The sequence below is a fragment of the Nomascus leucogenys genome, chromosome 7b, assembly GCF_006542625.1.
Source record: "Nomascus leucogenys isolate Asia chromosome 7b, Asia_NLE_v1, whole genome shotgun sequence".
NCBI classification, from domain to species: domain Eukaryota; kingdom Metazoa; phylum Chordata; class Mammalia; order Primates; family Hylobatidae; genus Nomascus; species Nomascus leucogenys.
This window is the reverse complement of record NC_044387.1, coordinates 76311845-76439528: the sequence shown is the minus strand read 5'-3', so window position 1 is coordinate 76439528 and position 127684 is coordinate 76311845. Positions and strand designations below refer to the sequence as shown.

Below are 127684 nucleotides of genomic sequence, written 5' to 3'. Positions count from 1 at the left end.
CTGTCCCTTTCTCTCTATTTCTGTTCTTCTACCCTCACTTTCCCTTTTGTCCAGTAACTTTTTGCACTTATTGTTGTTTTTGTCCAACACATTTTTGCATTTGTAAATGTTTATAGTGTTTTATTTTCCAGTTGTCTTATATTCATTCTGAATCTAAAAGAAGTTCTAGACACTAAACATTTACTGACTTTTGTTTGGCCCACAAGATATTACACAGGCTGTGATGTTCAGGGACAGAAGGATTCCTGCCAGCTATAGAGGATCTCAAAAGAGGGGTCACCATGCTTCTATAAAAGCTCCCTACCTATTGTCACCACTGCTGGCCAAGTAGCATAAGAATCATATCAGGAAGTAGTTTATGCTATATTCTCTGAACAATGCATTGTATTCTTGTATGTATGCCCCGAACTGAGGAGAATCAGTTAAAGATGAAAAGGAAGAGCTTAGGGAATGGCTTAGCCAGCCCTAAAAACAACATGAAGGTCAGTCTAATGAATTAACAATAAGTAAAAAGGCAATATGTGGCTTTCAGAAATGTCAGCTGAAATGACTCACATTTTCAGCTAATAAAAATAAATTACTTTGGTAAGTTAAGTGTTAAAAGTATTGTAATCGGCCGGGCATGGTGACTCATGCCTGTAATCCCAGCACTTTGGGAGGCCGAGGCGGGCAGATCACAAGGTCAGGAGATCGAGACCATCCTGGCTAACACGGTGAAACCCTGTCTCTACTAAAAATACAAAAAATTAGCCGGGTGTGGTGGCGGTCTCCTGTAGTCCCAGCTACTGGGGAGGTTGAGGCAGGAGAATGGCGTGAACCTGGGAGGCAGAGCTTGCAGTGAGCCAAGATAGTGCCACTGCACTCCAGCCTGGATGACAGAGCGAGACTCCGTCTCAAAAAAAAAAAAAAAAAAGAAGTGTTGTAATCATTGTTTTCAAGGCTTTGCTAGTTAATGTGAAAATTAGAAACCTTTGATTAAGGATAAAGGAAGATACATATACATTTGGGGGTGTTCCCGGGTCTGTGCATGTGTTTCTCAAAGCTTTGGTGTTTTGCTGGTTTTTTCTATCATGGAACCATGGCTTCCATTTTTGGATCATTTTATGGGGCAGCATGTCATTTAATTTCAACTATTTCTTATACAATGATTTGCTTTATATTCATGTGCCTCTTTAAGCTCTGTGGCTAAGAGCCGGATATTGATTCTTTGTGAAGCTTCTGCTGCTGGTCTTGGTTAGTCACACAATAATCACATCTGTTGTCAGGATTTTTGCTAATATAGTCACTCAATACTTCAAGCAAGGAATTCAGAATACTTACAAGCAAAGAGAAAAGCAAATTCTAAATGACACATTCTGTGATGTGATTCTAGATCAATAGAACAAAGAGAGATCTAAGAATTCAGATTCCTAAAGAAGTGACATTCAGATTTATTGTTAACTTGCCAATGAACTGTAAGTTTTGTCATATGAAAAAGGTAGTATTGAATATTAAAAGAAGCACTTTTTAGATTACTTTTTTCTACATCAAATTCTTTTAATATTTACCTTGCCATCAGAACTTATAAACAAAAAACATTAGTCATGCATACATATATATATATCCATTTATTTATAAGGTTTAAACAATTATGTATGAAAATTAAAAGAAATTAAAAGAGAATTAAAGATGATGCTTAGTATCAATGTTATAATAATTGAAAGCATTAAGTTAACTAAACACATCACTATAGCATACTGGGAGTATATGAAATTAAATAAAAATATGTTTTATTTTCAAGAAAAGCTTATGAATACCGGATTGAGCTATGAAGTTATGCTTCTGAAGTCAAATTGCTTAAAATAAAAACTAACTTGTTCTCATCTTCTTTACAGCCTAAGCTTGTACATGGCTGGGAGAGATTATCTTAGTCATTTTTTTTTTTAGCTTGGTAAGGATAGATCTGCCATGATTACGTCAAAGACTGATTGACTTTGAGCACTGAAAGGCACTATTCACAATAGCAAAGAGTTGGAACCAACCCAAATGTCCAACAACGATAGACTGGATTAAGAAAATGTGGCACATATACACCATGGAATACTATGCAGCCATAAAAATGATGAGTTCATGTCCTTTGTAGGGACATGGATGAAACTGGAAAACATCATTCTTAGTAAACTATCGCAAGGACAAAAAACCAAACACCGCATGTTCTCACTCATAGGTGGGAATTGAACAATGAGAACTCATGGACACAGGAAGGGGAGCATCACACTCCAGGGACTGTTGTGGGGTTGGGGGAGGGGGGAGGGACAGCATTAGGAGATATACCTAATGCTAAATGACGAGTTAATGGGTGCAGGAAATCAACATGGCACATGGATACATATGTAACAAACCTGCACATTGTGCACATGTACCCTAAAACCTAAAGTATAATAATAAAAAAAAAAAACTATGGAAAAAAAAAGAAAGGTATTTTAGAGGTCATTTAGTCAATAATATTTTCCTATATCTGGAAATCTCTTTATGAACTTGTTGGGGAACAGTGAAAACTTAAAATCTTAGCCAAGAAGTATAATTAGTAAAGTTATGAATTGTTGTCCTCAGAAAGTATGGAGGATATTAAGATTCCCATCAAACTAGAGCTAAATATACTTTCTTTCCCATAGTCTCACCCAGTGGAAGTTGGAATCTAGATTTCAAAAGCTGTCCACAACTCTCAAAAGCCTCTAGATACTATATTAAAATATTGTTCTTCTCTAGTCTATGTTGAAACTGCTTATTATTATAGATATAAATAGAAAATAGCAGGGAATAAGAGCCACTAATTCAAGTATTTGGTTGCGTCTTTTTGTAACTTTATTTGATTTAAAAAACAAAAATTACATATGGGGACAGTTTAGTGTAGGAGTTAATTATACAGATTCTTTAGTCAGACTGCCTGTTTTTCACCATTGGACAAATTACTGAATGTATTTGAACTACGGTTTCCTCACTTGTAAAATAGGAAAAATAACAGGTCAATATACTCCAGTGCTGAGAAGGTTAAAAATATTACCTACCCCACAGGTTTGCAAGTGTGATGCTTAAAGCAATGATTGGAAAATGTTAAGTCCTCACAAATTGTTAGTTAATATTGGTTTTGAGGTGGTGGTTGTTATTGCTGTGTTCGAAGTCAATGATTAATGAAACTAAACCCCTTTTGTCCACCTTATATAAATGTAATATGTCCACTGACAGTGAATGCATAGTGAAAAGAGCTGAACCATGTCAAACTAAAAGATCTAGATCACCCTTGTCAGTTACTTGCTTGGCAATTCAACCTGTCTGAGCCTGGAACTTCCCATTTTATAATGGTGATAGCATTGCCTGGCCCACCTTGCTCAACTAAGATACTAAGAGGATCAAATGAGACATCTTTGAAAGCTTCTTATAAAATTTAAAGGACTACATAACTCTGTTACTGATCGTTTGGAGTTAGTAACAATAAGCCAAAGACTCACGTATGAAACATTGAGGGAGAACTGACAATCTGCAAGAAGATCTCTTGCCTACATCTACAATCTGAACTTTTCATGTTCAGATTACTGGTTTTGTTGTTGTTGTTGAAAATAAAATCCAAATCTAACTAGATTCATAACATACAACTATATTATCAGTTTTCTAACAAATATAGCATGAATAAAAATAATGAAAAGGAGGTAAATTGTCCATTAATATGTTTACATAAAGAATGAGCTTTTTTTTCCTGAATGGGTGCTTCATTAGCAACATAAAAAGTTAAAATTAGCTTGTGCTAATGTATTAAAATCTTACTAAGTTTTATTGACATTTGAAGCAAAAGAATTGCATTGAGTGTATTTACTGGTATGCTTATAAAACACACATCTGTAATAAAATGCCATTTAGAATATATTTTGAAGGATCTTTAACTAGGACTTACAGTGTCTCCGCACAATAGTTCCCCCATGTGACAAAGAACATTAAGATATCAACCTGAAATACGGAAACAAAAATGCTTAAACTGGTTTGGCCACATTTAAGGAACCATTAATGATGCTTCACTTGAGAAGCATCAATACCCTATTGAAAAAATTGGAAAGTAATGCAATATTTGTTCCAGTGGAATGATTCTAATGCTTTGTAGTTAAAACAACAACAAAAAACAGGAGACCTTACCTCTAAATAACCTTTGCAGTTTACAAAGTACTTTCACAGGAGTTATCCCTTATGGTTTTCTATCACGTAGACAGTGTTTTGCTGTTTTTGCACATGAGGACCTGCAGCCCAGAGCAGTGAGGGGCTCACACGTTAATCAGGGTCTTCACTTGCCTCATTGACCCATTGCAGATCACCTAACCCAAACCCACACCTCTTTCCTGAAGATATCATTTTTTTTTCCTTTACGTGTCACGAGAATCAACAGTTGGTGTTTTTTGTTATAACACCTAGTAGAGTGGAAAGAAATTAGAAGATAAATATCTGCAACATTATAGATATGTAAATTGGGAGAATTCACATCATTTCCCTAAACTTTACTTTTCTTGTCTGTGAAAATGAGGTAATACAAATAGCAACTTATATAGTTTTGTAGGGTTTTTGGTAAGGATCAAAAGAGTTAACACATATGAAAGCATTTTATATATAGTAATATGTAATGTACATTTAATTTTCTGTCTTTATTATAAGGTTCTCTATTTGAATTATGTGAATTTTAAACATTCTTAAAATGAGAAAATACCACAAAGGAGATAAGAGCATGAGTGGTATTCATAATGGCATTCTAGCCTTGGGCCCTGCTGTGGACAAATTGCTGAACCTCTCTAAACCTTAGTTTTCTCTCCTGAAAATAAAGCAATTACAGAGACTAAAAGTGATGATATCTATAAAGGACATATTACAGTGATTGATACATGGCGATATGGTTTGGCTGTGTCTCCACACAAATCTCATCTTGAATTGTAGCTCCCATAATTCCCACGTGTTGTGGGAGGGACACTGTGAGAGATAATTGAATCACGGGGGCAGTTTCCCCCATACTGTTCTCATGGTAGTGAGTAAGTCTCACCAGATCTGATGGTTTTATAAGGGGAAACCCCTTTGACTTGGTTCTCGTTCTTTCTTCTGTCTGCTGCCACATCAGATGTGCCTTTTGCCTTTTGCCATGATTATGAGGCCTCCCCAGCCATGTGGCACTGTGAATCCATTAAGCCTTCTTTCTCTTTATAAATTACCCAGTCTTGAGTATGTCTTTATCAGCAGTGTAAAAACGGACGAATATACACCGTAAATGTGACTTTTATCATTCATTTAAACATCCTGTTTATAAAAATGTAAATAATCCATTTTCACATATGCTGTGTTTTTGATAAAATAACTTGCTTAAATCCCATCCTGGCATGATAGAGAATTTAAGCCACGGTTTTCTGATCCTGTCCTCTTCTATGACTCCAGTCCCACAGACAGGAACCAAAGCCAGCAGAACAAAGCAGCCCCCGATGTGTTCTACTCTATTATCTGAAGTAAATGAAAATCAACCCGAGGTATGTTTTTATATTCTGTCTACCAAAATAATGTGCATTCTGTTTATTGAACTGCTTTTATTTCTTCTTTGCAATCTGTTACTTTCATTTTAATTCCTGCCAAGAGACAAATAAAAAAGTTGCTCATAATTTCTAAGGCGATTTAGACCTACTTTTTTGGCCTGTAATGGAAATTTGTGGTTTCTTTAGTCTGATCCTAGGTAAAGCTGATTTTAGTGAAGCCAGGAGTTTTTACACATTAAAAAGAAAAAAATAGAATGGTGGAATAAACTCAGTTCGGGAGTCCTGAGGTTTATGTGGATTCTCTTACCTATGTAACCACTAGGCATGCCATGGTAGATAGAATAATTCCCACCCCCACACCCCTTCCCTGACAAGATGTCCATATCCTAATCCTCAGAGCCTGTGACTACCTCACCTTACAAAGCAAAAGGTACTTTGCATATGTGATTAAGTCAAGGACATTGCTATGCAAAGATTATCCTGAATTCTGAGTGGGCCCAATTTAATCACAACAGTTCTTATAAGGGAGAGTCAGGAGTGACAAAGTAAGAGAAGCAGGTGTGATGATGGAAGCCGAGGTCACAATGATGCCAGGAAGAGGCCATGAGCCAAGGAAGGCAGAGGGCCTCTGGATGCTGCAAAAGGAAAGGAAATAGATTACCTCTTGGAACCTTTAGAAGGAAAGCAGCCCTGCTGACACTTTGATATTTGGACTTCTGATCTCTAGACCTATAAGCTAAAAAAATTCTGTTTTTTTTTTAAGTCATTAAGATTATAACAATTTGTCACAGCAGCAGTAGGATGCTAATTCAGTATGTCAAGTAGATTTCCTAACCCAAATTCTGAGACATCTCAGGGACCTGGGTACGGACTGAATGTTTGTGTCTTTCTAAAATTCATATGTTGAAGCTCTAACCTCCACTGTGATGGTTTTTAGGGCCTTTGGGAGGTAATTCTATTTAGATGAAGACATTGATATGGGCCCTCCAAGGTGGGATTAGTATCCTTATAAGAGAAAGAGACCAGAGCTTCCTCTCTACCATGTGAGGATACGTCAAAAAGATAACCATCTGTAAGTCAGGAAGTGGGACTTTACCAAGAACTGAATCTGCCTGTATCTTGATCTTGGACTTCTCAGTTTCCAGAACTATAAGAAATTGATTTGTGTTGTTTAAGCCACCCAGTCTATGGTATTTTGTTATAGCAGTCTGAGCTGACAAAGCAGACCTAGAAGTTACATTTCTATGTTAATCTTTCAGAAATATCAATAATAGTAGAAAGTCTCCCACTCTACTTCTATATACATCCTAGTACTGTGTGTGTCAATCTTATATTCTACTGTTGGCCATGCTGTGTTTCACTGAGAAAATGGCAATACCAGTGCTGCTTATATATAAGGTGGGATTCTCCTCTCACAGATAGCCACAGCTTTCTTTGAAAGAAGGTACATTTCCCGAGGATTAATTGTTAGGGAAATTATTGGTTTCTCCACTAGCCAGAGTTGTGCATCGCCAGCAGCAGAAACCAGCTATAGCTGACTTAAAGGGAAAAGAAACATAAATATTTGGTAGCTCACAATATCATAAGGAAGACTGAAAAGATGGTGAGGGAAACATAAACTATGTGTAAATTCTACTCATTTCCTCCACAAAAGGGAATGCAAAACATCATTGATTTGGGTTAGTTGTACTTCATATATTACATAAGCATAAAGATTTGGGGTGACTTTTTACAAGGAGATAGCATTATTTAATCATTTTTGATTTGGGGAGTTAAAAAAGTATCTTTGCTTTTTGTGCTGGTAGGTGCATTATAGGGTCTAAAGTTTTTTTCCTACCTTCCTTCTCACAGCTAGAGAACCTCCTTCTACTACCATCCAAGTCCTTGATCTGTTTCCCAACATGAATTAACCTTTCCATGTTTTCATTACATTTGAACATCAGGAATGTGTAGATGGAAGCAGTTCATCCTGGGAGGTGAGAATGAGCATTGAAAGAGCCATCAGTGAAGCTGTAAGGCTGGGAAAGAGAAGTGAAGAGGCACATGGAAGTGTTCATCTCTGGGGCAGGGAAAAACAATCCGGAGAAGATGAGTCATACCTCATTTATAACCCGTGAATGAAAATCAATACTGTTACTTATCGTAAATTACACTGAACATAGTGCTTACACTTGAGTATCAATGCAGTAAAACCACTATGAGCCAATTGATTGACTTTTCTAGATCCCAATTCTATCATTCATCTTCTGGTATTCACCCTCTGGCTTAGCTACTATTTCCTGGCACAGATTTTTAATAAAGATCCTTTCTCCTTGGTCCCAGATGTAACCTTATGGTGTATGGTCTGGCATTTTAGGGGCTATCTCTTCCGTTCTTACCTCAGTGTCCTGAACCATGCATATCGTCGCTGTAACCTATTGAGCCTAGGGGAGACAGGAACAAACAAAATAGAAGGGGTTCTAGGAAGCTTGGTGTTTCTCTGCCTCCCTAAATATGTCCATGGTCCAGGAAGTAGGGAAATTATGAACTGACATGCTTATCTAACAATCCACAAAGTTATGGAAATGTTAGCTGTTAGTAGAGCTTGCCATCCTGTGGGCAAATACTAATAGAGTTACCCCAACCCTTAGGGAAGGACTGCAATAGGCTCCTGGGATTGAAAATGCTGATAAATATCTCTTGGGGCATTTCTTTAAAATACAGATCTCTGGAACCCAACCCTGCTGTTTTAATTGATAAATAAGTTGTTTCCGCGAGTCTGCACTTTTACAAGCACTCCCTCCCTCCAATGACTCTCAAGCAGGTGGGCCACATTTAGAGGTCCACTGTCTGGTTTCCAGGTGAAGTCTAATTCATAGTACTCTGATTTTCTCTTACCTGATCTCAAAGTTGAAAAGTAAATGGCACCCAATGTGCAGGGAACTCCCTGAGATTCCTAAGCAGGTTGCATCAAGTATAAGGAAATTACATACAGAGTATTTCCAGCTGTAACAGTAATGAACTTCTTTTAGCAACTGCATGGCCAAACTCCTGCTCTTAGTGCAAAACTCCTCCTCGGAAGAAGCTACCCTTGGTATGGAATTGGCGGGGTGGGAGGCAACCAGACTGCAAGAAGTGATAGTGCAGAACTCGGTTTATTCTCCCTTTAACTAAAGATGGGAGACAGGAGGGAACTCTGAAGTCTCTTCTCATCTCACACTGCAGCCAAAGAGAAGTGGCACCCTCTATCCACATTTTTTTTTTTTTTTACCTGTCAGTAAGAGATAGTTCCCTGCCTCTGCCAGGTGATAAAAGTCCTCTTTATTTTGGTATGTCCTTCCGGGGAGGCCGGGGCCGGGGCGGGGGGGCGGGTGCCCTACCTCTCCCACCTGGAACCACTCAGGTTTATAATAGGTAGGGCATGCATTGCTCTCAACTCAGGTGTATTTCATCTTTATCTGTAGCTAAAGGATTCTGGCTCTGATTCACCAGGCTCAGTAATTGATGGACACAATCCATGGAGCACTATGAGGGTTTTCTTGATTTGGGAGCACGAAGAGGGGACTTCAGACTCTCCCCATGTAGGCTCAGATGGCTTGTCACATTGATTCTTCCTTTATTGTCACTTAAACTCAGGATTACATTGCTCCCAGGCTTCAAGATGGGCCTGGTCTAGACAAAAACTTTCAGTCTCATGATTATGTGAAACTCTCAAATAATGTGTACCATGAAGTGTAGAACATTGCCTGACACTGAGATAGCCCTCAGTAAATTACTTGTAGCAGGAATTGTACTCATAATGCAAATCATTCCAATCTTCTTTTAGCCTTTCTTGCAGTGAGGTTGGCTGTGTCACTTGTTCAAGGAAACAGAATGTGAACAGAAGGAATATGTGTGTCCTCCAGGACTGAACTTAAAAATTTGACACACATACTCCCCAAGATTCCTTCTCCAACTGCCCAGTAGATATCTATACTCAAGGTGACATTGAAGATGAGAGTGATCCGTTGGTCCAGGTCGTGAGTGGCTGGTGGAGCTTCAGCCCTCATCAGCCTCATCCTTAGACAATATGTGAGAAAGGAACTGCTCCTGTGAGTCACTCAAATTTTGAGTTTGTTTATTGAAAGATTAGGCTACTTTCAAAGACACAGTACCAGCTCAGGACCTTGCAGCCTGAAGATTGCTTACTGTGATAACTCTGCTTCCATGAACATCCTTCTTAGGGCAAGAAGCTGAGTAAATTGTTTATCCCACACTCTATCCATCCAAACAGGTAAGGGGCTGTGCCTTGCCCTTGTGTGAAGAAACCAGGTTCTATTCAAAAGTGTTACTCTTTCTGTGAACAGGAGGCAAAGGTATGAGCTGAGACTCTACCTGCTCTCAAAATCATCAGAAAGAGGGCTCAGAAGGAGTCACAATTACGGAACTGTTGACTGAAAGACTCTCTGGGGACTCAACCCATGGCTATTAATGTCAGTGTCACTGGGCCACCTCAGATGCAAACCCACCACTGCTGTGTCTTCCACAAAATACATACAGCTATCTCATATCAGCATTGTGGGAGAACCGTATTAAAGTGAACCTCACTTTATAGAAACTGTATTCCTGACAGCCACATACAGTTCTTATGACCATGAATCAAATTGCATTTATATGAACCAAGGCAAGTAATTTAATAGAACCCTATTACAGAATATAGGATTCTCTACAGGACAGACTTTACACAGTGAACATTCACACTTAGTTTTATCATTAATTTTCATAGGGCAGGTTTGCTGTACTAGCTAGACATGCAAAGACTATGGGGCTCAGCAGGTAATATAAAGTGATGAGGCAGGTTGGGTGGGTTTGAGGTAAAAGTGAGTGTTGGGGAATGCAGTAAATCATGAATATTTACCCCACCCAAATAAGGCAGCTCCCACTCAGGGACAACGGTTCATTGTAGAGACATTGTGGGCCAACTGATGCTACATACAATGAGTGATCTCGATTTCTTTGTGAAATCATATGATTTAAAAATGTTAGCATGATAACCTGATCCTACTTGGAAGTTAGTAAGTTAGCCTGCTGCATTCTGTAATGCTGGCAAAAACCATCAGATTTCTGGGTCAGTGAGTAAAGAATGTATTACTCACAGCAATAGCAATAGCCAGAGTGGCCAGTTTCTTGAGTCCCAAGTCCACAGGGTGACGAAAAGAGGTCCAGGTAACACCTGTCCATGCAGTAGGTTACATTACAAGAGAGGAACCCTGAACTTAGGGAACATGAATCTTTTATACTGAACAGTAAGCATGCCGGCCCCTTGTTCCAGAAAGAAATACTGTCTCTGTCTTCCAAGACGATTTGCTGTACAAACACCCCAGGAAAGCTAGTGCAGAACAAAGACACTCAGAACCTCTTCTCATAAGACATGCATAAATATGAGAGACCACCTCCCAACAATATTCTCCCCTAGTTTCTACACCATCTTGTCTTCTGGAGAATTTTCCCATGGATACATCACTCCATCAGCACTCTGATTAATCTGATCAAGAGAGCTGGGCCTAAGTCTGTTCAATTTGGGTTATATAGCATTTAACTGCAGTTACTATCAACAGGACTCCAAGCAGTAGAATGAGGCCAACATGCAAAATTGACCTGTCATGCCCTGCCTCACCACCTTATCCAGTCCTGGACTCAACCAGCTGAACTAATCCCCAAACCACCAAGTCTACCTTAGAAAAACAGGTATGTTTTTCCTCAAGTTTCTCTAGTGATCTTTCCACTTAGCCAAAGGCATTATTGCAGATACAGCAGGGTGTATTTGCAATTACACAGACTCCACCTTGGCCTGCAAGGGGAAAGTCTAGGGTGATTTTATTACCATTCATAAGGACCCTGGCCAGCAAGTTGTGCATTAGCTGAATGCCTTTGGCAGAAAAGGTGGTATATTTAATCCCTTCAGCTAAAAGGGAAAATTTTTAACTGTGTGATTCCCATCACAGGGATAACTGCTTGCATTGTGTGCATAAATGATTAATTAGTTATTCCTCAAGGAAGCTTCTCTAGAAATCAAGGATGGCTTCCCTTTGGAAACATCTCATAGTCTCATGCAGGTATCATGATCTACTCCTGGGATTTCCTTGAAGACACTTGAAGATCTCTTATCCTTCCTATGATGGTTATTTTTATGTGTCAACTTGACTTGGCATCGGGGTGCCCAGATTAAACATTATTTCTGGGTGTGTTTGTGAGGGTGTTTCTGAATGAGATTAGCATCAAATTGATGGACTAAGTGGAGTGATTGCCCTTCCCCGTGTTGGTAGGCATCACCTGATCCATTTGAAAGCCTGAATAGAACAAAAGGCAGAGGAAAGAAGAATTCAGTCTTTTTTTCTCCCTCGTTGCCTGAGCTAGACCATCTGTATTAGTCCATTCTCATGTTGCTATGAAGAAATAACTGAGACTGGGTAATTTATAAAGAAAAGAGGTTTAATTGACTCACAGTTCCACAGGACCAGGGAGGCCTTGGGAAACTTACAGTTGTGGCAGAAGGCAGCTCTTCACAGGGCAGCAGCAGAGAGAATGAGTGCTCAGCAAAGGGGGAAGAGTCCCATATAAAACCCTTAGGTCTCATGAGAACTCGCTCACTATCACGAGAACAGTGTGAGGTAATCAGCCCCCATGATTTAATTATCTTCACCTGATCCTACTCTTGACATGCGGGGATTATTACAATTCAAGGTGAGATTTTGGTAGTGACACAGAGCCAAACTATATCACTGTCTCATCTCATTGTTTCCTGCCCTTGGACTGGGATTTAGATAAACTCCCCTCAGTCTCAGTTCTTCAGATTTGGATTGAATTATACCACCAGCTTTCTTGGGACTCTGGCTTGCCGGCAGACAGCAGATTGTGGGACTTTTCAGCTTCCATAATTACCTGAGCCAGTTTCTCAAAATAATATGTATTTTTGGAAAACTCTAATGTAGATTTTGGTACTGAGACTGACTCTAAAGGAATGTATTAAGGATGAGTTTTCTGAATTCATTCCAAGGTTTATGGAATTGGCTGTCTTATCTGATTAGATTTAAAGATACCAGACTCTATTTCCTGCAGTAAAGAGTGCAGGGATAGTCAGTGGCATGATCTGGCAATAGAGATATGCAAAATATCTGCACTATATGCTTCCAGTGAGCCACTAATAAGAAGTAAGGAGGTGGGAGACTTTCTATACGATATTTTTGAACGTTTCTGGAAAACTAACGCATATAACAACATAGACTAGTTTGTCCTAATGTCATTGGAAAAGTTGCACAAAAAAAGAATGAGCTCAGGGATTCAAATTCCCAGCCATATAAATAATCAAAGAGCTTCTATGTGTACCCTGAAAAAGACCCTTATCTCCTGTAGCCACAGGACTGAAACTGCTAAAAATTAAACACAAAACCTCATTCTGCAACTGGCTAAATTACAATGAAGTTGACTTTCCAGCTTTGCAGGATTTCTACACTAAAGTGAGGGCATCAATTTGAAAGAATGGGATTCTGTAAATTAAAGATAAAGACATGAGCAAAGATCCTGAAGAAGCTGGAGACACTGGGTCCCTAAATTCCGATGAGTCTTCTTTGCCAGTGGAAGAAGTCTTCTGATCCCCACTGAAAGTGGCCTCCCCAGCCCCAGTGGAACTAATTCCCTAACCCCTGGCAAAGTGGCCTCCCAGCCCTCCATGACAGTGGCATCCTCACCCCCAGTTGTATTGGGCTTTCCATCCTCATCTGAGGGGTTAACTTTGCATTACCTGACAAAATGGTAATAGTCTCTCTGAGGCATTGCTATGCAAGACAATGCTGTTTCTTCTCAGGGCCCATCCGAACCATCCCTCTTTCCTTTTAGACCTATAACTAGACTCTAGTTTTAGCAGGCCCCTGAACGTGAGGTACAATATATGACCCATGAGGAGGTGCATCACACTCCAAAAGAACCACTTTTGCTTTCTAATTTATGCAGACAAAAATCCAGAGAATATGGTGAGAATGGATACAAAGCATGTGGGATGATGGTAGAAGCAGTATACAGTTGGATCAGGCTGAATTTATTGACATGGGCTCGCTATGCAGAGATTCTGCATTTAGTGCCGCAGCTTAGGGAGTTAGAAAGGGCTCTAAAAGTTTCTTTGGTTGGTTGACTGAATCATGGACCACAAGATGGCCCACAGAGAGTGAACTGGAAATGTCAGACATTCCTTGGTTTAATGTAGAAGAAGGGATTCGAAGGCTTAGGGAGGTTGAAATGTTAGAATGGATTTGTCATGTAAGACCTACTCACTCACACTGGCAGTGTCCAGAAGACATACCTTTTGCCAATACTGTGAGAAATAAATTTGTGAGAGGAGCACTGGCATCCTTGAAGGGCTCCGTAATTTCTCTTTTCTGTAGGCCAGGCCTTATTTTGGGATCTGCAGTCACTGAATTAAGAAATCTACAGACAATGAGGGTAATAAAATCTGGAGTGGCAGGGGCCAAGTGGCAGTACTCAACCACCAAGAGCAAAGTAGACATGGTAACCTTAATAGAGAGCAGAGTCAAAGCATCCATCAGAATAGTGTGACTCATGTAGATATATATATAACATTGGCTACTTAATCATGATGTTCTTATAAATGAAATAGATAGAAAGCCTACTAAATTCTTACCTGACATATGTAAGCAAAAATTTTCACGTTAAGCAAACAAAAGTTTAACTTAAATCTTAAAAGCAGAGAATCATGGCCCTCAATCAATTCCCGGATTTGAGCCAGTTTACAAAGCCAGAGCCCCTTGATTGAAGGGAATGCTTGGCCCGCTTGAGGACGCAGTCAATATACCACCAAAAACATATACTGGTAATGTTTCCCTCATTCTTCCCCAAAGGAATCTCCAGCCTTTTACCAGTGTAGTTGTGCAATGGGGAAAAGGAAATCATCAGACCTTCTGGGGAAGGAGATACTGATATTGATTTGAGAGCCTTGAAAGGTCTCTGTGGTCCTTTAGTTAGAGTATGTCCTAATGGAGGTCAGGTGTTCAATGGAGTTTTAGCTCAGGTTTAAATCACAATGGGTCCATTTCATCACTGAACCCATCCCGTGGTTATTTCCCCAGTTCCAGAATGCGTAACTGGCATATACATAATTAACAGCTGGAGGAAGCTCCACATTTGTTCCCTGACCTATGGAATGAGGACCTGGTAAGAAAGGCCTTTGGAACTTCCTCTACCTAGAACAATACTAAGCCAAATGTAATACCACATACCTGGAGGGATGAGAAAAATTAGTGCCAATATAAAGAAAAAAGATACAGTGGATGGCAATTCTCACCATATACCTGTTCAACTCTCCTATTTGGCCTGTGCAGAAGACAGATGGCTCTTGGAGAATGACAGTTGATTATCTGAAGCTTAATTAGGTGGTTACTTCAATTCCACTGCTGTACCAGATGTGGTTTGATTGCTTGAGCAAACTAACACATTTCCTGGTAACTGGTATACATACAGCTATTAATCTGACAAATGCCTTTTTCTCCATACCTGCCTATAAGGCCCACCAGAAGCAGTTTGTTTTCAGCTGGCAAGGACAGCAATACACCTTCACTGTCCTACTTCAGGGGTATATCAACTCTCCAGCTGTGTGTCATAATTTAGTTTCCAGAAATCTTGATCACCTTTCCCTTCCACAAAATGTTACACTGGTCCATTACGTTAATGACATTATATTGATTGAACATAATGAGCCAAAAGTAGCAACTACTCTCTACTTATTGGTAAGACATTTGTGTATCAGTGGGTGGGAAATAAATTGGACTAAAATTCAGAGGCCTTCTATCTCAGTAAGCTTTCTAGGGGTCCAGTGGAGTGCAGCATGTCAAGATATTCCTTCCAAGGTGAAGGATAAATTATCGCATTTGGCCCCTTCTACAACCAAGAAAGAGGCACAAGGCCTAGTGGGTCTATTTGGATTCTGCAGACAACATATTGGGATATGTTGCTCTAGCCCATTCATCCAGCAACCCAAAAAGCTTCTAGTTTTGAGTGGGGCCTAGAACAAGAAAAGACACTGAAACAGGTCCAGGCTGCTATTCAAGCTGTACTACCACTTGGGCAACATGATCCAGCCAGTGTCCTTACAGAACAGGTCCTTGCCATTGTAATTTACATGAATAATACAGACATAATCAATTACAACTTGTTTCCAGAGTTCATGATCCCCAAAATGGGTGCCTTCAATCTTCCAATATGTAGTATTCCAAATAGCAGACCAAACAGCTAGGACATTAGCAGCAACCTAAGAATAAGTAAAAATAGGACACAATTGGGTTTCAGGTTAGCTGAACTATCGGGGAAACAGGCATGGACACACAGGAAAAATCTGTGACTTGAAGTTTCCATTGAGCCAGCACCTTTGCTGTAAATGGCAAAGTGACGAATAAAGGTTTCCCCAGAGTGACAGCAGCTACTTTTTATTTAAAGACAAGGTGCTGCTAGCAGTGGGATAGCTGCATTCTTGAATATACTATTTCCACTTACCAAGTAGGGATTGTCAGGCCCTCTCCATCTTATTAATCATTGAGTCTGAGTCAACCCACCCAAAATGAAATTATCAGGCTGGAGAGTCACAAGACTTTTATGGGTCAGGTATTTGGTTTTGAAGGAGCATAGTAGCAAGCCAAAAATGCTTTAAATCAAAGTGATTTAACAGCTGTGTCAAGGAGGTGATGAGTCCAGACTTCAACAAAGACTTCTGGGTGAAAGCTGACCCCCTTTATCAGAGGCTCCTATCACCAAGACTATCAGACATGGAGACTTGTATCTCAGAGAGGTCATGAGGGTTGTGGGGCTCCTTTGTTGCTTGCACTTATCTACTTACTGCTGTTACTGATCAGGAGAATTTTCCACCACTTCCTGGATAAGGCGTATGAGCACATCAATTTCTAATGTATATTCAGACATGGATATGACAAAAAATAATACACTGTATTGGCCAAAAAGACCACAAGCACAAGGTCACCCTTGCCTCCTTTCCCAACTCTAATTCCTGACAAAACTCTGTTAATGGAAGGTTTGCGTGTCCCATTCTGACAAGGGCCCTGAGTGTCAGTATACGACAGAGGCATAAAATTATGATTCCCTCTCCTCCCCAAAGTCTCTGCCCCCGGCTGTACTTGGGCAGTTGCTTGTGGCCTTTGATTCCACTTGGAGGCAAGGAGAGCTTGACCTCACCTCTAATAATTTATCTCCTTAAAGTAGCTGAGATCAGAGTATAGAGAGAGGGATGGGTTAGGTGTAAGATGTAGAGAGTAGCTTTCCACCAATAAGGGAGGAGCACTTACTTTTAGTTATGAGCACACACAGGCAGCTCAATCAAATGAACTTGCAGTGTATTTGACCTGCCCAACACTCTAATAGGTGACAGAGTCCTCATAACTGACACCATCTGTTTCAGCTTTGGGGGTCCCTTGACCAAGCAGCCATAGCAGCATTGTATTCCAACTGTGGGTATGGATTTGTACCCATCACCTGACATGGGATTGACTGGCACAGAGACAACTTTTTTAAAAGGGATGCACCTTAATCTGAGACATTTGGTGCCCCGTTATCAAGCAAATACACTTAAGTTCTTGTCCAATTTAAATGCAAGTGCTATAGGAGTTTTCCAAGGCTACAGGTCTGACCTTAGCAATTTATCTATAATGTCAGTCTCTCATTCTCCAGTGAGTCACTTTCATCAGCATTGCAAACCCAATTCAGGGGCATTAAAAGCCCAAAGCTTAGTCAATGCCTGTATTCATTTGTTAGGGTTTCCTTGATAAAGAACCATAATGCCTGGGTGACTTAAATAACATAAATTTATTGTTTCTTAGTTCTGGAGGCTGCAAGTCCAAGATCAAGGTGTCACCATCATTGGTTGCTTCTGGGGGCTGTTGAGAAAGAACGAGTTCCATGCCTCCCACTTAGCATCTAAAGGTTTGCTGAACATCTTTGGTGTTTCTGAGTATATCCAAGTAACACTGACTCTCTGCCTTCATCTTCACGTGATGTTCTTCCTGTGTGTCTCTACGTTCAAATTTCTCCTTTGTATAAGGACACCAGGTATATTGCATTAGTGGCCCACCCTGCTCTAGTATGACCTCATCTTAACTTACCTCATTATATTTGCCATGACCCTATTCCACATAAAGACACACTCTAAGGTACTTGAGGCTATGACTTCTGTGGGGACACAGTTTAACACATAACAATGCCTTATGTATGCTTTCCTGTGGAAGTTCGTCAGCTCCAGAGAAATCTCTCCAAAAGGGACAAAGCTCCCATGGGAGCCAGGACCTACTGAAAAACACTCTGAGATCTTTGACTGTCATCTCTGAAAGAATCCAAGGTTGGCAGGAAAGACTGCAAGAAGGGCTCAGCCTTAAGACTTCCCAGCTGTTGCCATTCTTCCTCAACAAGCGTTATGCATCTACTGCCCTCATCTCTCAAATGAACTAGCCAAGTTCTAATAACTTACTCAGTTTCTGCTCACAGGGGCCATATATTTTCTTCTTTGTGGTCAGTGTAAGTGCACACTGTGTTGGTCAAAGGATACAAAATTTCACTTAGGAGAAATAAATTTAGGAGATCTATTGTGCAATGTGGTGACTATAGTTAATAACAATGTACTGCATATTGGAAAATTGCTACAAGAGCAGATTTTAAATGTTCCCTCCAAAAAAAAGTGTGTGAGGTAATGGATATGTCAATTAGATTGACTTAGCCTTTCCACATATATCAACAGATCATGTTGTGTATCAAAAATACGTACAATTTTTATTTGTCCATTTAAAATAATTACTTGACTAATTTTTGTTTTTAAAATGGATATATCTGTAACTCTTGTCTGAAGAAGGTCAGAACCTTCCTCTAACCCAGGATGGTTATATGTTATGACCTGTAAGAATTTTCCAGGGCTACAGGTCTAACCTCAATCATTTATCTCGTTGACTTGAGGCTTGAGGAGTAGACTTGAGGCTGACATCCAGTGGAGGGAGAATCTGCTCACTCAGTGAGAGTTAACAACAACCAAGCCACTGTTTAGGCCGCTGCTTTTGAACCTACTTTCTGATGCTTGAGATGCAATGTTTTCTTAATTCATCCTCAATAGCAGGTGATAAAATTGGGGACCATTTCTCACTCTGCTCATTTATAATTTGGTTACCACATTTGCCATCGATTCCCATGAACTTTTTCCTCCAATCTCATTAATCAGCTCACAATACCCTTGCTCTTTCTCTTACAGGAAGCCAAGTTTCTGTCAGCATCCCAACCTCATTTCCAACCTGTCAATAATTGTGAAGGATCTGAGATTTTACTCTACCTGCAAGTTAAACAGCTAGACTGCCACAATTTCGTGGATGCTGGCAGAAGACGTGCGACTCCTGGGTCAGAGAAAGAGAACTTCACGGACTCACACAACTGTATCACCTGACCAAGGGCATCAGCATTATCTTGCACTGGTTCACTGGGTCACACACAGCAATGTGAAAATAAATAAACTACACCTGCGCACGGTGAGTTGCATGGCAGAAGATAAATCCTGAGTTTAGGAACACAAATCTTTTATAATGGGCAGTAAGCCTGCCGGCTCCTTGTTCTTGGGAGAGACATTATCTCTGTCTTTTAAGGCTGCTTGCTATACAAACATCTTTGAAAAGATAATATAAAACAAAGGCAGTAGGTATCCCTGCCCTCTATAACATTCAAGCGACTGATAGAAAACTGTCTCCCAACAGAGTGCAATGGAGACACATTTATCCCCCAGTTTCTGCTACAAACCACTACACTTGGATAAGCCAAGCACAGTTTTATTTCTAAAGTTGGTGTTTTTAAAAAAAGTTTTGACTTTATATATGATTTGAAAAACCGAGATTTTTTTAATTTTGTTTTTTATAAATAGAAATTAAAATGTTATTTTTAAATTTAGGTTTTAAAACAATTGTGATTTTATGTATAATATGAGTTTTGTTGGAAATAGGAGCTTTAGAAATAAATGTATTTTGATTATGTTAGTACACTATTTAACAATAACTTTTTGAAAAGGGATTTGAATACATTGACCTGTACAGAGCAAATGCCTGACATAATAGTTGTTAATCCTGGTTTTCCATATTGTTACGTTGGAAGTTTTCTCTCTCTTTAGTAGCAAGACCTACATCAAAGCAAATATATTTGTATAATTTAGGACAATGGTGTTTTTCCTTGATATAAAGTTCATTTTTCTTTTTAAACATAACTCATTTTAAATTTTAAGAAGATTTTTATTTAAACACTTTTATTACAATATTTAGGTGGCAGCAATATCTAACAAGCTTCTGAGACAGGAGGTAACATTCTCATAGACTTTGCAACTCAGCTAGAAGTAAAACTCGAAATAAATATGTCATTTAAAGCAACTATGAAGGTAATAATAAAAGGAGTGTTGTTAGTACTAAGAAGGTTTTCAATGCAGGGTCCAATAGCTATATTTATATATACAGAAAAAATGAAATTAGTTACTAAACATAACAAAAAAACTTAGTATACCTATAGCAATGCATATTTACCAAAAACTGGTGAAAAATATATTGAGAGATATGTGAAATATTTGCTGAAAAGAAGATTACTTGTCTGTATGTGAAACCCCATGAATCATTTCACACATCAGGACCAAAAAACTAACTCCTTTTATTCCTCAAAAATCAAAAGTGGTCTCATCTAAACCAAAAGTCACAGACTTGTCAGTTATTTATTGTCTTCTCATTTTGAACATTATCTACTATTTTTTCTCTCTACACAGTAAGTTCTTCATCAAAATTTATTATTTTGTCCCATCTAGACAATATGGTCTATGGTACTTCACTAGGGTGGTCTAAGAGTAGATTCTAGGGACTTCCCCAAGCTCTGGCAGTGCATGTGTCTTGTACGGGGCCATATGCACATTTTTGGAGGGGTGATAGTCTATGTCTTTTATCCAGTTCTCAAAGCGATAAAAGTGAAGACCCACTAGCCAACTGTAGCAGTTTCCCAAGTAAAATATAAAGATGATTCACTGGGGTAGGTGAAGAAAATACTAGAATTTCTATTTATATTCATGCTCATTTAGAAAAGAAAAGCTGCCCTAATATGTAGTATATGGATTGAGAGCAGCATGTATCAGTCTATAGAGTTGTTGTGCTACAATATTAACAGATTGCAGGAATCTAAAAGGTTGGAGAATAGTGCTCTAGGGCAGTGAACATCAAGTTCTCGTATTTTCCAAAACATCTTTAATTTACATGTGCAAGGAGGTGAAGGAATAGTAAATTCTCAAATACTAATACATTTTCATTCACTTCAATGTTATAAGATACAATTTATTCATGGAAGATGGCAGCTCATTGTGTTTAAGCAGTGTCCGGATGCTGCACATCGCTGTATCACTGAGAGTCATTATTTCTAAAGGCCCAGAATTCCCAGACCACTGTTGCCATAACTTTCCAAAGAGCTTCAGTTTTGCTGCTCTTGTTCCAGGTGTATAATACTTAACACATTGGGCTGTCCAACTTCTGTAGTAGCATTTTTGTTTTGCTTTGTTTTGTTTTCACTTTCTCTGAAACTACCTCATAGCTCTTTCCTCAATACAGATGGATTTGGCAGCATTTCAGATGGAACAAACATCTGAGCAGATACTTTAAGATTTGGGCATTATGCAAAGTCATTTTTGGCCAAGTAATTTTCCTCATAATCTGGAAGGCTCATTTGTGATTTAATTTTCTGACATAATATAATTTAAAAAATTAAAAAAACTTGACAGGCAGCCACAACCTTATCTAAATATCTTCTACCAGAATATCTGAGATTAAGTCCTGGATATGCCATTTAAATTTTGTCCTGATTTCTACCCCAATGTTTAAATCCAAGATATTAACATTTTCATAAAACTAAGTTTATGATGATGGAAAAAAACTGCACTGGTGATAAAAGAAGTGTGGCTTTTAGAATATCATATTTTTTTTCCTTTTGCTTAGGTTTTTCTGATTGAAATCTACACATTGATAAAACTTTTGCTACTATTTTGGCAGATACTATATATGAAAATAAATGGACATAAATAAGGTAATGGGATAGTTTTGGATGAAAAATGTGTGGGTTATGTGGGCTAGTCAAAACAGATGCAGGTGTGGCTGTAATAAGCAAAACTGCTTCGAGGGAAATACAGATGGCAATCAAATGTACAGTGATTACTGCAGCTTAAAATAAGAATACTGAATGAGAGCACATCATCAATATAATAAAAGAAACATTTAAAGAGGAGCAACAGTTCATCAAAGATCTACTAGCTGATGTGCAAACAGCAGAAGAAAACTAAACTCAACAAAGATGACAAAGGATTAATTGCCTCCGTTACTGTAAGCTTACGGCTTTCAGTAATTGATTCTTTCCATTTTCACTAAAGGATACAAATATTTCCCAGGTCTTGAAAAGTATCATAACAAAGACCATAAACTCTAACAGTCAATTTTTTGTTGAAAATGACATTCTGGTTTTCTCTGCTTAATAAGTTAAGCAGTCCCTGCTTTTAGCCTGTGTTTTAACAAGAAAACTGCACTTTGCTACCATCTCTGCAGCACTGAATTTCTGTTTTGGAGGAGATGGTTAAGTCCCTCCTCACAGGAATTGCAAGGCGTCTCTGCCCTCCCGCCTCTCACATATGCTGTGTTCTCCATCCCTGCACCCTTAAAGACAGTCTTCATTTAACTGTCAAAATACAACCATCTAAAGAGTGAAATTGCATCCAAGTGCAAAATGAGGTGAAATAAATGATCCATGTTTTACTGTTCGGTGAAAGGTAGTGATCTAACAAGCTCCTCAACAAATATGTATCAAAGATTCAATTTTACTTATTAAAATGATTTATGTGGGTCAAACCCATGCACCTAAAACCACTGCAGTAATTCATTAACCCATTCTGCTTTGGGCTTCTAACATTTGCATCAACAAGGGCTTGACGGTGGATTTAAAGCATTTTACAGCACTAGACTTCATTGGAGCTTTGCATGTAAAGCTCCATCTGGGCAGTTTTCCAGCTGGATAATCTCACAGGACTGATGTCTATTCCTCAGGCACTACTTAGACTAGACATTCTTGTTTATTCATCTCTTTCATTTCCTAGGCCTATCACCGACCACCCTCTTCCATCCTATGCCTTCTTTTAACCTAACCTGGGACGGAGCTGGGAAGTCTTTGCCTTGGTGTGGCTGGAAATATCAGGGAGAAGAAATTTGGAAGAAAGGTTAGTAAAAATGCTGAAGCAACTCTTCTTTCCTCCCTACCAAATGATCTGAAAGACTAATAGCCTTGAGAGTGATATAAAATTCTAATGCCCGACATCCCAGCTTTATGCTCATACTTATGGTAAAATATCCAGGATATAAGATGAATCATTTTCCCTTGAGGTATAAACAGATGTTCATTCAGTCACCTGTGCAAGTAAATATCCACCCTATCCTTATCCATGCTGTTTCTAATAGTCTTTGGAAAACACACATCTGATTATACCATTCTCTTGCTTTAAGACTTGAGAGAGGGAGTCAGTAGCCAATGGATCTAATTTTACTCATGTTGCTGCTGCTTTTTTTCTTTTCTTTTGTAAGATCTATTTTGAACAAGTGCCTCAAGTGAATAATAATAGCTCTTATTGTAGTTATTAATATTACTATTATGGTAATGTTGATAACTATTTAAGGTCATGTAAAGCTGTGTCATGTGTAGTTAATTACTATATATTAATATTACAATAGCAATATTAATAACTATCATGGCACACCTTTACATGACACACATACCCCTTCGTGATTTTTGCCCAGATGGTCTTTTGTCCTTATTCTCCTCCCTCCCAATTCATCCCAGGTAACTGGCTGTCCAGAATGCACTATGCACCCCCAAGACCCCAACTTTTTGTGTGCTAATTTATTTTCCTGGACCATGTCCTTCCCCTTCTCTGCTTGATGAACTCTAAGACCAAAAGACTTCTCTCTAAGAACTGAGTCCCCTACTTTGTGCTCCCACAGAATGTTGCAATTATGTCTTACATTTGTCTTTCACTTTCCTTTCTTGATAGATTGGGCCATACTTTATCCTTAAATTTCAAAAATATAGCAATATTCCTGGCACACAGTAGGCATTCAATAAATTCTTCATGAATGAATAAATGAAAATGAGTAAATGAATCTATTCTTATTTGGGTTTTCTTAAATATATGCTTTGCATTTTCCTACAAAGTCTAGATAGATATAGAAAGACAAAGCAAAATGGAAAGAAATATTTTAATTCTGTATTTCCCTTTGCTTCTTGATGCAAAGCATCTTTAGAAAACTTCAGTATAACTCTGTGCTTGCCTGAGAAATATGTATAAGAAGCTAATTTATATAGTGTACCCAACACAAAAAAAACAACACGACAAGAAGCCATGAATGGAAACTATATAACCAGAACAGAAGGAACAGCCTCTGCATTTTCAGGAGAAACAGTCTGTTAGGGAAGCAGTCTTGAGACCCAGTCTTATTTTTTAGAATAGTTAAATGGCAACATAATTCATTACCTGTAGTCCCCAACCTGATTACAGGCTGTTTGTCCACTATTTTTCCATCTTCAATACCTCAAAGCTCTGACTTGGGCCCCTTATTTATTTTAAGAATCTATGCTCCAGGGTCTCTACTCGGCTACCATCAGTGGTCTGGATCTGAAAAGTTTCTCCCTAATCTCTATGCTTCAAAGCAGGTTAGAGAAAAAAAGAAATTCCTTAAATTTTTTAGCATCTAAATTGTGAATTTTCTATGGACTCTGTCATGGAAATGTATGTTCATCCTCTTTAAGATCCACAAATTATTCTGTATTTAATGGGCCTTTGTAGGCTGGTCTGGGGAACCTATCACGGATGATTTAACTTCTCTGTGAAAATATATTTTTTGGTAATTTTTTATTTAGATATAATGCCAAATTTATAGAAAAGTTGCAGGAATCATACAAAAAACTCCCATACAACTTTTCACCAAGATTATATACATTCCCCTCATTTGTTTTGTGTATATGCTAATACACCACAAACACACAAAATACTTTTTGAATTCTGATTGAATTTTAAACTTTTTGAGTACAGATGGCAAGCAAATTGAGGTCTACTGAAATGTTTGATCAAGACTACATTCCATTTCATGCTTTTACATTTTCTTTATTTCTATTATTTCCCCATAATAAGAGTTCAGTTCCAGAAAGAAAAATGTATTTACATTTTTATTTTCCTTGTAAGTAGTGACTTAACTTCATATATTTGTGAGGATGTAACTATACTTTCTCAAGGCCTATGGCACTTTCCAATAATAGGGTGAGTGTTTATTGAGTCAAAGTCAGTCCTGTAAGATACTGGGTTATCACTTAGTAAACAGCATCATTGTAATATCTATAGTAGTACCCTTGGAATACTAGAGGCCAATCAGTAATGAATATTCCTGATGTCACCATGGGCTAACCTGGGCACTAATAGAGGGAGTTAAAGAACTTTTAAACTCCGTTATTTCTCAGAACCCCAAATAAGAGTTCAGCCTATCTATGGCTCTGCTAATATTGATTTTAAAACTATAACATTCATCTTTTTCTTGCTTTAAATTCGAGCTGTTTTTAAAATCAAATCGTTATCCCCAACCAAAATGTAGATTTTTTAGTTCACCAGAGAACTTCAACTGACCTAATTAAAAATAAAAGTTCCTAGCTGCTTAAAGGTTTATGTAAAACAAAAAGAAAAAAGTTGAAGCTCCAGAAAAAATACTTAGACATTTCCATAATGTGGTCACTGCCTCATTTGCTTCATCAATACTAACAGTTTTTTTATCAAGATATTTCAAGTAGAATAAAAACACTTCATATATGTACATTTAATGAGACAAAAAACTTGATTCTTAGTTCATAGACATACACCAAAATGTTCAGCACAAATACTCAAGAAAAATGAGATATCCACCAAAAGAACAAGTCTTATTTTCTACTTCCGTACTTAGATTTTCTTCTTAAAACTTTAAATGGCTCAGCATGGCAACAGAAGATGTCTGCTGAAGTAGGTCTATATTGTTCCAAGTGTGCCTGCACGTGTGTGTACGTGTGTAAATGTTTTACCAATGTCCTTTATGGTGGGTCCCCTGGATGATTACTTTACTCCCATGTTGCTTCCAGCTAAATTAGATTTGAATAGTATTACTGCATTTTAACAGAAGATATAAACCTCTTTTATTCTGAATACTTTGCTATTATGATAGTAAAATGAATTAATAGGAATTAAAGTGCTAATATGGATTAAAATAGCTTTTACCATTGTAGAATTAAAAAAAAAGTCAAACAAAAGAAATATGTATTATTAAAACACACATTACTATGAGGAGTATTTTTAACTTCCAGAACTAAAAATAATATTTGAAATTTACAGAACTATTTTATATTCATATTGCATCTAACCCCTAACTGCTTATTTTCTAAGAAGAAAAAAAGAAGAAAGTGCAATAGAGAAAAAAAGTCAGCCTATATTCAAACATATACCAACAGTTCAATGAGAAAATGCAATAAAATGCAGAATTGAAAGTTTGAAAGAACTGAGGGTGACAAAGAATGTAATTTCTATTCAAAAACTTTTTTTTAGACAACACTATCACAAACACACTTTAATAACCATGGCATTCCACCAGGATATGAGATTGCAGGTGACTCCATCAGTTTGTACAATTGACTACAATTATCTGATACATGTACAAGGTGCTGAATTTTGAGTACAGGTAGTAAGTGCTGGTTATATAATAGAAATACTCCCCCAAAAGTAGTTTTTTAAGGTGTTTTTTTTTTTTTTTTCCAGAAAAGCTGAAGTACTGAAGTGAGTACATTTTGTCATGTTAAACAGGAGAAAGAGTAGATTGTGACTTGGCTCCTGAAATTTTAATACTGCTCGTTAGCCATCTACAATCCCTAAAGTGCTTTCAGAGGCTCTACACATCTTCAATGAGTCAAACCCCAAAGACTTATAAATAGGTATATAGGTTGCTAATCTATTCCCGATGCTTTGCCTAAAAAATTGGCGTTGCCATCTTCCACATCTTTCTTTTGGAAGCATGGTTTTGAGTTTGTTCCTTGTTGGTAAGCATCCAGAAAATGGCAGATTCCGGGGATTTCACTGGGGAAGTTTGGGGGAAGTTCCTCCCTTGATCGAGGGGTAAACACAAAACCAGGACAGTCTTTGAGTAATCTGAAAATATTAAAAAAAAATATTAAAATATAATACTGGCATAAATGTCCACTCAAAAAAAGAAGACAACATAATTAACTGAATGTTACTGAGAACATTAATAAATCAGTGATTTTAGGTGTGACAGAAAAAGTCTAATGAGGTTAACAGACATCTTCACAGAAGTACAATGAAGAATCAATTCACAGTAAGAAAAATTGTGTCAATTAATGTATTTCACTTTACATTATAAAATATTTTTGCAAAAATAATATCCACACAACAGTGCAATTTGCAGTAGTGAAAAAATAATCCAAAGATTTAATAGTAGCAAAGTATTCACACATAACCATAACAGTATTAAGATTTCCTGAGTTGAAAGAGGTAAGATGTCCATTTATCAATTCATTAATTTTGTAAATATTACTGTAATCATAGGCAAAAAAAGTAATCATGGGCAAGAAATTGTGAACCAAAATTACAATGACAAAAATGATGTGAGAACAACTTTTGAATCTTTCAATAAAATTTTTATGAATTCTAGATTAGTAGGACTCAAATGAGATTTAATTGTACATATCACACCACTCTACTTACTAATTGTTATTAGCAATATTTTTTCTCTTGAAATTCATCAGTTTACCAAATTATATTGTTTGCTATTTTACGACTTGTTCATTATGCTAAACCCATTTTAAATTCTAATCTTACTGATTAAGCTATTGGCGTCTCTTTCCCTTTGCTTCCCTAGCTTTCCGTCAAATGAGAACTTAATAAGCCTTCTCTCTAACCTAATATTCAGGCCATAGATGAAAAATGTTGTATAGTTGTGGGCTCTCAACCAACTTCTACAGAAAAGCATTTGTTATATTTACCCAAACAGACCATGGTCTTCTATCACTAGTCTCTAATGTCACGTCTACATTAAATAGAATGATGATGTTGAAATAGATTTTGGTACTGTGACAATGTCTATGTACTGAAGACACCAACTGAATAGAAATCTGTCTCAAGAATGACAGTTTAATTTTCATCAGTACATCAATAAATATGTAATCTGCTAAACAATAAAACTAATGAAAATGATGCCTTAGTCATGAATTTATAAATATTTTTGAGTGACTATTATTTGAGAATATATAATGAAAGGTATAGAATTAGACAGTATTAAAAGTATAAACTTCAAAGTCTGATAGCTCTAGCAGCAAAGATGTCCATTATCCAGACTTTCAAATGGGGATAATAATAGTACATATTCCTTAGGACAGTTGTGAAAATTAAATACATCAATTTTTAAAAACTGACTAGGCATCAGTTAGAAATCACAACACACCTATCATATTGGTAACAGCAAGTCTGACAATGTCAGGCCTTGGGGAATAGCACCCTTCATACACTGTTGGTGGAGCGTAGATTGGTAAAATCATTTTGAACAGCTAATTAATGCTTGGTAAAGTTGAAACTGGGTATAGCCTATGGTCTGGGAATACCATTTTTAGTTATATTATCTAAAGACATATGTATAAAGATATCTATTGAATCACTTTTTGTAATAATGAAAAATTGGATACACTCTAATTAACCACGGGTAGAAGATAGAGTCTGGCTCATTCATACTCTAGAATACATCTTATATCACATGCAAATATAGTAACATGCTATATCTGGTTCATACGGGCTTGTGAGAGCCAATTGTTAAACATTCAGGAACTTTGTAAGACAGTTAAGCCATCCATAGCCTGAAACCTGCCAGAGTGGACATAGTAACACCACAGAAATTGGCAAATGCTAGAATCATGGATTCTCTACCTCATCCTCTAAAGCTGATTTAACAGCAAACCACTCCATTAGCAATAGATAAAATGAATAACTAGATTTATGACTAGATTTACATTTTATTAAGGAAACTATCACAGAAACATAATACTGAGTGGATTCAAGGCAAGTCTTAAAAGGATACGGACATGTTGATTGGGAAACTATTTTCCTCTGGCTGTATTTTTCTATCTGGCAGGACCTAAATGAAAGTGATATTCCTGCCTCTCTCTACCCATTTTCCTTCCTGGAAAGCAGAAGTGACATCTTACTGATGAGTTGTGGAGAAGCTGCTGAACATGCATCTGTATTTGGGAGACTGTCTGCAGAGAATACATATTCTCAGCTCCTACAAGCTATACAGCACATAGGATCCATTGTGTCAGAGCATGTGACAGGGACCATGTAATAGTTTATATTTATATTTTATTATATTAATGGCTATTTACTTCACATTTTATTTTATTGTTTTTATAAAACAGAAACCTGAAAGAAATGTGGCAAAATGTTGATACTTAAATATTAGTATTGGCTACATGAGTATCATCTTGTTTGCTTTGTTTTTTAAATATATTTAAAAATTAAATATAAAAATGTATACAACTATAAGAGTCTAATAAATAAAAACGTATAAAACCATAGGTGATTGAAAAAATTTATCTATTATTTTTTCTATCTATAGCAACCCAACATTTCCTACTAAATATGATAATGACAATTATAATCTCTTATTTAAAGGTATTATATAAAAAGATTCAGCCCTTAGAAGTGGCTTTAAAGTGCATCATTTGAATTTATTAAGGGCCTTGCTCTGGATCGCACGTCTGGTAAGTGCTGTGTGTGGGAATCTAAGGCATGTCTTCTGAATGCAACTCCTATGCTTTTTAAAGAAACTTAACAGACAAACATAATTAGAATGCTATGGAGTTAGAAATGTTCATTATATTGTCTTTCTTAAAAATCAGAATATATAAGAAAAACCATTCAGAAAAACAAACCATTTAGATGAAAGCTTGATGATAGCAACACCCAAAAAAGGCAGCAACAGCCCAGATGTCCTCACAGGTGGACATTTTTCTCTACACCTTCTTCACCAGACACCATTTTCCCCAAATTACTGCATCAATGCTCCAATTCTCTGTTATCTTTCCTATATTCCTTTATTCACTTTGTTCTTTCTTTTTACAGAAGTCAACTCTTGCTTCTCTAGCACAATATGCTCAGACTTGTCCTAAAAATAAGAGATTCTAGGCCTGTTTACCCCACACACTGGACAGCATCCATGCATCCTCCCCACTTGCCATTTTTGTTTCTAATGATCCCTGGATCACCACATAAACCTCTAACATTGACCCACTGACCTGGAACTAATGTAGTAGACCTGGATCCACTGACCCACTGATCTAATGTAGTCTCTATTATTCTCTATTAGTTTTCCTTACTTCAAAAAAGCAAACAAAATGCAGAATATTATCCCCTAAAATTAAAGTAAAACTCCTGACAATGTTTAAAAGACAGGAATGTATAATTGTCATTACACTGCTACATTCTGAATCACTGATTAGAATTTGGAAGTGGAAATTTGAAGATACAGGTTTTTGTTTGGTATAGATATGTATTCTGTGTCCTAAATTTACCTGTATTTCAGAAATATATCATGGAAGCTACATTCAATATTACACAGATTATTTTATTATTAAAGAAATATCATTCCAGAATTTAATGTATTGTCAATAAAGCTCTCCAAAGAAAACTGAGTTTTGTATCTGTACACCTTCTTTAGCATCCGCTTCTTGTACTGTACTTTGAGTAAAACTAAAATTATGCCCCTACTGTTGACTAAATTTCCCAAAGCATTGGATGTTTAATTGAAATTTAAATTATTTTTATTATTTTAAGTTTTCCCAGCATATGGAAAAGTGAAGTATCTCTCAAAGAAAGGAATTTAAAATGCTGTTAAAAGCATTTCATTTTAAGTATTTATATTTTGCCTAAATAAGCCAGTATTAACTATTGCTTTCCCTTAGGCAAGACATAAATATCTCATATATGAGAATAAAAGGAAAGTAAATTATGATTGAAATCAATACGAAAGGAAAAAGGCTATATCATATTTGTCTATAAAAAGTAGAAATGACTTCAGCAAATGAGCTGAAGTTCAATATAAATTAAATTAAAATTTCAATGTCATTCATGTATGTGCATACAAACGTAACTGAAACAAAGAAAGGCAGAAATGTTAATAGTTACTATCTCTGGGTAGTGAGATTATGACTTATTCCTATTCTTTATAATTTACTAATTTTGTAAATTTTCTGAAATGGGCATGTGTTACTACGGTAATAAAAAATTTATTTAAAAGATAACACCATCTATGCTATAAAAACCTATATGTGCATTTCTAGTAACATTGCCAACATAGTGAATCTAAGATTTAAGTCATGAGCATTGTCCTGTTGCCAGAAATATATGTCAACATTTTGTGGTCCTCTGCTGAAATACATGAGATCCTGAATTATATTTTGAAGAAAAATGAGTAGTTAATATCAGTGCCTCCTAACATGACTCAAGACCACCAGACTTGGAGATACAAAATGCAAGATTTTTAAAGAGTTCAGTTTTATACTGTTAAAAACAATCAATATAGAAGAAAAAGGAAAATATGGTTTTTATATGTAGAAGTTTTGTTTTAAGGTAGGATTCCTCAGTATGCACATATACACATAACACATCACTTAACATTGAAAGAGAAACACAGGTATCAGTGAAAGGATGGGCAACTGACTCCTACTTAATAGGATGATTCCTCTTAATGCCTACAGAGAGAGTAGAATCATATTATCCCAGGGCATGGATTCTTATCCCTACCTATTATACCCGGTAGGACCATAGGCCAATTACCATTACAATGAACCCCAGGGATTTTTCCAATTCTTAGGTTATACCGAGTTGTTTTCATATCCAGGAGTCAACGGTCAACCGGTAAATACTTCTTGCTTTCCTTCTGTGTTCCACGTGCTGATCTAGGAGCTGGGGATATAGAATGTGTACTACAGGAAGCTAACATTCTGCAAAGGGAGGCAGGCAATCAACCCATAAATAAATACTGCATAAGACAATTTCAGATACAGGTGTGAACTGAGAAGATGAAATAGGATAATGAGAGGGTATGTGAGGAGAAGGTTGTTGCTATAGTTATGATAGTTAAGGAGTGTCTCTTTAAAGAGAGGAGAAGAAATGATCACTGTTAAGGTCGATGGTCTGAGTAACTAGGTGGATGGTGATATCATTTTAAGGTGATTGGTAAGCTTGCCCGGGTGGGAAGTGGATTTCATCAGTCTGTGTGGGAAATCACTCATCCTAATTCGGTCCAGTTCATTTTAATATGTGAATTAGTCATCCAAATGGAAATATGGAATAGGATATATGAGTTTGTAGCTCCGCAGAGAATCATAGGATGGGCTAAAGACTTTTTAAAAAAAACAGTTAGAGTCATAAAAGTTCAGACACAGAAGAGAACAGGAACAGAGGCTCTGGGCACTGCAACAAAAGGTTTGGTAGGGAAGGAGTCCCAAGAGAAGACACTGAGAAGGTATAGACATGGGGTAGTGAGAAAACTAGGTGAGTGTGGTGCCAAAAATTTAAAGAAGAAAATATTTAAATGAGGGAGTTCTCAGCCTGTTCAAATGCTTCTGAGATGATAAGGAGAGAAAACTGACAGTGATTTTAGCAGGGCACAATGATGACCTTGAGAAGAACGGTTTGAGTGGAGTAAACACTGACTGGAGTGAGTTGAAGAGAAAATAAGAGGTGGAAAAATACAGAGAGTGAGTATAGACAACTTCTTTCAGTTTTGCTATAAAACAGAGCAGAAATTTAAAATTGTAGCAGAAGCCAGACTTGGAAACAAGGAAGTTTTTATTTTTCAATTCAGAGCTTTAATAGATATGGTGGTATTCTGTTGGGAATAATCATTTCATCAAAGAGAAATTGATCATAGAGAGAAAGAGTTAATTTCCACAGAAAAGTTATTGAGAAGGTGAGAGGAAATAGCACTCAGAGTAAAACTGTATCAGCCAGGGGCAGGAGGGGAGCTGGCCCAATGTAACGGGAACAAAGAAGGAGGAGATGGGTACTGGGGCAGCTCTGCTGAGAGAACCTACAGCACAAAGATGGCAAAGCTCCTATCTGACTTCTATGCTGGTGGTGAAATATGAGGCGAGATTATCAACTGAGAGTCTGGGCTAGAAAGGAAAGGATGCTGGTACTTTAAGAAGGGAGAAGGCCAGGTGCAGTGGCTCACGCCTGTAATCCTGCAATTTGGGAGGCCAAGGTGGGCAGATCACTTGAGGTCAGGAGTTCGAGACCAGCCTGGCCAACATGGCAAAACCTAGCATCTACTAAAAATACAAAAATTAGCCAGACGTGGAGGTAGGCGCCTGTAATCCCAGCTACTTGGGAGGCTGAGGCAGGAGAAACACTTGAAACCGGGAGGCAGAGCTTGCAGTGAGGCAAGACTGAGCCGCTGTACTCCCACCTGGGCCATAGAGTAAGGCTCAGTCTCAAAAAATATAAACAAATAAATAAGTGCAGAAGAAGAAGGGAGAAGATGCTATTAAAGAGTTATCTCTGAGAATAGGAAAGCTAACTTGCTTGGTGTAATTTAGCTACTGTATAAATCTGAAAAACTTTTTTGTTACTTAAGAGTTTCCAACATAATTAGACAAAATGTACATGATAGATATATTTCTACTTACCACAGATTGGTTTATTTTCTGGTTAAAGGTGGATAAGTGATACCAAAATGGTAGATTTTATTGACTCAGGCTGTACACTAAATGTTGTCAAGGTGACAGTGAAAATAGAGGTTCTTCTGATGCTAGATGACACATGGCTCCTCTGACCGTGTTAACACTTGCTGCCAGTCCATAAAACTGCAATCTTTGAAAAATGCTTGATGACCAGCTAGTTTTCCTCTGGTAAATTCTTCCCTGTATGATAGGGAATTTGACTGGCTGTTGTCCTTGATTGCAGGGAGGGAGCTTCTAAAATTCTTGGATTTTTTGAGTTATAGGAGTATCTGTTTTCCATGAGGCCCTTGGATCACTTTTGAGTTTATATTAAAGAGATGACTCAGAATGGGGGCAGGGCTCCAGAAAAATCAGTCTTGTGGATAGAAGGTGGGGGTTTTGTGCTAGCCTAACCTCTGGGGAGGAGAGTGGGGGTGGTGACTGAGTTCAATCACATGGCCAATGACTCAACCAATCATGCCCACATAATGAAAACAATAAGACTCCATAAACCAAACTCAAAGCTCAATGAGGTGGAGCTTCCTGGTTTGTGAACCCACTGATGTGGTTGGAGGGAGATAAGTTCTGATTCTATGGAAGCTCTGCATTTGGGACCCTCCGAAACCTTACCCAATCTGTTTCCTCATTTGGTTGGTTTTGATTTGTATCCTTCAAAATAAAACTTTGGTAGTAAGTACAGCAATTCCCTAAGTATTGTGAGTCATTTTAGCTAATTGTCTAACTTGAGAGGCTCATGGGAACCCCCGAAATTGTAGCTCAGTCAGTCTAAATGCACCCTTAGGTCCTGAAGGGTGGCTGGCATCTGAATTAAGGGCAGGCTTGTTGGGTTCTGTGCCCTGTAACTTGTGGTTATGAGTGTACTCAGTCTGGGTGGTTACTGCCAGAATTGCACTGCAGTGTATTAGTTGATGTCAGAACACCTATCTACAAACTGAGAGTATTAATATGTGCTTCTAAATGAAGAATGATGGAAGAATATGTAATATCTGTCATGGATTTATGGCTGGGCCACAAACACCTCAGGCGAGTCATTCTTAGGAGGCTAATAAGCAGTGTAAAAAAGTTAAAGTGAGGATGATAAAAGTTATCACGTTTCTTTTTTCCTTATGACTAAGGAAGAAAAAAGTTATGAAGAATGAATCAAATCAGTGGGGCAAAAGGCAATTGAATATAAACAAAACCAAGAGATTTTAGGTGTTTAACATAATTACTACCTGTAAGTTGTTGGGCTGACGTTGATTTTTCGTGGTACACTGCAGGACTCAAATTTGTTAGCCAGAGTGACATTGTTTCCAAAAAGACAGTAACGGGGCATTTTAACTCCAACAACGCCAGCAAAAACTGATCCAGAATGCAGTCCAATTCGCATCTGAAAGCAAAAAATAACATGATGTTCCCAGTCACTAGTAAAACACTTCCTACTTGTCAGTGTCGTTTGAATACCGTCTAAATTATTTTACCATTCACCCCCAGGACACTACCCCTTTCCTCAAAACCTTCAGCCAACTTCCCTCTACTCCTCACATGCAATTAAAAATTACTAGCGCAGAATCAATAGTCACACTTCTTAACTCTTTTCCATTTAGGTTTATTACACAAACCATCTTAATTGTGTCTGTCTTCAACATCTGAAACAAGTTTTCATGCACAGGGATCATAGTTACCACAGCAACATAGCAAGGGGGATATGAGCTGTTTATGTGAACCTGCCACCTCTCATTCAAGTGAGATAGACATAATTTCTGGACTCCTGGAATCGTTTTCCCAAACACTGACAAAGAAGGGCAAATGAAGCTAGCTCTAAGGATATTAAATATGGTTTTTAGGCATTTTACCTCAAAATAGCTTTATACCAAACACTATCCCACTGTTCTAATGACTTACAACTGAGGAAATGAAATTGTAATATTTAAGTAGAAAATGAGAGAGGAAGCAGAAAGTGGAAGTTACTTGAGTCCGATGACAACGTCTGTATACATGAAACTAAAAATCTAGACTGATGAAAGATCAGATTTGTGCCACGCCTAGATATAAGGGGTAGTCTGGGATGTGTTGTGGCAAAATTTTAGGAATTCTGGAAGTCTCCAGTGATTTGGAAAGCCACTGAGACAGAATGTTTTATTTTATTTATTTTTTAGAGAGAAAGTCTTGCTCTGTCACTCAGGCTGTAGTGCAGCAGCACCATCATAGTTCACTGTAACCTCAAACCCCTGGGCCCAAATGATCCTCCCATCTCAGCCTCCTGAGTAGCTGGAACTACAGGCATGCACCACCACACCTGGTTAAGTTTTAAATTTTTTGTAGAGACAGGGCCTTGCTATGTTGCCCAGTTGATTCTCAAACTCTTGGGCTCAAGTGATCCTCCTGCCTCAACCTCCCAAAGTGCTAGGATTACAAATATAAGTCACCTTGCCTAGCCAAAGCAGGATATTTAACAATGGAATCTTCAAAGGTCTGATTACTTGATGATCTTAAAGGATTCACAAATACTTAAATTACTGCTACTACAAAACAAGCTAAAGTGGGGATATTTTAAATGACAATGATGATACCATGTTCATTATTTCCAAACTCTATGTTTACTCAACCATTTTAAAAAGTTGTATTAGATGTATGCCTTTTGAATGAAGACCAAGAACTCAGTAACTTAGATATAATTTAGAAATAAGAAGAATTCAGTTATGTCTAGTTTTTAATAACTAATTTCAGATATCTGCTAGAAACTTTCCAGACTCATTTACTTTTAAGATGTCATATGAATTCTACAAAATTTTCAAACAAAAGCACTAGATTGTGAATCAGGAACTTTGTATTCTAACAAACTCTACTAGTAGCTAGTAGTCTGGCTTCCTTAAGTCTCTTTACTTCCCTCTGATCATGTTTTCACCAATAAAATGCAGGGGTTTGATTATTTTTAAAGAACTTTCTTCATCAAAGTTTTACTTCAACAAGCAAAACTTAAATGTCTGTTATATATCTGACTTTGTCTCTTTTAGGAGAATATTAATTTACACTATAACAAGTGATAGATAGAGAGAGAGCTAGATAGAATAAGGCTCTTCTGCCCATAAATACCAACTATGACTTTAGCATATTTAGACTGAGGAACTTTTGCTTTCTGTGAGCACTCTTCTGGTTAAACCAGTTTTTCTTCCTATACTTAGTTACTCCAGCTTATTATATGTTAAATTTACCATAGCATTTTTATCTTATTTCATGATTAAAATGTAAATATATTCTGCTCGTAAAAACCGAAGCCATGCAGACAAGGCAAGTGTCCCTCCTAGTCCTTCCACGCTGTGCTGCCTTCTTCCCCTTCTCCAGTAACGAAAATCTCAACCCTAACATTTTCTTACAGAGCTTTTCAAATTCATCAGCAAGATTTAAAACACAACGTGTTTAAGACACACATCGTGCCCCGAGCATATCTCTTTTCACTGGTAACAGACTTCCGTGTGAAATAGTGAAAGGCAAAGGCAGAATTCTGGCTCCCAGGAAAAGTTTGAATGGGAATCTACTAAGGGCATCTTCTATTTGGGATCACTTGTGGCATAGCCCATTTGTCATCATAAGCCTCTAGGCTTATGAAAGGAGGGGTACTAGAAGTTCGCTTCCGTGTTCACTTGTCACCTACTGACTTTCACGGTTACACTCAGCCCACTGGTCTCTGTCACCAACCCACCTGCTGCTTTCTAAGCCTGACTGGATGGATGTTAGTGAGGAAATCAATAGGAATAAGTGAATAGATGAATGATTTGCACATGTGACGTGCTAGAGGAAACCATAGTGTTTGAAAAATAAAAAAAGAAAATATTTTCTATTCTTTCACTTCAATTCTATACCAAGAGGTAACAGGGCAAGAAGCAGAAAAAGCCTGGGCTTTGAAGCCACATGGACATGACACAAAATACTGACACATAGGAGACTTGACTGCTTCTGTCTGCAGGTGAATTGTAGATTCCTCTTTAAAGTGTTATTGTGAGGATTAAATGAGACGATGTTTAAGTCACAATATGCTCCTTTTTGATACATGTTAAAGTTTCCCTACTAAAAATACTCTTCACTCTGCCTCTGTGATGTTTCACAGGTATCTCTTAAGGACATCAGATATTTCCCAGGACTGCAGGTTAGTACAAATAAAAAGGTATGATTAATGACTCCCTTTATAGGTCTTTTAAACTAACCTATCATTACCCAGGTAACTATATTTGAAACTAGCTATAAATAATTCCTCCATCTTACAAAAATCTAAAAATACATTTCTACGAATAACAAAAATGCCATAAATTTCCCCACCCCAAACATACACATCTTAATTATAAAATGCATCTGTGTGAAAATCACTTAAAATGTTAATAGTCTAGATATTTTTAACATTTACGCTGATGCTACAAGCCCCCTCAAACAAATCAGAAAGAGAAAGAAATATATAGTCCTCCTCTAAAAAAATGCAATTATCGAAACTAAATCTGAAAAAGTCTGGTATTGTGATGCTTTTAAAACGTACTTGCAAATTATTTTACACTCCTTCTATTGATTCATGGGCTCTGAGCCCTCTCCCCTCTGGGCAGACTTATGATTGCTCTGGCTGATGGAGTACAGTGGAAGTGTTGCTGTGTGTCTTCCAAGACTAAGTCATGCAGCTTCCACCAGTCTTGTTCAGTGGGACAAGAACCACCTCATAAAAAATACATATTAGCGCATCACATGTAACACTAACAATCCCAGCTGAACCCAATCTTTCAGCCATCCCCACCAAGGAATCTGACGCATAAGTGAAGCAGCAGTCTTGGAATGAATCCTCCAGCTCCAATCTTTGCAATCCCAGCTATTCCAGGCACCCTCACCCATTTCAGTGTTCCCAGCTGAGGTCCCATAGATTGTAGAGCACAGACGAGGTATTCCTGCTATGCCTTATCCAAATTTTTGATGCACAGAATCCATGCATAATAAAAGTTTGTGATTTTATACCATTAAATTTAGAAAAGTATGTTGCACAGAAACATATAAATGGGATGACAATAGACTTAGAAAATAGTTACGAAGGCTTAAACCTATGGCTTCTATTAAGGTTAAAGAGAGTTAAGGATAAACCTCTAAATATAGTTTTGTTTTTAAATTTCTTCTTTCTTCTCTATATGTTTTATAGCATACCAGATAAGATTTTACAATACCTCAAAGGCTTATTTCTGAAGGTAGTCAACTGTGGACTGTCCTATAAAAATTAAGGGGCAGATTCAATGTGAGACAAATAAAGGTAATCTGCTTATATTCTATCTGTTAAACCAATGCCTACCATGTTAACTTTATTTCCTCATGTGTGGTGAGATCTTAGTCTGGAATCTGGCTCATCTAGAAATTAACTTTATTTCTCCATGTGTGCTGAGATATTATTCTGGAATCTGGCTCATCTAGAAATTAACTTTATTTCTCCATGTGTGCTGAGATATTATTCTGGAATCTGGCTCATCTAGAAATTTTGAAATGTCATGTGCCTTGGAAAATATTGGTGAATTAACAGTCAACATCCATTCGAATGTAATATCCTCTCCTCCAGGGATTGGAAAACTAAAACTACATTTTCTAAACTAACTTGAAGCTTCTAAATGCGTTAGGCTTGGTAAATCAGATGCAAAGTTGAATGGGATTTGGCAGGCACAATCTCCACTATAACTCTAGCACAATTGTGGAAGCCTTTGTGCTTTCTATAGCATGCTTAGTAGAGAGTCCATTTTCCCGTTACTCATTTTGTAAGTCATGATGCAGGATTGCCATCTTGCTGATTATACAGTAGACGTGGTTTTGGAGAGGCAGCAGCTTTCTGAACATGGCAGTTTCCTGACTGTGGCTTTGGTAGGATAGTTTTGGAATCAGCTTCCAGATTTTTGAAAATGCAGTTGTTCTGAAGTTTGCCTTTAGGAGCCATTTTATTTGGACAATAGAAAATCCCCACACTGTGGGAGACATTTTTTGAAAGCCCAACTTACAGATGGGTTCTTCTGTCCTCTCAATGATTCTGTAAGCCATTTAATATCCTATAATAAATTTCTTCCAATGTAAACAAGTTAGAGAAGATTGTGCTCTCTATATAGATTTTGCTTTCTCTCTCTCTCAACTAACCCCCAACTGATACACCACAGTTTTGGTAATCAACTAATACGCATTTGCTCTTGTGACATCTCCTGGACTATATATCATCTGTCTTACCTTGATAGGTTCTCCATGGGGAGACATAACTTCATCAGAGAGCTCCATCATCTTCAGGGCCATCAGCGCTATCTGAACAGCATGAGTATCACTCTCTTTGTGTAATCCCCCAGCTACACAATAGGCATCGCCAATGGTCTCCACCTAGACATAATATATTTTCCATACTATAAATAAATGCTCGGGAAGAATCACAGCCTACATTGGATAGAAGAAATTAAGTCATATAGCAGAAATCTCATTGCTCAGGCCTTCTGGAGGATCAGGGTTAATCAGATACACCCAGAAATGGCTGTCTCAGAAATGCACAAGGTTTAGACCCATTACATTGAGGCACTGCACTGAGAGGCAGCACAGTCCTATGAACACAATAACAGTTGGCTTCTACTCCCAGATTTGCCACGGACTCATCATATCATTTCATCTCTTTTTTTTCACCATATAAGATAGTTTTTGTAGAAACAGTGTATTTTTTAATTATAATAAATTGTTTAAAGATGTTGGGATCATTTACTCATTTTATATCCTCCTCATCATAAAATAGTATTTTGCCTCAAGTCACTACCCAATAAATGTCATATGAACGTAGTAAAATTGTGCAATGTAAAACCAAGATATTAATAGTCATAAGAGTAAAGAGAAATGGTTTTTCTAAAGGACCCTTGGGGTCCTCACAGCAATTACATGTCTACTGGATACTAATCACAATTATAGAAACCAAGATGTTGAACCAGCAGGTGAAAACAATGGTGGTGCTTGAAAGACCACTGGAAATCAAGCTATTATCAAAACTCTAAGTATTAAGCCTTATCATTATCATCATCATTATTGTTGTTGTTACAGGCAATTTTTATCTGTCTGTGATGCTGGCTGCAGAAAGCAGATAGTTAATTTTAGTCCACAAATAACCCCCTAATTCTAAGAGCTGCATTTTTCTTCTTCTCCAAATGTTTGTTGTGATTGTAAGACCTTATCATTCTTACGCAAAGCCTCAATTGTGAAAGGATGAGAGTGAGAAAGGAAACAAGAAAGGAGGTGCAAATCTTCAGAAATTCCCTACTCAGAGTAAATGCTGATATCCTTATTATGGCTCCAGATTTCTTCTTGACTTGTCTTTCTCCTAATCTCTGACTTTATCTTCTTATTCTCCATATTGCTCACTTAGTTCCAATGTCACTGCCTTCCATTATCCCTTAAGCACATCAGACATGCTCCCACTTGCTATTCCTTTCTCCTGGAGCAATCTCTCTGCAGATAACCACTTGGTTGTCCCTCCTTTCCTTCAGTCCCTGCTAAAACCTCACCTTATTAGAAAAGCTGATTCCTACCAGCCTCTAAGAAACAGCAATCACCCCTTACCCACTGCCCTTCTTCTTCCCCTTAACCTACTTTATTTTTCTTTCACATTATTATACTAACTGAAATACTATAAATTTGCTCATTTGTTTATTGTCTTTCTTTCCCCTAATCATATGTAAGCCCTTTGAGTTTGTCTAGTTTATTGACTCCTACATTACCTGTGCCCAGTAATGAATGAACCAGGTGGCAATGCCACCCATAAGCTTTTTCTCAGCAATGAGTACATAAGAAGTGGTCATCATGATGGCCATCACAGGTGCTCAATAAATATGCTAATTAGAAGAAGTCCTACCCCCACCCCTACCTGATGTTAGGGGCCTACCATATTTGCTTTTGCAGCCCCTTGTGCATGCTGCATCCCTTCTTCACGTCATATGGAAATCTGGCATTGGTCCATTCTGCCCTCTTCTCCCTCTCCATATGTGAACTTTCCTCACAGGGATTGTACCCCCTAGCTCTGTACCCATTGCCCACCCATGCTGGCAAATGCTGGATAACCAGTACATATTTGCTGAAACAATGGGTAAATGAACACAGAGAGAAACAGAAAAATGGCCAAAAACCCCAGAAAGACAGAGAGAAAATAAAATTAAATAAAGCCCTAGTATAGTCCAGTCTCGGAATAAACAAGGTTGACTATTCTTTCAAAGCCATTGGCACTCATAGGGTAGGCTATGATTATATATTTTGTGTATCTGAAACCCTTCTATATTTTTTTTCGGCTATCTCCAAGTAATCTCAAGCAAAATCAGAAGTGAAAAAAAAGTAGAAATGAGGACTGGCATAGAAGGTAATTTACTATCTAGCTACAACTCTAGTTAGATTAATCAGGGAACTCTGTGGCTGTTGTCCTTATAACTTACAGTGAGGAGCACAGTTTCAAAATGCTTGTTAGGATATTTAAAAACTATACCCTATATCCTTGATAGAAATAACCAAAAGTAGAAGAGGGCTACTTCTGTTAGCAATTACAGCAGTTTGCAAGGAAGAAAGACCTTCCTTCTCACAATTCTAAGAGAGGAGACAGTCTCAAGATAGAAAACGTCTGCAAAGAAATACAGTAAATTCCACAAGAGGCCATCAAACTTAACCTAACTGAAGCCAATTATTTTTTCTGTAATTATACATGGACCTCTTTTTCCCCAAGGGAATCATGGCTCTGTTTGGAATTTCCTGTTAGGAATTTTTAAAAGTAAGGTTTTACTTCTAGCATCTAGAACAAAACAAGAGAAGAGCTTATGTATTATCATGAATAATATTTGTTTCTTCCTCAATAATTTATTTATTTCCTGTTGGGTTCAGCTCTGTAATGTGAGATTGTTATGTGGCAAGTTAAGAAGATGATTCAAGCCATACAAACGAGAAGTATGCTTTATTCTTAGTGCCAATGTCTAAAAGAAAGCAAAGTAATTTAAATCAGTAAAAACTTTTAATTCTAAAGAAGCAGGCAGAACTTGAAATCTCTTCATTAGCTCTCTTACTAATGGTAGTTATGTTTAAAAAAATAGGTATCAGGGACGGTCACTGCTGTATCCCCAGTGCCTACAATGATGCCTGGCTCATCCTGTATGCCTGATGAATATCATGTATTGTCTAACATAATCTTTATAACAATCCTGTTCATGAAGATTATGGGACGTAATGTGTGTTATTCATGCGTATAAACTCTGTAAGTGAACATTATTTTCTCTGTCTTAGAAGTGATGAGAAAGGTTTTTTAACTTGGTCAGTTTACAAAGCAAGTAAGGCAGAGAACAAGATTTGAAGACAGGTCTTTCTTTTTCAAATGTCTCTGCCCTTGGCCAAGCTGCAAAAATGCCTTAAGTAGGTGATTTTGATTTCTGTTAACTGGCCATGAAAAGTATCATGTTAACTCTATATTGAATTAATCTATTTGAAGGCAATTTTTATAATCCTCATGTGTCTTTACTCTTACAGATACAAAGGATAATGTTTCCTTGTATAAGCCATACTTTGAATTATCTCACACTTAATAATTCAACTCGGTTTCCACAGTGAAGTGACAGGTTCACTGACTATTAAACTTCTCCTATTCACAGGTCCTACACCCCATCCTCCATTCTTTGAGCACCCTATCCTCCCTCCATTCTCTGCTCATTCTTTGAGAAGACAGTGTGGCAGTCCTCCCAGAACAACTATCTCTGTTTCTGGGCAGATCCAGAGCTATTTCTGGCTGGAAAACACCCACATAATGAATGCACCATACCTGCTCCCAGGACTGGGCTTGCAAGACCCTACAGAGGTGGCCTTTCAGTTGCATTATAATTCAGGTCCTAGGCACAGTGCTTGTTCCCCAGTGAGTTTGCTGGTAAAACAATCATTGCCCTGGTCCACCCCTACCTTGTAGACATCCAGCTCTCCACACTGCTGGTCGAAGCGAGTGTAGAGTGCATTGAGCATGGTGATGACCTGCAGCGGTGAGCACTGGGAGCAGATGGCAGTGAACCCAACGATGTCTGAGAAGAGCATGGTGACATTACTGAACTTCTTGGCTTGCACAACTTGCCCTTGCCACAGCTGCTGAGCAACCTCACAGGGAAATATGGAGCACAGAAGATCTACTGTCTTTTTCTTCTCCTCCTCCAGGGCTTGGTGGGCTTGCTCAAGGGTGGCCTTCAGCTTCCCCAGCCTCTTCTTCAGGCCATCTTGAGCTCGGGCTTGTTCCCCTATTAAGACCACATCCCTCAGTGCATTGTGAATTGGGATGTCTGAGAGGTAGAGCCCTCGTCCTGTAAAATCTTCTAATCTGTCCACACAGGGTGACCCCAAAAACAAGATTGCACTGGATTCAACAATGTAGATCATTTGGCCTTTGAGGTCCATAACCTATGAAGGAAAGGATAACCAATTGTGGTTTATTCAAGTTTCCAACATCTTTCTGAGACAAAAGAAGGGGAAGTAGATACAGTAATAATCCCTTTGTGTTTAAACCTGCTGAAAAGGAACAATTTGCTTTCTTATAGTTCCAATTTTCTATGAGTTCTAAAATGAATGCGGACATTTGAAGAGTATCTTAGAGTATACTCTACACAGAAATCAAGATTTACAATGAACAATGCAAAACGCTCTTGCTTCAAGGCTGATGCTTTTGCTACTATATTCTTGTTAATAGTCTCACTTGATTAATCTGAAGTTCTATTTTTTGTATAATATGGTACTCATGAAAATGTGTCCTTCCTTTCTTCCTTCTTCCCTCCCTCCCTTTTACTTTTTTCTTTGTTCTATTTTTTTGGCTTCCTTCTCTTTTAGCATGTTTCTCTTCTCTTCCCCACTTCTCCCATAAGTACTTGCTCCATCTGGCAGGTATGGAAGTGAAAAAGCCTCTAAAGGTAAGATTTTTATCCTAATTTTTTTTCTGTCGTGAGAGAGATGGGGCTTCAAGTGATCATCCTGGACCACAAGGTTTACTTCCATATGTGTGGACAAAGAGGTGCATGTGTGTTCTTGCGGCAAAAAGCCAAAAGCAACCCAAATATCCTTCAATTGGGTACTAGTTAAATAAAGTAGAGCTTGGAAGACCCAGGCGGGCAGATCACCCGAGGTCAGGAGTTCAAGACCAGCCTGGCCAATATGGCGAAACTTCGTCTGTACTAAAAAATACAAAAATTAGCCGGGTGTGGTGGTGCATGCCTATAATCCCAGCTACTCAGGATGCTGAGGCAGAGAGAATTGCTTGAACCCCGGAGTTGGAGGTTAGAGTGAGCTGAGAACACGCCACTGCACTCCAGCCTGGGCGACAGAGCAAGACACCGTCTAAATAAATAAATAAATAAATAAAATAAAGTAGAGCACAACCATATAATGGGATACCACTAAGACTCCAAGAAAGCCAAACAGACCTATATCTAATGACATGGGAGGATGCACAAAATATATTGTTTTGTGATAAAAGAAGTTATAAAATAGCATTTTTTTGTTTTAAACAAAAATATATATAAATAGTTTTTTCATTTTTTTTGCTACAATAAACACCTTTCAATACTACTCATTTTTTAAACATCTCAATATATTTTATTATTTTTATGATAGAAAAACAATAATAAAGCTGTTTTCCTTTTGGGGAACAAATGGTGCTTCTGCTAAACTTATACACGTGTGAAACCTCTCTCTTAGCTTTGCTTGTATTATCAACTATGAGTTAGCAAACTTTCTTCCCTGAGACTAAATAATTACCAAAGTTCTCTACCATGAGATGACAGAATATGTTTTAACCTCCACATTTGCTAACAATTAATTAAATAAATTATTTGTTTTTTTCATGTCTATTAAATGTTGATTACAAGTCCATTTAGTTGCGTCCTACAAGAAACAAGTGACTTTTGTTTGTTGTAAAACAATACCTCTTATTATTCAACCTAAGTCAGCTATTTGGTAATTGAAAAACATATTTTTATATAAACCTTTATCAAATTTCATTATAAAACATTCCATAAAGATACTAAAAGGCAGACTGCATTCAATAAATATTTTTGGAGTAATTAATCAAGTAAGCAAACAAATGCAGAAAGAATTTTGTGTTAAGTTTACTACAGCTTTACAATTCTTTTACCATTGTTTTAAATATGTTTTATCAAAACATTTGAAGTGATGCATATATTTTTACCCTTTTGTTTCTTGTTCTTAAATATGAAATAGCTTTCATATTCAAGATAATATTATATTTTCCTTACCCTCGAAGATTTCTTCACAGAATTGTCCCATCTCCTCACTCGTACAACAAACTGCATATTCAACATAGTCATGATCCCGCTAAATGTCTGGTTGATTTTTGGAGTCAGAATTTCAAAGTATTCTTCAAAATTAGGCTTTCCTTGAAAGTCTCTCCTGTTCATCAGCCTTCTGATGCCATTGCCAAATTGCAGAATTGTCATATCTTTGCCAAACATGAAATGGAATGGAAATGTCTTGCAGAAGAGCGATGTGGGAATCACCAGCGAGGACTGGGGTTTGCTGGGGGACAGGGATGGCTTGGTGCTTTTCACGTGAACGGAGTACAACAAATAGGGCTGATTCACAAACTCGCTGCAATCATTATGGAAGCAGGGAGGCATTAACGACACTTCCACTTCTGTTTCATATAATACGCGAGCAGCTGCCTTTATGATGCCGGGAAGAATCAAGGAGGTGGTTCTCTTAGGGAAGAAGTAGTAAACATGTAGAAAATCATCCTCCTTATCCAGGCATAGAATGGAGGCGTCCTCAATCCTGCCCCTTTTTCCTGCTTCTTGGCAATGGCTGCTCTGTTTCAGAAGGGTACTGAAGCTGTTTAAAAAATCTTTAAGGGTGCCTCCAACCACCCCAAGGATGTTTTCATCTTCCTCGTAACATATTTTAAAAAGTTCTTCACCAAGAGATTCTTTGATAACCTCCACTGGAACTCCTGAAATCACATAATACACGTTCTGCCATATCAAATATGCCACCTTGGTAAAGCTGTGCCATTATTCCTATTTTCAACTTGTGTTATTTGCTGATTTAGCTCCCTTTATATCTGCTAATAACATTTCCAACCAAAATAACAGTTCCAACCCCTATATCCAACTTATCTACCTAGGTTAGCTTCTACAATTCTAGTAACTGAAGAAAAATCCCAAACTAATTCATTAAAAAAGAATGACCAGTTGAGCATAATACACAACTTTTTATCTCCCTGAAACCTAACTATAAAAGAACAATTTGAATTCCAGTATTAAGTACATTTTGGTAAAAGTCCTCCAATCTTTCTGTTAACAACAAAAGCAATCCATCCTCGTGAAGAAGATCTTCCTCTATGAGGGTTTCCAGCAGCAAAAGGGTCAGACACAGAAGTTAATTTAAAATTACTGGCATGAAACTCAGTTTTGTCTAGAAATGATTACAAAGCATTTTTTTCCTGAATAAAATAGCATTCTTGTTGTTTAGTGTTAGCTGAATGAATATCTGCCTGAAATATATAATTTACTTTCTATAGCATTTTCATGAGTGCTATAAGGTTAGAAATAAGCCTCTGTATGTCTGTGTCTTTTTACAATGTTAGGCTTTTATTAATATTTTTTTTTTATCATAAAAGCCATGAGTTACATGAACTTTTTAAGGAGGCAATTTTTTTTTTCTTCTTTGAGACAGAGTCTCCCTCTGTCGCCCAGGCTGGAATGCAGTGGTGCGATCTCTGCTCACTGCAAGCTCTGCCTCCCAGGTTCAGGTGATTCTCATAACTCAGCCTCCAGAGCAGCTGGGACTACAGGTGCACACGGCCATGCCTGACTAGTTTTTGTATTTTCAGTAGAGACGGGGTTTCGCCATGTTGGCCAGGCTGGTCTTGAACTCCTGACCTCAGGTGATCTGCCCACCTCGGCCTCCTAAAATGCTGGTATTACAGGAGCGAACCACCGTGACTTGCCAAGAGGCAGTTTTTTTTAGTACTTTCTGTTTACTTGTTTCTTTTTTTTTTTTTTTTTTTTTGAGACTGAGTCTCGCTCTGTCGCCCAGGCTGGAGTGCAGTGGCGCAATCTCAGCTCACTGCAAGCTCCGCTTCCCGGGTTCACGCCATTCTCCTGCCTCAGCCTCTCTGAGTAGCTGGGACTACAGGCGCCCGCCACCATGCCCGGCTAATTTTTTTGTATTTTTAGTAGAGACGGGGTTTCACCGTGGTCTCGATCTCCTGACCTCGTGATCCGCCCGCCTCGGCCTCCCAAAGTGCTGGGATTACAAGCGTGAGCCACCGCGCCCGGCCTGTTTACTTGTTTCTTAGAGCTACAAGCACGCAGGCTCAAGTCACTCCACAAGTCAGTATTGTAAATGATACATAATAGTATGCTTAATTAATATAGAAAATATAAATGTTATAGGTTAAATATTTTGTAACAAAGTAACATTTAACATCAAAAGGAAAAAGAGATAGGAGAAAGAATTAACAAATGAGGGTGGGTATGGTGAAGAAGACAAAAGGAGTCTTGGTTTGGGTCAGGCCATCTGTTGGTCTTATAAGAAAGACTCTTTGAGGTGGCAGAGGCTTTGGTGGCATATGTCTAGTTTTTTATCGCGAGTGAATGTAAGAAGGTGTCAGGACGACCGTTTTGAGTTGTTGAAGGTTTAATTTTTTATAGTTACAGAGTCCTCTGGTGAGACCTGATAGTGGAAAAGTGTGTTTGTGTTTTCATCTGGTTGTACGTAGTTTTCATTTTTTAAATTTTGTTTATTAAATAAAACATGTTATTTTTATTGGCAAAATACCCTACAAAATACAAAATGGAGTCTTTTTTAAAGATGGAGTTAGTTATGTCAAGGGTGCTCTGTATGATCTTCCCTTTCTATAATCTCCTTTAATCTTTAAACTCTGAGTACCACATTTTTTCTTATCTGTAATATGGGAAAAAGAATAGTGCCCTCTTCATAGCACTGTTGTGGGGCTTATGTTCAGAATAGGGCCTTGCTCCTAGGAGGGGCTCAATATACATTAGTCATTATTATTATTATTATTATCATTATTATTATCAATATCTTATACTTTTAGAAAGATGCAACCTTGTGGTTCATGTACTGAAACTTTGGAAAGGACAGCAAGACAGTCACACATCAATTTTTTCTCTCAAACTAATGATTAATGTGAGAACACTGTTAACTTTTTTCCCATGACTGTTCCTAACCTTTAAAAGCGTTCTTTATTTTACCTTGTTGAGTAGAATTTTTCATGCATAAATGAGGAACACATAGTTAGGTTCAAGATCAAAACCTGTGAATGTCTGTGAGTCAGCTTCCCATCTAGCCTTATCTACTCCTCAGCAAGTAAACATAAACAGAGAAAATGCTTTAGGTCAAACAAAAAATATAGTATCAAAAAGAGTTACTCTTTACATTAACAGAACACATAATATTGAACACTTCATACTGGGAGTCACCAACAAATAAATATGAATATTTTTGGAGAAAAATGTGAGTTCTACAGGTGTACGACATACTTTCTAATTACATAAACAATTCTATTACCTGCTGCAACTGCTTGCTCTGCAATTATTTTTTCAAAGTCTTCTCTTTCCAAAGATTTCCTGGAAATATTTCAATATTTTAAGTTATAAACTTATAAATACATGCTAAAAGTTCAGATTATAATATACAGAAATAATGATAGAAAATATTTTAAATTAGGCCAGGCATGGCAGCTCACGCCTGTAATCCCAGCACTTTGGGAGGCCGAGGTGGGTGGATCACAAGGTCAGGAGTTCAAGACCAGCCTGGCCAACATGGTGAAATCCCATCTCTGCTAAAAATACAAAAATTAGCTGGGCATGGTGGCATGTGCCTATAATCCCAGCTACTTGGGAGGCTGAGGCAGAAGAATTACTTGAACCGGGACCCAGGGGGCAGAGGCAGCAGTGAGCCGAGATCAGCCACCGCTGCACTCTAGCCTGGGCAACAGAGTGAGACTGTCTCAAAAAAAAAAAAAAAAAAAAAAAGAAAAAAAAAAGAGAACGAAAGTAAATAGTTTAAATTCCCTTTTCTGTAGAAGCAAATCTTGACTATCAATTTTATGAGAAAGGAGCAACGACATGTACCATCCCGAACAATGTTGGAAAACCCCAAAATATACATGACATAGAATGTTTTGTTATTCTTCATAAGAAATATTTACCTTTAGTGAACTTTACATAGACTAATACAGACAGTCTCAGACTTAGCATTTTTTTTTTTTTTTACCTTTATACCGGATCAAAAGCTGTAAGCATTCAGTGGAAACTGTACTTCAAAGTTTGAATTTTGATTTTCTCCCATGCTACAGGTATGGAGTACAATGCTCTCATGTGATGCTGGGTAGTGGCAGTGAGCCACAGCTCTCATATGGCCATGAAATTGTGAGGGTAAACAACCGGTACTCTACAGTGCACTGTGTTGCCAGATGATTTTGCCCAACTGTATGCTACTTTAAGTTGCTGAGCACATGTAAGGTAGGCAAGGCTAAGCTATTCAGTAGGTTAAGCGTGCTAAATGCATTTTCGACTTAGGGTGTTTTCAAGTTATGATGGGTTTATCTGGACGTAACTCCACTGTAAGTCAAGGAGCCTCTGTACTCAAGAGAACCTTCCCTGGCTAGCAACCTCAAACATGAAATGACCAAGAAGAGGATGGTAATTCTGATAACCAAGAAAAACCTACATACAGATAGAATTCACTTTTAAGTAATATTATATATTTTCCTAAAGCAAATATATAGAATCTTTTGCTTCTTAGTTTAAGGCTCTATTTATCTCTCAGATATCATTATATTAAACTTTAATCCTTGATTTTATATAAAAAATTAGTAATGAAAGAAACCTATTCTTCATTCAATTACTGCACTTGTTTTACAGCATAGAAATTGAGACCATAATAGCATGCTTTTTTACTGATAAAAATTTTTTGCCGTTTTAACTGCACAACTTGTTGATTCATGTTTGCCTAATTGTTTGTGATGATTTCTGATAGCGATGAGTGATTATGACAAAATTTGCCATGTGAGCAAAGCTAGTTTGTCCAAACAGCACATAGTGCAATTCAAACTACAGTTCCTACCCTCACCTTCAAAAAATACAAGTGGGTGTAAGCATTGCACATGCACCAGCAAACACATGTGTGCCTCATACAAATACACACACACACACACACACACACACACACACACCCCAGCATGAGTTCATACATCTAATGATGTGATCAAAAGATCCCAGAAAAAGAAACTAAGCAAGAACTCTCTGAGCAACCAATCCTGAGGGACATGATGGCTGTACTAACACTCACTCACTGAAAAAAAAAGAGGAGGGGGGCAGCTCTAGTCCTTCATTCAAGGGCAGTTTATTGGTTGATATATTGGATTTTTGTCTGTCAATTCATAGAAGAGAATAAGCAGCACAAAAAAGAGTTAAAATTCAGCAGTTGGCAAACTGACAGCAATAAAATCGGCAGTGACTTACCAACAAGAAAGTGAAGTAAAAAATCTTTAAGCAAGAGGATACCCCAAAACTAAAAAAAGCACAGAGGAGCCACTTAACACATCAGCAGGCAGCCTTATGAGCAAAAATCTTGTTTCAACAACTGAATAGTTCTCATCAAGACAATTTAAAAGTATAATCAGATTTCTTCTTTTATATTTAAGGAAATCAGGGAAGTGGTAAACAGAAATTTCAAAATTTCAAAAAAAAATTATTGTTGGCTTAAGTTTATTTTAAGAGATATACTGCTGGAAACACATCATAACTGACTATTGCAAGAAGCTGTAGGAACAATTCAGAACACAAAGCCCTGAGAATAAATTTTGAGTAAACTGGCTGCCAAGGACTTAAGCAGACAGACACAGTAGCACAGTGAGAGACTCGAGGCTATCTTATCAGCTTGACTGGGAATTAAGGTCAGAGGTGTTCTGGAATGCTTTTCATATTACTCGTGTAAACAAAGCTTCTGTCAGACACACAGATTCACACTCTCTACTTCTGGACCTGTCCATGACCCCTTCTTGGCTTGGTCCTGCTGCCTGCAGTCTGGGACCAGCTAGTCAGCAAGGAAAATCAGGCACATATGATCCACAGAGCAGATGATCGCTCATGAGTAGGAGACAGATGAATGAATTGTTAAAACATTCCTGACAATAGTACTGGTTTGTAAAACTTCAATGTTCAGTTCTGCAGATTTCAACACCAGTATTTATTCTATTATTTATAAACTAAATAATCCTTGAAATTTCAGGGAATCAAAAACGGGGCCTATTAATTTTTTTTTTTTTTTTTTTTGAGACAGAGTCTCGCTCTGTCGCCCAGGCTAGAGTGCAGTGACACAATCTCGGCTCACTGCAACCTCTGTCTCCCGGGTTCAGGCCATTCTCCTGCCTCAGTCTCCCGAGTAGCTGGGATTATAGGCATCTGCCACCACGCCTGGCTAATTTTTGTGTTTTTAGTAGAGACGGGGTTTTGCCATGTTGGCCAGTCTGGTCTTGAACTCCTGACTGCGGGTGATCTGTCCACCTTGACCTCCCAAAGGGCTGGGATTATAGGCATGAGCCACCGTGCCTGGCCCCTATTACATTTTCTGTCAGCAGTAAATGTGCTAAATTGTATTTGATTAACTAAATCAGATTTTAAAAATGTAACTTTAGAGACAAGGGGCAGTGGCGCATGCCTGTAATCCTAGCAGTTTTGGAGGCCAACGCGGGTGAATGCTTGAGCTCATGAGTTTGAGACCAGCCTGAGCAACATGGTGAAACCCCATCTCTACAAAAAAAAAAAAAAAACCAAAACAAAAATTAGCTGAGCATGATGGCATATGCCTGTAGTCCCAGCTACTCGAGAGGTTGATGTGGGAAAATGGCTTGAGCCAGGGAGGCAGAAGTTGTAGTGAGCCAAGATTGCACCACTGCACTCCAGCCTGGGCAACAGAGCAAGATCCTGTCTCAAAAAAATAAAAATAAATTTACAAAAAGTAACTTCAGGCCCATGCCCGTAATCTCAGCTTTTTGGGAGGCTGAGGCAGAAGGATGGCCTGAGCCCAGGAGTTCTGGGCAGCAGTGAGCTATGATCACATCACTGCATTCAGCCTGGATGACAGAGTGAGATCCTGTTTCTAAAAAAAAAAAATAAAAATAAAAAAATAAAAAGTAACTTTATATTAAGCCTCTTCAGAAGCGCTTTCAAGGAAAATTTCAAAGAATACTAGAAAAAAAGTGTAAACAAAGCTGATGTTCTGCAGTGCAAGCAAACTAGTTAGGAGAATACAGAAACATTTCCCTAAGGATGAATAAACAGCTGCTACCCCCGGAACCCGGAGTCCCCCTCCTCTTAAGCCCTTGATCCTTCTACCTCGTCCTGATGCAGACACTAAAGTGTTAACATGTTGTTGAGGTGTGTGTTGGGGATGGGGCACCTGCTGGGACCTGGCTCAAAACTTTGGCAGCATCCTTCAGGCAAGAAGTCTTGATCGTTTGGGATCCATGACTTACCTGTTGTTAAATATTTTAGAAGTTACTGATTAGTACGAAAGAATTGGCCTTGCAGGAGCTTGTTAAAGCAGCAGTTTATAACCACACGTTTAAAATAATGGGCTCTGAAAAACCCAGGCTGGAACCCCAGCTCTGTCTTTTCCTCAAACAGCTATAAAATTCTAAACACTTCATATAAACCTGAGTTTAATCATTTATAAAATGTGATAAATAGATGCACTTACTATGAAATTAGTATCAGCTAAAGCGCTAAGTCCAGTTTCTGACGTACCACAATGATTCAATAAAGGGGTGACACGTGCAGTAAATGCTGGCCATTAGTAGCAGTACTAGTCATTGTAATAAGAAGTTCACACAACTAAAGTGGTTTGACTTACCTGCTTTCTTTTATTTTGTGCTTTGCCAATGTTCTCTGAAACGCAAGGTTCAGCCGTTCAAACTGAAAGTTCAAAAGAAATGTTTTAAACATTCCCTTAAATAATAATTTGTTTGAAATTACATATTTAAAAATGCATCCTGAAGATTTATTTTAGAGAAGCAAACACATTATACAATTGCTTGAATGATAAATGTTGTGAATTTTCACTTTGGAAACTGGAAGTGATTTTCTATGTGTTTTGCAAACTGGAGAAGAAGCAACGTGCTGAGACTAATCTGAGATTGGATATGTGTTGTGGCCCACAGGTTTAGCCTTTGGTGGTGGTCTCACTGACAGCCACAGAATAGTTGAGCTGAGCGTGAATCCAAACAGAAGATTTCAGTTTGGTAGTGTTAGGTCTTCTGCAATATAGGATTCCATGGGCATCGCTTCCTCTGAGTCAGGAAATCCCTCAATGGGCAGCCAATACTTCAATCTCAGCATGGACCAAGCCAAGCAAATTTCTGTTCCTTTCACAAACTCCACACCCAGCTGCCCCAGTGACTCTCTGCCCTTAACTATACATTCATATCATCTTCTTGTCCAGCAAACTCTGGAGTTATCTCTGTCTTTTCCTTTTTTGATCTCTTAAATCTAATCTGTCACCAAAGTTAGTTGATCATTTATTTGAAATGAGCCTTGGGTTTACCTTGGCTTATACTGATTTCCTTTCTTTGAACCAATAATCCTCATCAAATACTTATGGTTTTATTTTCTTTTATTGATTTCTGAGAATTTCATGAGTTTTCTTATTTTGCAAGACATTTGTATGTAAGCTTTTATATTTAATAAATACATGTTGAGTAGCTATTAATTTATCTTAACAGCTGATTGTCTCTAATAAATAAGTGGAAAGTAGAGCATTGATAAGCAGTATTGTCCATTTTTATGCATTCCATGTAAAAATCATATGTATCTATGTATGTACCTCCCTCTTGCTATATATGTGTGTATATATATATAGATATGTATATAAAACTGTATATTATATATAGAGAACCATTGATTCTTTCTATATTTTCCCCAGAGGAAAGTGAAAAATTTTTTGCTGTTCCAAGTTAAGAAATTCCTTTTTCCTTAAGAACTATTTATATCTCTTGTAGAGTTTCCACCAGTCAAGTGAGGCACTGGAGTAAACCAAAATAGAGCAAGGTTCTGTTTTAATGACATGAGTTATGAAAAGGGCTTTTAGTTTTAAAATACACATACAAAGCTTAGAAAGAAAATTTAAAAATGTATTGAAATAAAACACAATTGCTGAAAAAAATTAAAGAGAATTTAAATTTACAATGTGGAACAATTTTTCAGTCTGTTCAGATATAGAGAGAAAGAATACTATCTGCCACAGGATGAAAGAAAAGCTGGTGGAAGACACACCCAGAGGGCAGATTTTGACTCGGGCCTGGTGAGCTATGTAAAGCCAAAGGGCAGTTGAGAAACATGTTCAAGAAAGAAACTATGGGCATATTTCCTAGACATCTTTCTCATCAAGGAAAAAGGAGGGTAACATTAAATTAGTGATACTGTACATGAAGTAAATCAGCCAGGGTGCTTGAAATGTTTAAATATCTCAAGAACCATCTACTTGGTACAGTAGAGAGTTACTCCAGTAACAGAGTATTAATGTGGATACAAATCCATGAAATCATGAGTGGCTATGAATTATTTGTTCCTGCAAAATATATTCATATGAAAAAAGAAGTCTTTAATAAAATAAGGGTTGCTGCCTTTGTGCTTGAGCTCTCAGTTTTTCTTCATAGCATTTGCTCACCAACTTTGTAAATTTTTCATAATCTGTCTCTTCCATTACAATAGAAGCTCCAAAAGGGCAGAGAGTGTCTGTTTTGCTTACCCTTCTATCCAAAACCTACAATGGTACCTATCCATAGGAGATGTTCAATACATATTTATTGAATGAATGAATGAATGAATGAATGATGTCCACCTGCCAGCTACTCAAAGTCTTGAAGGCTTAATCTATAAAATTTTATCTGTGAAGTGATAAAGCCAAATATAGAGGCGTTACTCTCTTAGCTTGTTTACAAACAAATTTAGGTTGTTTCCAATGTAAACTATTTCAATTATATTTGTTTATATACATATTAATTGCTTCTCGGACCAGGAACTTCTTTTTTTTTTTTGGATATAGAGTTTTGCTCTGTCGTCCAGTCAGGAGTGCAGTGGTGATCACAGTTCACTACAGCCAAGAACTCCTGAGCTCCAGTGATCCTCTTGCCTCAGCCTCCCAAGTAGCTGGGACTACAGGTATGAGCCACCATGCTCGCCCTGACCAGGAACATTTTATGGGCCAGGGAGAAAGAAAACCCAACCAATTCTGCTACTGAAGAATGCTTTCTTCTTCCTCTTCAATGCTACTGGAGACACTCTACTCCTCGTTATGTCTCTGATTAAGCCATTGGGTATACTCTTTAACCCTTTCAGTCAAGATCCTTATTTCTCTTTCATTTCCTTCCTACTGCCACCAGAAATGTCTTTTTCTGGTCTTTTCCTCCTAACGTATACACTATCATTGTAAGAGGGGAGGAGAAATGGTCTCTTCCAATTGCTAAGGTTGGTGGAGCAAATGTATTTTTGACTTTCCATTTTGAATCAAAATTTACTTTCCTAAAGCAAAAAGGAATAAAGTCCATGCAAAGCATTAGTAGCATACTTGACCAATATTATGAGTGAATAGGCTTTTATGGAAATTTACATTCATCTTATACCATTGCTCCTCTGGAAAATTTTTGTAAATTCAAAACAAAACCCATAAGAGACAGAGCTCACATGTTTTCCAGGCAGAATATTTATTGGTAGAGGCTGCTGGTGCATTGAGTTTCCTACCTTGGTGCTGTACTTCCTGTGGTATATCCTGACCCTGAGATGATATGAGTCCACAATAAAATTATAAGCAGGATTCAACTACAGGTGAGATCTGTCACACACACAGCCAAACCTCAGGGCCTCATGACATAAAATCAACCACTTCAGGACTGCTCCATACCCCGACAATTCTATATATTAATTTTTGGTTTCAGATTTTAGAACTAAATCCAATATTGCCTTCCAAATTCATTCCTTACAGTTCAATATATGTAAATACTGTGTAGCAGTCTTTTGTAGATCTTTTAGTTGTCTATCACTAAAATGCCCTACTATTTGGCAAAGCCTTTATTTTGAATTTTGGAGGAACACATCCTCTTATTTGTACAATCACTGGAACCTGAAGTATTGTAGATTGTGGACTTTCTGATTCACAGAGGGGACACTTGTTCCCCAGTTCAAATAGTTTGTAATGCACTCAAGTTTGTTTCTCTTGACTAAACAATTATCTTTTGGCTTCATAAAGAATAAATCTGATTAAATTGTTAAAACAAGTACTTTTGCCACAAATATACCATATATGAATACTTCAGGAATAACTGCTATTTGATGCAACATTGCGGTCAACAATGTGAATTTTAATGAAAATATCATTGGTGTGGTTTATGGATAAGTCACTATTTTTATTGGCTTTTAAATTTTTCTATAGTGTTTAATGTTTTTCTAGACCAAGGATATTTTAATTCATAAGATAAATTGTAATACTGTTTCTTTATTTCTTCTTTCAACCTAATATTCTAGAACACATCTACAGATCTCATGATTCTCTTCAAATCCTCCTACTCTTACTAGGTACTTGATTTTGGATCTTATCATTTATGTAAGCATATCCAATTCAATTGATTCAATTCAGTAAGTGGTTTCTGATTTGCTGTGACTGTGGCTCCATTAAAAGCTCCTTCAAGACAGTATGCCTGAAGGAGCTTACAGAATTATTAGGAAACAATACCCATGAAAAAAGAGCAAACAATATTATATTATATTATGAAGAGCAATGGATTATGAATGAAATGCAGAGAGTTTTCCATTTCTCCAGTTATCTTTTGCTTTAAGCAAGAGATCTAAATTTATGTGCCTCCATTTCTTAAAATAGAAATGATAAGTTTGCATTAGATGATCAAGAAGACTTTTTAAAGCTCTAGTATTCCATTACTTGGGAACCTCCTCTCACATGTTACATTTGCTAAGGATAATACATTTTTATACTTGCCCGTTCACTAATAAAAATATAACCAGGAAGTTAATTCTGATTCTCTAAAACAAAAATTGTGATGTCAAATGCTATTTTAAGTATCTTCTTTTGGATTATTAATACAACTGAAACTAAATAGTAGTCTAAGAATTAAATCTATAAACTTAACAAATAATCAGTAAAAAAACATAACAAGTATTTATCAAAGATAAGTAGATGTTTGAAGTCATCTAGATTGAGTACTACACAGCTCAAATGTATTCAACACTGGAACATTTACTGCCATAAGGATAATGTCTCAGTTGGAGAGGAGTTTTAGTCACTAATGCCAAACATACCTCTTCCATCTCCTATAGTCTTGCCCTCTCTGTTGCATGACACTGTAGTCAAATCTTAATGCTTATTCTTATAAACTCATGAACAAACAACATAGACTACTAAATTTTTTATATATAATTTTAACCTGGTATTGCATCCTAGTCTTTCAGTACATTTTCCTAGGAAAAAGGGAAGCGAAGTTTACAGCAGCCTGTATGGCTCTTCAGGATCAGGAGAAGGCACATCACCCAGAAACTTCTCCCTCAGCAGGAAAAGAGAGGAATGGAACATGCACATCCACAGAAAATGTTTGAAAGGTTCTCAAAATCTCTAGCTGAGCCAGCTGGTGAATGTCTTTTCCTGTCAAAACCAGTCTAAAAAGAAGCAAAGAGGTGACTGCATACTCAAGTGTGCAGGCACCAAAGCAAAGCTACAAGAAACAGGAAAAATCAGGGAAATACGACACAACCAAATAAATAAATAAATAAATAAAAACAAATAAGTAAATTTACAGTAACCAGCTCTAAAGAAATGAAGAACAATGAATTCCCTGACAAAAAATTCAATATAATAAAATTTAGTGAGTTATAAGAAAACACAGACAACTAAATAAAATAGCAAAACTATGCATGAGCAAAATGTAAATATCAACAGAGATAACCACAAAAATAGAGCCAAGCAAAAATTCTGGAATGAAAGAATAATGAACTGAAAAACTCAATGGAAAGGATTAATAGCAGACTTAAGCCGAAGAATCAGCAAATTCAGGAGAGGTCATTTGAAGTTATTCAGTCAGAAGGGCAAAAAGAAAAATGAATGAAAAAGAGTGAAGGAAGCCTGTGGAACTTTTGAGGGCACCATCAAGTGAACCAGAATTTTTTTTTTTTTTTTTTTTTTTTTGAGACGGAGTCTTGCTCTGTCACGCAGGCTGGAGGTGAACCATAATGTTTTTTAAAAAAGAGTCCAATTATGTGTATGACTTCCATTGTAGAAATTCATAATTTACCAAACAAAATAATAAAGCCAACATAGTAAGGACAGGATTCAGGGAAAACACCGAAGCTATCTTAGCTTCCTCATCATCACCATCTGTTCATTTCTGTTCATTTCACTCTGTCCTTGGAAATGAGAGCACCGATTGTTTCCCAGACTGTGCCACAAACCAGCTCCTTGAGGAGGGCTATATCTCTTATCCTAGCCAATGCTGGCTGTCTAGCAACTAGCGTGGCGTAAGAATAATTAAACATTTCCATTTCAAAGGTTATCTGCCAAAGTACTATTGTGTTAATATTATATCTGAAGTAAACTCCCTCAACTGTCTGCTAAGTCTAATTTATCCATCTTTCAAACTTCAATTTATTCTTCCTCAGTCATTCCAGCCTGGATTGTTTACAGCAGGAATTAATTGCTCTATCCTTTGAAAGCTGTGTAATTTTGGTCAAGTCACTGAACTTCCCTAGCACTTCCTGGGAGTGAAACAAGATTATCTGTGAAATTCCTTTCAGTTCTGAAAATCAGCCAGTCTGTGGTTCTTTGGTGCTTTGCACACAGTAGAGGGTTGGTATTGAGTCAATTAAAAATTATCAATGTATTATGTTAGCTGGTGTCTGATTAAGTCAATCTCCAGCCAAATTCATAGGTTAAGCAAATCTATATAAAACTATGAAGACTGACAGAGGGAGGAAGACATCATGAAGACCTTCAACTGTTCTTCTATTTATTTGGGTCTGTGTTCTCTTCCCAGAAGTTTCCTTAAAGGTGGATTGACAGAAGGTGCTCTAGATCTCAACATGACACTATACTATGCAGCTTGCAGGGCTATATGGAGAAGTGGAGAGCCACAGGTGTAGGCAATCACAGGCTCATGACTCCGACCCAAGGGAGAAGGTCAAGACTAGCTTGAGCAGAACTTCAGAATCAGAGCAAGCAGCCAAGCGAGATTTTCACAACTATGAAAATTGGCAGGGGACGTATGATGCTCTTTAAAATTAGGAGAGAAAACCCCAGCAGAAAATAAGTTATTCTTTGAAGAACTTAATTTTAAGATAGTAGCTAACAACTACTGACAGCTCATGGTATGGCAAGAGCTATGGATAGTTTCACTTAAAACTCATTAAAACTCTAGAAGGTGGGTACTATTATCATTTCCATTTTAGGGATAAGGAAGCTGAGGTAAAGAGGCATTAAGCCTGTTGCCCAAAATCATAAGGTTTGTCAGACTGCAGTGTTCTTTTGAAAAGAATTCAAGATCATAAATATTTTAAGATAAAACACAACCTAAGAACACAATTGCTTTAAAAGAATATTTTTATGTGTTTCAAGAAAATATTCTACATTTATTGTGGCCCTGAAAGTGAGAAAGGAAGTGTTTAAATTCTCCTTAGAAAAACATTCTTCTACAATTTCAAAGTATTACAATTTCAAAATCTGAAGAGCAAGTACTCACCTCTGGGAAAATCAGTTTGCAAATACTCTCTGCCAAAGTGTGAAGATAGACTCGGCTCCGACTGGTTTTTCTTTGAGGAAGACTTTCTTGTATGTTCTTCTCAGGAATGTCTTGACAGATGGGCACGGTTGCTTTGCAGCTCTCTGAGCTTCCTGCTGCCTCCTCTGCAGACTCGTTAGGAACTTGACCTGGTGCCAGTAAGGAGAAAGGACACTCTCCTGTGATCTTGAGATCCTTGAGCTTCGTGCAGAACATGGTGTTGGTGTCTCTTACCCTGCTGCGATCTCCTCCTGATGAGCTGTAGTTCTTATATGAGACTGACAAACAGAAGCCACTATCAATTCAAGGACACTGGTAACTGGGATGTCTATGGGCAGCAAAAAGTCAGAACAGAAAGAGGAGTGACTTTATGCACTGATGAAAACAGAAAAAGACAGGTGAGAAAAAGCAATAGTCATGTCATTTTCAAGTTAAAAAAAATTCTGCTGGAAATGCCACTTATAAAATGAGCAGGACATTTGGCAAAGATCTTTACTTAATATGTATGAATTTCACTATATTAGCAAAATACTTGCTGTTACTATTTTAACTTTTAAAATAAAAGATATTTTTCCAAAATGTTCTTAGCATCAACTACTGATTTCCATTTTTTATACTCATCTGGTCCAGTTTGATTTCACAAGAGTGGAACACCACGGTTTTATGATAAAAGCCACATCTAAGTCTATGTTTTATTAATGCTTATACTACTACATTCTCATTACGCTCTCCTTTCTGAAAAGTCAGAACAATAAAAACCAATGGCTTCCAAAAATACCTAAGAGAAAACAATATGTATAATGATCCCCAAGTACATGTTTTCAGATTTGAAACACCAACTTACAAAAAAAAAAGTTCAATGAAAAAAAAGTTCAATGAAGATGATTATGGCAGAAGAGAAATTTTATCAGTTTAAATAGTAAAGCAATTTAAAAATATTATCATCAAAATGGAAAAACATCAGAACTCCTGATCCCCAAGAACATACGATGGGATTTGCAGGGGTCTCTGGATCCAAATCTAGTCAGCACTGCGGTGAGGCAAAGACTACCCCACTTCCCACTGAAATCATAAGCATCGCCATTCCAGCGTATTTTCCCCTGTAGTTTTGTTTTTGTTGATGTTGTGGTTGTAAATTCTCTCACAATTCACAACCCATTTATCATTAGCTATTTGTTACTGGAACTGTCAAGTTGTGAATTCAGTTCATCAACAATACTAATTATCTTGATTAACTGGGTCTACCAGCTATTTCCTACTCTTGGGGAAGAAAAACAAAGAGTGGAAAAGAACTCATATTTGCTAATCCCCACATGTACTAAGTACTGTGTGCCTGACACAGTGCTGGAAACTCTGTGTTTACAATTAATCCTCACAGCAACCACGTAACACAGGTATTATTATCCCCAATGGGTAAGAAGCTCAAAAGTTTAGGTAGTTTTCTCCCATTTGAAATGCTAGAGAATGACTGAACTAGGGTTCAAATGCAGATTCCGCTGACTCCGAAGCCAACGTGTTTTCTATAACTCCAAACTATTATTACTAAATTAGAGCAGTTTCCACATAATCGGGCTTTGTTTATCAACTAAAAATATATTTGTATCTTGAAAATATGGTTTACAAATTTATATTAAAATTCAGTGAGGAACATAATTTCCTGCTCATTGGGTGGTGGTATCTGAAACATCCAAGATACAGCCTTATATTTGAATCTTTAGAGTTGGGGTTCAATTAGTTTCTTTTTTTTATTTTCTATGCTCCTCAATGTCCTTAATATGTTCCCAGTATGTAAAAGCAACAGCCTGTAAATTGTCACATGTAAGTCATCTAATAAGTTTAGAACAATGAGCAACTCATTTTCTGAACTGGGACAAACAAGGAAGCTAAATTCAGTATCTGAGCCCCATGGGATGTCATGGGACATTAGGTATAGAGGAAGATTATGGATGCTGGCAGGCCAGAGGAAGCTGCCGGGGCTCTGTTACCTAAAGTTATAACCAAAATCTATGCTCATATATAATTTATGAATCTTCAAGAAGGGACAAAAGAAAATCCTATGCATTTATGAGTAGAAAATTTGTTCTGCCAGAATAGAATGGAAGCGGTCTACCTCAAAAGACTACTGAAGTGGTCCAAAGGTAATATGGCTATAGGGGGAATGATTACTTAGATTCTACAAAACCTAAATATCTAATCATTTTACCCACATTTGTTTTGGGACTTAATGTAATAAATATTTGTTTCTTAGTCTTTACTACATCTCAACATAATTCTATTATTGTTTAATAACTTCTCTTCTGATTTAAGCTTCAAATCAGTGATCAGCTTTAAGCTTTAAAAGTGCTTTAACCTTTTCTGTAAAGGGCATGAGAACAGATACTGTCAGCTTTGCAGGTTACATGGTCTTTATTGCAACTATTCAACCCTACCATTGCAGTGTGAAGCCAGCCAGAGATGATATACAAATGAATGGGCACAGATGTGTTCCAATACAACCTTGTTTGTAAAAACAGACTGTGAACATAGCCAGCAGTTTGCTGACCCCTGGTTGTAGAAAGCTGAGTATATTAACTAAAGCATTTTAATTAAAATATAATTTTGACTATAGGAGCAAAGTTATTTCCTCATCTCCTCTAGTCACTCCTCTCCAAAAATAACAGCCTATGCAGGTCCAGTTTTGGCTGGGGTCGGGGAGCTTGGAGAGTTTTTTTCATTATTACTTGTAGAGAAAAGGTCTCACTATGTTGCCCAGGCTGGTCTCTAACTCCTGGGCTCAAGCAATCCTCCTGCCCTGGCTTCACAAAGTCCTGGAATTACAGGCATGACCTACTGTACCTGGCTGGGATCCAGTTTTTGAACAACTTCAAAGTAATCAAAGAAAGTGTAATAGATAATACTAAATAACTATTTATACAAAAAATAGTTCCATTATTTTATATTAATTTTCAGGGAAAAGAGCTGTATTAACTGAATGCCACTATTTCAGTTATATCAAAATCTAACTACAATAACTAGCAGAAAAGGGTACACAAAAACAAAAGGGAGACAATAAGAAATGGAAGATTATAGGTTAGGTCTGAGGATGGCATAGAATTATTACTAAAACAAATTATTCTGGTATATATTAGAATTTTAGTATTGGACTTAGAAGTTCGCCATAATATAGTTTATAATAGATCTTTCCATTAAACTTAACTGTCTCATTCACATTGGATTTCAATGCTGGTACCCAAGCCCAATATTTTAATTCTTATCTTCCTACTGAATCCAGCTGCAGCAGAATACAATTGACCAGTCAACCTTCCTTGAAATAATTTCTTTTCCTGTACCGCACAGTACTATAATTTCCAGGAAATGTGCCGAACAGTGTTTTTTATTAAAGCAAAAACAGCCAACAGGAAGCAAGTTGTGCTTACTTTAAGATAGTTAAGTGTTTGGTCTCATTAAATTACATATGTATAAACAAACTAATTAGCATTCTTCATCTACTCAACTGATGAAATTACACTATGAAGCAGATGCACGCAGTGTTGATACCTTGGAAACCTGTTTGTCTTGCTTTTGCCTGCCAGGAATATTCTGTATTCCTGGCAGGCAAAAGATTGTTCCTCAACTAAACTAGTGATGATTTTTATGGGTAACGTTAGCAGTAACTTCAGAAATGGTTTGGTCAGTTGGTGAATTCAGTACATAGTTGGTTGTAGAAATTGTAGTAACATGGTAAGGGAAAAACAAATAAATTAAAATAATAAATTTGGCGACAGGCCTTGGCAAGAAGTGGAATAATATGTTCTCAGAAACTTGAAGAGGTACTTCTCATTCCAAAAGTTGATAATTAAACAGCCTCCATATAAATTTAATGCTCGCTCTCTTTTTACTAGTGAGTGATTAACTTTGCCGTGGTGAGAATAATGACCCAGCTACTGGCCTAGTATTAATAACAGGGACAGAATATTGTGCAAGTAAGGCAACCCTCAATCATTTAAACTCTAGAATTTAAAATTTAATTAAGCATAAACTTTTTTTTTTTTTGAGACAGAGTCTCACTCTGTCGCCCAGGCTGGAGTGCAGTGGCATGATCGTGGATCACTGAAAGCTCCGCCTCCTGGGTTCAAGCAATTCTCCTGCCTCAGCCTCCCACGTAGCTGGGATTACAGGTGGCAGCCACCATGCCCGGCTAATCTTTGTATTTTTAGTAGGGATGGGGTTTCGCCATGCTGGCCAGGCCGGTCTCGAACTCCTGACCTCAGGTGATCCACCTGCCTCAGTCTCCCAAAGCGTTGGGATTACAGATGTGAGCCACCATGCCCATCCTAGAATTTAATTAAGCATGAACATCTTGTTTACTACATGTAACAAGATCATGTAGACATGTAACAATATCATGTAAGGAAAACACCCCTTACCACACTCTCTGGCACTGATATACTTTTCTCCAAAAGCAGGTCTTAAGGAGCAGATGAAAAGTTAGAAGAAGACACTTTTCAAAAGATGGCATACATGTGACCAACAATCATAGGAAAAGAAGCTCAACATCACTGCTCATTAGAGAAATGCAAACCAAAACCACAATGAGATACCATCTAACACCAGTCAGAATGGCCATTATTAAAAAGCCAAAAAATAGGCTGGGCGCAGTGGCTCACGCTTGTAATCCCAGCACTTTGGGAGGCCAAGGCGGGTGGATCACGAGGTCAGGAGATCAAGACCAGGTTAAACCCCGTCTCTACTAAAAATACAAAAAATTAGCCGGGTGTGGTGGCGGGCGCCTGTAGTCCCAGCTACTAGGAGAGGCTGAGGCAGGAGAATGGCGTGAACCCGGGAGGTGGAGCTTGCAGTGAGCCGAGATTGCGCCACTGCACTCCAGCCTGGGCGACAGAGCGAGACTTCGTCTCAAAAAAAAAAAAAAAAAAAAAAAAAAGTCAAAAAATAACAGATGCTGAGAAGGTTGTGGAGAAAAAGGAATGCTTTTTAATTTACACTCTTCATGGGAGTATAAATTACTTCAGCCATTGTGGAAGAGAGTGTGGCAATTCCTCAAAGACCTAATGACAGAAATACCATTTGACCCAGCAATCCTACTACTGGGTATATACGCAAAAGAATATAAATCATTCTATTATAAAGACACATGCACACGTATGTTTGTTGGAACACTATTCACAATAGTAAAACATGGAATCAACCTAATTGCCCCTCAATGATAAACTGGATAAAGAAAATGTCATACATACACACCATGGAATAATATGCAGTCATAAAAAAGAATGAGATCATGTCCTTTGCAGGAAGATGGATGGAGCTGGAGGCCATTATCCTGAGCAAACTAACCCAGGAATAGAAAACCAAACACCGCATGTTCTCACTTATAAGTGGGAGCTAAATAATGAGAACACATGGACACATAGAGGGGAACAACACTCACTGGGGCCTTTTGGAGCATAAAGGGTGAAAGGAGGGAGAGGATCAAGAACAGTAACTAATGGGTACTAGGCTTAAAACCTGGCTGATGAAATAATCTGTGCAACAGACTCCCATGACACAAGTTTACTTATGTAACAAACTGCACTTGTACCCCTAAACTTAAAAGTTAAAATAAAGAAATAATAAAAAAAATCGGAAAAGAGGGAAGCGGCAAGCCTAAAAATTATGTATCCATCACAAAAGCAATTAGCTGTATCAAATGTCTACCATCAGACCTGGTACCTGGACATGCCAATATCTGTGATTAAAAAGATATGAGCTTTTTAAGATTAAACTTAAAAGTGCAGATTTTTAAGAGTAGCCAAAAGGAGGAGAAAACTTAAAAGCAAATTGCCTTAGTAAGGATAAAGTTTGTATACTTCAGTACAAATTGTAACAACTATTTTCATAAATAAGGAAAAAGGCTTAATTTTCAGGTAGACTGAAACTTAGAAAGTTTTCCTTTCTCAAAAATTGAAAAATATTACATAAAATCCCATAAACCAGTCTTTTAAAATAGGTTTCTTTTCACTGTGTAGTAGGAAATGTTTATGGAACTTTCCCTCTGATATATCAGGAAAGCAGGACAAAGTAGTAGAAAAATTGGTGAGCATATCCAATTCTCTCCGCCACAAAGTTAAAAAGTTAAAAAGAGACAAAGAAATCTCAGACTCCTTCATCCCATCATTCCTCTCTAGCACTACCATTCTCTCTTTATTGTTATCTCCTTTCTGAAAGGTTGGCTTTATGGGCTGTGTTCATTTCCCTACATCATACTTATTCTTAAGCTTAAAACTATCTGGCTTTTGCTTTATTATGTTAGTGATATCTCTTTATTAAATTTGATGATGCCTAAAAGTCAAAGCTTAAGACTCTTTCGGCTTTTAACATAAATTCTCCATTCATCTGCATTTTCTTTTTAATCATTTCGATTCCAATAGATTGCTTGGTATCACTGGATTGTCTTCTACGTCATTCATGCATTCATGCACTTGTTCATTTTTCTTCCTATTCGACAAATATTTATGGAGGTCCTGCTCTGTGCCAGGCATTCTTCTAGACATAAGGGCAGAGTGATGTGTAAAGAACACCCCTTGCTCTCAAGAACTTACAATCCAGGAGGAAAACTATTTCTGATGTGTCAGTTCCAAGGGTGGCCTGTGCTGCAAAAAGGGGAGGCATATAGTGCTCTGGGAATGTAAATCAGAGATCTGAACCTAGTCCTCTCAGAAACATCTGAGCTGGGCCAGGCCACGAGAGTTCCAGAAAGAACAGCATGCTTGGGAGCCTGTGTTCTAGGAACGGAAATAATTCCAGTGTAGCAAAGGCATGAATGAGGTTAAGAGGGAGCAAGGTAATGGTGATGAGAGACAAAATAGGCAGAGGTCAGGATTTTGCAGACTTCTACAAACCACATTAAACAAGATAATACTCTATTCTAAGGGCAGTCAACTAAATAACTAATAAGCAAGAGGGTAAGTAAATTAGATTGCATTTGTAAAAGATTATTTGGAATGTAGAATGAAAAATGGGTCAGAGTAGGACAGATGGTAGATCTGGGTTGGGCAAAAACAGGACCCTGGGGGGAAAAATGAATCAATTGCAGAAGTGATTCTGAGAGAGAATCTACAGGCCTGGGCTACTGACTGGGTGTGGGGACTGAAGCAGAGGGAAGACACATTCCTCTGACTTTACTTCTCAATACCCCAGCCAAGGAAAACTCCAGGGACCATAGAGCACAATCAAAATAGTCCATAATACATTTCCCATGACTTTGGTTATTCAATCTTAACCAAGCCTAGAGCTTGGATTTCAAATATTATATAACACCTTGTGGGAGTTAGGTTACTCCAATTCTGCTGTTAAAATCTCATTTTGGGAAGCAATTTCTCCCTGTTCAAAAGTCCAGAAATTGTTCACTCCAATTTCTATTACTGAGTAGGGCATTCACCTTCCTAACGGACTGCACCTATATGTAAGTGTGAGCTGTCTCAAGCTATCTTTAAGGAGGAGGATGCTTACCTTAATTTTTTGTAACTCAAGAGCCCATATTGATGATTCTCCCAAAACAGAGAGAGGTCAACTCTAAAGACAACAGCAACCTCACTTTCAACAATCATATTGGACACCCCCTGCCCCCCGACCTGCCGGGTGGCAACCGCCTTGACAAAACTACAGTACTGGACACAAATTGTGTTTAATAAGCTGCATTAAATCTTTATTTAAAATAAGATGGGTGCAATCCATAATCTTTTAAAATTAGATTTAAGAGGCAATTCTGTGGCATCTTTGAAGTAATAGCAAAATTCAGTACACTCTATAGTAGGAGATTTTAACTATTTGAATTCACATTTTGTTTCTCAGTTTTTATCAAAGTATTTACAGAATGTTTTATAACTAATTTAAGAGCAAAACCCTTGGGATTATAAACCCTAAAATACATTTTAAAAACTCTCCAGTGTGATGACGACTACAGTTTGAATACATGCAGTTAAACATCTTCAAATTAAGTATCATCACTACTTATGGTGCATCATGCTGATCATGAGGAAATCAGATAAACTTTTCAATCATTTTTCCCTAAAATATATAAAACAATTTCTTGCATCTTTTTCTATGATTCTCATCATGTTACGTTCCTAAAATAGTTCCTTGCAGAGGCTTAGTGACTTTAAAATATACTTACTGGAAATACACTAATGATTATGAAATGAGTTAAGAAATGTAATTCCTTTTTACTCTGTAAAATCCATTTTGTTTTTATCTGTTTTCAAATAAGTACTGTACATCTCAGGAATGTTAATTGGCTCAGGCACATCTATCGCTAGGGAAATAATGTCAGGATAAAATGGCAGGCATGCTAGATCCCCCTTGCTCCCCATTCTTCCTCTTAGCCCAGTCTGACCATATGCTCTGTCGTAGAAGTACTGTTGCACAATTTTCCTTTATTTTTCTCTTGTCTCCATAACTCAGCAGACTCAAGGCTTTCTTACAGTTCTTTCCTACCAACTACTTTCAATTTTCCCCTTAGGTCAAGGTCTACACTTGCTGAGGTGCAGTATTCATTAGAATTCAGTATGTCTTTTCACTAAACTTTTTATATTTTGGGGATTTTTTTTTTTTGCTTTTGTTAGTGCTCTAAGCGTTGAGTGATTTCACCCAAACACATTTTTTCCCTAAGTCCTTTTATTTTTAGTGCACAGTTTTGAAGCATATGAGGATTTCCAAGAACATCTATATTGTGTCATATCAGAAATACCTCTACACTAATCAGTGTTTGATTTCAATTTGCAAATAAGGTGAAAAGCCAACCTACCAACCTGGAAGAAACAATCAACAAGATCACATTCTCTGAGACTCCACAGAGTACATTATGATTTAGGTAAAATAATCTGATGAAACTTTTAAAGTGAAAACAAATCCTTGATTAAATAATTGGGCTAATTGATAGATTTCTTTTAGGTGACATAATGAACTTGATGATTACATGGCATCATAATTTCTCCATTTTCTCTTCTTTTAAATTTTGGTCACGCAGGAAGGCCTGGAAGTAAAGTAAAATCTCTACATCCTTGATGTGATAGACATACATAAACACACACACACACACATACTTATATACACACACTTATTTTCCCTCTTCTGTAATGATGAGTTCTTTTGTTTGTTTTTTTGAGGAGTCTCGCTCTGTCACCCAGGCTGGAGTGCAGTGGTGTGATCTCGGCTCACTGCAAGCTCCACCTCCCAGGTTCACACCATTCTCCTGCCTCAGCCTCCCGAGCAGTTGGGACTACAGGCGCCCGCCACCACACCCGGCTAATTTTTTTTTTGTATTTTTAGTAGAGACGGGGTTTCACTGTGTTAGCCAGGATGGTCTCGATCTCCTGACCTCGTGATCTGCCCGCCTCTGCCTCCTAAAGTGCTGGGATTACAGATGTAAGCCACCGCACCCGGCCATGTAATGGTGAGTTTTTAAGTGCCTGATGTCTCATGTCTCATCAAGATAATTAGCATGACAGAGACTTCATAATTTGGAGGGTTGGGTTCACATAAATGTAGGTGCCATGCCCAGTTGTTCCCTGAGGCAGTGGAGTTGGCATAGCAGTTAAAAGCTTAGGCTACATGAACAGATGGCCTGTGTTTGCTCCCTGCATCTACCATGTGCTAGCTCTGTGACGTTAGTGAAGTTCTTAACTGAACTTCACCTCAATTTTCTCCATCTGAAAAATAAGGATAATAATAGCAACTATCTCATAAATGTGTTGTGAGATTAAACAAAGCAATAAATAGAAAGCACTTAGAAAAGCACTGCCACCCAGTATGGGAGGAATACATGTTGACTATCACAACTGCTACTCAGTGGTAGTGTGACATTGGACAAGTTTCATAACTTCATGAATTCTGTTATTTCACACATAAAATGGTAAAGTCATGATGTAACAGATTCAAATTAAGAATTTGGAATAATATATATAAAGTGCCTGGTCTTGCCTAGCATCCATAGGTCCATAATTTAAAAAAAAAGATGAAAGTCCAGTCTTGGATCAAGTCTTCAGTCACTTGCCTTACAAAAGCTGTGATGCTTCTTCTACTAGAGCTCTAGGCAACTTCTTGCAACAGGAAAAAAATTTCAGTGTCTGCTTGATAACTTCGGAGCAGCCCTAAAATTTTTTTTTGGTACATACAACCAAATGTAAATGCTCAATGCATGCTATAAGAGAATCGTGCTGACATGAGTTATTAAATAAATGATTGACAATTTTATTCTATCTTCTCAGAAAGATTCCATAATGTTTTATACCTATGAAACCATCTTTTTCATGCATCAAAGCTTGTTTAAGGGAACTCTGATAATATATCCAATGCTCATTATCCTATAAATATAGAAAGCAATCTTTACTTGATGAGCATTAGAGAATATACCAAGAAAGTTATATCTAAGTCAATAGTTAGAGTTCTTTATATTGAATTAAAAAATAATAGAATTTGCAGCACAGCTTAGAGCAGAAAGATTCTATTTTGGTTTTATCTAATTCTATGACATAATAAGTTGCATGTCTAATTCCTTTAATGAAATATTAGAATATAAAAATTGGGTGACTATGTTGAATTTTAAACCTCATTTTCTACTCGTTAAGCCAAAACTATTTTATAAATCAAGCAAGCCTTATGCCATTGCACTACTCACTATTTTTTATTAATTCATATTATTCCCAATGTGGAAATTTGAAAACAAAACAAAATCTCATAACAACCAAACTTAAATAGAAATTCTGTGGTATCTGATTTTCTTTTCTCAGAACGCCATATTGGGAAATGATTAGTATTTGTTATACAAGGAATCTTGTCTCCAATTATTCCTTTTATAAGCTAACTGTTCTTCTAAATATGGATTCAGTGATAATTCTTTTTTTTGAGACAGAGTCTCTCGCTGTAGCCCAGGCTGGAGTGCAGTGGTGCACTCTTGGCTCACCGCAACCTCTGCCTCCCGGGTTCAAGTCATTCTCCTGCCTCAGCCTCCCGAGTAGCTGGGACGACAGGCGCACGCCACCACGCCCGGCTAATTTTTTTTTTTTTTTTGTATTTTAGTAGAGACTGGGTTTCACCATGTTGCCCAGGCTGGTCACGAACTCCTGAACTCAGGCAATCCACCCGCCTTGGCCTCCCAAAGTGTTGGGATTACAGGCATGAGCCATCGTGCCCTGCCAATAATTCTTTTATCTACTTACTTTCTCAATGTTAGTTTGGTAGAAAGGTTTAGCTTGTGAGCAGGTAGAGGTGAGACACTAATTGGCGTGTTCACTTTAAGATATTTGTGCAAACAAGATAGGTCACCCAGAGTCCAGTTAAAGTAAGAGACACAGGGATTCCTGACGAAAGTGAAGTGACTCTCGGGTTGACCTGTGGAACACTTGAATTACCTTTCTGAGCAATGAGGAGATACCAAGGTCAACTCATTCTTGATGGGAAGGAAGGTGTGACCTTGTGAGTAAAGAACTCACCCAATGGTAGGGGAAAGACAAATTGGCTGGACTCTAACTTTTCATATTTGGAAAGAAGATTCTGGAATAAGAGACACTAGTGACTCTCACAGTTCTTCTAATCCAGCCTTTGGAAAGTTTTCCAAGCTCTTTGAGAGAAAGAACCAGAAACTTATACAGCTATGAAAAATTAAGACGTCTATGCAATGCTGTAGATAGAATCTTACCAAACCTAATCAAGAACATATTAATCGAGAAGTGTAGGCCTGGCTACAGAAAGAACAGTGAAGAGAAAAAAACAAAAACAAAAACAAAAACACAAGCAGAACAAGAACGGATGTATTAATGGTGGAGGTTCAGGCGGTGGAGGAGCTGCAGAAGCTGGAGCAGGGCTGAGAGGGTCAGACAAAGCTAAGTCGCCATGCAGGAGAACACCAGGAGCTCAGTGATACATGAGCATTGTATGAGACCTAAATTTCTATGTCCATAAATGAACTTTTACTGGAGCACAGCCACACCCACTCATTTATGCACTGTCTGTGGCTACTGTGTTCAAACTGTGCAGTTGAGTAACTGCTATGGAGGTCACATGACTGCCAATGCCTTAAGTAGCTACTATCTTGTCCTTGATGGGGTCTGTTGACTGACTCCTGCTTTAAAGAGCTGTTGGGGACATCACATACATTATCTTATTTAATCTTCACAACAGTCTTATGGGAAGGGTGTGTGAGTGTGTGTTTGTGTATTTTAGTATTTTGTACACAAGAAGAATCTGAAACGTCGATCATGTAACTTGTCCTTGGCCATAGCTGGTAAGTGGCAGAAACAGGAAATGAACCCAACCCTATCTAACTACAGAGCTCATGCTGTGGAGCTGCCTTGAGAAACCAGGAGCTTTTGACATATCATGGTGATCATTATTCAAGTTCCCCTACTAATAAATATAATCTGGGAAAACAAAGACTAAATTTTATCTGTTAATTAGAGTACAGAATAAAATGAAAGACTAGGTTGTTGGGCATGTCAATTAAGGTAATGAAGCTTAGATATTCCCAAAATGAAGGCATGAGAGATGCTTTCAGGGTCCCAGTGAACCCTAAGGAGACTCCCTTTGAAAACTTCACTTTGAGCCTCTCTAGTTTTAGGGATCAGAGAAGAATGGAAAGGCAGCTAAAAAGGCTGTTGGTGACTCTGCCACATTTAAAGGATCTTTACAACAAAGCGGAGGAATAAACTTTGGCAAAGTACGTTTCTCAGAGAAATTTTCTTTTATCACCCCAGAGAAAAGGCTCATAAAAGTGAAGTTAAGTGTGAGATTAGAGGCCTGGAGACTCAGTAGATGTTTCTTTGGAGGTGGCCCAGGGGACCAGGCTACTAAGGTATTAGTAATTGATGGGCAGTCAGATGCCTTTTCTAGTTTTCAGACCAGCAGTAAAGCTCTTTCTGATTCTTAAGACAGGAAATGAACTTTCGTCACAATACTGGGACACAGATCCTTGATGCTTATGCTGGAACCAGGTTAGCAAAAGACGTGGCAAATTACAACACAAATTCGATTCTGCCAAGTTTTTACATAATGATTAGTTTAGAAGAAATCATTACCAGAAATGAATTTTGACTTCTGAACATATACTTTGCAGGTATATATTTGGATGCTTGCAAAGTCCATGTTGAGAAAGGCTGAGTCTTTTCTCATGAAATCCAAATCCACAACTATATTCTTTTAATGCCTTCTGCCATCTAATTGATTCAAAATAGAGAAAGTTTAAATAAATACCAAACAATTTTTCCTATTCATTTCAGTACCTCTTACATAAAAGTCAATATAAAGACAGAGTATTTGCATAATAGAAATTTAGAACTGGAAGAGGAGTTAGAGATTATTTATTGCAATTCCTTCCACTTGCAGATGACAGAGTGCAGACTTCAGTGATGTGGCTCAAATCCCAAAGCTCAGGAGGTGTATAGGTGAGACAGGAACACAGGCAGTTTGACCATAACCCTGGAGTTCACCCAATATACCCTGATAACCTCCCCTACTGAAAATGCTGAGAAGACCTCCTCTCTTTGTGGACCACCAGCCACCACAGGGAATACTTTGAGAAAACTTGAAAACTTAGTTATTTTAATTCAAATTTCACACTTCGCCATCTTTTGAGGGTTAACATAACTACTTCATCTCAGACCAATCAGAAGATTATTTTTCGTCTATACATCATGCTAATGTTAACATACATTATAAAATTGCTTTGACTGTCTACAGTTCCCAAAATGTTGCCCCAGACTCTTTTTCACAATTTTCTCATCTTCTTTTGCACTTTCTTGAGAAACTATCTTTTAGTCCCTTTTCAAATCTCTCAATACATTTTCTAAATAACTTTCCTCATTATCTTGTCTTTGTCACTTAATCAAGTTTGCTATTTTCCAGCCTTAATCAAACCAGCCAATGCAGGTCACAGTTTATCCAACTTTGGGACTGCCAATAATTATTCTCTGCTGAAATTGCAAGAACTACTGGCTCTGAGTCATCTGGTATAAACACGGAAGTGATACAGATAGGCTAACTAAATTGTTATTATCAAATTTATCCAATTTTTTCCATTTATTTTCCCTGGATTCTTTGTATGTGAAGACACAAACACACCTATGTAAATGACACACAATTTGACAAGCAATTTTTTTGTTTTCCTATATATTCTCTTTTTCTATTTTACTTATTATTAGTGTTGTTTTTCAACTTTTTTCAGAAAAAGTGAAATCTCACTATACATAGAGTTTATGCATTTCCAAGGTCTGTGCTTGATAAAGAAATCAGCAATGCTCCTTTTTCACTTTGCTGTGAAATCAGCTAAATGAAAAACCATCCATGTTTCTATACTTGACTGCCTTATCAGAAACAGCACAGAATCAACCATCATTTGGCCATTCAATTAATATTAACCAATCTCAATAAAATATATTAATATTAGGTTATTAGCCTAATAAAATATATTAATATTAGGCTATTAGCTATAAGCAATATAGGGGGCAAAACATGAACCAGAAAAAACATAAAATACAAATAAAAGAAAGCTAAATAAAAGAAAGCTAAATCAGAGTTTCTAAAATGCCTTGCTTATTGGAAGTAAATTTTAAAATGAGTTGTCAGTAAATCCATTTATAATTCAATCAAAATTTAATGTTTCATAAAAGGACAAAAATATTCCTTTCTTTAATTTTCTTCAAAGCCTGATATGAGTAGGGTATATACACACACACACACACACACACACACACACACACTGAATTTTCTTTTCTTTTTTTTTCTTTTGAGACGGCGTCTCACTCTATTGCCCAGGCTGGAGTGCAGTGGCGTGATCTCGGCTCACTGCAACCTCCACCTCCTGGTTTCAAGTGATTCTCCGGCCTCAGCCTCCTGTGTGGCTGGGATTACAGGCACACACCACCACACCCAGCTAATGTTTTTGTATTTTTAGTAGAGACAGGGTTTCACCATGTTGGTCAGGCTCGAACTCCTAACCTCGTGATCCGCCCCGCTCAGCCTCCCAAAGTACTGGAATTACAGGCGTGAACCGCCGTGGCCGGCCGAATTTTCTTATGTATATATAAGAAATTTTACTAAATAGCTAATGGCTACAATAAAAAGTGAGAATAAGTAAAGATAGAGAGTGAAAACTGTTTATAAGAAATATCAGATTTGGGCAGTGGTGGCAAAATAATGATCAGGGAAGCCTTCTTGGAATGCACAGAATTTGAGCTTATTTTTTTAAATGACTAAGTTCTGAAAATTAAGATTTTGGCAAGGGGCATGCCACAGAGAAAGAGCAGTGTAAGTGAAAGCAAGAAATGAAGGAAATTGTGGGAAAGAGGCAGGAAAAGATAGCTACTAGAGATATTATAAAATTAAAGTTGGCGTTATGTGGCAACTCACTAGATCTGAGGAATAGAATGACTCTGAAGTTTTGTGTAGAAAGATATAGTGCCGTTCATGGAAACAGGTAACAGAAGCAGAGCAGTAGGCCTGAGAGAAAGGATGTTGAATTTGTTTTAGATACATGTATCTTGAACTGTTAGCAGGGAATCTAGGGTAGAGGTGCTTTTGAAAATTGGAGTATTTACTTCAGAAGTGTGTAACAAATTAGAGATGAATCTGTGCTCCTCCCCATAGCAGAAACCATTATAGTCAGGAGTTTAACTAAAACTGTTTAAGATCAAGAGGCTACATATATAGAGAGAAGATAACCAAATTTAGAACTCCAGGGAATCCTCATGTTTAAGGACTAGAGAAAGTATTATGACTATGACAGAGAAGCAGCAATTAGAAAAGTATAATGAGAATGAATATGAAAGAGGACATGTGTTCGAAAAGAAGTGTATGCCAGAAGTCTGAAGAGGGTAAGGAGGACTGAGAAAATATCATTCGATTTTTAAATTAGAAAGATGTTTATGGCTTTTAAGACAAAGTTTTGAATAAGAATAGTAGACTGAAAGTGGAAGAAAATAAGGAGTTATAGTGATAAAATACTATACTGTAACTGAGTACAAATTACATTAAGATCCGTGGATTGGGAAACAGCAAGTTTGAAAGAAGGATTGTGAGGATATGAAATCCTTTTCTTTTGTTACCTGTATTTGTAGCTTTCTGTAAATAGAAATACTTACTATACAGAGCACAAAAATTAGCTCAAAGTACAGGGCCTTTGACTTCTGGTTAAATTGCAGAAAGTCACAAGAGACTCCCACTCCAACCCTAATAATGAGAACAAGTGAGACAAGCTATGCAATCATAATTTTTTTAATCCATCAGAAAGCATCTATGAAAACTATAATTATTGAGTCATACTTGATGATGAAAGACTGAACACTTTTCCACTATTATTCAGGAACAAAGCAAAGATGCCTGCTCTCACCACTTCTAATCAATATTGTATAGAAGTTAGGTCCTAGCCATTGCAATCGGTTAAACGAAAGGCCAAAAGGTTGCCGGTTTATGCGCATGTGTGTGTGTGTGTGTGCGCGCGCGCGTGTGTGTGTGTGTGTACCCAATCGACCCTTGAACAACAGAGATTCAAACTCCATGGGTCCACTTATATGCAGATTTTCTTCTGCCTCTGCCATCCCAGATGTAGCAAAACCAACCCCTTATCTTCTTCTTCCTCCTCCTACTCAAAATGAAGACAACGAGGGTGAAGATTTTTTATAATGACCCTCTTGCACTTAATAAATAGTCAATATATTTTCTCTTCCTTTATGATTTTCTTTTCTCTAGCTTACTTTATTTTAAGAATACAGTATATACTATATAATACATGTCAATCAACTGTTTATGTTATCGGTAAAGCTTCCAGTCACCAGTAAGCTATTAGTAGTTAAGTTTTTGAGGAGTCAAAACTTTTATGTGGATTTTTGACTGCGCAGGAGTGTCAGTGCCCCAACCCCTGTGTTGTTTAAGGATCATACATGCGCACGTGCACACACACACACACATATACTTAAAATTGTTCATGTAGGAATTCCCAATGGATATACAAAACAACTAGAACTAAGGAGTAAATTGAGCAATGTTTCAGGATACAAGACTGATATACAAAATTCCATTATAACTTCTGTACTAGCCACAAATACTGGAAAATAATTATTTTAAAAACTCATTTATGATACCGTTAATAAATATAAAATACTTAGCAATAAATCTAACCAAAGGCTTATAAGACTTTTACACTGAAAACTACAAACATTCACGAGATAAATTAAGGAAGGTCTAAATATATGGAGAGATATATACCATGTATAATATTGTTAAGGTACAAATTTTCTCTAAACTGGTTTATAGATTCAGTGCAATTCCAATCAACATCCCAGCCATCACTTTAGTAAAAATTGACAAAATGAGGCTAACATTTCATTGATGACATAGGATAGCCAAATTAATATTAAAAAAGAAAAAATAGCACTGAAGGACTTATATCCCTGCTTCAAAACTTAAAAAGTTAAAGTAATCAAGACAATGAGGTATCAGTTTGAAAGGAGTGACACAGAGATCAATGAGATAGAGATAGATAACTGGCGTTTGCAACAAAGGTGTCAAGGCAATAAAATCAGGAAAGAAAATATGTTTGTTTGCTTTTTAATAAAAATGCCATTGGAACAACTGGAAATCCATATAGAAATAGAAATAAACTTTTATCCACACATCATACCATATACAAAACTTAAATCTTAATAGACCATGCCTTGGTTTGGATATTCGAACCTTCCAAACCTTATGTTGAAATCTACTCTTCAGTGTTGAATGTGGAGTGAAATGGGAGATGTTTGAGTCATTGGGCAGATCCCTCATGAATGACTTGGCACCGTTCTCATGATAGCCAGTGAGTTCTTGCTCTACTAGTTCCTTCAAGAGCTGGCTGTTACACAAAAGCCTGGCATCTCCTCTCTCTCTCCCTTGCTTCCTCTCTCTCTGAGTAATCTCTGCACATGCTGGCTCCCCTTCACCTTGTGCCATGAGTGGAAGCAGCCTCATGCTCTCACTAGGAGCAAATGCTGGTGCCATGCTTCCTGCACAGCCTGCAGAACATTGAGCCAAATAAACCTCTTTTGTAAATAAATTACCCAACATTGGGTATTCTTTTATGGCAAAATAAACAGACTATGACAAATCGTAAACCTAAATACAAAAGTTACAACTATTAAACTTACAGAGGAAAACATAAAAGAAATTCTTTGTGACCAGGTTTGAAGCAAAGATGCTTAAATTTGAAAAAAAAATGAAATATTTAAAAAGAACATGATAAAGTGGACTTCATCAAAATAAAAAAAATACTTTGGCTCTTTGAAAGACATTATTACATAAACAAAAACACAAGTCACATACTAGAAGAAAATATATGTAACACACAACAGCAAGGGAGTTTAATCCAGAATATACAGTTTTCCAACTCAATAAGAAACTAAACAATTCCATTTTAAAATGGGCAAAACATCTGAATAGACAATTCATTAAAGAAGGTATATAAACAGTCAATAAACATTTCTTCATATGCTCAATATTATTAGTTATTAAACAAAAACCCATTAGAATGGCTAAAATTCTAGAGTTCGGCAATGTCAAGAGTTATTGGCAATGTGGAATAAATGGAATTCTCATAGACTACTGGTGGGAATGGAAAACAGTTTGGCAGTTTCTTAAAATGCTAGACATTCAACAAATGCTATTGTTTATAAGCAAAACTTGGGTAATTCACAAATCATCAAGAAAACTTGCAATGTGGGCAGAAAGGTTACCATAGTAATTACCATAGTAAGTAAAAGTGTGAACCCTGCCTGGCTACAAATACCGGTTCCATTATTAATTAAATGTATGACATTAGGCAAGTGACTTATCTACTCTGTGCATCATCCGTTTTTTCATCTGTAGAACAGTGATGAGAATAGAACATTCCTCAAGGGACTTGATTAAAGTAATGCAGTTGTATTAATGCTTGGAATGTAGTATGTACTTAAGAAATGTTCACTATTATTAACTGGACTTGATATAAAATTATTGTAAAAACCTTTATGTTTACCTTGTTCAAGACACATTTGAGTTAAAGCAGCATTTCTCGAAATGTGGTTTGCAAACTCTTGGGAATGTACTGAGACCTTTTCGGAGGATCTGCAAGGTCAAAACTATTTTCATAACAATACTCTAATATTATGCACCTTTTTCATTCTCATTCTCTCACAGATTGCAGCAGAGTTCTCCAGAGACTACATGACATGTGATGATGTAATCATTCTAATGGAATTTATATTTGTGTAGAATTTTCTAAATTAGTAGGTTTAAAGCATAAGTGTACATTTTTGGAGATTAACGCAGCTTGTTCTCAGAACTTCTATTTTGATTTTTCCTAACTATCAGTATACTTGCTATAATGTTTGTAATTTCATTATTGTCTAATAATTTATTATTTTGAAATCTTGAAGTTTTTCTTGGTCTTAAATGTAAACACAAGAAATAATTCCACTTTGCTAAATTTTGTATATAAACTGTTATTATTTTAGATTTTAATATTTATTCTAATTTAAGACCAAGTCTATTGATTTTTTCATATACATATATATATATTTTTGAAATGGAATCTCGCTCTGTCAGTCAGGCTGGAGTGCAGTGGCACGAACTTGGCTCACTGCAACCTCTGCCTCCCAGGTTCAAACAATTCTCCTGCCTCAGTTTCCAAAGTAGCTGGGATTACAGGCACCCACCATCATGCCTGGCTAATTTTTGTATTTTTCATAGAGACGGGGTTTCACCATGTTGGACCAGCTGGTCTCGAACTCCTGACCTCAAGTGATCCGTCCACCTTGGCCTCCCAAAGTGCTGGGATTACAGGTGTGAGCCACGGTGCCCAGCCTGATATATTTCTTATATTTAAGGATTGATTCTTGGCTTAAAAAGAGGAAACTAGAACATTTTTTCAATCCACAGCTGCACTATCTAGGACTGCCATGTTAGCTTATAGCTATCCAATACTTAAAACTTCCTGATGAGATCAGTGGTGGTGGTCATGAAGGCTAGCTTTTGACACTGTATAATAAAGTGTGTCACCATTTGGAAAATGTGTAAATTTTAATGGACCAATATTTTCCCAATGACTGTGATCCTACATATAAGCTGATGAACAAAATCATGTATGAATAAAGGATCCATTCCCAAGCATTCTTCAGGACCTTTCTCTTATAATCACATTACCTAATCTTCCCTTAGAATCTTTCATCAACTCATCTGATTATTTATTCACTCATTCATTCATTCATTCACATATGCCAAAAATATTTATTAGGCACCTATTACTACATTCTAAAGGATGAGATTTCCGGGATTAAAAACAAAAACAAAGAAATAAAAACAATCCAATCCTAGTTCCTTAAGGAATGTTTTGAGTAAAGGTTGGGGCGGACAGACTTAGATCACACAAACTCAGTTCAGTGTGATGTCATGACAGGTTGTGATGCGGACATGAAGAATCTGCATCTGCCCCTGTACAGTACACTGGTAAACTTGTCCTTGAAAACGTGACACTTAAGGTGAGCTTTGTAGAATAAATAGGAAATAGCAAGGCAGAGACAACAAAACAAGGCATTGCAGGAGCAGAAAAATAAATGCAAAAGATAAAGACCTGAAAACAAAAAAAGGTTGGGAATTAATTGCAGCTAAGACAACATGACCATAACACACTATTCAAGGAAGAGAATGATCAAGAATAAAGCTGCAGTCAGGCAGTAAAATACAGCTGTCAGATTACCCACTTAAGTGATAAACACTGCATGACTCCTACACCACTTAAAATGAGTTTTAACACATGCTCTGCAGCAAAAATTCTTGAGACTTACAGTCACTGGCCAATTAGTATTTATCAAGGACAGTGAATGTAAATAGAAACATAGCCAAATACCTTTTCACTGTGTACAAAATAGACGGTGACAACATGCAACTACTAATTTCCAGGACGCGCTGAAACAGATCCAATGTTAAGATAAAAATAGCTAAACTAAACTGATTTTCCTCTGGTTTGATTTAGGTAGAGAATCAAGGCCATAACATGATGATGTGGAAAAATGTCCTAACTATCCCCAGGAATTAAGAAAACTAATAGGCAACGAAAGCGTTAAAAAAAAAAAAAGCTCTTCTTAGGACATTCTTTGCTTTCTTTTGGTCTTCCTCTTTCTATTTAAGCCCTGTGTTGTTGCCCAATACACCCTATTTAGGTCTCATTTTCTTATCTATGTCCCACATACTGAGCCTTTCAGTTTCCTTTTTCTCTTTACTTTAAAAAGCTATGTCCAAGTGTCATGCTCTTGACTGAAGGCAGAAGACAACATAATAAAAGTAACGACTGCTATTGGGCAACCAGGTTGTGCTGCTCTTCATGGTAAAACAGGCATCTTATTGACTCCAGGAGATACTCCAAAAGATTGCATCAACCCAAAGGAGATTTAGACCTTAGGGCAGGACCAAGTGGGAGAGCAATTTTTGTGGAAGGTGGCCTTGCAATATCCCTTATACACCACTTTCTTGCTCTCAGCCAAGCCAGCAGGCAAGCCATAAAGCCATAGGTGGTAACCAGTCTAGGTTAAGATAAACTCTCATAGCTTCAAAGAGGAGGAGAGACAGAAGAGAAGAAAAGCAGTGACTTTAATTAGGATAATTTGTTCTCCAAAGTATAAACTCTTATCAGGGCATATCACAGCTCTCCTACATACCACTGCTGGATTTTTGTTAGCATAAGATGAAACAACAAGGGCTTATGAATTATTCTGAGCCAGTGACACAGAAAAGAAGCAGAAATAGATGCTCTGGTGTATTAAACTGTTATTTGGGATAGAGCTGGACAAAGAGGAATATGACTTACAATTAGTGACTACAAATATTTTAAAACATTAAAAGAAATAGAATTTTACCCAAAGATGTTTGTTTTCACTGGGAAGCCCGCCTTTTGCTAATCATATTTACAAATGTATAGTGCTAATCTAATATATGAATATCTTGCTTTACAACTCTTGCACTGACAATTTCATTGCATTTCCCCAAATTTCCTTCAGTGCTACATTTGTAACTCTCTAAATACTTCACATATAGTGCTAAAGAGCTTGATATAACTTTATGCTCACAAATACACAATTTAAAAGTTCATGTTATACTATGGAATACTGAAACTCCTTGTCACATATTTTATTAACTTAATAATGTAATAAAAACCACATATCCTTTAACTGCTTATAATGAGCATATTTGAAGCTGCAAAGTGATTGCAAATTGAGAACAATACACAGCTAAAAATTCCAGTGCATATACTGTCACACGCCAAATAACAATGTTTCTGTCGGCTATGGACCACATACACAATCATGTTCCCATATGTTTATAATGGGGCTGAAGAATTCCCATTCCTTAGTGACTGATAGCCATTGTAATGTCCTAGCATAATGCATAACTGAAATGCTTGTGGAGATGTTCGTCCAGGCAAACCTACTGTGCTGCCAGTCATATAAAAACCATAGTACATACAATTACCTACGGTATATAAAACTTGATAGTGATAATAAAGTACTGTTTTATTGGTTTATGTATTTACTATATTATGCCTTTTATTGTTATTTTAGACGGTACTAGTTTTACTTATAAAAATAACCGTAAAACAGCCTCAGGCAGTTTCTTCAGAAGGTATTCCAGAAGAAGGCATTGTAATCATAGGTGAGGACTGCTCCGTGCTTGTTATTGTCCCTGAAGAGCTTCCAGTGAGAAAAGATGTGGCAGTGGAAGACAGTGAAACTGAAGATCCTGACCTTGTGTAGGTCCATGCTAAGGTGTGTGTTTTTGTCTTTATTTTTAATAAAAAAGCTTAAGATGTAAAAAGAAATAAATTTTAAAAATAGAAAAAATCTGTTAGAATAAGCGTATAAAATCCTGGACTTGTAATCTAACCCTTCTTTATTTTAAACATTTTTTTTAACAAGTATTCTCCATATAACTTCACTGTTCCAAGTAGGCTCATCATAGCACATGTTTTCTTTGTTTCTTTCTTTCTTCTTTTTTTTTTTTTTTTTAGATGGAGTCTCGCTCTGTTGCCCAGGCTGGAGTGAAGTGGCACAACCTTGGCTCACTGCAAACTCCACCTCTCAGGTTCAAGCAGTTCTCTGCCTCAGCCTCCCGAGTAGCTGGAATTACAGGCACCCACCACCATGCCCAGCTAATTTTTTGTATTTTTAGTACAGACGGGGTTTCACCATCTTGGCCAGGCTGGTCTTGAACTCCTGACCTCGTGATCCACCCGCCTCGGCCTCCCAAAGTGCTGGGATTACAGGCGTGAGTCACCGCGCCCAGCCATAGCACACATTTTCGCTGAGTGCCTATGAACCGTTGAGCACTTGTATTAGATGACTGCGTATAAAATGGGGAACTAAACAGAGATGGTACCTCTCTCCACAAGTATCAGTATAATAGTAAAAATTCAGCAAGTAATTATTCATATCATAATAATTCTACAGAGGAAGCACAATGTGTTACAGGAAAACATAGTAAGTCATGCAATTTAGGCTTGGAAGTTCAGGGAAGGGTTTTAAGAAGCAGAGCTTAGTTTGAGATCTACAAGATGTATAGGTGTGGGCCCCACAAAGATTGAACAAGGGGAAACGAAAAGCTAGAAATGGAAAAGTGGTGTTCTCCACAAATAAATACTTCAAAGCTATGGCTTGGGAAGGCTCAGCATTACCCGTTCTGCCATATACAGGGTACACACACACACATCAAACACACACATGCATCCCCCCACATACATGTGATCCCTGCAGTGAATCCTTTCCTTTCCTCTGTCTAGAATACCCTTCCTACTATTTGCCACATTTAAATCCTGCAGGTCCTATGATGTCCAACATCCTGATCTTGTTTTAAAACCTCAGCTAAGTCTTAGATTTCCTCCGGAAAGCCTTACTCAATATTTCCATCTTACCGAACTCTCTTCCTTCTCCTAACTTCTTTAAAACTTATTAAAACTATTCTACAAATATTATGCTCATTGTTAAGTGCTGACATGTATAATTCTGAGACTATTTCTTGGTTTTGTTCATGCAGACTTTAAATTCCTTCAAGTCAAGGAGTGTATGTCATAAACTTTTCTTTGTATCTTCCTCAGTGACAAGCATAATCCATAATAAACTTTAGTGAGAGAAGTACAAAATAGTGGCTGAGTCTCTAAGAAGAGTGTTATAAAATATAAGACATATAATAAGTTGAAGCTTGCAAAAAAAAGAAAAAATGTCCTTTTAATTCTTGCTATGATTGCCAGATAAAGTGATGATAATGGCATTTTTATTAGATATAGGAAGAGTGCACTGGATAAAGATATTCAGATCACAGTACATGAACAAACAGGCAGAACTACTCTGCTCTTGTTTTGTTTCATATCCATTCCTTAAGAAAATAATATCCATACTTATAAAAGTAGGACAAAACTAAAAATAACAAATTTAAGGTCCAGAATGTAGAATGATATCAAATATTCTAAATGAGTTTAAATCCATTAATTTGGAGAAATTACACTACAAATATTGAAAGCATGTGTGGATAAAATAAAGGAATTGTTAAAGTCATTTTTAAAAATATTGTGATGAAGAGAAGTGTTGACAGAGTCCAACCATTGCCTCAATTTTCAAAACTGGGAAGGTGGATTCCATCAGCTATAATTTAGAGAACTGGACATTAATTGCAGGTACTATTCCAAAGAGATGATTACAAACATGGCATGCAAGGATTCAAAATGTGAAGTGCTGTTATCTACAAGCTAAGGAGAGGTCACAGGAACCTATCCTTATCAACTAACCTAGTTATCTCCTTTTGTTTTTAATGGCAGTTACTTGACATCTATTCTGCAGAAAATGGAGACTCATTTCAGGGAGGAATTTGATGAAGTCTGTCTCAGTATACCCTCTTAAGTCATACAAAGGAGTGTAAACTTCAAAGAGGGTTATTTGACTATATAACTGGTTGAACAGCCTTATAAAGAGGAATAATTTATGGACTAATGTAAAGCAGGAGTCTAACGTAAAGGAAGGTGTCTAGGAACATGCCAAAGGTGGTTCCAGTTCAGCATTGTAGATAGTTACTTGGATGAAGATGTTAATTACATCCTGATCAAATCTGTTAATTCCTCTAAATTGGTGAGAATGGCTAATCTGTATCAAGGACTCAGAATCCAAGACGACCTTGACTTTCTGGGAACAACAGGCTAACTAAAGGTAATGATTAAATTTAATTGCAGTAAGTATTTGTAAAAGTCCCAAATCAAGTGGCCAAACATAAAATTCGGTGGGGAAAATAAGTGTATTTGCAGAAGAATGTGCAAAAAAGATACATAATTAAACAGTGTTGTATGAGTGCAAAAAAAAAGTGGGGGTGGAAAGAGTTGAATAGATTTCAGGTTGATTTACTATATGACATCCAGAAAAGATAAATAGAGGACAGTCCTCTATGTTCAACTCTGGGGATCACACTTTAATAAAAACAGAAGTGCATCCAAAAGAGAAAAGCCCTGGTAACAATGAGACTCTCAACCCATGATAAATAAGCATGGGTTGAAGAAACTGAATATTATCTTAGACACTATTAAGAGTTGTTAGATGTAAAAGCATTTTGTATAAATACTCTAAGAGGTAAAAATTAAAGATACAAATATTATAGAGACAAATTTGATAGCTGAATATAAGAAAAGAGTTCTTTATGCTCAGAGTTGGTCAAAGAAATGCTTACTGTATTCAAGATGAGTGTTGACAAATAATTTGCCAAAACTGACCTTAACATCCTCTGTGAATTAAAAAGTATGGTCCTCCGCTAAGAATGAAGTCTGGAGATAATCTGGGTAGATAAGAAAACCTGGAAAAATCCAGAATATGTACCATGGAGAATTTGATATGAAATTAACTAAAAAAGAATAAAATAGCTGCATAGCACTGTTAAGTATCCTCTAAGCTGAAATTGAAGTGAAGCAATTGGTAGTTGGCCACAAGATACAGTTATGCCTCTTTGTCCAGCTAAATCAACAGCAAGGAAGGTAAAGCAAACATTAAAAGTGAAGCTGACATTGGGAAGGCAGGTTCTGGTAGGTCTAGTGGCAACAGATTTAAGGGTTGGAGCAGAGTTAAAATTGTTGGTGAAATAAATAACAGTTTACAAGCAATTCTGAAGAGGCTACAAACTATATGACAGAAGAGTACACAAGGGTCTCTGTCACCAAGACCATAGCTCCATGTGGTAGCATCAAAGCACAAACAAGCCTTAATTCAAGAAAAACAATGACAACGTTAAGCTCTTTAGACACCTACTATGCACCAAGCACTATAGATCCAACATTGGATACCGTGAAGGAGATTTGAATTTAGTGGGAGATGCAGAGGTTTAAATAGGTACTTTCAATGTCATGTGACATAGCAAAAGGGGATAAATAGATAGGCTGGACCTAGGAAAAAAAAAAGGTCAGGATTAAGAAATGGGTCTGCCCCATTTGCTTCCCCTAAGAAGGTGTTCACTCTCAAAGCCATTGTCTCGTGTTGGCTTCCTGCTAATTCTTAGTACGGTGAGATAGAGGACTTGGTATGTGAGTTAATTAATTTGACTTGGCCTCAATTTTATAAAATGAAAGATTTGTTTTAATGAAATATTATTTAATGGCCAGAAAGCATACCAGAAGTTAGAAACTACAGGCTGTGAGGCACATTCTTGTGGCAAGGAAGAGCCTGCTCCAGAGTCTCTCAAGTTTTAAGATGTAGCCATTCTCTCCTACTGTGGGCTGAGGGGGAAGCCCACTCTACAGCTCTTCCTTCACCCCTCCAAAATAACTCTGTTCATCCTCTGTAAGCCTTCGAGGCTATAGGGAGATGAAGCCTATTGGCATGAACCCAGGGAAGAAGAAAAAATACATATATAATACGTAAGACATTTCAAAATGTTCTGAAAGAAAATAAAAGAAGCAGATATGATTCAGGATAGCCAGGAAATTACTTCACCCAAAGTAAATCAACTAGTAACTAAACATTGACAAAAGCTTTTCTTGTATCAAGTCAAGATGTAGACACCCAAAACAAACTGTTCCAGAATGAATGTAGATGGTCAAGAGACAAAAATATCTTTAATTATTGATACTTTAGAAAAAAAATTTGTTTTTACAAATGTGCAGAAAAGTAATAGATAGAAATGTTTAAGAAGAGTGGCTTGGGTAAATATTTTTAATTAACCAGTGTAAAAATAGCGCCATCAAAATGGAATATTCTCACAAATAAAAGCCAAGCAACTTCTTAGTGAATCTGACAGAAAAACTCATTCTGAGTAACAGCTTCCTCCAAAAATTTTTCCCACTAATGGACATACTTTTTGGCTTGTATTCCTGCAATACTGCTTTACCTTTCCATTTCCCCTTACTTGTAGAGATTCATTCTGGTGGCTAATTTGATGTTTATTTAGTTCTGAAAAAAGGTTAATTAGAAATTATGGGGGTACATATCATGTTATTTTAAACTAACCTGTAAAGAAAGAAATATTATCCTCAGTCCACACTCATTAATTGTTAGCAAATGTAAATGCAGGATTTAATTTCCCTTGTACAGTTTCTGAAAAAATTCAAAGTTATACAATATCAATGTGTCGATAAAAGTGATGTTAGATAAAGATTTAATTTTTTTCAATTTCATTTGAAAAATATGATAAAATTCTTAAAATTCGGTCACAAAATATTTTACTGATGTATTTGTAATAGATATACTTTAATTTTAATATTATCACTTAAGTTTGTAGTGAAATATTGAAATAGCTTTTCAAAATGTCTTAAGAAAGATCCCTTAATAATACATAGTTATAAGAGTTATAAGTACTAAGCATTGTGAAATTTTTCACACTTTTGTTTTTGGTATTGCCATAAATAAATAAAATAATTTTATATTTCCTTCCTCATTCTCCGAATGACAGAAAACTATTTTAATCATGTTATTTAATACCTGAATATCTAGAAGCAAGACCTTTAAGGGGCTATTTATATTTCATACACTATGAGACACTATACCAAGCATAAGTACTTTATATTTTGATTGGATTTCAAAGACAAAAATATAATTTTTATTTTCTGTCGTATAATAGAAAGAGATCTTACAATATAAAGTATAAATATACCTTATAATTATAAATATAAGGTACCATCTATTAATTACAAATTTCTACTAAATACACTTCACAGACCTGTTTCCTAATACATTAAAATACATACATCTGGTCTATTTTATGTGAAATATTTAACTACTGTAATACCATTTAATTGTTCTAGAATTTTCCTTCTAGCCTATGTCTGCAGGCTGTATGTAGACAGCCTGTTGTTTTGATAAGAAAAAGTGTGGCTTATGTGTTTTTACCCCGTGGTCCTTAATTTTCTATTAGGACACAGGTACATTTTGGATATATGACTCTGTACTATCGCCCTTAAAATGCAGCCACTCTAATGTTTAAATACAATTTTAGGGACTTCACGGCCCCTTGAAGAAGATCCACAGACCCAGTTGTTCAATGGCTGAACAAAGCATAGACTGCATAGACAACTTCCACTGAAGGAATAATAAAGCTTATATATATAACTTTCAGACCAATCAAGTGTTGCTTATTTTGGTTACATCGTTGCTATCATAACGTGTTAATTTTTTACCCCTGTACATAATAAGGTACCTGAAATGATTACTCTTAAAGAAAAAATATGTATAGCAATTTTAGGAAAAGCAGCAGACCACTTCTACACTATGAACCAAGATAAAAAAAAAATTATATCAAGTGCTTCTACGCTTACCTATACGTAACAGGAAAGTTTGACGTTCCTACAAAGACAGTTCTAGCAAGTGGTAGAGATGTATGAAATCAAATCAATAATTCATTAAATAGGCATTTAGTGAAATTACCATAGGAGGACTGATCCTAAAACATCACTATTGATATGTTATAAATGAAGTTCAAATGAAAGAAAAAAAAATCTGTCCTATCTAAAACTCAGCACTATTTCCATAGGTTGGAAATCAAGATGCCTTCAACCAGTCATCGTTAAGTGAGCCGTACAATCTTCTGGCTTACTTCAGAAGATGTAAACTGTTTATCGAGTGCAAAATGAAAGAATAACCATGTGAAAATCAGTGAGCAAAGAAAGACGCACGAAATCCATAGCCTGAAATCACATGACCACATTGCAACGCAGCCCCTCACACCATTGTCACTGTCAGGCAGCTCAGGCGACAGGGTGCAGACAGGCGCGGAGACCGCAGTGGCCCCCTGCTCACGGTTTCTCCAAGAGCCGCAGTCCTAACGAAAACAGAAATGGGACTGCTAAGCAGTAAATCATTCTGTCTCTCTCGCACACACGCGCACACCTCGTGGAGCCGCTCGGCAGCCGCTGGAAGTTAGCCGGCTGCCTTCTCTGGGCAGCCCAGCGATCGCAGCTTTTGCTGTGGAGGAGGACGTGCCTCTTACCCACGCCGCAGCCGGCCGGGTGAAGTTGCCCTGAAGCCCGCCGCCTCCTCCAGCCCTGCTGCCTCCGGGGTCCAGGCATCCCCCAGCTGCGCCCGCTCGCTTGCCTGCCGGCGCGCTGGAGGCCGCAGCGCTGCACGGGGCTGGTGGGCTCTGCGGCCCGGGCGCCCTGGCCGTGGGAGAGCAGCTGCCCCGGCGCGCCCCGCGCGTTCTCACGGCCCGGCCCCGCGAGCGCAGCAGCCGGCGCGGCGCTGCCCGGCGTCCACCCCCGTCAGTGCTCCTCCCTAGGGCGCCGCGGGTCCCCCGGGCCCTGGGCCGGCCCCTCGGGCGTCCTCTCCTTTCCTCTCGCTCCTCCTCAGCGTGGGAACCCGGCGCTGGCTTCCCAGGGCTGGGCAGCTGGGAGCGTACCGAAGGTTTCTCAGGAGAGGAAGGAGACCCAGCCCAAGCCGGGGTCCCGGAAGAGGGACCGCCTGTCTGAAGAGCCCCGACCCGCGTGGGGATGCAGCGACCACTTACTTGGTGGCTTCGCACACCTCGGGGCTGTGCTTCCGGATCTCTAGCAGCTCCAGGGCGCGCCTCGGAAATCCGCACTGCGAAGGGAGAAAGAGAGCAAGCGTCAGGGGTGGCAGGCGGTGAGCGGGAGAGGGGACCCTGCAGTGGCACCTGTCAATCCCCGCGCGAGTGCACCCTGGGCACTCGCGGCAGCGGCACTTACGCTTGAGTCGCTCGTGTCTACCTGCTCAACAGGCTGGGCGGGACGCGGCGTGCCTCGGAAACTGTATCGCCCGCGTGGCTCCCAGACAGCCCTCCTTGCCTTTGTCTCTCTGTGTCTGTCTGTGTCTCCCTCTTTGATCACCCCAAAGGAACCCTTGCAGTTCCTTTCCATAAGGCATTCGATTTTTTCAGACCTCTCCCCGCCTCCTCCCCTTCTCTGCACGGAAAGACTGAAAAAGAAAGTAGCAGCCAAAACGCACCATGGTGAGATCACGCAGGGCTGGGGTCCCTAAGCTCCTCCAGGCGCTCCCTCCCCCACAGGTGTCCTCCGCCTGGGTCTGTTCCAGGCTGCTCGCTGCTCTAGCGCAGAAAAAGTGTAGGAAAACTCTGCACCGAAACCTGCTTCTGGAAAACTGACTCTGCGCTGAGTCCCACCCACTAGGCTCAGACTAGGGCAGGGGAACTGAGTCTTGGTCTCTGCAGCCGCCCAATCGCCATACCAGAAATTACTGTGTGGAGACAGAGACCTAGGGGCAGGGGACAAAAAAAAAAAAAAAAAAAAAAAGAAAAAGAGAAAAATTGGAGGGGACTCCAGGAAAATTTGGCCCACTTAAAAAGAAAAACAAAAACATGTCTTCTCCACTATGCACTGGTCTGGAAAAACTGTGGTTTTCCACAGTTAAAAACTCCAACATTTCTGCTGGGGAAGTTGACATCTGCGCTGATGACTTTCTTGTTATGGTTTTCAGATTTGAAGCCAATCTACTCATTTGCAGATGCAATTTTATGGTTACAGAGATTTTACATCTTTTCAGTAAGGTCTGGCTTCCGTCTGGTTCAGTGCATTTAGTTCTATTTGTTACCTATGTGTGTGTTGTGATATTATGCTTTTAGTCACCTTTCTGACTTAAAAAAATCCCATCTTCCTGTTCCATTGTGAATTAACAATTAATCATGATCCCTTTTCATGTGATCCCTAATCATGTGATCCCTTTTCAATTCAATTCAGTTCATGGTTATCTTCCTCTTTTATATCTTCCCCAAATACACCATCTAATCTGGTCCCATTTTAAGCTAATCACATTTGCAAACTTTCTCCCAGTCTTGCCTACTGTGCTTGTCTCATAGTGAACATTAATCAGAATCAGGAAAAAAATACATTTAAATAAGTCAAGAACAGTTAAGAAAGTCAGCAATGTAAGTACAGGTAGTCACAGAAACTTTTGCCTTCCTGCCATCTCAGAAACTTCTCTTCCTCTACATTTAACCCATGATACTCTTTTAGATCAGTGGGACATTTGACTAAGAATATTTAGAACTTCAGATGTAGAAGGAAACTTTAAAAATACACAGTAATTCATTAGTAAAAGGAAGAGGGAAGTCATACTATTTTTAAGTAAATGCTATGAACATTCAGAAGAAAATGAGATATTGTCTGACAGAGTTCATAAAGGAACAGTATTAGAGATAGGACTTGAAGGATTGGTCATATTTGGAAAAAGATAAAATAGAGGACTTTGTTGTTGTTTTTGCTTTTTTCTGACAGAGGGAAACTTCTGAGCAAACATATAGAGGTTGGAAATGCATGGCACTGTTATTCAAGAAACAAGGAGTAATACCATCTGGTAGAAATTAAAAGTACAGAAAGAAAAGTGTAGGAAGATATGGTGGAAAGATAGGCAGGGTTCAGATGCCTGATCCGCAGTTGTCATGTGTGGCAGGCTCGTATAAAGACTTTTGTTGCTGTTGTCTTCGTCTACTGATACCATTACCAATATTCCTTTCATTCTGGAAAATGACTTGTTTAACCCATTAATTTCTACTTTTACTATTCTCAAGTTTTATAGCACACCAAACTCCTTGATTAGTATTGCATTTGACCCCAGTACATTCTGCCAGGAGCTACCGAGTTTTACCAAGGGTAGACTCTCAACTGGAGAGTATCTTGTCTTCTTCCTCCTCTATCCTTTCTGACTGTCAGACAATGGGGAAGAAGAGGAAGCAACCAATCTAAGCATAAGGGTGGCTAGAACCACCAAAAGGTGACTGCAAAAGACATTCTGTAATCTGGATGTTTGATATGCTCTAAAAAAGTAACAAGAGTTCCTTGATGTTAGGGAAATACTAATCTTCACAGCCTAATTTCCTAGCAATGAACATGGTTCATAACGGGATTCACTGAAATGCCTGCTGAGTGGATAAATGAATACCTGAATATTTCATCATCTTCCAGGTCCAATCTTCTTTCTTATAGTTGACTTATGGGTTAAAACCTACTTTCCTCCACTTTATGGAGAATAAGAAAGTTGTCATGACAACTTAATAAAAATGTTAACAGGGAAAATTATTCAGTGTAAAGCAATCTCCCTGGCCATGTTGATGCTGGCAGAAAAGCTCAAGATATTTTTATCTCCTCTCAAGATGCTTTGTTTTTCTCGTACCTACAACCCACAATTGACAACAGTACGAAAGCATTTAAATCTACGTTACTTTCACACTTGCAGATGAAAGGACAATGGCAACTAGAGATAGTATCTAAATCCTTGCTACTCAGAGTATGGTTTCTGTATTAGCAGTATCCCATAACCTACAATCTTGTTGGAAGTACAGAAGTTCAGGCCCCTCTCCAAACCAACTGAATCAGAATATCCATTTAACAGAATCCTCAAGTGATTCCTATGCACATTAAAGTTTGAAAAGCACTGATCTACTCTCAAGGCATTAAGTATGATAAGCCTCAAAACACATTGTATGAATCTTTCTAAATTCAGGGATTTTTAGAACCCGCATTTTATTTTTCTGGGTTATTATTGCCATGTCAGTTCAAATAAAGTAACGGGACTAATGGTTTCATCTCTACTGACTTTGTGGACCATAATAAATTCATAAACGAAGGGGAATTAAGAAAGAGAGAACAGCAAAAGGGTAGAAATGAGAGAAGTGTTACATATATGTCAGGGCAGAGCTTTGTTTTAATTTTAGCAAACGAACAAACTGTGGATTGTATTGTTTACCAAATCAGGATAACCTCTCAAATATAAGAAAAATAAGATAAACTTCTGGCTCTTTATTGCCTCCTTTTCTTAGTATTATTCATTTTCAATTTGTTTTAATGTACCTGGTTAAAGTTTACACTGGTAACTTGCAGTAAGATGATGCAAAGACTCCAAAATGTCTCTTTTGTATGAATGTAAAGCTTTAGTTAGAAAAACTAGATCTTATTAGGTTGGCGTCCACGCATTTCTAGTACTGCTATAGACATTCACAAAGCAGCCTGGACTAGAAGAGATTCTGATGGTAACAGAAATATTGTCCACTATATTTTTGCCAAGTAATTGGTGTTTGTGAGCAGTAAATACAGTGGTAGGTAGAATAATGGCACTCCAAAGATGTCTACCTGCTAATCCTTAGAACCTGTGAATATGCAGTTTTACATGGCAAGAGAGAAGTAAGGATGCAGATAGAATTAGGGTTACTAATCAGCTAGTCTTGAGATGGGAATATTATTCCAGATTAGGTGGGTGAACCAAATGCAAAAGGGTCCTTGTAAAAGAAAGATTAAAGCAATAGAGTCAGAGTCAGAGTGATGCTATGTTAGAAAGAATTGATTCAGCAATTGCTGGCTTTGAAAATAGAAAAGGGGCCTGGTGCAGTGGCCCACGCCTGTAATCCCAGCACTTTGGGAGGCCGATGCGGGTGGATCACTTGAGGTCAGGAGTTTGAGACCAGCCTGACCAACATGGTGAAACCCCATCTCTACTAAAAATACAAAAAAATTAGCTGGGCATGGTGGCAGGTGCCTGTAATCCCAGCTACTTGGGAGGCTGGGGCAGGAGAATTGCTTGAACCTGGGAGGCGGAGGTTGCAGTGAGCCAAGATCACTCCATTGCACTCCAGCCTGGGCGACAAGAGCGAGACTTCGTCTCAAAAAAAAAAAAAAAAAAAAAAAAAAGAAAAGAAAAGAAAATAGAAGGGGCTTAGCCAAGGAATATGTGCAGCCTCTAGAAGATGAATAAGGCTAGAAAATTGTCCTCCCTTAGAGTCTCTGGAACAGAAAGTAGCCCTGCCATCACCTAGGTTTTAGTCTAATGAGACTCATTTCAAACTTCAGACTTCCACAAACTGTAAGATAATAAATGTGTGTTGTATTAAGCACTAAGTTCGGGGTAATTTGTTACAATAGTAATAGGAAACTAAATGTCAAACTGTCTTTGGTGTTGGGCAATGGCAAAGGCTGGAAGAATTGTGTGGAGCCAGCATTTTAAAAATCTAGATTGCAGGGTGGGGGGAGGGGGAAGGGATAGCATTAGGAGATATACTTAATGTCAATGACGAGTTAATGGGTGCAGCACACCAACATGGCACATATATACATATGTAACAAACCTGCACATTGTGCACATGTACCCTGGAACTTAAAGTATAATAATAAAAAATAAAATAAAATAAAAACCTAGGTTGCCTTGAACACATTATTAGTAGAAATATGGATGTTAACTCTGCTAGTGAGGCCTCAGAAGACAGTGAGAGGCATGGTAGAGAAAATCTGTATCATCTTAGGGAATACATAAATCATCATAAATCATCCTGAACAGACTGCTGGTACAAATATGGACATTAAAAGTGCTACTGAACAGGATACAGGTGGAAATGAGGAAAGTGTTATTGGAAATTGTAGGAAAGGAGATCATCAGTTGATATGGTTTGGCTGTGCCCCCACTCAAATCTCACTTCGAATTTTAACAATCCCCACATGTCAAAGGCAGGGCCAGGTGGAGATAATTGAATCATGGGGGCAATTTTCCCCGTACTGTTCTCCTGGTAGTGAATAAGTCTCACGAGATCTAATGGTTTTATAAATGGGAGTTCCCCTACACAAGTTGTCTTGCTTGTTGCCGTATAAGACGTGGTTTTTCTCCTCCTTCACCTTCCGCCATGATTGTGAGGCCCTCCCCAGCGATGTGGAACTGTGAGTCCATTAAACTTCTTTTTCTTTAAAAATTACCCAGCCTCAGGTATGTCTTTATTAGCAGTGTGAGAATAGACTAATATGTCAGTATACGGTGGCAGAAAACTTAGCCGAATTATGTCTCACAGATATGTGAAAATATTGATCTTGGATATTTAACTGAGAAGATTTCTAAGCAAAATGGTGAAGGCACAGCCTCCTTTCTTCTTGCTATTGTAAAATGTGAGAAAAAAAGAGAAAGATTGAAGGAAGAACTGTTAAGCCAAAAAAGAACCAGAACTTTATCTGGGAAATCCTCAACCTATCCACACTGCAAATTTTGCTTATGTCATCTTTTGTCATGGTAAACATGTCTTTTTACTTTGCAAGTCTGAGAGATTTTATCATTTCTCACATTTGAAAAGCCTGCTACATGTCTAGATACAGGAGACCTCTATATGTTTAACTTATATTAAAATAATAGTTATGCTGACTCTTTTAGTTGCCAATAGTTAGCCCTGATATCTTTACATAGGCACTAGTATTCCATAAATTGTATGCACTTGGAATTAAAACAAAATGGTATCCTGTAGGCCCTGATATATTTAATGCTGTTTCAAAAATACTCTACCACAGGGGTAACTTACAAATTCAGTGATTTTGGAATACTGAAAAAATATAGAGTGGGTACAGTGTCATATAAAAAAGTAAGATGAATGAGTTAATGGCTACAGCAAAATAAATGTTTGTGAAACTTGTTCAAAGGTGTTTTTGAGTATAACTCAAGATATGTCAGCACAAAATACCTCAAAAAAGTTGATCAGTTTCAAAAGAAAGCTTCAGCCAAACGAAGAAATGGTATCTGTTAAAAAAAATTCCATGGAAAGATAGCTGTAGTTAAGCTCTCATTCTAAGTTGGTTCAACAACACTCTGTTTTCGATATTGTTTTTTTTCCTCTAGCTTAGTACCCATTCGCTATCTTGCTTCTTATGAGATTTCTAGACTTTCCAAAATCGTTGGTCATTTGAAGACAGAGTCTGTGTTTTATGGGTCTTTGACTTTACTATTTTTTTTTACATAGAAAACTAATGCCAGGTGCCAATCAAACAAAAAAAATTATCAAAATAAGGATGAATGATCTCTTTGCTGTTGTTCTAGCATTTTAATTGTCAAGAGAGAATCATCATTAATCATAATAGTTAACATAATAGGATGATAATTATCCACCAGGCATTATTCTAAGCACTTTGTATGCATTACATTATCTGTTTTCCCTAAAATCCCTTTGAAGGTGAGCATTATTATCATGTCAGCTTTACAGATGAGAAAATTGGGGTATAGAGAGATTAAGCATCTTTCCTAAAATCACACAGCTAGGAAGTGGCAAAATTAGGACTCAAACTCAGGCAATCTGGCTCATAAGCCTAGGGTATTTATAATTCTGGTTGCTCTGAAATGAGCTTGTGAATTATCAAAGATCACCAGTTCAGATTTATTTAGTCATATTCTTTGAGTAGGCTCCAGAAGCCTGTATTTTAACAAGCATCTGTAGATCATTCTGAGAGTTGAGGATCACACGAACACTAAAAATGTCAAGGTTGTAATCTTATTGAAGAAGCCTTTGGGCGTTTGCACTCTGGTGATGCCATTATGTAATAGGCTTGAGTTTTCAATATTAGCACATCAAACCGATCTCTTGATGTCTTTGCTTAACATAGTTTCAGCTGCCAAGTGACTAGTGGAGAATATGAGTTTCAATAGCTTGATTTCCTAATAGAATGGCTAACTACATAGGTGTCTTGTGTTTTCATTTAATTATGAGTTTGTAGAAAAGGAGGGAAGGAGGGAGGGAGAGAGGAAGGGGAAGAAGGGAGAGAGGAAGGGAAGGAGAGAGAAACTTTACTGAAGGTCAGCAAAGCATTGGAAATATATCCAATAAAGTTATTTATAAAAGAAAATATTAGGGAAAATATACTTAGGTAATTTTTTTCCAATTCTTCAAATGTCACAAAAGTTGTCTTATTCTTTCTTCCTTTCATGGCAAAGCCTATTCAAAAATAATCATTGATTAAATGAAAGCCTTTTACAGAGAGTTGAAAATTTTTAACATCTTCTAATTTTAGGCACTGGACACATAAACAACCCGAAAGCTCCTGAAGTTGAAACTCCAAAGCTTCTTCCTCAACCATATGGCTGTCTGCTAGTTCAGGAGGTCTTGCATAGTTGAGTTGAAATAGAATTAAAAAAAAAAATAACAGCCTTAATAGAACATCACATTTAGAAGAGCACATTTACTCAAAATTATTATAGAAGGTTTTTTTATTGTGGAGACTATGAGCATGAGCCCTTATATTTTAAGAAATATTCCAAAGTAATATGATCTCCTGATCTATAGGAAAGAGAGAGTCATCTGTATAAAAAAAGTTTGCAAACTTTCAAAGAATTTTTTTTTAAAAGTAGACTTTATTTGCTAAAGTGCCCTCTCTTTAAAAATATTGTAAGAGATAAAACATTTTCTACTTCTTAGATTATACTTTCATAATTTAAAGCTGCAAAATATGGTATGAGAAAAATCATATGCCACTAATTAAGCTGTCCTGTAAAAATAAGCCCAGGAAATTTTCATTATTCTCACACAGGACACTCACTTACTGGGGATGTTTTGTATTAATGAGCTAATGTAACTGTATCAGAAAAATCTAATGAATGGGTATGAGTTTTGCTTTTGATTCTCACTGTGCCTTAGAAGTCAAGATGTTTTCTTTGAACCTAGCTCCTAAGTGTGTTTCATGCCTGCTTCTCCTCCTGGAAAAAGGGAAGCACATAGATTTCAAAACTGTAAAAGGCAGCCAAAAACACTGAGATACTCTTAAATGACAGTCTCACCAGACAGGGCCAAAAGGCATATCCTGAGCCATGGTTTAAAAAAAGAAACTGATTCAAGTCTGAAAGTAAAGAGAACTCTGTTTTGACATAGGGAAAAGGCAAATTATGCAGAGGCAGGCTTGTTGAAATCTCATTTTATGAAAATGACAGCTATGGCTGCCGCTCTCATATTTATAAAATACTTTGTTTAAACAGTTGACAATATTACCTAAGAGAAATAATGTCTTACCAAATCTTTCTTATTACTTTTTAGAGTATTCTATTTTGGTCTCATTGTAAAATTAATGCAAGGAGCTTTCCCTTTCCAACACTATGGGAGATGTGCAGAGAAACCCTTCCTAGTGCTGAAAAGCTGACAGGCTGAATAAAAATTTAAATATGCTTTTAAGGCTTAACCAGGCTGCCTGTTCAGAAAAGGTAATGTGCTGAGACCAGAAACAAGGAGAAAGGGTGCCATTGGTAAGCAAGCATGGTGTCTGGCAATTGCCCTGAGGTCACCTACTTATAACTGGTGGGCTTAGAGCCTCGGTTATCAAGTGACATGTGCAGGGGAGATAGAAGACAAAACTAGCTGTGCAAATCGAAAATGATACCACACTAATAGTAACCTTGGGTGGGGAAGGAGAGTGCACACAAAGTACCTTGTCTCTTTAAGTATTGGCTCACAGTGGAGCAGGGGAAAAAACACATCTCTACTGAAAATTTCTGATCACAAGCCTCTACTTATACAGTTTTTTATTGGAAATTTATACTAACTCTGTGGCTTGAAAATCCCCAGGCAGAAACTGTATTTGAAGTGGTCATGTGTTGAGAATGCCCCAGGAGCCAGGCAGAAGCAAACATAAATCCTCACTAGGAAAATACACTTTAAAGATAAGCTTCAAATAATCACTACAAATAAAGTATGAGGGAAAATGAGTCTGTAATAAGGAAGTTATCAAATACATGAGGAAAAAAGCTGCCATAAATCATAGACAGCAGAACTAAAGAAATTAAATCAGACCAATAAGGACTATAAAAGCAGAAATTATTCACAACAGAATATATGTTTAATATATATATATTTGAATCAAATGTATTTGTAGTATAACAAACCAAATAAATAACTTGACCAGTTTGAAACTAAAACCAAAAAGAACTCCCAGAAATTAAAAACACAATAGTTAGAAATAAAGTTTCATGAATGTATTAAATAGATAAAACTGAAGAGAAAATTAATGAACTGGAAAATATATATAAAGAAATAATACTGAATTTAGACAAAAAGATGGTGAAAATATGAAGGATAGGTTAAGATGTTTGAAAGGTACTATAAGAAGAGAAGAGCAATTTAGTGGCAAGGCAATATTCAACGTGATAGTGGTTAAGAGTTTCCAGAATTTAGTTCAGTCACCCATCCTCTGCTTGGCCCAACAATTTCCAAGAAAGATAAATATATTTTAAAATATCTAAAAATCCACTTACAAATACATTTGGTAAAAGGACCAAACAAAGATAAATCTTAAATGCAACCAGAGAGAAAATCAGATCACCTACAGTGGAATGACAATTAGACTGACGATCAGCTTTGCTAATTGCATAACAGAAATAATTAAAGGTGGAAGAAAACAATCTTCATAGTGTGAGAAATGCTGAGAGAAAAATTACTGTCTTTAGGATTTTATATTCAGCAAAATTGACTTTGAAGAAATGGTTGGTGGGGATGGAAAGAAGTTAATCTTTGAGATTTTAAAACCAACATACCTCCTATAAAATAATTTCTAAAGATGTAGTACAGAAAGAACAATTTCCAATCAGGAGATCTAACTGCCAAGAAAGAATAGTGAGGAAAAAAACAACAAATATGTAACATGTTTTGGTCAAATACAAAGAAATAGAGTGACAAACTTTAAGTACTCCCTTTCCTCAAAAAGAATAAAGCAAAGAGCTACAAACTAACTGAAGTTATTTGCAACAAATAATTAAAAACAGATTAACAACTTTGTAAATAGTCCACATATCCTACATTTTTCTTTGATATGTTCCCAAGAGTTTGGGTTTCAGAGAATGAGTTATTTAACTGTGACTAATACCACTAGCCAGATCATTTAATATTTTAATCAATTTATAATCTTGTCTGCTTTGTGTAAAGAATGAACTACATGGTTGCTATTATTTTTAAGATTTATGTTTGATATTTTTCGTTAAAAGTGAATCTCAAAGTATATTTCTTTCATAAGTGATTTTAAATATCTTACATGTTTATTTAGTCATTATTATTACCACAACCCCATATTTTTTTGACTGTCAGTTGATGTCCTTTGCCCTTGGTTGAGTTATTAGTGTTTTTCTAATTCATTTGAAGAAATTCCTCATATAGTGAGATTATGCACCTGAAATATCAAAATTATGAACCTCAACTTTGAATTCATCTTGATTAAATAACAAGAAGCTATAGATTACAATAGAATTTAATGAGAAACCATGGACAAAAAGTATTCAGTGTTGGGCTGACTAATCCTTTTCAAACTAGTTAAAGACTATTTGCATTATGGTGATCATAATAGGACAGTGAAAGAACGCAGTTGGAGGGCTAGGCAGGTAAGGCAAGGACTTATTTAAAATTAAAGTATGCACGCTCTGATTTTCCGTGTGATAATTACAGCCCCCTTTTATCTGTAGACTGACATTCAAAAAGAGGCAAAATCCACTCTTGTCAGATTCATTCATTCATTCATTCATTCATTCAAATACTTTTACTGAATAACAATCATATACCAGGCACTACTCTGTAAACTGAGGAACAAGCAAGGATCCCTTGCTTATTATTGTGGCACTCCACAATGACAAAACAGATGATTAAAAAGATTAACAAATAAAATATCAGGATGTCAGGTGGTAATATGTGCTATGGAGAAAAACAGAGCAGAGAAGGATGGTTGGTGGGAAGTGGTTAAGGTAGGAAGAATAGGGAATGTCAGCTGTGCGGCCAATAGATTGTTATTTCTTAAATCTCTCAAGTATGAAATATTTAAGTTTTGTTACAACCACTGTATCTGATTTCATTTTCGTTTGGAAAACCTATCACTTTACGCATTTCAAACAGAAAGGGATGCTAATAGAACTACTGAAAAACCTCAGGAAGGAATGTAGGGATGCCAGGAGGAACATACCCTTGAGGATGTCAGCTGCCTGCAGCAGGCATGAGGTTGATACAGATCTCAGCAAGGTCCTCTGCCCCTGCAGGTGTCTTCTGCTGCCAGAGGAGAACAGTGCTTCTCCTGTTCTCTTTCATCTAAATCTGACACAAATTCTGAATCCAAATTAAACCCTGTTGGTGGAGGATTCTGGGAACTGTCCTTTCCATGCTCCCTACTTGCATTGCAAAAGCAAGTATAGAAAAAAAGGAAGTACAGGCCGGGCATGGTGGCTCACGCTTGTAATCCCAGCACTTTGGGAGGCTGAGGCGGGCGGATCAGGAGGTCAGGAGATCGAGACCATGGTGAAACCCCATCTCTACTAAAAATACAAAAAATTAGCCGGGCGTGGTGGCGGGCGCCTGTAGTCCCAGCTACTCGGAGAGGCTGACGCAGGAGAATGGCATGAACCCGGGAGGCGGAGCTTGCAGTGAGCAGAGATTGCGCCACTGCACTCCAGCCTGGGTGACAGAGGGAGACTCCGTCTCCAAAAAAAAAAAAAAGAAAAAAAAAAGAAAAAAAGGAAGTACAGAAAGGGGCAAGAATGATGCAGAGTTGCTAACAGCAATCTGATACAACAGCAAAGTTTCAAAATACATTTATTAACACAAATAATGCAAAAGTTTGTTTTTGTCCAATTAGTCCATACATTTATTACAGAGTATTAAATTTTCCCATCTAAGTTGTAAATGAATTCCCCAGCTTTGAGATGATTAACCAGAAGTTTGAGGCATAGAGAGATAATATTAGAAAAAAAGCAGGCTAAATAACGAATAACATAGAGAGGTAGAGTTGGCACTGAGAGGAAACACCGTTCTATTGCAATTTCTTTATGATTCGATTAGGTAGGTTTAATTTGAGTGGTATGAATATTAATCCAATCAAATATATTGTATATTCATTAACTTTACACACTTAAATATTTATTCTACCTTTCCATGAGATGAATTAATGTAATTAATGATATGGATATCATGAATGGATATTAATTTATCTATTCAGTCTTTCCTTCACTTGATTCAATTATATTTTATTCTTTGTTAACCTAACTGCTGGGGATTTATTTTTAATTAATTAATTTATTTTTTTGAGACAGTCTCGCTCTGTTGCCCAGGCTGGAGTACAGTGGCATGATCTCTGCTCACTGCAACCTCTGTCTCCCAGGTTCATGCCATTCTCACTCCTCAGCCTCCCGAGTAGCCGGGACTGCAGGTGCCCGCCACCACGCCCGGCTAATTTTTTGTATTTTTAGTAGAGATGGGGTTTCACCGTGTTAGCCAGGATAGTCTCGATCTCCTGACCTCGTGATCCGCCTGCCTCGGCCTCCCAAAGTGCTGGGATTACAGGCATGAGCGACTGAGCCTGGCCCACTGAGGATTTTTTAAAACTGTGATCTAATCGTGGTTCCCCAGGACTTCACAGTCTAGAGGTGGACAGGAAATTTGTAAAATAATTGTAGCACAGTGATACAAATGATATCATAGAAATGCTCAGAGGGTGCTTTGGGAACTCATAAAGGGCCATGAATAATTTTGAAGAGTTGATGTTTCAATTGAGAATTCAGTGCTGTCTAGTAATTTTCCAAATAGAGGTATAAATAGTCCAATTTTATAGATTAGGAAATTGAAGCTCAGAGAGGCTAAGTATGTGAAGTCATACACCTTGCCAGCATAGTGACTGATGCAGATTAGGAGTTCCTAATGTTAAGATTTGTTGAATGTGTGGAAGGGAAGGGTGAGGGATGATTTGGTGACTAGAGAATAGGGTATGAGGGTATGATTGTATTTACTAAAGTTTTCTAAGATTCGTATCTTCAAATTTCAGAAAATCAGATTGTTTTTGCTTGGTTCAGATTCTTTTTAAAGTCTCATGAAGTATTTTAGGAGGAAAAGAGTAAAATTCTTATTGTAATAGTAACCTGTCAAAAAATACCAACAATGAACATAAACAAAAATTAAGAACTTCTTAAAATCCACACATAATTAAGTTAGGTATTAGAATAAAGGGAACCAAGAAGACAAGGAAAAAGCTTATAAGAAAACACGACTATATCCATAAACTTTAATTGTGGTTTTTGCATCTTTGATAATTCAACGAATACTATTAAGAAGCTCCAAATATTTCGTATCTGCTTTCTTTGAAGTTTGTCATCTAAGTCAGAGATTAAACGTGTAAGAACAGACTGAGACTTCCAATCTTACTTGTATTCCTTTTACAGAACAATAATTTTAGCCTACAGGCCATGGAAAGTAAATGGCCAATGTCCAGGCACTTTTAATGAGCTATCTGATGATATTACCTATTTTAACCACACTGAAGCGGAGAGAACATTTTTTATCTCATTAGCTATCTGCTTTCCTTCTGCAAATAATGTTTGTTTTATTTTTGGAGTTAAGATGAGTAAATAAAAAAAGAAAAAAAAGGACTTATGGGGTAAAACTTGTCTTATAATTCAATCTTTTCACAGGTAGCAATTCTTCCAATAGATATTCTTTCAACTATACAGAACAAATACACAGACTTTGTACACTTTTTTTTAACACATCTCTTTCAGAGGGGAAGAACAGTTCAAGCAACAGCGACTATTATGAACATTAATTCAAGAAGAAGCATATTTTAAATTTTGCATTTCTTTAAAAAATATTCTTTGGTAAAAGAACAAGGGCAACTATAACTTGAGTTGATAAAAATTAATTAAAATAGGATTCATAACAATCTAAATTTTGAGTCTTTCAGTATAAACTTTATTTTTAGATCTTGCTCACTTTAACCTTGGTTTTATTACATAACTAAGTGAAAAAAATTCTTCTAAATCGTTGTACCTTCTTACAGTTGAAGTCTCTTAAGGATTATTTAAATTTCCTAGTAGATTGACTAGTCATATAAACCTTTGGAATTCATCTACTTTTCAATTGCTGTAAGGAAAGAAAGAATGCTTTCTGTAATTTTAGGAAAAGCTCTAACTCATTTTTCAAGTGTTCTCTATCTAATTTCAGGTTTTCTGCACATTTCTCACTTCTGTAGTCAGAAATCGATAGTGAAAATAAATACCTATATAGATGCCTATCACTAGTATAGAAAGTTTGCATAAATGCTTATTTTACTGGTAATAAAGCAATTATCAAAGCTATAACTTGTTTAGGTCATAGGGCATGAATCTCACCATTTGAAGAGGCCAAGTTTATTCATCACAACCCAAAAAGGGAGATATCACAATTATACAAATGCTTAGGCTGTACAGATAGCAAAATTGAGTTATTCAGATCCCCAGCATTCATCTTAGTCAACTTAATTTAATCAAATGAGCATTAGCCTTAAGATAACTGAAAATCTCCATTAGAACAGCCTCTTGTTTTGGATATTTAAAGACAGCAAGATAAATGTAGGTCTTTTCTTAATGACTATGCGACTTCACTCATATTCCATTCCACCTTAGGATAGCTGCTGGAAAATCTTAAATCTATAAACCATTCCATGAAAATTGTTATTTGTATTAGTTTCTTAGGGCCACTGTAACAAGTTACTGTGCACTTGGTGGCTTTAAACAACAGAAATTTCTTCTTTCACAGTTCACAAGCCCAGTGTTCTGAAATCGAGGTATCTCCAGGTTTGATTCCTGCTGGAGACTCTGAGGGAGAATCCTTTCTGAGCCTTCCGCCGAGCTTCTGATGCCGCTGGCAATGCTTGGTATTCACTGGCTTAGAGTTGCCACACTCTAGTCCCTGTCTCCATCTTCACATGATCTTCCCTCTATGTCTCCATAGCTTCTCTGTTTAAGTTTCTCATAAACTCTCATTGTTAAATCTAGGGGCCACCTTAATCCAGGATGATTTCATTTCCAGATCCTCACCTTAGTGATATATGCAAAGATCCTTATTCCAGATAAGGTCACATTCTGATGTTCCTGGTGAAAATATTTTTGGGGAGCCAAAATTCAACACACTATACTATATTTGTCAGTAATCGAACAGTTTCTATGTAAACTCCATGTTGCAGGAGTTTTGGTGAATGTTCCCCAGGCTGTTTTGTCATAGACACGTTAACCATTATGTCATTTGCAACATTTATGGTCTCATAATGTTATCCTTTCATTTTGTGCTATATACAGAGCATGAAAATCCAATCTATTCTTTTCCTTTTCTCTGAACCTAGTTTGCCATTTTATTAAAATGTTCAACTTCTCCGGAAATCTAATCGTATGGTTGGAATATCATGATTTTAAAGAAATTCATCAACTGCGAATAAACAACGACGTGATGGTTAATTTTTTGTGTCAACTTGACTTGGCAAAAAGGATGCCCATATTGTTGGCAAAATATTATTTCTGGGTGTGGCTGTGAGGGTGTTTCTGGAAGAGATTAGCATTTGGATTGGTAGACTGAGTAAAGAAGGTTGCTGTCATCAGTGGGAGAGTGGGCACACTCTGTGATGGAGGAGCGAATTCTCTCTCTATCCTTGAGCTGGGACATCCCTTCTGCCCTGAGATATCAGAACTCCTGGTTTTTGGGCTTTTACACTTAGACTGGGACTTATACCATTACCTGCCCACCACCCCAACCCAATATCTCACTCTCAGACCTTCAAACTTGAAGTCCAAAAGTTTTAATAAGTTTATAAACTAAAAAGTTACAGTAAGCTAAGATTAATGTGTTATTGAAGAAAGAAAAAAGTTTTAAATAAATTTAGTGTAGCCTAAGCATACAGTGTTTGTAAAGTCTACAGTACCATCGTCATGTCCTAGGCCTTCACGTTCACTCACCACTCACTCACCAACTCTCCCAGAGCACCTTCCTGGCCTGCAAGGTACCTCGATTCATGGTACCAGTTTTTATCTTTTATATCATATTTTTACTGTACCTTTTCTATGTTTAGATGTGTTTCTATATGTTTAAGTATACAAATCCTTACTGTTGTGTTACAGTTGCCCATAGTATTCAGTAGAGTAACATGCTGTACAGGTTTGTAGCCTGGGAAAAATGGGCTATCCCATCTAGCCTAGGTGTGTGGTAAGCTATACCATCTAGATTTGTCTAAGTACATTCTATGATGTTTGCATGATCACAAAATTGACTAAGAATGCATTCCTCAGAACATATCCCTGTTGTTAAATGATGCATAACTGTTCTGGTTTACCCAGGAATGTCACACTTTACATGTGATCATTTTTATGTATGCCTGTCGTTCAGTTGTCACATGTGGATTAACCTTTGTTGAGATTTTTCAATATTTTGAAATACAGCGTTGTTAGTAGTAGTTGCATTATAATGATCACAGATCATTATAATGTGCCAGACCTCCACTTTGTGTTTACAGCTTCTGCCATGCTTCATGACAATGATGTGTATTGATATGGTTTGCCCATGTCCCCACCCAAATCTCATCTTGAATTGTAGCTCCCACAATTCCCATGTCTTATGGGAGGGACCAGGTGAAAGGTAGTTGAATCATGTGGGCAGGTCTTTCCCAGGCTGTTCTTGTGATAATAAGTCTCACGAGATCTGATGGTTTTATAAAGGGGAGTTCCCCTGCATAAGTTCTGTCTTGCCTGCAGACATGTAAGACATCCCTCGCTCTTCCACAATGATTGTGAGGCCTCCTCAGCCATGTGGAACTGTGAGTCAATTAAACCTCTTTCCTTATAAATTAACCAGTCTTGGGTATGTCTTTATTAGCAGTGTGAGAACAAACTAATACATGTGTCCTATTGCCAAAAAAAAAAAAAAACTTTTTATTTTAACATGTAGATAAATCTGAAAGGCAATTATTTATCTGTTTTCAGATGCAAAATGACTGATATCTTTCTTTCAAGGAAGCTATGAAGGCACTAGCTGGTAAAGACATGTGCCCAGACCATAAATTGATATTTTGAAGTAGTTTGTGGGTAATTTCATAAATAATTAAATGTAAGAATAATGTATTATAAAGGCAAATTCTTTAAAAAGTATCCAGTTACATAATAGAAGCCAAAATAGATAAGAAATTGACTAAAGCTGGTGAAACTATACCAGTTACATTTATATTACATGTTGCTTATGCTATTTTTAAATCAACCTTTTATTTTAGAACAGGTTTAGGTTTTACAGAAAACTAGCAAAGATAGTACAGAGTTCTGATGTACTCCACACCAAATTTCCCCTATTATTTACATCTGACATCAATATTGTACATCTGATATAATTAATGAAGCAATGTTGATACATTAAAGCTTATACATTAGGATTTTCTTAGTGTTTTTTTTTTGTTTTTTTTTTTTTTTTTTTTTTTTTAATTTGAGTCTCATTCTGTCACCAGGCTGGAGCACAGTGGCGCGATCTCAGCTCACTGCAACCTCTGCCTCCCAGGTTCAAGGGATTCTCCTGCCTCAGCCTCCCAAGTAGCTGGGATTACAGGCACACGCCACCACGCCCAGCTAATTTCTGTATTTCCAGTAGAGACAGGGTTTCACCATGTTGGCCGGGAGGGTCTCCATCTCCTGACTTCGTGATCTGCCCGCCTGGGCCTCCCAAAGCGCTGGGATTACAGGCGTGAGCCACCGCGCTGGGCCATTTCCTTAGCTTTTAACTGTCTGTTTTTTTTCCTGTTCCAGGATACTGCATTACATTTAGTCATGTCTCCTTAAGTTTGTTTTGGGTTTGACAATTTTTCAGACTTTCCCTTTTTTAATGACTTTGATAGCTTCAAAAATTACTGGGCAGGTATTTTGTAGAATGGTCCTCATTTTCATTTGTCTGATACGTTACTCATGATTAGATTGAGGGTTTCTCTTATATGTTTTTGGAAAGAATCTTAGAGGTAAAGTGCCATTGTCATGACATCATATCAAGGGTACATCCTGTTGATCTTAACCTTGATCACCTGATTGAGGTAGTGTTTGTCCGGTTTCTCCATTGAAAATTTACTCTTCTCCCCGTTTCCGTACTTTCTAGTTTGAGAGGATGTCACTACGTGCAGCCACTTAAAGACTGAGGAAATAAGCTGCACTTCTTTGAGGCTGGAGTATCTACATCAATTATTTGAAATACTGCAGGAAAATTTGCTTTTTCCTCCTCCATTTATTCACTTATTCAATCTATTATTTATATTAGCATGGACTCATCCATATGTATTTTATATTTTGGGTATAATCCGATACTACTCTATTTATTCTGTTGCTCAAAATTTTCCAGCTTTGTCCCTTGGCCATACATTCATTGTAATGTTTTGTGAGTACTTCCTTACTTATTGACAGTAAAAGCTGCTACAAGCTAATGTTGTAATGTTGTATATTTTCTGCTGCAGTCCTAGATTCAAGCATCTCCAAGGAGCCTTGGTTGCTCTTTATTGAGGAATGATATTAGGATCCAAAATCTGGGCACTAGTTTTGTTTGTTGCTACTAGGTTTGTTTGTTGCTTTTAGGCCCCTCAGCTGACACAACAAGAAAATATATGTGTGCTTACTAACCGCTGGATATACCTGTATCTATTAGTATTTCCATATTTAGTCATCTCTATCTATATTAAGTTAAACATGAGTTCCTAGTGCTGTCTCTAATTCTAATCCGTTACCACGTGGCTTATTCTAGCCCCTTTCCTTTGCTTATTGTAACCAATAACAGGGAAAAATGGCAGGAAAAAACTGCCATTCATTTGCTTTATTGCTCCATTGCAGTATTAGTAATCTGTATCCCCATAAAAAAAAAAGCTTTATCAACTAAAGTACAGTGTTTATGTAGTTTCTTTTGCCTAGTCTTACAGTCTACTCATTTCCAGACAGAGTTACTTAGGTCAACACCTATTTTCCCGACCTCATTCAGTGAAGCCTTTTCATACATTTGTGATACAGTTAGATTATTGTGTCATTTTGTGCATTCCATTCTGGGATCCTTCACCCTCATAAATAATTTTATGTTAATTTGCATACATTAAGGTTCCCTCTCTGTGCTGTAAAATTCTTAGTGAAAATGCATGTTGCCATGCATTCACTATTACACTATCATATAGACCAGCTCTAAAAGTCCCCTGTGTTTCACCTGTGCAACCTTCCCCCAGAAGCAATTGATGTTTTTACTGTTTCTATAGTTTTGCCTTTCCCACAATGCCACATAATTGAACCCATGCGGTATGTAGCTTGATACAGACTGATTTGTTTCATGTAGCAATTTGTGTTTAAGATTCAGCTATGTGTTTTTTATTTGTTTGATAGCTCATGTCTTGTTATTGCTGAATAATGTTCCATAGTATTAGGATGGACCACAGTTTGTTTATCCATTAACTTCTAAAAGAACATTTTGGTTGCTTCCAGTTTTTGGTAATTATGAATAAAGTATCTACAAATGTTCACATGCACTTTTTATGTGAACCTAAATTTTCAGTTCAGTTGGTTGAATGCCTAGGAATGCAATTACAGGATGCCATAGAAAGATTATGTTTATTTTTGTAAGAAACTGCCAACTGTTTTCCAAAGTGGATGTAACATTTTGAATTGCAATCAGCAATAAAAATGAGTTTCTGTTGCTCTGCATCCTCACCAGCAAGCAGTACTGTCAGATATATCATTTGTAAGTATTTTCTCCCAGTCTGAGACTCAGCTTTTCATTTTTTTATTCATTTTTTTCCAGTGTCAAGATTATTTTTAAAAATATTTTAAAAAACAGTTATATATTTACAGAAAAAATCAAACTAGTATAAAGAGTTCCCATATACCGCACACACAGTTTCCCTATTAACTTTTTACATATAGTATATTTGGTGCAAATCAATGAATCGCTATAGATAAATTATTTTAACTAAATTCCATAGTTTATTCATATTCTTTGTTTTAATGTAATATTTGTTTCTTTTCTAAAATCCTATACAGAATATCCTGTTTGTATCCTATACACTTTGGTCTATAGTTTTCCCTTCTTGAAGTGTCTTATTTTTTTGAGACGGAGTTTCACTCTTGTTGCCCTGGCTGGAGTGTAATGGCATGACCTCGGCTCACTGCAACCTCCGCCTCCTGGGTTCAAACGGTTCTCCTGCCTCAGCCTCCTGAGTAGCTGGGATAACAGGTTCCACCATGCCCAGCTAATTTTTTGTATTTTTAGTACAGATAGGGTTTCATCATGTTGGCCAGGCTGGTCTCAAACTCCTGACCTCAGGCGATCCACCCGCTTTGGCCTCCCAAAATGCCTGGATTACAGGCGTGAGCCACCACGCCTGCCTTAAAGTGTCTTTATCTGGTTTTGGTATTAGGGTGGTATTGGCCTCATAGAATGAGTTAGGAGGTACCTCTTTTGCTTCTATTATCTGAAAGAGATTGTAGAGAATTGTTATCATTTATTTCTTAAATGTTTGATGGAATTAGCCATCTAGGCATAGTAATTTCTTTTTTGAAGGTTATCCATTATTTATTAAACTTATTTAATAGATAAAGGCCCATCATGTTATGTATTTATCCTTCCTTGTGTGAAATTTTGGTAATTTGTCCTTCCAGGAATCTATCCACCCCATCTAAGTTATCTGTTAGATGAAACTGGCCCGTTTCATTTAAGTACATCCATACTTTGGGCATAGAGTTATTCATAATATTTCATTATTACTTTTAATATCCACAAGATCAGTAATTATAAACCTTTTATTTCTGATATTAGTAATTTTCGTCTTCAATGTTTTTGTCTTCATTAGACTGGTTAGGGAGATTTTCAACTTTGTCTTTTTAAAGATCAGCTTTTGGTTTTATTGACTTTGATGTTTCATCAAAGTTTATTAATATCGCCACTAATTTTTATTATTCCATTTCTTCTGCTTGACTAGGCTTAAATTTCTCTTCTTTCTTCAGCTTCCTAATATAGAAGCTTAGATTATTTATTTTAAATCATTTTTCTTATCTAAATATATGAATTTAATGGTATAAATTTCTGTCTAAGCATGCTTTCAGCCTACTACACATTTTTTTTTAAATTTTCAATAGTTTTTGGAGAACATGTGGTTTTTGGTTATATGGATAAGTTATTTCGTGGTGATTTCTGAGATTTTGGTGCACCTATCACCCAAGGAGTATACACCATATCCAGTATGTAGTTTTTTTATCTCCTACTTCTCTCCCAAATCCCTTATAACATTCTTATGTCTTTGCGTCCTCATAGCTTAGCTCCCACTTACAAGCGATAACATATGATATTTGGTTTTCCATTCCTGAGTTATTTCACTTAGAATAAAGGCCTCCAGCTCCATCCAGGTTGCTGCAACAGCCATTATTTCATTTCATTTTATGACTGAGTAGTATTCCACAGACTAAACAAATTTTGGTAAGTTAGCTTTCATTTTCATTTAGTTAAAAATATTTTTAAATTTCATTTGAGACTTACATGACTCATCATATTTGGAAGTGTATTGTTTAATTTCCAAATATTTGAGGGAATTTCCAGTGACCTTTCTGTTATTAGTTCCTAGTTTAATTTTATTTTTGTCTAGGAGCATCTGCTCTATTATTTATATTCTTTGAAACCTTTTAGTGTGTGTTTTGTGGCCAAGAATGTGTTTTATTTTGGTGTATGGTCTACAGAGCCTTACAAAGAATGTATACTTGTTATTTTTGAATAGATTCTTTTATAAATGTCAATACGATTAAATTAATTAATTAATGGGGTTAATCTATTTAGGGTTAGCCATATCCTTATTGATGTTCTGCTTCCTTAATCTGTTAATTCCCAAAATAAAGATGTTGAAGTCTTCAACAATCTGTTGTCTATTTTTCCTTTCAGTTCTGTCATATTTTGCCTTATATATTTTGATGCTGTCTTCTGTACATTCAACTTTAGGATTGTTCCACCTTCATGAAGAATTGACCCTTCTAACATTATCTAAGGCCACTCTCTACCTCTGATAATTTCCCCATACTGAAGTCTGCTTCATATGAAATTAATATAGCAGTTACAGCTTTCTTTGACTAGTGTTAACATGGTATATATTCCTCTATCACTTAATGTTTAACCTGTATTTGTCTTTATATTTAAAGTGGGTTTCTTATAGACATCATATTTGGGTTTTTAAAAACATTTACTCTGACAATCACTGTATTTAATTAGTATATTTATATAATTCACATTTAAGGTATTTCTTGATATACAGATACCTTGGTGATATTGCAGGTTTAGTTCCAGACCATCATAAAATCTAAATATTGCAATAAAGAGACCCACACAAGTTTATTTCATAGTGCATATCAATATTTATATTATATAGTAGTCTGTTAAGTTTGCAATAGCATTATGTGTAAAAAATGTACATACCTTAATTAAAAATAATTTGTTACAAAATACTAACACTCATCTGAGCCTTCTGGAGTCATAATCTTTTTGCTAGTGGAGGGACTTGCCTCAAGGCTGATGGCCGCTGACTGATAAGCGTGGTGATTGCTGAAAGTTTGAGTGGTCAATGGCAATTTCTTCTTTTTTTTTTTTCCTTTGAGACACAGTCATGCTCTGTCACCAGGCTGGAGTACAGTGGCGTGATCTTGGCTCACTGCAATCTCTGCCTCCTGGGTTTAAGTGATTCTCCTGCCTCAGCCTCCTGAGTAGCTAGGACTACAGGCGCATGCCACTACGCCCGAATAATTTTTGTATTTTTAGTAGAGATGGGATTTCACCATGTTGGCCAGGATGGTCTTGATCTCCTGACCTTGTGATCCACCTGCCTAGGCCTCCCAAAGTGCTGGGATTACAGGCCTAAGCCACCGCACCTGGCTGGCAATTTCTTAAAATAAGAGGACAATGAAGTTTTCCTCATTAGTCAACTTTTCCTTTTATGAAAGATTTCTCTGTAGCATGTAATGCTATTTGATAGCATTTTATCCATAGTAAAATTTCTTTCAAAACTAGACTCAATCCACTCAAACCCTGCCATCACTTTATCAATCAACTAAGTTTATGTAATACTCTAAATCCTTTGTTGTCATTTCAACAATGTTCATAGCAGTATCACCAGGAGATGATTCCATCTTAACAAACCACTTTGTTTGTTCTTTCCTAAGAAGCAATTCCTCATCTGTTCAAATTTTATCATGAGATTGCACCAATTCAGTCACATCTTCAAGCTCCACTTCTAGTTCTTGTGTTATTTTCACCACAGCTGCAGTTACTTCCTTCACTGAAGTCTTGAACCCCTCAAAATCATGCCTAAAGGCTGAAATCAACGTGTTCCAAATTCCTGTTGAAGTTAGTATTTTCACTTCCTCCCATGAATCACAAATGTTCTTAACGGCATCTAGAATGGTAAATCCTATCTGGAAGGTTTTCAATTTACTATGCCCAGGTTCAGCAGAGAAATCACTGTCTATGGCAACTATAGCATTATAAAATGTATTTGTTAAATAATAAGAACTGAAAGTCAAAATTACTCCTCGATCCATGGGCTGCAGAATGGATGTTGTATTAGCAGCCATGAAAACAACATTAATCTCCTTGTACATCTTTATCACAGCTCTTGGGTGACCAGGTGCATTGTCACTGAGCAGTAATATTTTGGAAAGAATCTGTTTCTGAGCAGTTCTCAACAGTGGGCTTAAAATATTCAACAAACCATGCTATAAACAGATGCCTTGTCATTCAGGCTTTGTTCTTCCATTTATAGAGCACAGGCAGAGTAGATTCAGCATAATTACTAAAGGACCCTGGATTTTCAGATTAGTAAATGAGCTTTGGATTCAATCTAAAGTCACCAGCTGCATTAGCCCCTAACAAGAGAGTCAGCCTGTTCTTTGAAGCTTTGAAGCCAGGCAATGACTTATCCTCTCCAGATCTAAAAGTCCTAGATGGCATGTTCTCCCAAAATAGGACTATTTTGTCCCCATTGAAAATCTGTTTAGTGTAGCCACCTTCATCAATTATTTTTGCTGCATCTTCTGCACATTGGTTGCAGCACTTGCTTCTTCACCTTGCATTTTTATGTTATGGAGACAGCTTCTTGCCTTAAACCTTTTGAACCAACCTATTCCAGCTTCCAGCTTTTCTTCTGCAGCTTCCTCACCTCTCTCAGCCTTCAGGGAATTGAAGAATTGTTAGGATCTTGCTCTGGATTAGCCTTTGGCTTAAGGGAATGTTGTGGCTGGTTTTATCTTCTATCCAGGCCACTCAAACTTTCTTCATATCAGTAATAAAACTGTCTTGCTTTCTTGTCATTCAGGTGTTCACTGGGGTAGCACTTTTAATTTCCTTCAAGAACACTTTCTTGTGTACACAGCTTGGCTATTTGATTCAAGAGACCTAGCTGTGGCCTCTGTCAGCTTTTGATGTCCTTTCCTGACTAAGCATAATAATTTCTAGTCATTTGTGAGAGATATGTGACTCTTCCTTTAACTTCAAAACTCGTAGAGTATTGTAGGGTTATGAATTGGCCTAATCGTGATATTGTTGTGTTTCAGGGATAGGGAGGCCTGAGGAGAAAGAGAGAGATGTGGGGTTGGGGAGACAGTCAGTCAAGGAGCAATCAGAACACGCACAACATTTATGCAATTAAGTTCATGGTCTCACATGGGCACAGCTCATAATGCTCCAGAACAATTACAACAGTAATATGAAAGATGACTGATAACAGATATAATAAAAATGAAAAAGTTTAAAAAATTGTGAGAGTTACCAAAATGTGACACAGATTCAAAGTGAGCACATGCTGTTGGAAAAATGCTGCCAACAGACTTGCTAGACCCAGAATTGCCGCAAACCTTCAATTCTTAAAAAATGTATTTTCTGTGAAGAACAACAAAGTGAAGCGCAATAAAACAAGGTATGACTGTAGTTGGAATTAATATCTACCATGTTTTCATTGTTTTCTGTTCATTACATTTTTTATTGTGTCTTTTCCTCCTTTTTTCTGCCTTTTCTGGTTTTAATGAGCATTTTACATGATTCCATTTTTTTCTCCTATCTTGGTATATCATATTTCTTTTAAAAATGTGTTAGTAGTTGCTCTTGAATTTCCACCATACATTTTAAACTAATTTGGGTTTACCTTTAACACTTTACCACTTCATGTTAGTGTAGGTGCCATATAACAGAATATTCCCAAGTCTTCCCTCCTATCCCTATGACATCAATGTCATTCTTGTCATTGATGAATATTCCATAATTACTCATTGCATTGATAGAATGTTACTTTAAATAGTTATCTTTTAGCTCAATTATTATAAGAAAAAGAGAAAACTTTTTAAATTTTTTCTCCAACATGTCCTTTATGTAGATCCAAGTTCTGACTTGCATCACTTTCTCTCTCCCCGAATAACTTCTTACATGTCTTACAGGCCAGTTCTGATGGCAATTAATCCTTTCTGTTTTTGTTTGTCTAAGAAAGTCTTCATTTCTCTTTCATTTGTGAAGGTTACATTTTTTAAATATAAAATTCCAGGCTGGCAGATTTCTTCTTTCAACACTTTAAATTTTTCATGACACCCTCTTCTTGCATAGTATCTTTCTTTCTATTTTTTTCATTCTTTTTTTTTTTTTTAGTAGAAGTCTCACTCTGTTGCCCAGGCTGGAGTACAGTGGCACGCTCTCGGCCCACTGCAGCCTCCCACTCCCAGATTCAGGTGAGTCACCTGCCTCAGCCTCCCGAGTAGCTGGGATTACATGCGCTTGCCACCACGCTCAGCTAATTTTTTTAGTAGAGACAGAGTTTCACCATGTTGGCCAGGCTGGTCTTGAACTCCTGACCTCAAGTGATCTGCCTGCCTTGGCATCCCAAAATGCTGGGATTACAAGAGTGAGACACCACGCCTGGCCTTCTTGCATAGTTTCTGATCTGAAGTCCACTGTAATTTTTATCCTTATTCTTCTATAGATACTGTTCACTCGGCTTAGATTCTTTCAAGATTTTTCTCTGTCTTTATATTTTTGCAGCTTAAATATTATATACTTAGGTGTAATTTATTTTTATTTTTTTTAATTTTTAATTATTTTGAGATGGAGTCTCGCTCTGTCACCCAGGCTGGAGTGCAGTGGCGCGATCTCGGCTCACTGCAAGCTCTGCCTCCCAGGTTCACCCCATTCTCCTGCCTCAGCCTCCCAGGTAGCTAGGACTACAGGCTCCCGCCACCACACCCTGTTAATTTTTTGTATTTTCAGTAGAGACGGGGTTTCACCATCTTAGCCAGGATGGTCTCCATCTCCTGACCTTGTGATCCGTCTGCCTTGGCCTCCCAAAGTGCTGGGATTACAGGTGTGAGCCAGTGCACCCGGCCTTGGTATTTATTTTCTTGGTGTTCGCTAACCTTTCTGGATCTGTGGTTTGAAGTGTGTCATTAATCTTGGAAAGTTCTTGATCATTATTACTTCAGATATTTCTTCTGCTCCATTCTATTTCTTCTCCTTTTATTCCAGTTATATGTGTTCTAAATAGTTTGAAATTGACTCATGGTTTTTAAATGTTCTATTCTGTTTTTTTTTTTTTTCATTCTTTTTTCTCTTTAAATCTCAGTTTAGACAGATTCTATTGTTCTATCTTCAATCTCCCTAATTCTTTGGCCATGCCCAATTCTACTGATGAGTCAATCAAAGGCATTCTTTATTCTGTTAACATCTTTTTAGATGTTTACCATTTTCTTCTGATTCTTAGATCTTTCATTTCTCTGCTTACATTACTCATCTGTTATTGCATGTTGTCAATTTTTTTCATTAGAGATCTTAACATATTAATTGTGGCTATTTTAAATTCCTGATCTGATGAGTCCCGCATTTGACACCTGAATCTGCTTCTGATGCTTGCTTTGTTTCTTCAGATTGTGTTTTTCACTGTTTGCTTGGTTATTTCCTTTTTTTGGTATGCCTTGTAATTTCTGGTGAAAGCTAGACGTGTTGTATTTGGTAGTAGGAACTGAGGAAAATGGTCATTTAGTTTGTGGATTTGTGTTAGGGTTGGTATTGAACTGTGTTTGATATGTGCTTTAGCTTTAGGTGCCAGAGGCTTCAAATCCTTTAGTGTTCTTGTATTTATCCCCGCTCTCGACTCTGAGCTTCCTAACCACTCCTCCTCAGAGAGTGCCTGTTTCTTGCAGCAATTTCAGCAACAATCCACTAATATTATACAGAAACCTTATCGGTGTGGAGGTAAGGTGTGGGAGATGGAATGAGTTCTATACTCTTACAATTAAATTTCAGTCTTTGAGTGGATCTGTGACTCAGGGCTGTGACTTTCACAAGTGTTTCTTCAGTGGCATAGTTTTATTTTTGTTTTGTTTTGTTTTTCCTGCCCAATGTGAAGCAGGAAGGCTAGAGTTGGAGGAAAGCCTTCACTTAAAAAGGTAAATCCTTTTCTCTATAGACTAGGCCATTTTTTATGGAGAAGGCACTGTGACTATTTCACAATAACTTCTCTGTCACTTTTCCTACCAGAGCCAGGAGGGGATTTTTCTTAAATATTCACAGTGAGAGCCTGGTTAGTTTCCTGGTTAGTTTCACACAAAAGTGTGAAAACTCTTCCAAGATTGTGGCTCCCAAAAGTTCCCATTTTCACCCTAGGCCACACACAGTGTCTAGAAATTCATCAAAATTGCCACTTAAATATTTCTACAAGTTTATGTTTCCAGTGGCTGCTGCTTATCTGTGATCGTCTAGATTCTCAGATTTTGTTGTTGTGGTTTGCCACACCACTTCAGCTTTCTGCTGGGTCTAAAAAAAGTAGTTGTTTTACACTTTGTCAGCTTTTTCTTCTTGTAAAGGCAGAAGTGACAGCTTCTAAGCTTTTTACACACCAAATCTGAAAGTAGAAGTCCTATTTATGTTATATTCAAAACAGTTAATAACGAAATATTAAAATATAATTTGTCTTTAATGTATATAGCTTTGCTACTTTAATTTTTTTTTTTTTTTTTTTTTTTTGAGATGCAGTCTCACTCTGTCACCCAGGCTGGAGTGCAGTGGCGTGATCTTGGCTCACTGCAACCTCCGCCTCCCGGGTGCAAGCGATTCTCCTGCCTCAGCCCGAGTAGCTGGGATTAAAGGCACCTGCCACCATGCTCAGCTAATTTTTATATTGTTTTTAGTAGAGATGGGGTTTCACTGTGTTAGCCAGGCTGGTCTCAAACTCCTGACCTCATGCGATCTGCCCACCTGGGCTTCCCAAAGTGTTGGGATTACAGGCATGCGCCACCGAGCCCGGCCTACTTTTAACTTTTTTAAATGTTTTTGAAAATAGATATCCTTTGAAAATATTTCTCAAAAGTGTTGGATTTGGACAATAAACTCTGAGAAAACTCAAGCACCTGTAGTTATAAAGCCCTGTGCAAGTGTTTGCCTTTAATACCTTATGATCCATTTATAAAGACTCACTGTCCAGTTATTGCAAGATTCAAGTATGTTCCAAAATACAGCCATGTCCTCGTATTAGAAGTAAATAATATAGACTGCACAATGATTAAACTATACTTACCTGTTAGGTACAAACAGCAGTTATCCCCATCAAGTTGATGAGAACATTGCTTAACATCTGTTTGTCTAGATAAACCCAATACATTTCTGTGATGAGGAATTTTCTTTGATTTGAATTAAATTACTTTTATTCCTAGGTGGGAGTAGATGTTAGCAATAATACTTTTCTTAGAAGTTAGAGAAAAGGAAACATCTGACTTCCTCTGTTTATAACAGAAATTTCCTTTGCTCCACATTAGAGGGGCCAGTGGTTCAGAGGTCTTTTCTTTCTCAGATGAAATTTTCTGTAACTGCCAAGTTTAGATATACCAAAAGAACAGCAAAAATGAAAAAGTAGATGATACACACTTGAAAAAAGTGTTTAACACTTAAGTCATTCTTAAAAAGCAAGAAATTTTGCTTCAGAAATTTTGCCTTTGGGTATTTGAAACTATAGACTAGAAGGCGCATTGGAAAAGAACTAACACTTCTATTGTGAGTTCTTTAGTTGAGATTCAGAAATGAAGGATATCACTGAAGTAGGCACAATAAAGGAGCATGTCAACAGTAACTTCACAGATAAATTTACCAACCAGGCACGGTCTTGAACCTGTAATACCAGCTACTCAGAAGGCTGAGGTGGGGGGATCGTTTGATTCTAGGAGTTCATGGCTGCAGCAAGCTATGATTGTGCCACTGTACTCCAGCCTGGGCTACAGAGCTAGACTCCATTTCTGTACAAACAAAACATGCACAAAAATCAAATTATTGTACTACATATTATTATTTATTGCATATAAAATCAAGACTAAATGCACATTAAGAAAGCATAATATTATATCAATGTTAAAGAAACATCTACACAATGTTGTTGACTCCACCATAAAAATAAATTTAATAAGTCTGAAATTTGAACTAGTTGTTTTAAAAGGCAATCAATCATCATCTAGTTCCCAAATCTGAGTTTCTAATTCTATTCTCAAATAAAATAAAGCAGAGCTCCATGCAGAACTGGCTATTCCAGGGCTGGGGCAGGGAATATACAAGATGAGACTGGAGCATCTTATTCTACCAGAAAGTAAGAAAATGCTTTAAAGACAAGCAAACAAACATTTGACCTATGTTCATGGGACAAAGGAGCCATCTGAATGGGCTTTTTTTGAGCAATAAGATTAAAAAATGTAGTATTGTATTATAGCCCAAAGCATAAAATAAATATTCATGAGGCTATACTAATATAAATAATTGATGGAATAATAAATAAATGGGTGAGAATAGATGAATGTCCAATATTGAAGAATTCCAAATAATTGATGTAGATACCATACCCTGAAGAAGCTGGAATGTAACTCTCCACTCCTTAATTGTGGGCTGCATAATGACTCCCTTTCAAAGAATTCCATCTGGAAAGAGGGGAAGTTAGTAACTGTACAGTGGAGAAACCTGACAAACAGTACTTCAGCCAGATGGTCAAGGACAACATCAGCCATGATAAGTCGTGTTGGCAATATATATCCTTGGTGCCATGAGGATGGCACTGTCCCTCAGTGGCCTTCCTCCCCAAAATTGTCAACTTCTGTCTATCCATGAGAAAATGCAAGTAGAGAGACAATCCTTAAAATATGTGACCAACGACTGGACACGGTGGCTCACACCTGTAATCCCAGTACTTTCGGAGGCCAAGGCCAGCGAATCACGAGGCCAGGAGATCGAGACCATCCTGGCCAACGTGGTGAAACCCCATCTCTACTAAAATACAAAAAATTAGCAAGGCATGGTGGTGCACACCTGTAGTCCCAGCTACTTGGGAGGCTGAGGCATGGGAATCGTTGAAATCCGGGAGGCAGAGATTGCAGTGAGCCAAGATCATGCCACTGTACTCCAGCCTGGCAACAGAGTGAGACTCTGTCTCAAAAAACAAAAAGAAAAACAAACAAAAAAAACAACCACAGCAAAAAAAACACCAATACACTGCAAGGCTGTTAAGGTTAGCAAAAACAAGGGTAGTCTGTCACAGTTAAGGAGAGCCTGAGCTGGGCACAGCGGCTCACTTGTGTAATCCCGGCACTTTAGAAAGGCGAGATGGGAGGATTAGTTGAGGCCAGGGATTTGTGACCAGCCTGGGCAACATGGTGAGTGCCCATCTCTACAAATAATTTAAAAATTAGCCTGGCATAGTGGTTCATGCCTATAGTCCTAGCTACTCAGGAGGCTAAGGTGGGAGGATCACTTGAGCTCAGGAATTTGAGGCTGCAGTGAGCTAAGGTCCTGCCACTGTAATCCAGCCTAGGTGGCAGGGTGAGATCCTGTCTCAAAAAAGAAAAGAAAAGAAAAAGAAAAGCCAGAAGAGACAAGGCAACTTAATAGACTGTGGCATTCTGGATGGGGTCCCGTAACATAACAAGGACATCAGGTAAAAACTAAGGAAATTCTAATAAAGAATGGACTTTGGTTATTAGGAATACAGCAGTATTGGTTCATCAGTTGTGACAATTAGACCATACTAATGTCAGATGTAAATAACAGGAGAAACTGGGAGTGGGAGTGTTTCTGTAAACTTTAGACTACAAAATTGTAAAAAGCTCATTAAGAATTAATCATAAATTTTCCATCAGTGTACAGAATTAGCTGGAGGAGGACTAAGACAGTATGTCGATTAACTTAAAAAAAAACAGTCCCTTACTTTTGCTTTACTTCTGCTGCACTGAGAATGAGTATCCATTCGTTTGTTTGCTCAGCAGGTATATTTTGAACACAAGCTGTGTGCTACGTTCTTTGCCAGGTCGGTAGATACAGTCATGAGCAAAATAGTTCAATATTTTGGCCACTGCTCCATAGCCCATGAGAGGGGAAACAATAGCTAAATATATGATTCAGAACAGTCGTAAGTGCTATGAAAGGAAAGTACAGAGAAGTATAGACCTTCTCAAAGGTGAATCTGATCTCTGCAGATGGGAGGTAGAAATGTGGTCAGGGCATGTCCCAGAGGGAGTGAAGTTGAGGCTGAGATGTGAAGTGTGCGTGAGAATTGAGGGGAGTTTCGGAGCAGGGAAGATGGTCTTGACAGGAGGAACAGCATGTGTGAGAGCCCTGAGGACTGGGAACATAATATGTTGCAAGAACCGAAGGAGATGAGCGTAGCTGGAGTGAAGAGCGCAGGGAGAAAGAAATCATCCTTTTGACAATGGATCAAAACACCTTTCTCTTACTCTAGGCTGCATTTAGAAGTACAGTGGTCCAGGGAGGAAAAGGAGGTCACATTCCACTATCTCCATATCCTCCCTGGACCCCTGTTGTACTCTACAACCTTACATGTCTGTACTTCTTTCTAGAAGGCTTAGTGACCCTTGGTTGTAAATGAAGCTGGCTATATTGTAAGGAAACGCCAGCCCCAGCTCTTTGTAGAGTCTTCCATGGAGACTTACTATTTCCATATTCCAAAGATCAGAGAGGCCAAACTGATACTGACATTCTCCTGGGTCCCAGCCCCACTTCTACTGCCTCCTTTAACGTACTCTCAGGTATGATGAGGCCTTTCCTTCTATGCCCAAACCCTGAACAAAAGTGGATCATGCTTCTCATCTGGCTTGCTCATAAATGTATTGTAGGATTTAGGATGTGATATTGTAGTATTTTCTTTGCATCTGTTTGTACTACATCACTATGAGCTCTTTAGGGAAGGACCATGTCTTGTTAGGAATTAATAAATACTTATTGAACGGATAATTAAAATAAAGCTCATGTAATCACTCACAAATTAGAACTTCAATGTTGAATTCATTCCCTTTAAGTTTTATCTGAGATGAGTAGCCCAGATAGCAGGTGGTCTCACCTTGCAATAATCATTGACAAGTGGTTAGGCGGGAACTTAATCAGACCAGAAATGTAGTATGCCACATCTGCTGCCTGTGACTCCAGGCCTCAAGGGTGTTTTGTGTGTGGGTGTGGGTGTGGTGTTTTTTTTTGTTTGTTCGTTTGTTTTTGAGATGGAGTCTCACTCTGTCACCCAGGTTGGAGTGCAGTGGTGCGATCTCGGCTCACTGCAATCTCCGCCTCCAGGGTTCATGCCATTCTCCTGCCTCAGCCTCCCCAGTAGCTGGGACTACAGGTGCCCCCCACCGTGCTCGGCTAATTTTTTGTATGTTTTTTTTAGTAGAGACGGGGTTTCACCGTGTTAGCCAGGATGGTCTCGATCTCCTCAGCTCGTGATCCACCCGACTCGGCCTCCCAAAGTGCTGAGATTACAGGAGTGAGCCACTGCGCCCGGCCTGTGGTGTATTTTTTTTTCCCGCTTTCTCATTTTCACAAAAATACATGAACTTCTTTGGGCTAGTCTATATTTGAGAGTTCAATCCATTCTTCAGAGTAAAGCTGCTCTTTATCAGCCCTAGCACACAGAAAATGATGTGCACCACGCCACACGTTCCCATGGGTCCACCTCTGTTATGGACTGTGGTACAGACCAGAGAGAGCCCAGCTTGGATGGAGTCCTAATGGTACTCACTATGATGTCATTCTTCTGCTTCCACTGAAGCAAACACTTTGAAATGCACATGAGAGTGATGCTGTTGCAGGGATGACCTTGAATCCACTCTGATTTATTTTTCAAGAAAATCTCACACACACTGGAGTGTTTTACTAAAATTAGTAACCTTTTGAACACAACTCACAAATGATCTTGACAAACTAAAATGTTTAATTTCTATCTCATTTAATATAGTCACTTTGAATGGGGAAGACATGGGCTGAGTAAATCTTCTCTTACCATACTGTTAAAGACATTGTTTTGGCTGGGCGTGGTGGCTCACACCTGTAATCCCAGCACTTTGGGAGGCCGAGGTGGGTGGATCCCCTGAGGTCAGGAGCTGGCCAACACAGCAAAACCCCATTGCTACTAAAAAAAAAAAAACCAAAAAAAACAAAAATTAGCTGGGTGTGGTGGCGGGTACCTGTAATCCCAGCTACTTGGGAGGCTGAGGCAGGAGAATTGCTTGAACCCAGGAGGCAGACATTGTGGTGAGCTGAGCTCATGTCATTGCACTCCAGCCTGGGCAACAAGAGTGAAACTCCATCTCAAAAAAAATAATAATAATAAATAAATAAACAAAACCCATTGGTTTAGAGATAATCTTGACATAAAAGTGAGAATCATATCATGATCAGACTATTTCTATCATCAAAACTGTTGATTAAAACATTAATATGACGCTATTTATGGGCTCTCAGAGCTGTCAAGTGTTGTGAAGGTTGCAAACTACGCAACTCCAGTAGTCAACTACATGTGCCGTTTACTTGTTGTGCAGTTTAACCTTACAGTTTTATGCTCTGAAGACCTTCCTGAGGTATTTTGTGATACATCAATACCAAGTTATTGATCATTAATTTACCAGTGTCAGACACCAGACAGCTTTCAGTTTATTCCTTATATTAGATTTCTATGTTTTATTGATGAGACTGTTACTTAAGAAATCAAATTATTGACTATAGTTCAGTTATATCAGTGAACATATTAAAACTTTTCACTTAACTGGTTCTTTGTTTAAATGATTGCTACATGCTGACATTTCACCAGTTTTATTATTATCTAATAAAATCCTGATTACATGTCATATAATTCATTTTGAAATTATAGAGTCATTGATTTCTGCTCTGAGAAGGAAACTACATTTTCCCCAACCAATATGCTTCAATCGTGGGAATTAGACCTCTTAAACTCTCTAGTGTTCATCAATACTGTATAATTATAGCATAGGTCATTTTAATTCTCAAATGAGATACGTGGCAATTCAAGAGAGATTAAAAGTGCTACGGTGCATCCCAGGAATTGTGAACCTTTGTGGTGTGGTGGCATATTTTCTATAGTAGAATCTGTAAGATTCTCTCTACTCAGTTTCTCTATGATAAGCTTATGTGTTCAATTAATTTTATCAACAGAAAGAATTAAAAAATGAATGAATCCTGTTAAAAATAAGTTTTCAATAAGCTGACTATTATAACTTATTTACATAAGAGCTCCAGATTTTTATAACAAGGCCTAAGTTAATTCAAGGTAAGTTTCAAATGCAGACTCTCTACAGAGAGACATAACATTTGCTGGTACAAAACACACCTCTAGTGCTACTATTTTTATGAGTGTGTTTACAAGAACTGAATTTCTAAGATCTCACATTGTAGTTTTATAGATAATGAGATATCGCATTTTTCCATGGTGGCTGAAACTCGATTTCATGCTGTCAACTGAGAACTGTGTATTCCAATAAAGTTGTCCAAGGCTCCCAGCCAGGAGTACTATACCATATACATTACCTACCAACCAGATGATGAAGCATATCAAAACTGTATACTACCAGACATTTACTATTAAATGAATAGTGACTAAGATGAACCTGTTGAAGATCTGACTTGAAAAGGAGGACAGATATAAAATGTAGTCCAACAGAAGGAATGTTTAAAAAAGAAACAGCTGCTTACCATCAACTTGCTTCCCTTAGCGAATGTTTTTTCCTAGTCATTAAAACACTTTTTTCTAGGCCATGTACAATGTTTGAAATAGTTATTTTGTCAACACACATCTGCATAATCTCAAAGGCTACATCATGTGACTTAACAATGCAATTAGTAGCATTTCATTTGGAGGGGTCCAAAAGAATATTTAAAAAATAAGAAAATGCCTTCAATAAAAGGCAAATGGATGTGTTCTAGAAGAATAATGATAACTTTCTACATCAGTGCATAATAAATGTCCATTTTGTTGTTTCATACAAAGTTCACATGAGACTTAAAATCAACATACTCTTACCTTGCTAAATTACCAGTTTATTTGAAATAAGTATAGTGATAATTGCTCTACGGGTATTTAGCAATTCATTTAGCAATTTTAAAAAGACACTTCAGGGCTGGGCATGGTGGCTCATGCCTGTAATCCCAGCACTTTGGGAGGCAGAGGCAGGCGGATTACCTGAGACCAGGAGTTTGAGACCAGCCTGGCCAACATGGTGAAACCCCATCTCGACTAAAAATTAGCCGAGTGTGATGGCACACACCTGTAATCCCAGCTACTTGGGAGGCTGAGGCAGGAGAATTGCTTGAGCCTGGGAGACAGAGGTTGCAGTGAGCCGAGATTGTGCAACTGCACTCCAGCCTGGCCCACAGAGCGAGACTCTTGTCTCAAAAAAAAAAAAAAAAAAAACCCAACACTTCATTGTCTTTATAAAATTTTTATAGATTTAGGGGGTACGAGTGCAGTTTTATTACATGGATCTATTATGTAGTGATGAAGTCTAGGCTTTTAGTGTAACCATCCCTCAAAGAGTATATGTGAACATCTTTCAAAAGAAGACACACCACTGTTTTTTGATGATAATGAAGGATTATAGAGAGAGTACTGGTATAATGGTAATAATTTATTATGCTATACATAGTGTTAATACCCATAGAAAAATAGTTGTCTAAGTACTTGTAGCATAAATTAAGTCACAAGTAAGATTTTTTAATATGCAAAGATAAAATTTCCATATAAGATATATCTGCTGTAGATAAATAGGATGAAATATATATATGATTATTGGTATTTATTACTTATCGTGACTGTTGGCCGCAGGGTGGCAAATAGGTGTCAACTTATGTGAAAATTCTAGTTTATCAAAAGGTGCTGCCGGCTGGGCGCGGTAACTTACGCCTGTAATTCCAGCACTTTGGGAGGCTGAGGCGGTTGGATCACGAGCTCAGGAGATCGAGACCATCCTGGCTAACACGGTAAAACCTCGTCTCTACTAAAAATACAAAAAAAAAACTTTAGCTGGGCATGGTGGCGGGCGCCTGTAGTCCCAGCTACTCGGGAGGCTGAGGCAGGAGAATGGCGTGAACCCGGGAGGCGGAGCTTGCAGTGAGCCGAGATCGTGCCACTGCACTCCAATCTGGGCGACAAGCGAGACACTGTCTGAGGGGGGAAAAAAAGTGTTGCCTGGGCTGCTGTGTTCAGAAAGATTCTGAGTCCTCATGGAGAAAATGTGTAATCATGGGTTTCTGATGTTTGGGATGTGGGTGGTGAGTGATGCTAACGTTTACTACCCTTAGGACTAATATAGCTTAGAAATTAAATGAAAAGTCAAAACAAATTATATTATTTATATATCCCTGAATATATATATTTAACATTCTATCACACAAAACCTAAAGAAATTTAATTAAATGTTCAGTGAAGGTTTTATTTTTCTCCCTTTAAATCATAGCTAATGACCAGGCCCAGTGGCCTGTAATCCCAGCACTTTGGGAGGCCCAGGTGGGAAGATCACTTGAGACCAGGAGTTCAAGCCCAGCCTGGGCAACATAGCGAGACCCTGTTTCCACAAAAATTACAAAAATTAGCTGGATGTGATGGCACACACTTGTAGTCCCAGCTACTCAGGAGGCTAAAGCAGGGAGGATCTCTTGAACCCAGGAAGTCCAACCTGCAGTGAGCTATGATTGCAAGACAGAGCAAAATCCTGTCTCAAAAAAAAAAATCATAGCTAGTACTTTGTGGTACATGGAGCCTTGCATAATGTTTTCATGTTTGGGACACTTTTTGGTTGGAAAAATAAAGCGGAGAGATGATAGCAGAAAGCATAAGTCCTACTCTTGGCAGAGTTTGTAAAAAACCACTTAACATACATATGACCAAGAGTCAAATTTCTTATAAACTGCTTGGATAGTGAATTCTAGAGTGTTTCTAAATCAGAGTTTACAAGAACTCAAACACATAAACAGTGACAGTGAAGACTGGCTGTAATCCAAATAGCTAAAAATGGTTGAAAAAATATAATTACAGCTTGAAAATGTAAGTTATAGAAAATACATTCCTTGAGTCATTGGCAGTATAAACATTCTAACTCCAAATGCCTCTCATCTCTAGATAAATCTTCTGGAATTTAAA

General features: G+C 37.5%; 1 protein-coding gene across 4 annotated transcripts; it reads right to left on the bottom strand.

Annotated features, from left to right (window-relative positions):
* Positions 1 to 24477: 24477 nt before the first annotated feature.
* On the bottom strand, positions 24478 to 90918 carry GUCY1A1 (guanylate cyclase 1 soluble subunit alpha 1). Of its 4 annotated transcripts, none has more exons than XM_003257872.3 (10): positions 90663 to 90918; positions 90205 to 90278; positions 60184 to 60550; positions 53304 to 53365; positions 48954 to 49012; positions 45659 to 46368; positions 43329 to 43814; positions 39609 to 39752; positions 34616 to 34770; positions 24478 to 26796 (listed from the first exon to the last, which is right to left on the bottom strand). In XM_003257872.3, the coding sequence occupies exons 3-10, from the start codon at positions 60436 to 60438 to the stop codon at positions 26595 to 26597; spliced, it is 2073 nt and encodes a 690-aa protein (XP_003257920.1). In that variant the 5' UTR covers positions 60439 to 60550; positions 90205 to 90278; positions 90663 to 90918; the 3' UTR covers positions 24478 to 26594. The 4 variants fall into 4 exon arrangements, with proteins under 4 accessions (XP_003257920.1, XP_030672120.1, XP_030672121.1 ...); XM_030816260.1 differs by lacking the exon at positions 90663 to 90918 and adding an exon at positions 90425 to 90609; XM_030816261.1 differs by lacking the exon at positions 90663 to 90918 and having other exon boundaries at positions 90205 to 90342.
* Positions 90919 to 127684: the final 36766 nt, after the last annotated feature.

Excerpts from the sequence above, each read along its gene's own strand:
- GUCY1A1 (XM_003257872.3), bottom strand. The coding sequence starts at position 60,438 with ATGTTCTGCACGAAGCTCAAGGATCTCAAGATCACAGGAGAGTGTCCT. Across the intron at positions 53,366-60,183 it reads GCAAACTGATTTTCCCAGAG|TTTGAACGGCTGAACCTTGC; the intron begins GTGAGTACTTGC and ends TTGAACTTTCAG. Across the intron at positions 46,369-48,953 it reads AGAGCAAGCAGTTGCAGCAG|GAGTTCCAGTGGAGGTTATC; the intron begins GTAATAGAATTG and ends ATGTGATTTCAG.